The 143,138-nt window shown below is 33.3% G+C and overlaps 1 long non-coding RNA gene across 1 annotated transcript; it reads right to left on the bottom strand.

The window, feature by feature from the left end:
• Positions 1-21,787: 21,787 nt before the first annotated feature.
• Positions 21,788-97,028, bottom strand: LOC141559794 (uncharacterized). Its single transcript, XR_012487552.1, has 3 exons — positions 96,955-97,028; positions 23,415-23,479; positions 21,788-21,906 (listed from the first exon to the last, which is right to left on the bottom strand). It is a non-coding gene; the product is annotated as an uncharacterized LOC141559794 (long non-coding RNA).
• Between the last annotated feature and the right edge of the window lie 46,110 nt (positions 97,029-143,138).

Genomic DNA, 143,138 nt, shown 5'->3' with positions numbered 1-143,138 from the left:
GGGGGAAGGAACTGGGGCAGGGAAGAATGGTGTTGTGGTGTCTTTACACAGGGGGATCTACTGTGAGGCTCTTAGTCTACTCTGTCCTGGTTACCAGCCAGTATACCAGCAGATTAGCTGAAAGATACACAAGGCAAACACAAAAGGCAAATTGTAAGCCAATGAGCCCTAGAAGAATGCAGGACAAGGCTGCAATTACTCAGCTCCAGAAGTCAGTCAGCAGAACTGCTTCAGGGCAAACAAAATCAGCTATGACCCCTTTACTTTAAGAGCAAAAACTGAAAGAACTCTTACGAAAACAGCTTTTATGAAGAAAGAGAAGAACAAACCTTAAAACCTGAGGAGCCTAAAGGCATAACAGCTGCAGATAAAGCCCCAAAGGGTGATATGAGTTAGTCCCCATTTCACAAGGTTCTCTTGAAACAATTCATAAAGGATCTCTTTTAAAAGAGAGCTAGAGAAAAACTAGGGAAAGAATATGGAGTCTTTGCAAGAAGGTATGGAAAGGAAAAACCAAAAATTATCTGAAGAAAACTCCTTCAAAATAGATTTAATGAAATGAACAAAGCCTATAACTCCTTACAAAACAGATATGAAAAACAAACTAATTCTTTGAAAAACAGAATGTGTGAAATAGATAAAAAATGCAATGGACAGAGCACCTCAAATAGCCAAATGCAAAAGGAGATAACAATGCTAACTAACTGAAGAAAATAATTTACTAAAAATTAGAATTGAAAAAATAGAAGGGACTGACTAAATGATTAAATGACTTCAAGAATCAGTCAAACAAAAATTTAAAAAAATGAACGGAAGAAAATGTAAAAGACCTTATTGGAAAAACAACTGACCTGGAAAATAGATCATTGAGATACAATCTAAGAATTATTTGATTTTCTAAAAGCATGATGAAAAAAAAAAAAAGAGAGAGAGAGCCTACATACTGGATTAGCTATTTAAACTTTGAATGGGAATGGGTTGAACTCTTACATCAAATGGAAGTAGATAGCAGATTGGATGGACAGAAAGGAAAGAAACTATAAACTACTTAAAGGCAGCAGAGATAATGAAGTAATGTCAATATCAAACATATATGCATCAAGTGGTATAGCATCCAAATTCCTCGAGGAGAAGTTAAGACAGATGTAAGAAGAATTAGACAACCAAGCTATACTAGGGGGAATCTAAAACTTGCTCTCTCAAACTAGATAAGTCAAACCACAAAATATTTTTTTTATTTAGAATTTATTTTCTACAGGATATATGCATGAGTAATTTTTTTATATTATCCCTTGTATTCATTTTTCCAAATTATCCCCTCTCTCCCTCCACTCACTATCCCCGATGTCAGGCAATCCCATACATTTTACATGTGTTACAATATAATCTAGATACAATATATGTGGGAAAATACCATTTTCTTGTTGCACATTAAGTATTAGATTCCGAAGGTATAAGTAACCTGGGTAGATAGACAGTAGTGCTAACAATTTACATTCACTTTCCAGTTTTCCTTCTCTGGGTGTAGTTATTTCTGTCCATCATTGATCAACTGGAAGAGAGTTGGATGTTCTTTATGTTGAAGATATCCACTTCCATCAGAATACATCCTCATACAGTATTGTTGTTGAAGTGTATAGTGATCTTCTGGTTCTGCTCATTTCACTCAGCAACAGTTGATTTAAGTCTCTCCAAGCCTCTCTATATTCCTTCTGCTGGTCATTTCTTACAGAGCAATATTATTTATTCCATAACCTTCATATACCATAATTTACCCATCCATTCTCCAATTGATGGGCATCCATTCATCTTCCAGTTTCTAGCCACTATGAAAAGAGCTACCATAAACATTTTGGCACATACAGGACCCTTTCTGCTCTTTAGTATTTCTTTGGGATATAATCCCAATAAAAGCAATGCTGGGTCAAAGGGTATGCACAGTTTGATAACTTTTTGGGCATAGTTCCAAATTGCTCTGCAGAATGGTTGGATTCTTTCACAACTCCACCAACAATGTATCAGTGTCCCAGTTTTCCCACATCCCCTCCAACATTCATCATTATTTGTTCCTGTCATCTTAGCCAATCTGACAGGTGTGTAGTGGTATCTCAGAGTTGTCTTAATTTGCATTTCTCTGATCAGTAGTAATTTGGAACACTCTTTCATATGAGTGGATATAGGTTCAATTTAATCATCTGAGAATTGTCTGTTCATATCCTTTGACCATTTATCAATTGGAGAATGGTTTGATTTCTTATAAATTAGGGTCAGTTCTCTATATATTTTGGAAATGAGACCTTTGACAGAACCTTTAACTTTAAAAATATTTTCCCAATTTGTTATTTCCCTTCTACTCTTGTTTGCATTAGTATTGTTTGTACAGAAACTTTTTAGTTTGATGTAATCAAAATCTTCTATTTTGTGATCAATAATGATCTCTAGTTCTCCTCTGGTCATAAATTCCTTCCTCCTCCACAGGTCTGAGAGGTAGACTATTCTCTGTTCTTCTAATCTATTTTCTCATTCTTTATGCCTAAATCATGGACACATTTTGATCTTATCTTGGTACATAGTGTTAAGTGTGGATCCATATCTAATTTCTGCCATACTAATTTCAAGTTTTCCCAACAGTTTTTTTCCAAATAATGAATTTTTATCCCTAATGTTGGTATCTTTGGGTTTGTCAAAGATTAGATTGCTATAGATGTACCCTTTTTTATCCTTTGTATCTAATCTGTTCCACTGATCAACTGGTCTATTTCGTAGTCAATGTCAAATGGTTTTGGTGACTGCTGCTATATAATATTGCTTTAGATCAGGTACACTTAGACCACCTTCCTCTGACTTTTTTTTTTTCATTAGTTCCCTTGCAATCCTCGACCTTTTATTCTTCCATATGAATTTTGTTATTTTTTCTAGGTCATTAAAATAATTTCTTGGGAGTCTGATTGGTATAGCACTAAATAGATAGATTAGTTTGGGGAGTATTGTCATCTTCATTATATTCGCACGGCCAATCCAAGAGCACTGAATGTCTTTCCAATTATTTAAATCTGATTTTATTTTTGTTGCAAGTGTTTTGTAATTTTTCTCATATAATTCCTGACTATTCTTTGGTAGATGGATTCCCAAATACTTTATACTCTTAACATTTGTTTGGAATGGAATTTCTCTTTGTATCTCTTGCTGTTCCATTTTGTTGGTGATATATAAAAATGCTGAGGATTTATGTGGGTTTATTTTGTATCCTGCCACTTTGCTAAAATTCTGAATTATTTCTAATAGCTTTTTAGCAGAGTCTTTGGGGTTCTCTAAGTATACCATCATGTCATCTGCAAAAAGTGATAGTTTGATTTCCTCCTTTCCTACTCTAATTCCTTGAATCTCTTTCTTGGCTCTTATTGCCAAGGCTAGCCTTTCTAGTACTATATTGAATAGTAATGGTGATAGTGGGCAACTCCATTCATTCTTTAAGATGAGATTATTTAGTTTCCAATTATTTTTGTTCTATTTACCCCTAACTTCTTACTGAATGTAGCTTTTATGGCTTTGTGATCTGAGAAGAAGGCATTTATTATTTCTGCCTTCCTACATTTAATTTTGAGATCTTTATGTCTTAATATATAGTCAATTTTTGTATTGGATCCGTGAACTGCTGAGAAGAAAGTATATTCCTTTCTATCGCCATTCAGTTTTCTTCAAAGGTCTATCATACCTAGTTTTTCTAATGTTCTATTTACTTTTTTAATTTCTTTCTTATTTGTTTTGTGGTTTGATTCATCTAATTCTGAGAGTGCAAGGTTGAGATCTCCCACTATTTTAGTTTTACTGTCTATTTCTTCTTGCAATTCTCTTAACTTTTCCTTTAGAAAGTTAGATGCTATACCACTTGGTGCATATATGTTTAGTATTGATATGGCTTCAAAATTGTAGGCTACCTTTCAGCATGATATAGTTTCCTTCCTTATCTCTTTGAACTAGATCAACTTCTGCTTTTGCTTGATCTGAGATAAGGATAGCTACCCCTCCTTTTTTGGCTTTACCTGAAGCATAATAGATTCTGCTCCAACCTTTGACCTTTACTCTGTATGTATCTCTCTGATTTCAATGTGTTTCCTGTAAAGAATATATTGTAGGGTTCTGACTTTTGATCTAGTCTGCTATCCATCTCTGTTTGATGGGAGAGTTCATCCCATTCACATTTACAGTTAAAATTACTAATTCTGTATTTCCTGCCATCATATTATCCCCAGATTATGCTTTTTTCCTTGACCCTCCTGAACCCCTTCCCTGATATTTAATTTATAGACCCCACTTGTGACATGAAGCCCTCCCTTTTTTTAGTATCCCTCCCCTTTCCCTCCAAGTCCCTTCCCTTATTCTCCTTTTCCTTTTCCCTTTTCCTCTCCCCGCTTTTAATGAGGTGAGAGAGAATTCTCTGAAAAACAAATATGTCAATTATTTACTCTTTGAGCTTCTTCTGATGACAGTAAGATTCACACAATGTTTCTCCCCCTCTCTAAATTCCCTCAGATATGGTGTATTTTCCATGCCTCTTCCTGGGATGTAGTTTCCCTCTTTTTATCACTACTTCCCCTTTTTCTGATACTACCCCCTTCCCTTTACTACACCCCCTTTATACCAGTAAAATCAAATTATCCCTGTGTACTTTCTATATATCCACAACAGAGATACAATTCTCAAGGTTTCTGTGTACCTTTTTCTGTTTCTCTTCAGTCTTGTGGATGTAGATCAAATTTTTTGTTTAAGTCTGGTTTTTTTCTTAGAAACATATGGAATTCCTCTATTTCATTGAATGACCGTCTTTCATGGAAAAAGATGCTAAACTTAGCTGGGTAGTTTATTCTTGGCAATCCTTGATCTTTTGCCTTTCGGAATATCAGGTTCCAGGCCCTTCTATCTTTTAATGTTGAGGCAGCCAAATCTTGTGTGACCCTTATTGTGGCACCTTGGTATTTAAATTGTTTTTTTTGTTTTTTTTTTTTTTTCCTAGCTGCTTGTAAGATTTTCTCCTTTGTGTGGTAATTCTGCAGCTTAGCCACAATATTCTGTGGAGTTTTTTTTAGGGTCTTTTTCAGAAGTTGTTCGATTAATTCTTTCCACACCTATTTTCCCTTCTTTCTATTATCTCTGGACAGTTCTCTTTGATCATTTCCTGTAAAATAGAATCTAGGCTCTTTTTTTGGTCATACTTTTCAGGAAGTCCAATGATCTTCATATTATTTCTCCTAGATCTATTTGACGTTATTCTCCAGCTTTTCATTTTTTTTTTTTGTTTTGTTTTGTTTTGTTTGACTGATTCTTGGGTTCTTAATGAATCATTTATTTCTATTTGTTCCATCCTGAATTTTAAGGAGTTATTTTCTTCATTCACAGTTTTTAGTTCTTTTTGTAAATGCCCAATTTCGTTTTCAAATGAATTATTTTGCTCTATTGAATTTTTTTTCCATTTCCATAATTTTTTTTTGGAGAATTATTTTCTTTTTCCAGTTCAGAAATCCTATTTTCTTGAGACTTTTTTATCTTTTACAATTCAGAAATCCCACTTTCCTGTGATTTTTTTTACCTTTTCTAATTGACAAATTTTGTTTCCCTGAATCTCCTGTGAATTCTTTTTCAGCTCCAATTTCAGAACGTTGTTATTCTCTATCATATCTTCTCTTTCCTTTCCCCATTTTTCTTCAAACTCTTTTAATTTTTAATAGTCTCTTCTAGGAGAGAGTTATGTGATGGGGGGCAGGAATCATTCCCCTTTAGGCTATTATCTGCTGACTCTCTGCTGTTAACTTCCTTGGGGTTGGATACCCGCTCTTTCTCTGTGTAGAAAGACTAGATGGTTTTTCTTTGTTTTTTACTCATATTTAAAAAAAAATCTTTTGGGGTCTGTCCCTGGGGTAGGAAATTATTTATTTATTTCTTTACCAGCTTCCTCCCAGACCAGATGGATGCAGCTGCTTCTGTGCCTGAGCTAAGAGAGAGCTCTGGGAGAGAGTTCCCCACCCCCTCCCTGGAAGTACCTCAGAATTTATTATTAAGTCTGTGAGGACCCTGTGTGTCCTAGCGACTTTCCTGAGGTTTAAGATTGAACAGTAAAGGCGACACAAAACCCAGCCTATGTGTCCCGGTGGGGCATGGATGTCAGCAGCTGAAGTGAAAAGCCCCTGTGCTCAAACTAGAAGTGTCTGTCCTGAAACTACAGTCCCTATTTCAAAGGTTCTGCTTCTCTGGGACTTGCAGGGCTGAGTTCCACAGCCTCCAGCTGAGCAAAGCATTATGTATTACCTTGTGCTGTGTCTGCCCTCTTTTCAATCTCTTAACTACCCCAAGGTGAAAGCCTCGACAGCCTAAGTCAGCCACACCAACAGTGCCGAGATCTGTTGAGTCACTTTCAGATTGGGGTGGTTCTAGAATCTGACTTTATATTTTAAAGTGGCTTGATTTCTCTTCTGAACTGCTGTTTTATAAGCAGAGAAGAGCTAACAGCCTGTGCCAGATTCTTCTATCTCAGTAGCTTCGCTGATTCTAGAGCCCTCCCCAGCGTAATTGGCACAGTGTACCACCACCCAACCGTCTGTGCTGGCCTTTCTTCTTGCTCCCCTGGGAACTGACCTTTTCTGTTGAAACTCCAATTTCTCTTCAGCTGATAAGTCGTGCTTCCAGTCCTTGTGGTTTCTATCAGTCCAGCGCTATTTTTGAGGCTGATTTAACTAATTGGTAATGAGGGAAGAAAGGAGCTCACAAAATCACGTGTATCTTCTCCACCATCTTGGCTCCGTCCTCAAAATATTTTTTTTTTAAAAGTGAAGGACATAAATAGAATCCTAGAAATGATAAGGATGATAGATCTTTGGACAAAGACAAAGGAATATATTTTTTGCTTGGCAATATATGTTTATATAAAAACTTACCATGCTTCAGGACAAATAACCCTCAAAATCATATGCAGAAAGGCAGAAAAAATAAATGCATTTTTCCCAGATCATGATGCAATAAAAAATTACATGCAATAAAAGACCAGGGGAAACTGAAAAAAAAATGGAAACTAAATAATCTAAAACTAAAGAATGAATGGGTGAAACAATAAATCATAGACACAATCAATAATTTCATCCAAGAGAATGAAATCAATGAGACAAAACATCAAAATTTGTGGAATGCCACAAAAGTAGTTTTTAAGGAAAATTTCTTATCTCTAAATGCCTACTTGTATAAACTGTTGAAAAAGAAGATGATTGAATTGGGCTTGCTGCTAAAAAAAAAAAAAATAGAAAAAGAACAAATTAAAAAGCCCCAATAAAATACTAAATTTGAAATTCTGAAAATAATAGGAGAGATAAAGAAAACTATTGAAATAATAAATAAAACTGAGTTGGTTTTATAAAAAAAATATAAACATTTAATTATTTTTATTAAAAAAAAGAAAAGGAGGAAATCAAATTGTTAGTCTCAGAAATAAAAAATGAGAACTTTCCACCAATGAAGAGGAAATTAGAGCAATAATTAGGAATTAATTTGCTCAACTATGTGTCAATGAATTTGATAATCACAGTGAAATGGAAGGATATCTACAAAAATATAGATTGCCCAGATTAATGGAAGAGCAAATACATTACTTAATCCCATTTTAGAAAAAAAGTAATAGAACAAACTATTAATCAACTCCATAAGAAAAAATCTCCAGGCAGAAATGGATTGACATATGAATTTTATTTTATTTTTTTATTTTTTTAATATTATTTTTGTTATGTTGTATTTTTATTTATTTTGTGAAACATCTGCCAAGTACAACTTAATCTGGTTTGGCTCATACTTAGGAAGAACCTTCAATTTGACACCTCTGTACATGTGATTGTTTGTCCTTCATTTTCTTTTCTTTTTTTTTTTTTATTCATTTTTCCAAATTATCCCCTCCCTTGCTCCACTTCCTCCCCCCGATGACAGGTAATCCCATACATTCTACATGTGTTACAATATAATCTAGATACAATATATGTGTGTAAATACCATTTTCTTGTAGCATATTAAGTATTAGCTTCCGAAGGTATAAGTAACCTGGGTAGATAGACAGTAGTGCTAACAATTTACATTCACTTCCCAGTGTTCCTTCTCTGGGTGTAGCTACCTCTGTCCATCATTGATCAACTGGAAGTGAGTTGGATCTTCTTTATGTTGATTCTTTATTCCATCAGAATACATCTTCATACAGCATTGAAGTGTACAGCGATCTTCTGGTTCTGTTCTTTTCACTCAGCATCAGTTGATGTAAGTCTCTCCAAACCTCTCTGTATTCCTCCTGCTGGTCATTTCTTACAAAGCAATAATATTCCATAACCTTCATTTACCATAATTTACCCAACCATTCTCCAATTGATGGACATCCGTTCATCTTCCAGTTTCTAGCTACAACAAAAAGAGCTGCCACAAACATTTTGGCACATACAGGTCCCTTTCCCTTCTTTAGTATTTCTTTGGGATATAATCCCAATAAAAGCAATGCTGGGTCAAAGGGTATGCACAGTTTGAAAACTTTTGGGGCATAGTTCCAAATTGCTCTGCAGAATGGCTGGATTCTTTCACAACTCCACCAACAATGTATCAGTGTCCCAGTTTTCCCATATCCCCTCCAACATTCATCATTATTTGTTCCTGTCATCTTAGCCAATCTGACAGGTGTGTAGTGGTATCTCAGAGTTGTCTTAATTTGCATTTCTCTGATCAGTAGTGATTTGGGACACTCTTTCATATGAGTGGATATAATTTCAATATCATCATCTGAGAATTGTTCATATCCTTTGACCATTTATCAATTGGAGAATGGCTTGATTTCTTATAAATTAGGGTCAGTTCTCTATATATTTTGGAAATGAGACCTTTGTCAGAACCTTTAACTTTAAAAATATTTTCCCAATCTGTTACTTCCCTTCTTCTCTTGTTTGCATTAGTATTGTTTGTACAGAAACTTTTTAGTTTGATGTAATCAAAATATTCTATTTTGTGATCACTAATGATCTCTAGTTCTCCTCTGGTCATAAATTCCTTCCTCCTCCACAGGTCTGAGAGGTAGACCATTCTCTGTTCCTCTAATCTATTTTCTCATTCTTTATGCCTAAATCATGGACACATTTTGATCTTATCTTGGTACATAGTGTTAAGTGTGGATCCATATCTAATTTCTGCCATACTAATTTCCAGTTTTCCCAACATTTTTTTCCAAATAATGAATTTTTGTCCCTAATGTTGGTATCTTTGGGTTTGTCAAAGATTAGATTGCGATAGATGTACCCTTTTTTTCCTTTGTATCTAATCTGTTCCACTGATCAACTGGTCTATTTCTTAGCCAATACCAAATGGTTTTGGTGACTGCTGCTATGTAATATATCTTTAGATCAGGTACACCTAGACCACCTTCCTCTGACTTTTTTTTCATTAGTTCCCTTGCAATTCTCGACCTTTTATTCTTCCATATGAATTTTGTTGTTATTTTTTCTAGGTCATTAAAATAGTTTCTTGGGAGTCTTATTGGTATAGCACTAAATAAATAGGTTAGTTTGGGGAGTATTGTCATCTTTATTATATTCGCTCGGCCTATCCAAGAGCACTGAATGTCTTTCCAATTATTTAAATCTGACGTTATTTTTGTGGCAAGTGTTTTGTAATTTTTCTCATATAATTCCTGACTATTCTTTGGTAGATGGATTCCCAAATACTTTATACTCTCAACATTTGTTTGGAATGGAATTTCTCTTTGTATCTCTTGCTGTTGCGTTTTGTTGGTGATATATAAAAATGCCGAGGATTTATGTGGATTTATTTTGTATCCTGCCACTTTGCTAAAATTCTGAATTATTTCTAATAGCTTTTTAGCAGAGTCTTTGGGGTTCTCTAATTATACCATCATGTCATCTGCAAAGAGTGATAGTTTGATTTCCACATTACCTACTCTAATTCCTTGAATCTCTTTCTCGGCTCTTATTGCCGAGGCTAGCGTTTCTAGTACTATATTGAATAGTAATGGTGATAGTGGGCAACCTTGTTTCACTCCTGATCTTACTGGGAAAGGTTGCAGTTTATTTCTATTGCATGTTTTGCTTACTGAGGGTCGTTAATACATGCTCCTGATTATTCTAAGGAGTAATCCATTTATTCCTATACTCTCAAGAGTTTTTAGTAGGAATGAATGTTGGATTTTGTCAAATGCTTTTTTTGCATCTATTGAGATGATCATATGGTTTTTATTAATTTGATTATTAATATGGTCAATTATACTAATATTTTTCCTAATATTAAACCAGCCCTGCATTCCTGGTATAAATCCTACTTGATCATAGGGTCTTATCCTGGGGATGATTTTCTGAAGTTTTTTTGCTAATATCTTATTTAAGATTTTAGCATCAATATTCATTAAGGAAATTGGTCTATAATTTTCTTTCTCAGTTTTCGATCGACCTGGTTTAGGTATCAGTACCATGTCTGTGTCATAAAAGGAGTTTGGTAGGACTCCTTCATCCCCTATTTTTTCAAATAGTTTGACATGTGAATTTTAACAAACATTTTAAAAAAAAAGATTAAATCCAATACTATGCAAATTATCTGAAAAAAAAAAAAAACAGGGAAAGAAGATATCCTACCAATTTCCTTTTATGGCACAGATATGGTACTGAAACTGAAACCCGGCAAGGTCAAAACAGAAAAAGACAATTATAGATCAATTTTTCCTTAGAGTACCCTGGAGGATCAAGTCAAAAACTTCTAGAAACAATTCACAACTTTGGCAAAGTTGCAGGATACATAATAAATCCATACAAATCATCAGTCCAACTAAGTCAACAGCAAGAGATACTAAGAAACATTTCTTTTAAAATAACTGTCTAAATTTTTAGGTGAAGAGATTAAAACTATTTGTAGCCACATATTTAGAGCACATTTAGTGCTCTAAATCACTATTGATCAGAGAAATGCAAATTAAGACATCTCTGAGATATCACTACATACCTGTGAGATTGGCTTATAGTGGAGGAAAAGATAATGATGAATATACCAGTACACATTGCTTGTGGAACTGGAGAGCACTTTGAAACTATCCTCAAAAAGTTACCAATCTGTGCATACCCTTTGATCCAGCACTGTTTCTATTTAGATTATATTGAAAAGAGAGAAAGGGATATAAATGTGCAAAAATGTTTGTAGCAGCGCTCTTTGTAGTGGCCAAAAACTGGAAACTGAATGGATGCCCATCAATTGGAAAATGGCTGAATAAATTATGTTATATGAATGCTATCAAATACTATTGTTCTGTAAGAAATGACAAGCAGGATGATTTCAAAGAGGCTTGGAGAGACCTACATGAATTGATGCAAAGTGAAATGAACAGAACCAAGAAATCATTATACACAGCAACAAGAAGACTGTATCATGATCAATTCTGACGGATGTGGCTCTCTTCAACATTGGAATGATTTAAATCACTTCTATTTGTGCAGTGATGAAGAGAGAACATCCAGAGAGTGAAACATAGGAACATAGGGTGGAATACAACAGCATTTTCATTCTCTCCGTTGTTATTTACTTGCATTTTGTTTTGTTTTGTTTTTTTCTCAGTTTTTCTTTTTCTTCCTTTTTGAGCTGATTTTTCTTGTGCAAACAGGTTACTGAATAAATATGTATACACATATTGGATCCAACATGTATTTCAACATATTTAACATGTATTGGACTAAGTGCCAGATAGGGGAGAGGGTGGAGGAAAGAAGGGGAAAATTTTCAGCAAAAGGTTATACAAGCATTAATGTTGAAAAAATTATCCAAACATATGCTTTGTAAATAAAAATCTTTAATAAAAAATAAAATAATTGTTGATAATATAAAACATTTGGGTATCTACCTGTCAAGGAAAAGTCAGAAACTATATGAAAACAACTACAAAACACTTTCAACACAAATAAAATAAAATCTAATCAATTGCAAAAATATCAATTCTCATGGTATGATCAAGCAAATATAATAAAAAAAGACAATGCTACCTAACATTCTACTTATTCAATTCCATACCAAACTCCCAAGAAATTATTTTACAGATCTAGGAAAAAAAAACAGTAACAATTTTCATTGGAAAGAACAAAAGGTCAAGAATTTTAGAAGAATGAATGGGAAAAAATTCGAATGAAGTTGGTCTAACTGTGAAAGAATTAAAACTATATTATAAAGCAGTGATTATCAAAAACAATTAGAACTGGCTAAAAGTAGTTGATCAGTAGAATAGGTTAGGTTCAGAGAACAAAATAATTAATGACTGTAGTAATCTACTGGTTTGACAAAACCAAAGATCCAAACTTTGAGGGTAAGAACTCACTATTTGACAAAAACTGCTGGGAAAATTAGAAAATTGTGTGGCAGAAATTCACACCTAACCCCATATACCAAGATAAGGTCAAAATGGATTCCTGATTCACACATAAAAAGTGATCTTAATAAACAAATTAGAAGAACAAAGGATAATTTATCTCTCAGAATCTTTGAAGAAGGAAAGAACTTATGGATAAAGAAGAACTGGAGTTTATTTTTGAATATAAAATAGATAAGTTTGACTATATTAAATTAAAAAGCTTTTGTTCAAGTAAAACTAATGCAGACAAGATTAGAAAGAAAGTAATAAATTGGGAAAACATTTTTACATTCAAAGGTTCTGATAAAAGTAAAAAATATGGGAGAACCGATTCAAATTTGTAAGAATTCAAGCCATTCTGCAATTGATAAATGGTCAAAGGATATGAACAGGCAATTTTCAGATAAAGAAATTGAAACTATTTCTAGTCATATGAAAAGGTGTTCCAAATCACTATTGATCAAAGAAATGCAAATTAAGACAACTCTGAAGTACCAATATTCACTTCTCAAATTGGCTAAGATGACTGGAAAACCTAATGATGAGTGTTGGAGGGGATGTGGGAAAACAAATACTAATACATTGTTGGTAGAGTTGTGAACTGGTCCAACCATTCTGGAGAGAAATTTGGAACTTTGTCCAAAGGTGATCAAACTGCATACCCTTTGAACCAGCAGTGTTTCTCCTGGTTTTTATGTCTCAAAGAGATCTTAAAGGGGGCGGGGGACCCACATGTGCAAAAATGTTTGTGGCAGCCCTTTTTGTAGTGGCAAGAAACTAGAAACTGAATGGATGCTAACAGTTAGAGAATGGCTGAATAAGTTGTAGTATATGAATATTGTAGAATATTATTATTCTATAAGAAACGATCAGCAGAACTATTTCAGAGATGCCTTGATTGACTCATATGAACTGATACTAAATTAAATGAGCAGAATCAGAAGATCATTGTACAGGGCAAAAAGAGTATATGAATATCACTTCTGAAGGACGTGGCTTTTTTTCAACAATGAGATGATTCACAGCAAGTCTAATAATCTTATGATGAAGAGAGCCATCTACACCCAGAGAGAGGACTGTGGGAACTGAGTGTGGATTACAACATTGCATTTTCACTTTTTTGTCATTTGTTTACAATTTATTTTCTTTCTCAGTTTGCTTATATTTTATTTTCTTTCTCATTTTTGATTTTTCTTTTGCAATATAATTGTATGAATATGTATGAAATATATATAATAATGGTTCTCTAGTTCACACTTACATATTGTGCTATAGTGATATAATCATATAAAGGTATTTAAGGGCTGACAGAACTGCTAATGAGAGGTTCCATTTTTTGCCATCTTCATGGTCTTGCTTCCTGAATTTCTGCACTATGATCAAGGCTCGTCCAGAGGTCCTCCAGAAAGCTAGCCCAAACATTACATTTTGAATAGAATATGTTAATTTACATTCAGTATCCTTAGTTGTTTTTGTTTGTTTATTTATTTATTATTTTGGCTGCAGATGGCATTTTCTGTTCAGTCTTTTGGGATTTCTTTGGATAACTGAACTACAGAGAAGAATTAAGCCATTCATAGTTGATCTCCACACATTCTTGCTATTATTGTGTACATTATATTCCTGGTTCTGCTTGTTTCACTCAGCATCAGTTCACATAAATCTTTCCAAGCCTGTATAATCAGCTTGTGTTTTGTTTGTTTGTTTGTTTGTTTGTTTGTTTGTTTTTTTATGGAACAATAATATTCCATTGCCTTCATGTACCACAACTTGTTCAGCCATTCCTAACTGATGGGACATTCACTCCTTTTTAAATTCTAGTTTTGTAATAAATTGTAGCAAAAGTTAGAAGCCAATCATAGATTTATGTAAATAGTTCTTAGAGAAAATAGCCCAACTCTGTTGCTTTCTCAAATTTACTATTTCATTTAATTAGAAAAATTTTCACATTAATTTGAATGTTTTTCTTATTATTTCACCTAATCATTTTCCCCTTAAAAGGATTTTATATCTATATATTATGAGCCCGAACTTGAAACAAAGTGCTAAATCAGTGGAATTGATAGAGACAATGGTTATTTAGCATGGTGCTTAACAGTTCTCTAGTTTAGTACTTACTATAGTTCCACAAGATTCACACCTTTGATAAGAGACCATATAAACTCTTACTAACTCAGCCAGAATGAGAATTAGGGGGACCCGGAGAAGTGGTGGCAGGCTGTCCTCCTTCCCTTCTCCACTGAAACCAAGATCTGAAAGGCCTCTAGAAAAATTAGCCAAGCCCCAAGTGAAGGAGACAAGACTTTGAAGGAGACAATAAAGGATTTGGACTTTAATCCCTGGCTGCACTTGTGTGGATTACTGAATTGAAAGGAAGGCTGCTCCCAATAGCCCCCCAAGAAACCTGTTCCCAGAGAACATTATTACATTTTAGAGAAAAATATTACATCTATATAGTAATTTGACCACAAATATACAACTGGAGACATTCTCATAAATTTGGGGATGTGGTAAGAATATTGTTCAGTCTAAGGATTGGGATTAAGGGGTACCATTAGTTGTAGTTCCATTGGCAGGGCAAAACAGATAATGACTATGGGACCTGACCCCAATAACTACACTTTTAGGGCTAAGTTTTGATTGGGTTAAAGACACTTGCAGCTTCTAGCTCAGGACCAGAAGGATATAATGCACCTAATGATGCCCCCAGGCTTGCCAACAGGGAGAGACTGGAAGATGTCAATGGGTGGGGGGGAGAGGGGGAAGAGAGTGGGAGGGAGTAGTCTCAGCAGTTGCCCCACCCTCAAGCCTCCATATGATGGGCTGGAAGGATAGAATAAAATATATTTCTTTTATTTTTATTTTTATTTTCAGTGCTTGTAGTTGGAAATCTGATATAGAATGAGAGGGCTTAACATTGAGAGGCAGAGCATCACTTAACTGAGGGAGTCCCAGGGATATTCCATATAAAGTCTTTTTTTTTTTCTTTACATCATCAGAAATATCAAGGAACGATTAATAAGAAATTGCTAATAGGTACTATTATTTACCTTTTTTTTTCCTCAACTCTACCATTACTTCTAAATTAGTTGCCTTCATTCAGTGCCCTAGAAACAATGAAACTATTTACTCTTATCATATACTTTAAAAACTTTTAGAATTTAATTATGAATTTTCCTTAAATTCTACAGAGTAGTTCCCTAAAACTTATTATATTTTGAGAAAGAATGAGTTTCTGGAATTATCTCCAAAGTCTCAGGAATTCTCTTCTGCAATCTTAAAATGATTAATCTTTAAACTACTTACTCTGCTATTATGGTTTAGAGGATCTACAAACTTTGTTTATATGATTTATTTCTGTCATTCCAACTTGAAATGACAGAAAAAAGTCCCTATCAGTTTTTTTCCTCTTTTCTTATAACCTAATCTTCTGCAAAAGAGCCTAAACTGTGACCTAATCTTGCTTACTAAAACTTAATTTTTAGCTCTACCAAAAAACATGAAAGTTCATTAATCTTTCCCTATATACTAAACTGTCTGGCTACAGCCCTTAGAAGTTTTTCTGGCTGGTTATATTTTTAAGTATTTCAAGGTAACAGAATTTAGCATTTACATTTTTCCATTGTATTTTTTTTTTCTAAAATACATGCATGTTTTTCTCATTTGCACCTCTGAATCCTCCCCCAAGATATCTTGGGATTTCTTTTTTAAAGACAAGGCCTTAAACCAAAAACAATCTGATTCTTATTGGCTATCAGTAGGTCCTAGGCCAACCCCCATTTGGTGATTATTTAGATCCTGATTGACTCAGATTCAATGTAAATACCAAACATGTCTGCTTTACCAGAAACACTGAGTGTCTTCCTCTTCCAAATAAATTTATTTAGTTAGTTTTTTTGTTTTATGTTTTTTTTTTTTTTTTTTTTTTTTTTTTTTTTTTTTTTTTTTTTTAGCCTAGATGAAAGAGGATATTCTGTGCCTTAATTTCTACCTCAGCTTAATCACTGAATGGGTCAGTAAAACTGAGACCTGTAGCAGATCTCAGCTTAAAAAATCAAGATCTCCCATTTCATCCAGGGCCATCTCCAGTTATTTTGATCTCCATCTGGCCACTGGAACCAGATGACTCTCAAGGGCAAAGTGAGGCAGGTGACCTTGCACAGCCCTCCTTCACTCAAATCCAATCCATTTGTATGTCATAGCATCATCTCCCTGATGTCATGGTCCTCTTAGTGAAGGAAGGATAAACAATCACAACAATAGCAACAACAATAGCATTAACAACCACCTTTCCCCCTAAGAAATAGAGTTCTTAAGCATTCATCATCACATCCCTGAGTTCAATATCTCTAAGGGTTCTCAAAATACAGTCCGCAGGCCAGATTCGGCCTAGTTATGGCAAATAGGCTGAGGGGTGGAGACAGAGTGTGAGATTTTGTCTTTACTATAGTCGGGCCCTCCAGTCTGTTGGACAGTGAACTGGCCCCCTATTTTAAAAATTTGAGGACCGCATTCTATCCTGATACTTATACCTATATCTTTACCACTTTACCAATTCCTAGATTTATACCTACCCCTATGTTTTTGCATATTCCTACACATCTGCATTTAGACCAGTAACTATAGGTTAAATATATATATATATTTATTATATATATATATATATAATATATAAATATATTATATTTATCTCTACCTAATCTCTAGCCATATATATATGGCTAGAGATTAGGTAGAGATAAATATAATGATAGATGTTAACTGACTCTGTAATATGTGATAAATATAGATGCCCCAAATTTTATTAAACTGTGTTACATTGGAATATTACTTTATCAAAATTTCTGTTTCTTTAAATAAATCCATGATTAAGCTCCAAAGTAATAAAAAAAAGATAGAAATTTATGATCAAAGTATGTGAAAACGTATTCTGAACACATTGAATTAAAATAGTTGTTCTATATTCTCTAATTTTGAAATAATCCCTTTGTGTGTGTGTGTGTGTGTGTGTGTGTGTGTGTGTGTGTGTGTGTGCATCAAACCCCAGTATTAAACAACTAACTAAATGTGAAGCACTGAATGGTGGAATAACAAACTTCTCCCAAAGCCTTTCTTTCATAAATACCAGAAATTGAATAGCTACTCCATTTTTCTTCTACAGACTCAGCCTTATTTTAACTTTTCTGTAAAAAATACTCATTCTACCTTTGCAATTTTCTTTGGTTTATGAATGAAAGAAAGTATTTTTTCATTCCATTATAAATTTCTTGAGCGTAGGACTTTTATTTTTCTTCTTTGTATCTCCATAACTTAGCATGGTGTCTAGGACGAAGCTCATGTTTATTGAATTGAGTTAAACTGAACTGAACTTGAGAAAATTTTATCAGGATAAGGAATCAGAAGATTTTAATTATTGAATTAGTTGAGAGAAATTGATATTATAGCATTATATTAATAGCTAATTCTAATTTTGTATTCCTTCCTTTCCTTCCTTTTCTTTTTGAGTCTGACTCCTAAAAAGGTTAAGACACTAAAGGGCATATTTGAATGTTGAGATTCTCCTAACCTTCAAGACTAGTTAAATAGGTTAGAGGGTACTCCAACCACCTGGGAGAACTAGAGTATAAACAGAATCCTGTCTGGATGAGGCTTTGCCTGGGGAAAGAACTCCAAGTCCTTCATTCCCTCCACTAAATTGTAAGGAAACCATGCTCTGGAAGTTAAAAGCATGTGGAGAGGTCTAGATTGGAGTGGCTTATTGTGCCCAGAAGTCTTGAGACTGCTGAATTTCATAAAAAATCTAAGTTCTCCAAAGGAGAAAGAAGACTTTTAGCCTTTTTTTCCACATTAAATATCTACCAATCAGTGTTTACTTGTTTCTTTTCACAAGGGATGTAAGGAAATTCAGGTTCTCCCTTACCATCTTTGGTTACTCAGGGAAACATTGACCATCAATTTATTGAATGCTGGGTATTTGACTTAATAAGTTTATTAATTACCCAAAAATTCAGGTAATTCATCTCAGCTTTTTGACAGTAGGGTCATGTGTCTTGCCTAAATTTTATATCACAGTATAAAACATAGTATGTGATGTGGTTGATGTAGCAAATGATGTAAAATACTTCTTACTGAATTACCTCCACAAGGGTGGGACCAGGGAACTAAACTGATCTCTGTCAGAGATGCCTTCTTGCCTTTATCAATGCTTCAGTTTCTTTTCTTATCTTTCTATCATTCATTACCTCATCAGTGTATGCTTAATAAATTCCTATGCTTTGTGATAACTTTTGTTTGTGTATTTTATGATGTTGGCCAAGTCATTTCATCTCTCTTAGTCTTATTTTATCATTTATAAAATGTAGGGATAGATGAACTCTTATGTTCTATACCTCTGTCATTTAGGCCAGGCAATAAATGAACTCAGAATTTATATGCCAGCTTTTGAAAAAAACAAAACAAAACAAAACAAAACATAATGTCTCTTAGCTTACTACCATTAGACACTGCTTCACTTAAGAAGAAATGTGATTCCAAAGTTCAACTACTGAATTTCTATATTACGAGTCATTAAATAGTAATAAGATAATTTGTGCTGAAATAACTTCACTGCAGAAAAGGGAAGGTGAGTCATAGAAGATACTTTATATGCCAGCCTTGATACTGAAACTAGATTTCCATTTTGCATTAGGTTTCATTCTCAAAGTAAAAAAATTAAAGGCCCAGATACAAGGTTCACAGTCACTCTGACTACCCAGAACAATTTCCCTGTGTACTCTTAGCCATCAGATTCCAAAAAATATAAAGTGGTCCATGAGATACTGGGAATGAACTACACTGTATTTACTCTATTCTGTATTCACCCTATCCATTAGTATGGATAACATTTGAATTGCTCAATTTAAAAAAAAATACCATTTAATTTTCTTTGGCATCTTCTAGTGGGCAAGAATAGGAAAAACAATAGCAATAACATTTTTATTATATTGTGGAAGTATCTTCTGACTTTCCTTCAGTTTTTTTTCCAATCTATAAAATGAAGAATGAGGATTATTATCTCTTTCCTATCCAATATTCAATCACAATCAAATTCTGTAACTGTATAATGAAATATTGGTATAGATTCCATTAGCATTTTTGTTCGTGACTAGAAATTTTGACTCTTCCTACAAAATACTCTTATTTTGGAAAACACCTATTTCTTGTAGTTTTTTCAATCACTTTAAATTCTTTATCTATTTAATAGCTCACATTGAAAGCTTGTAACAGCTAGATTACAGTTGTTTTTGTCTTATAAAATATAATCAGTGTAAGCTACACAAGTTGCTGAAGTAATTGAGCCAGACTCAGTTATAAGCAGTCTTGGTGCAGTCAGTGGCAGTGCAGAAAGTTGTGGGATCCTCTTTTTGGTTGGCTCAGGTCCAATGTGAAAGAATTTATGAACCCAAAATATTAGCCTGGCAAAAGGAAATTTATTGGCAGTGAGAAGTCAGCTTTTGCTAGAAGACAGACTTCTTAAGTGGCAAGGTCCTGACAGAGAGATAAATGTCCTAGCAGAGAAATTCAGTCATAGAGATAAAGAGGGGTAAATGCTGAAAAGAGAATGTCTTCACAACGGGCAGGGGTGCTGCCAGGCAGCTATGCCAAAGAGCTATGCTTTTAAGCCTCTTCAAAGAAATGAGCCCCAAATTGTTCATTAAATAGAAAATCTGAGACTGAAGTTTCAACTGAATGAAATTACTTTAATGTTGTCACTGCCTCCAGGCCTAGATTTCCAGTAAAATGAGATCACTTATGTTTGAGCTAAGTAGGGCTAATTTTCAGCTCAATAGAGGGTACAGTTGCTCCACAGAATTATATGATCCAAATCTCCAGCTAAATGAGACCACAAGTTTGAGTTAAATAGGGAGTGGTCCTGAGCCAATCTTAATGAAACCACTTAACTGTCCCAAAGGTTGAATCCCTGTCAGAGAAGAGTTTCAGGGTTCACCCCAAAAGTCAAGGACAGTTTCAAAGAGGACAGTTTCAGCGTTCCCCCCACCAATCTCACTTTGTGATGTGTTTCTCTGAGAAATTCCCTGATGTGTATGTGGGAAATATCAGGCTGGAAATTTAAATCCTTCATTGTTTAGTTCCTGCCTACCTCTCCACCCCTGAATCTTATTTCTACTTTCCCATGTATATGATCTGTTCAGGTCAGATAGGACTGCTAATTCTTCTCACACGGCATTCTTCTAGGAATGTTCTGTTAAGAAGTTCTCCATATCTATAATACATTTTCTTCTTAGCTTCTTAGAAGTCTGAACATTTTTTCAAAACACAGCTAAGGGGCCACTTTTTTTTTTTTTTTTCTGAGAACTTTTCCAAATTTCTCCAATTGTTAATGTTTTCTCTCTCTTTACTTTTTGTATGTACTACTTTGTGTATGTATATGTATTCTTTCATCTCCTCTCCCCCATCCCAACCCAGTATATTTTAAGGTAGGTTAGAGGAATAGATTGTGATTTTTCATATTTTCAAGGTCTAAGAAAGTGACTTACAAACTCTATGTGCTCTTAAAAAAAAAAGTTGAAATGCATTGAGGGCAAGATTATAGTCTGTCTAAACTTTTATCCAAACTGAAAGTCAGAATGCAAAAAATTCTTATCCTGAGTTAATTGTGAACTGACTTTGACTTTGTGTAGGTACAGCAATAATAAAAGCTAATTTTTAGACTTCATTTTATCTTCTATAAAATCTGGGTATTGTAGCCCTGGTTCTATATCCTATCAGCAAAGAATATGCAGGTATATATCCTAAGTTCTGTATGCTAAGTTTCTAGAATCCCAGAGATAGCAAAATCATTTTCTCTGAGATATGACATTATCATTCACTAGTAAGCAAGAAAATGCCAAATCTACCTACAAATGGCAGTCTTCTGTCTCAAAGTTTTCTAATAAGGAATCCCTTTCTTACCTCTTGCTTGACTTCTTTTATAGAGATAGGATTTTACCTGATAGGGACATTCAGATCTCACTGACCATATCTTTATTATTTGAGAGGAAATCCAAGTGCCATATTTGAGTTGCATACATGATCCCTTCTACTGAAAGTGTTTTTATTAATTAACTTTACCTTATTTGTGGCTGATCTAAGTTTGAATGGTTCTCTTTAGATTCAAGTATTTAGAAATTTTATAGCAAGCCTTTAATTCCACACTTTAAATGGCAAATTCAGTTTTCTTTGAAGTTGGAAATTAGCTTTCTGAAGAAATGAGACCCAATAGTGTCATTGTAATTGTCATATTCACCCAGTTTCAGTTTCAGTTTACTGAAAATATAATTCTTAGATGAGGAAAATCACAGTTTCCTTCCTTGCCACAGTAATTCTTAATTTAATTACCTTCAAATGGTGATCATCACAGCATTTAAGACCCCTATACTCTCTGAGGATCTTTTCTCTGCAATTGTTGAGTTGTGCTTCAGTAGTTTCAAAGTTTCCCAATATGATAATCTTTCTGCTTTTATCTTGCACAAAAAAATGAAAGAAGTCTGAATTACTTTTTTGTATTGAATTCCTTTTTTATATTTATAAACTATATTATAATTAACCTTTTAAATTTTTACTCTCTTTGCCTTTGTGATATGACAGTGCTATATACTATCTATTTAATTTATACAGAATCTGGTACCCATCCCAGATAAGCTATTAAATTAAATTGTCATGAATTATGCTGAAAAAAACCTACTGAAATAAGATTATGCTAACATAATTCTGTGAATTAATTGGTTAAATTTAGGGCTAATGCAATCTTCAAGAACTATTCAGTAATTAGAGGTAATACAACCTTGAAATTCACCTAAGAAATGATATTAATAGTATTAGTTAATAATTATTATTAATTAATCACATAAATAATTATGCTGCTGATAAAATAATAAGACCAATTAATCAATCATCAAATATGTAACCTCCCAAACATAGAACAGCTCTGGCAATGTGTGTCAATCTCATTATCAAGGTGTGCATCCCTGGGAAGTATAATGCCAAAGTAAATGAAATTGTCCACAACATTCAAAACTTTTCCATTTGCTGTAATTCAGTTCCACATATGGATGATGTGGTGCTGGCCAAGGGGACCCCTGTGCTTTTGTGGTGTAAGTTGTTAGCCCAAGATTAGCACAAGCAGCAGGGAATTGATCCCTGCTTTGCTGCATCTCAACTTCAGAGACTTCATTGAGTACACAATCAATTGATTCAGCACTCCCTCCACTTTAGCTTTGGCTTGTAGCCTTTTTAAGTGTTCAGGGAAGCCTGGTAACTCTAGGGTGAGGGCTGCCAATCCTTTTACACAGCTGCTTTTGACTTTGGTGTCCTCCTGATCCATGTACATCTCACCAGTGGCTTCATGAATCTGTATCATACACAATTTCAGCAGGTGGTCTACACCAGATTGAGAATGAGCAAAGGATCTCAAGTTAGGGGAATGTTTACCCCAAGCATGTGAGGACATTCTCTGGTAGGATAGGTAGATGAGAACAATCTTCTCACTGGGAGCTGAAGTGGGAATTTGCAGCCCCCTGAATGACTGAGCAGCCTTTTAAGGATTGTACTACTTACCTCCAGTTGTGAAGAAGGGGCTAGAAAGCTAAAAAATTGTCTGCTTACCCAGCCCTGGCCTGACTACCACAGCAAGTGGGTATCCCAGCCTGTAGCTGAAATACTAAAATATATACCAAAAAGTTATGCAAAGTTGATTCCAATTACAATTGGTACAAGGAATAGGCCATACTTATAGACAACACAAAATCCAGTAGACATGAAAGACAAACAGCTTTTGCTGTGAGAGAATTCAACAGGTGTCACATCAAAATAGTAGCCCTGATTGAAAAGATTATCAAATGAATACCTGCTTACTGAATTTGGAACTAGATACAGGTTTTTTTCTAGAATACACAGTAAAGGGGAGTTCTATGAATCTATAGGTTTTGCAATCAAAACTAATTTAGTAAATTTAGTAAATAAGCTTGTATACCTTCTGAAAGGAGTGAATGAAAGGCTCATGACACTGCAATTTCCACTTGCAGGAAAATCCCATGCCTATGCTTCCACAATGAGGAATTCCAATGAGGTTAAAGAAAAAAAAATTATAAAAGCCCGAAGACATATACAAATACATAAAAAATTATAAAAGATTATAAAAGACATATGAATGTGTGCATTTAAATAAATGTATTTAATATCAAGACTGATAGCTAGCTAGATAGAAATGTCTTTAGAAACATGCATATATATGAAACAAAATATAAGATATAAAATGTAAAGTAGGTCATAACAGATTTGGAAAAAGTCCTAATAAAGTACAATACTGTATTAAAATAAAAAAATATCATCAACAACAATCCCAAGAACAATACCAGGCTCATCACTCCAAGACAGCTATGAAAAGATTGACTCTTTCTTGTAAATAAGGAGTCAGTAAATTGATAATCTTTCTCAGAGTACTTAAAAAAACAGGTAAGAAATTTACAAAAATACTTTTGGAACAAATAGATAACATTTTGCTGAATAGTAAAGATTTATTATAAATACATAAGAATGTATATACTGAATGTAACTAAAAGGAGATATTTTTTATAGATGCATGAAAGAACTTAAAAAAATGTTAAAAAGCATCCTTATGGGACAACTAGATGGCATAGTAGATAGAGTACCAACCCTGAAGTTGGGAGGACCTGAGTTCAAATTTGATCTCAGACACCTAACACTTCCCAGCTGTGATACCCTGGGCAAAAAAAAAAAAAAGTCCTTGCATGGGTAATAGCATCTTGAACTCAGTAATATACTGACACAAATGAGATTTGAATAGGATGGGTGGGATTACTGGGATGGATTTAGTATGACCAAGTGGTATTTATTGCTCAGTGAATTCAGGAAGTCATTAATCTCTAGCAGTTGGGCCTTAGGGTAGTGATCTTTATGGACTTTAGACAAGTCAAGCAAAGGGAGTAGTAATAAGTACTAGTGGAATACCTTTTCTATTTATCCTTAGAGACAGGCTAGGGCAGACCAGAAGATAGGAAAAAGAATCAGGAAGGATTGGCATCTTTATCTCTTCAAGACACAAGGGTATTCTGAAGTCAGAAAAGCTAATCCAGGAGAGCAATAGATGAAAAATTTTTATTTCTCCAATCCATTGAGGCAGGAAGTATGCATAACAAGTGGGAATAATATATAGACTATCGCATTTGTATTTAAAACAGAGGTAAATGATCAAGAAATGATTGCAGGTACTGAAAATTTGGTGTGTTTTTATGTGCAAACATTTTCTTATTATCATATTGTATTATCAGAATTTACCATAGTATATATAGATATAGATACATTTATCTATAGTACATGTATGTAAGTATATATATATGTAAGTGTGAATGTACACAATATTTTCTCCTCCAATAGTACATAAACAACTTACTGGTAAGGGTTATTTCATATCTGTCTTTGTGCCTCCAATATCTAATATAAAACTAGTCATATAGCATAGATTTAATAAATATGATTATTTAATTGAATGCTCATTTGCTTTATCTTTCTAGCTAAGTGTTCAGATATATAATTTTTTTATGAATTGCATTTAGCTGTACCAGGTAGGAAAACTGGGACACTGATACATTATTGGTGGAGTTGTGAAGTGAGCCAAACATTCCAGAGAGCAATGTGGAACTATGTCTAAAGGGCTATCAAACTGTGCATACCCTTTGATCCAGCAATGTCTTTGCTGGGCCTGTATTCTAAAGAGATCATAAAAAAGAGAAAGGAATCTAATGTGCAAAAATATTTGTGGCAGCTCTTTTTGTAGTGGCAAGAAACTGGAAATTGAATGGATACCCATCAGTTGGGGAATGACTGAATAAGTTATAGTATATGAAGGTTATGGAGCATTATTCTGTAAGAAATAATTAGCAGGATGATTCAGAAAGGTCTGGAGAGAATTACATGAACTGATACCAAGTAAAGTAAGTAGCATCAGGAGAACATTGTACACGATAACAGCAAGATTATATCATCAATTCTGAAGGAGCTACCTCTTTTCAAAAGTGAGGGGATTCAGGACAGTTCTAATAGTTTTGTGATGAAGAGAGTCATCTGCACCTATAGAGAAAATAGTGGGAACTGAGTATAGATCACAACATAATAGGTTCACCTTTTTAATTGTCGTTTGTTTGCAGTTTATTTTCTTTCTAACTTTTTTCCTTTTTGATCTGATTTTTTCTTGTGCAGCATGATAATTGTGGAAATATTTATAAAAGAACTGCACATGTTTAACATATTAGACTACTTGTCATTTAGGAGAAACTGAGGGGGAAAATTTTAAGCACAGGTTTTGCAAGGGTAAATGCTGAAAATTATCTTTGCATATGTTTTTAAACTAAAAAGTTTAATAAAATTTAAAAAAAACCAAACAAGTTATTAAATGTATATCTGTCTTTTCCCTTATGTGTGAAATTAAGGTGATAATAATAGTTCTTACTTCCCAGAGATATTGAAATGATAACATATTTGTAAAACTTAAAATTGTAAGATAACTCTTTTCATCCACAAAACATTTCTTGAATGAAGATGATGTTATTTCAACTATTTTACAGTTGAGTAAACTGAAGACTAATGACTTCTCAAAGTTCTTATAATTAGTAAATTTCTGAATCCAGATTTACACTCAGGTCTTAATTTATGTTCATTTCTCTATTTGTTTTTGTACCAACTAATTGCACTATTTATTTACTAGCTTGTTTGTTATGGTGGTGATTGTAGTAATGGTGAAAAAATAATTGATTCAATCCCTTCTGTTTTTTTAAATCTTTATTTAAATGTAAATGCAAAATAAGAGAAACAACAAAATATAAAAACAAAGACAGAAAAAGAAAAAAATTCTCATATACCCAGAAAAATATGAAAGGATTCAAATTATATAATAATAAATGTCCATTTCTAGAAAATATATAAAATAATATGAGAGATTGTATTCTAACTATGTTTGCTTCTTTGTATATTTTCTTTTGTTGTCTGCTATATACTTTTTATTTTACTCTTTTACTTCCTTTCCTCTTCCCTTTCTCTCCCAAAGAGGTTACAATTAAGTCCAGATTTGTGTGTGTATACACATACATATATATGCACATAAAGACACACATACACACATGTATACATATGCATTTATCCAAAACCATATAGTTGGACATGTAATGTCATGTACATATAATGCAGATGTCTCTCTTGGTTGAATGTTTTTTAAGTTTGACTTTGAGATTAGGGATTGCTACTCATATTTTTATCCTAATAAATACTGCCACTGAAGTTTGTTATTAAGTTTGTGTATATCTCTTATTTCCTTTCCTTGCTAAGGGGATAGAAAAATATACTTTTACTCTTAATTTAACTTGCTATTATTTGACTATTTGACTTGCTATTAACTTCCCTTCTGCTCGTCCTCCCCTTGGATTCCTCTCTTGTTTTCTCTTCCAACCCTTTGTCTCCCTCTTTATCCCATTCCTATTAATCTATACACCTTATCATATTACTCTCCTCCCTTTTTTTAAGATTTGGGAGGGTGTTATACACTTTTGAATATACACTTCTGAATGTATATATGTTGTTCCTTCTTTATACCATTCCCAGTGTAAACCTTCAGAACAACTAGCCCTCTTCCCTGATCTAATTCCTCTTCAGGTCCCTGCTCTCACATCTCATTTTTTTAAAATATCTTTTTTATTTCTAAGATATATGCATGGGTAAATTTATAGCATTGACAATTGCCAAGCCTTTTGTTCTAATTTTCCCCTCCTTCCCTCCACCCCCTCCCCAGATGGCAGGTTGACCAATACATGTTACATATGTTAAAGTATAAATTAAAAACAATATATGTATACATGTCCAAACAGTTGTTTTGCTGTACAAAAAGAATAAAACTTTGAACTAGTGTACAATTAGCCTGTGAAGGAAATCAAAAATGTAGGTAGACAAAAATAGGGGGATTGGGAATTCTATCACATCTCATTATTATAATGTGGTGATTGTTTTTATCTTTTACTGCATGGCTTTGGCTTATTTAGAGTCACATCATGGGAAGCTCTCCCCTAACTCTACCTTTCTATACCAATTTGTATTTTGAGCTAATCAATGACACACTTATGGTTTACATTTCTACATGTAAAATATAAACAATTTGTACTTATCAAGTCCCCTGAAATTAATCTTTGATGTTGGCTTTTACATGCTGAATTTTCTATTGAGTTCAAAATTGAGACAAAATCCTGAAAATCTGGTAGTGCCTGCATCCAGCAACATCCCTGCCTGGTTATTTCTGTTTTCATTTGGCTTCTCTCAGGGAAGTATCTTAGCAGCACATTTGGGCCTGAGATTTGTTATTAGAAGAGATATCTTTGATCTTCTAGTTCTCAAATTCCTGACTCCCCTGCTCTCCACTGGTGGAAGTTCCTGATGTTGTGGCAGAGGCTTCCTTTGAGCTACCAGTCTTATTTGTTTCCCACAGATCTATGTTTGCCTGAGGAGCAATTTTGTTTTGTCTGTGGGGAAAATCTAGAGAGTTTTGGGTTTTCTAACCTACTACACCATCTTCTCAGAATTCTCTCCTAAATTTTTAATGGAGAACATTACCATTCAGATCATATTTTAATTTTAAAGTTATTTTACAATATTACTTAAGATTTAACGTGTGAGCCTAGTTTTCACAATCTTTTTTTTTTTTGAGTTTTACCAACAATTCTTTTTGGTTAAGGCATTCTTTCCCAAGTAATTTATATTCTTAGACTTATTAAATACTATTATTTTATGAAATTATTTCAGATTATTACTATTCTGTTTTGGGAGCCTTCAAATAAGAAAAGATTAGACCAGGAAAAAAAAAAGAGAGAGAGAAGTCATCAAAAGCAAGAAAATTGTTTTTTCTATTAGATTCTAATCTCAGAAAGGTTATGGTGCTGATGATTGTTGTTTTTGTTTTAATAGAGGACACACAATCCAGAGTGTTTTTGGTTTAACTTTGCCCCTAAAAATATAGGTTGATATGTTATTGTTTAGTCATTTTCAGGTGTGTCTGAACTTTCATAATGTCTTTCTTGGCAAAGATATTGAAGTGATTTGCCATTTCTTTTTCCAGTTAATTTTACAGAAAAAGAAACTAAGGGAAACAGTGTTAAGTGTTTTATCCAGGGCTATACAGCTAACAAGCAGCTAAGGAAAGATTTGAACTTGCTGACTCTAGCTCAGCAATTTATCCACTGTGCCACCTACCTGCCCAAAGTAACTTTCTTGACTGAGAAATAAACCTGGCTTTACTAGAGCACAATGAAAGGTAAATGTGAGAGGGGGGGAAGAGAAAAAAGAGATAAGTCATCTGAGGAACAAATGAGTAAATGGGTAGAGGTTTAGAGTCAGAATAATGTCTCAGAATAAGTATATATCTTAAAATCAAGCATAACAGGTCCAACCTACATACATTAACACTTCCACTAACAGAACTGGAGAAGGAGCCTAATGAAGAAAAGAGAGTATCCTGTTGAGTTGTTAGACATATACTGAGAGGATAATATCTTTTTCACCCTCCCTTAATCTACCGTACATATTTCTTTTTCTCCTTCATACCATTACCTTGCATTCTGGAGAAATCTTGATTATTGTTGCTATTGTCTTTCCTAATTAAAGAGGACCAAAATGATCTGACAATATAAAAATCAATGTACTGTGTGCCTAATTGGATGATTAAATCAATACAAGTTTGGATGGCTTTTCTACAAGTCAATAACAAATAGACTGTATGAACATTTTGGAGGAAATATCCATATTTGTATGTTACATTTATTTTGAGCTATTACACTTGACTTTGCTCATAGAACTCAGAGCCTTCTTTGATGCTAACACAAAATACTGGGAGGTCCTTTGTTAGGATTTTTATAAAATGCTAAGTAAGTGGATTGAGAAGACAGTGGTTAAATCTAGTTTAGCTTTGATTTAATCCTACCACAAATAAGTGTGTGGCATATAAGAAGAAGGATCAGGGCCAGAAAGGATAAACTTACTAGAGGCTCTGGGAGCCTCAACCGGGATTCAATCAAGGAGATTGAGAAGCCAGAGAAAGCAGCTTAAGCTCTCGGAAGCAAGACTATAGAAGGCCTCTAAGAAAAATTAGCTGAGCCCCGGGAAAAGAGACACGACTTTGAAGGAGACAATAAAGTATTTGGACTTTAACTCTTGGCTGCATTTGGTGTGATTATACTGAACTGAAAGGAAGGCTATCTCCAGAAGCTCCCCAAGAAACCTGCTCCCAGAGAATATTATATTTTAGAGGAGAATATTACAGCTCCTGCCTGTGTCTCCCAAGTTCCAATTAATCTTATTTCTTCGCCTTAGTTATATAGTCAATGATGTCAACTTCAACTACATGATGTCTTCTGCTTATTTTATTATTCATACTAACTCTATAAAATGAGTTATGTCTTCATCTTAGAGTATTCAGTATAAATTATTGACCTCTTTATAAATAGGTTCATGCTGTATTAATACACTGCTATTTTGTCAAAATGTGTCTCAGTCTACTGATATTGAATTTTATTCACAACTATCTCATCAATCTATCCATTTATCTATATATCATCTATCTTTACCATCCATCTCTTTAATTTTTCTATATTTTTCTTATCTTTCAATCACCTTATATTCTCTCTCTCTCTCTCTCTCTCTCTCTCTCTCTCTCTCTCTCTCTCTCTCTCTCTTTCACTTTTTTTCTCTCTCATTCATCACCTATCTATTTTTACTTTTGTCTATAGAATATTTCATTTCTTACCATAAATTCACAAGCCACCTAAAGAGTAGGATTAAGCCAACAATATGAAAAACAATTTGATATTTGATAGAGTATGAAATATCTTATAAAAAAAAAAAAACAGCACAGCTATCTATAATAATCTCTGCTTCTGTGCTTTTTTTACAAGTCTTTTTTTTTTTTTTTTTTTTTTTAGGAAAACCACAAATTCCACTTACTGCACTACTGACATGCTTGCCTCTTCTTAAAGCTTGTGCCAAAGGTCTTTAAGGATTTTTTTAAAACAATGTAAGATTTCCCAGTTTTACATTTTTCTTCAGATTAGTTGAATCATTTCACAAGTCCACCAATAATGCATTAACATCCAGTTTTCCCAAATCCACTCTAACATGTATCATCTTTTCCTGACATCTTAGCCAATCTGAAAGGTATGAGGTAGGTACCTCAAGAGTTGTTTTAATTTGTATTTTTATAATCAATAGTTATTTAGAGAATTTTTTCATATAACTATAGATGACTTGAATAATATCTTGTGAAAAATGTTTGCTCTTATCTTTTAACCATTTATCAATTGAAAATGACTTGTATTCTTATACGTTTTTTTTGTCCTCAAGGAGTTTCTATTTAACATGAGGGATTCAATAACCATAAACATCCCCAAATATAAGAAGGATAAAATTATGCACAGAGGTGAACACTGGGTCCTGTGAATAGATCAATTTAATTCTTTTTTTATTATATATTTTATAATATTATCCCTTGTATTCATTTTTTCAAATTACCCCCCTTCCCTCTACTCCCTCCCCCCGATGACAGGCAATCCCATACATTTTACATGTGTTACAATATAGTCTAGGTACAATACATGTGTGTAAATACCATGTTCTTGTTGCACAATAAGCATTAGATTCTGAAGGTACATGCAACCTGGGCAGACAGATATTAGTGCTAACAATTTACATTCACTTCCCAGTGTTTCTTCTCTGTCCATCATTGATCAACTGGAAGTGAGTTGGCTCTTCTTTATGTTGAAGATTTCCACTTCCATCAGAATACATCCTCATACAGTATTGTTGTTGAAGTGTACAGTGATCTTCTGGTTCTGCTCATTTCACTCAGCAACAGTTGATGTAGGTCTCTCCAAGCCTCTCTGTATTCCTCCTGCTGGTCATTTCTTATGGAGCAATAATATTCCATAACCTTCATATACCATAATTTACCCAACCATTCTCCAACTGATGGACATCCATTCATCTTCCAGTTTCTAGCTACAACAAAAAGAGCTGCCACAAACATTTTGGTACATACAGGTTTCTTTCCACTCTTTAGTATTTCTTTGGGATATAGGCCCAGTAGTACCGTGTTTCCCCGATAATAAGACACTGTCTTATTATTTTTTTGGGACTAAAAAACACCAGAGGGCTTATTTTCAGGGGAGGGCTTATTTTAATGAACATTGACAGCAATTTTAATAAACAGGTAAATGTGAACAAAAATTTTTTTACCTTTATTCAATAATGATCATGTCATCTTCTTCAACAACATCGTCATAAGTATCCATACCCTGAATTCCAGCCTGGATGTCTTGCGCCAGCAAGCAAATCACCAGGGAAGAAGAGGATGACGCGCTCACTGCTGCAGCTCTGATTGGATGCAGCTCAGAGCGCGACGTGCGTTTCACCCGGGAGGGGAGGGCGGCGCTGCTTACTGAAGGTACCGCTACGCAGCATATAGCGCAGGGGATCACCATGATGACCGTTTTCATAGTAAGTTCGATAGGGCTTATTTTCGGGGGAGGGCTTATTTTAGCGGAATATTAAAGAGTATGTGGGTGTCTTATTTTCAGGATAGGTCTTATTATCGGGGAAACACGGTAGTACTGCTGGGTCAAAGGGAATGCACAGTTTGATAACTTTTTGGGCATAGTTCCAAATTGTTCTCCAGAATGGCTGGATTCTTTCACAACTCCACCAGCAATGTATTAGTGTCCCAGTTTTCCCACATCCTCTCCAACATTCATCATTATTTGTTCCTGTCATCTTAGCCAATCTGACAGGTGTGTAGTGGTATCTCAGAGTTGTCTTAATTTGCATTTCTCTGATCAGTAGTGATTTGGAACACTCTTTCATGTGAGTGGATATAGTTTCAATTTCTTCATCTGAGAATTGTCTGTTCATATCATTTGACCATTTATCAATTGGAGAATGGTTCAGTTTCTTATAAATTAGGGTCAGTTCTCTATATATTTTGGAAATGAGACCTCTGTCAGAACCTTTGCTTTTAAAAATATTTTCCCAATTTGTTACTTCCCTTCTAATCTTGTTTGCATTAGTATTATTTGTACAGAAACTTTTTAGTTTGATGTAATCAAAATCTTCTATTTTGTGATCAATAATGATCTCTAGTTCTACTCTGGTCATAAATTCCTTCCTCCTCCAAAAGTCTGAGAGGTAGACTATCCTCTGTTCCTCTAATCTATTTATGATCTCACTCTTTATGCCTAAATCATGGACCCATTTTGATCTTATCTTGGTATATGGTGTTAAGTGTGGATCCATATCTAATTTCTGCCATATTAATTTCCAGTTTTTCCAACAGTTTTTTCCAAATAATGAATTTTTGTCCCTAATGTTGGTATCTTTGGGTTTGTCAAAGATTAGATTGCTATAGATGTACCCTTTTTTATCCTTTGTATCTAATCTGTTCCACTGATCTACCAGTCTATTTCTTAGCCAATACCAAATGGTTTTGGTGACTGCTGCTATATAAAATAGCTTTAGATCAGGTACACTTAGACCACCTTCCTCTGAGTTTTTTTTCATTAGTTCCCTTGCAATTCTCGACCTTTTATTCTTCCATATGAATTTTGTTGTTATTTTTTCTAGGTCATTAAAATAGTTTCTTGGGAGTCTTATTGGTATAGCACTAAATAAATAGATTAGTTTGGGGAGTATTGTCATCTTTATTATATTCGCTCGGCCTATCCAAGAGCACTGAATGTCTTTCCAATTATTTAAATCTGACTTTATTTTTGTGGCAAGTGTTTTGTAATTTTTCTCATATAATTCCTGACTTTTCTTTGGTAGATGGTTTCCCAAATACTTTATACTCTCAACATTTGTTTGGAATGGAATTTCTCTTTATATCTCTTGCTGTTGCATTTAGTTAGTGATATATAAAAATGCTAAGGATTTATGTGGATTTATTTTGTATCCTGCCACTTTGCTGAAATTCTGAATTATTTCTAATAGCTTTTTATCAGGGTTTTTGGGGTTCTCTAAGTATACCATCATGTCATCTGCAAAGAGTGATAGTTTGATTTCCTCATTTCCTACTCTAATTCCTTGGTATTCTTATAAATTTGACACAATTCTTTATATATTTTAGAAATGAGGTCTTTATCAGAAACGCTTTGTTAAAAAAAAAATTCTCCCCAGCTTAGTACATCCCTTTTAAGCTTCTTTGTATTGGTTTTGTTTGTACAGAATCTTTTCACTTTAATGAAACCAAAGTTATCCATTTTGTTTTTCATAATGCTATCTACTTCTTCTTTCGTCATAAATTCCTCTTTCCTCCAAAAATCTTATGAGTAAATTATCTTTTGGTTTACGATATTACTTATGATATCACTATGCCCAAATCATGCATTCATTTTGGACTTATTTTAGTATGGGGTATGAGCTGTAGGTCTATGCAAAGCTTCCAACATATTATTTTCCAGTTTTCCCAGCAATTTTTGTAAAATAGTGATTTCAGGTTTGTGTTCCCTAATATATGGTAAGTTTTTGTATAGATGCCTTGAACTGCCTAGAAAAAGACATATTCCTTTTTGTCCCTATTCAATTTTCTCTAGAGAGCTATCATGCCTAGGCTTTCTAGGATTGTGTTAAACCATGTAACTCCATAGTTTCTTTTTTTCCCCATGGAGGAACTCCACTAGTGTAGTTTTGCTGTCTATTTCTTACTGTAACTGGCTTAAAAACTGTAGAAATTTGGCTGTTCTGCCACTTGCTGCATATTATTACTTCATTGTTTATGATAAGCTTTAAGATGTAGTTTCCTTCCTTGTCTCTTTGAATTAGGTCTATTTCCACTTTTGCTTTATCTGAGTTCAATATTACTACTGGTTTGTTTTGTTTGTTTGTTTGTTTGTTTGAGCATAATGAATTCTCCATCAGCATTTTACCTTTACTCTGTATCTCTCTCTTGGACACAACCTATTTTGGGGTCCTGTTTTTCTTTTTCTTTTTAATCCACTTTATTGACTTCTGTTTTACAGGAGAGTTCATCCCATTCAGATTCACAGCTATGATTATCATGTCTGTATTTCCCTATTTCTATTTTCTCCCCTATGTGTACTTTTCTTCTCCTTTTTACTTTGTCCCTAAGTAATATTTTGTTTTTAATCCACCCCAACCTCTATCCATCCTATCTTCTATCACTCCCCCCTTCTCATCCCTTTTTTCTAGAGTTTCTGTTCTCCCTTCTATCCTGTCCCTTCCTTTTCTTTCCCCTTTTCCTTCTATTTTTAATGGGTTAAGATAAATTCCTATACCCAACTGTTTAAATAAGTTATTCCCTCTTTGAGCCAAAATGAATGTAATTAAGCTTCAGACAATGTTCCTTCCCCTCCCTTCTTTCCCTCTATTGTAATAGGTTTTTTGTGCCTCTTCTTGAAATCTATTTTGTCCCATTATTCCTCCCCTTTTCTCTTCTCATAGTACAGACCTTTTTCCAACGCTTAATGCTTTTTTCTTTTATATCATCACATCAGAATCAATTCAAAACATTCCATTTTTCCATTTGGTGCTTCCTCTAACTGCCCATTAACAGATACAGTTCTCAAGAGTTACAGATGGGGGCAGCTAGGTTGCGCAGTGGATAGAGCACCAACCTTGAATTCAGGAGGACTGGAGTTCAAATCTGGTCTCAGACACTTAACACTTCTTAGCTGTGTGGCCCTGGGCAAGTCACTTAACCCCAGCCTCAGGGGAAAAAAAAAGTTACAGATATAATTTTCCCATCTAGGGATGTAAACATTTTAACCTTAAAATATTTCCTCTTTTTACCTTTCTATGTTTCTCTTGAGTTAAATATTAAATTGTCTGTTTTGTTTTGTTTTTTTTTTCAATAGAAGTAATCCTCAGTCTCTTATTTCATTGAAAATCCATCTCCTCCCCTGAAAAATGATGCTTAGCCTCAAGTAGTTAGTTCTTGGTAATAAGAGAGTACTTTGTCTTTCAGAATATGGTATTTTAGGCCCTCCACTCCTTTATTGCAGATGCTGCCAGATCCTGTGTAATCTCAATGCTACTCCTTGATACTTGAATTGAGTTTTGTCTGGCAATTTGCAGTAAGTTTGACTTGATATTCTTCTGGAGTCTTGCAACAATGTTCCTTGGAATTTTCCTTGGGAAGTCTCTTTTCAGAAGTGATCTATGGATTCCTTAAATGACTATTTCTCCCTCTGTTTCAAGAATATGATGGCAATTTCCCTTCATGAACTCTTGAAGAATGCTATTTAAGCTGTTTTTTGGGACATGGCCTTTAGGTAGACTAATAATTTTAAAATTATTCTTCTGTATTTATATTCTGGTGGTTGGTTTTTCCAATGAGGTATTTTCCTTTTTCCCCATTTTTTCATTCTTTTTGCTTTGTTTGATTTGTGATGTTTCAGAGAACCATTAGTTTCCATCTGCCTTCTATTTTTTTTTTAATTGGGCTTGAGATCAATTCATATCATTCTTTGAAATTCCCTCTCTGGACATTTTGTCCCTGTCTGAGTTGGTGTTTAGATTGTTTAGATCTTCCTTGTCACATAGTACCTTTCTCTAGTCAAGGTTTTTTTCTGTGTTTTTTTTTTTGTTTGTTTGTTTTTTTGCTAATTTTCTTTCATTTTCTTGTAGTTCCTCCTTTTTTTTTAACTTTTATTTTCCAGTTCTGCTCCTGGGGCAAAGATGGTGGTGTCCCAACCTCCCTGTGTAGCTGTGAGCCTTGGCTTTGAGAACAGGGATCTTTGGAGTTTTGCTCCCAGCAGGCTTAGCTTTATCTGATCTTTCCAGAAACAGCCTGGTTTCTTAGAATTTGTCTTCTTTGAACTGCCCCACTAGTCTCTTCCTCTACTGAGACAGGGCCAATTGTCTTAGTTGCTGATCTGCTGTGTTTAAGACTCTTTTACTAGCTTTCACAGATTTTTTCTGAGCTGAGCTGAACACCCTTTTCAACCTAGTGAGACTGACCTTTCTTTAAGTCCTTCCAATCTATCTTGAGCTGGAGAGGGCTTTTACTTCATCAGACTCTGTTCAGAGAATTGGTTTCATGTGGTTTTTGAGGAAAATAGAGAGTTTGAGCAACTTCTTGTATGTATTCTGCCATTATGGATCCACCTACTAACTGTTTTACAAATCTATGAGTGGAAGTTCCTGGATAAAGATGTTTTCCCTTTATTGACGAATACAACACCAAACTCACAAGCTTCAAGGCTTTGTAGTTTCCCTCATGTCCAAATCCTTTTCTGAATGCCTGAGCTAGATCACAGTTTGATAAATATTTATAGAATCATAGACAGATCTGCAAACTATTTCAGAGATCAGTAAATTTAGCCTGCTCAATTTGCAGATGAGGAAACTGAGGGAAAGGCTTAAATGTTTTTGTCTAAGGTCAACCAGACAGTAAGCACCAGAGGCAAGATTTTTTTTTTCATTTTCCTCTTTTTATTTTATTTTATTTTATAATTATAACTTTTTTTTGACAGTACATATGCATGGGTAATTTTTTACAACATTATCCCTTGCACTTACTTCTATTCAGATTTCTTCCCTTTCTCCCCCAACCCCCTCCCCCAGATGGCAGGCAGTCTTATATATGTTAAATATATTATAATATATTCTAGATACAATATATGTGTGTAGAACAGAATTTCTTGTTGCACAGGAAGAATTGGATTCAGAATGTAAAAATAACAGTTTACACTCATTTCCCAGTGTTCCTTTTCTGGATGTAGCTGATTCTATCCATCATTGATCAATTGGAATTGGATTAGCTCTTCTCTATGTTGAAGATATCCAATTCCATCAGAATACATCCTCATACAGTATCATTGTTGAAGTGTATAATGATCTTCTGGTTCTGCTCGTTTCACTTAGCATCAGTTGATGTAAGTCTCTCCAAGCCTCTCTGTATTCTTCCTGTTGGTCATTTCTTACAGAACAATAATATTCTATAACATTCATATACCATAATTTACCCAACCATTCTCCAATTGATGGTCATCCATTCATCTTCCAGCTTCTAGCCACTATGAAAAGGGCTGCCACAAACATTCTGGCACATACAGGTCCCTTTCCCTTCTTTAGTATTTCCTTGGGATATAAGCCCAGTAGTAGTATGGCTGGGTCAAAGGGTATGCACATTTTGATAACTTTTTGGGCATAATTCCAGATTGCTCTCCAGAATGGTTGGATTCTTTCACAACTCCACCAATAATGCATCCGTGTCCCAGTTTTCCCACAGCCCCTCCAACATTCATCGTTATTTGTTCCTTTCATCTTAGCCAATCTGACAGGTGTGTAATGATGTCTCAGAGTTGTCTTAATTTGCATTTCTCTGATCAATAGTGATTTGGAATACTCTTTCATAGGAGCGGAAATAGTTTTAATTTCATCATCTGAAAATTGTCTGTTCATATCCTTTGACCATTTATCAATTGGAGAATGGCTTGATTTATTATAAATTAAAGTGAATTCTCTGTATATTTTGGAGATGAGGCCTTTATCAGAACCTTTAACTGTAAAAATGTTTTCCCAATTTGTTACTTCCCTTCTAATCTTGTTTGCATTAGTTTTGTTTATGCAGAAACTTTTTTAATTTGGCGTAATCAAAATTTTCTATTTTGTGATCAATAATGGTCTCTAGTTCTCCCTTGGACACAAACTCCTTCCTCCTCCACAATTCTGAGAGGTAAACCATCCCATGTTCCTCCAATTTATTTATGATTTCATTCTTTATGCCTAAATCTTGGACCCATTTTGATCTAATCTTAGTATGTGGTATTAAATGTGGGTCCATGCCAGAGGCAAGATTTTAATTGAGGTCTTCTGATTACAAAATCAATGTTTTAATTATGACTTCATAAGTATATTTACCAGCTTTAAGAAAAAGGAAGTAAAAATACATAATTTTTTAAATGATTATTTTCTAGACCCTCTTTTCTAAATAAATAAAGACAGGAAAGGGAGATTGAGAAATCAGGAAAGTTATAAAGAAGGTGTTTGCGTAACTATTTTAAATTTTATTTTAATTTTTAATTAATGTTAATATTGTACAAATTAGAATGTTGCAGACTCCAGAGAAAGGGCAATCAACTTCAAATAATTAATTGATTAATGGGATAATATTTCCAGGAAACCTGGGGACATGAATATGCTTCAATGATCCTTTTTATTTGTCTTGAAGGTTTTGGGGTTTGAAGAAAACAAAATATCCATTTGTCACTTGGCATGTCTGGTCTAAGGATGATTCTTCATTAAGAAAATGCTTTGCTAATGTGAAGAAATGGTCACCACTAATCGTTTACCTGAGTTAAGCTAAACATGTGGGTAGCTCTATCTTTTAAAATTAGACAGTGATATCCCTGATGCCTACTTTGGCTCCATGTGATTTACTAATGATGTCAATGCAAATGTAGTTAAGGCAAGCTTACAAGAAATTTAATAACTTTAGTAGAAACTTCATTTTTATTACTCTTCCTGCTATTTCACAGAATAAATGGGTTGAACTTTCAATTTCTCAAAGTTGAATTGTTTTCAAGACAAAAATATGAAAAGAACTAATTGCAGTTTTATAGAAATGATCATGTTGCTAATTTTGGGGGCATTTCTATCTATTCAGTTAACTCAGATTGTCCATCAATCTATTCATTATCTTTTTTGGAACTACAGAAAGAAGTAACAATTCTAATATCTTCTTAATTTTGTATATGCCTTATTGGAACCATCTTTTAAACAATTCTCTGGCCTATGACCAGAAACAAACAAACAAACAAAAAAAAAACAACAATAATAAACCTATGACAAATCCCAGTGTATATTTATATTTGAGTGATTTTTTTTTTATTATCCTCCTAAAAAGTACTGCCATTTATTTAGTGCTTTAAAGTTTATGTAGTCCTTTACTACATGAATTGATTTGGACTAGGGCCTTTGAAATTACTTTTCATTTATACCATATGTATGTCATTTATATATTCCCTTCTCCCCCCCCCCATCAGAATGCGAGTCCTTGAGAGTAAGAACCTGTTTTGCTTGTTTCTTCTTGTGCTTTACCCACAACAGTGGCTATGGTTCTATTTAGTTTTCTTTGTATCTGTAGAATTTACCGGAGCCTCTGGTACATACTCTTTTACTGGATGTTTCTTTTACCAAAACCATGTTTCTCCAAACAATGCTATTTACATTAGCTACAGGTATTTTTATCCTATGTTAGGATACAAAAGTTCAGATGTAATTGCAATTTTTGAGGTAGTAAATACAAGAACCATGATTCAAACCAACTTCTCTGCTGTCCAAACTGATGACATTTATGTGTGAAATGCTATGTGAAGTTCTTGTTAAATATGTGAGGTAAGCAACATGCATTAGCCCAATTGAACAAAAATTTAAATTGAGGTATATATAAACTCAATTACAATAAAATCCATATAAATGATTTGTCAGAAGATAGATTGTAATTGCTGAAGTACAGACTAAAATCAAATCATTATTGTTTTCTCATAGGCAAGTTGAAATGTGAATATAATTGTTACTCAAGTAAAACAGGTATAATGCATTATTGGTGATCAATTCTTCAGAATCCATCAATATAAAGCATTGACCATAAAACTGTCATGTATACCTTATTTCATCAAATAGCCCAATCTGCAGGAATTTTTCCAAAACTTGACTATGCTTTATTTTGTCAATATGTGGTGATACCATATTGGTAATGTGAAATATTGGCTTAAGTTCACTGTTGCATACAAATAGTAAATACTATGGGAAAGAAAACTTTGTTTCAGATCAGTGAAAGTCTTGAATGGCAGATCAAGTAGTTTTGATCAGTGATATTAAACTAAAAAAAAACAAAAAAACAAAACAAAAAAAAAAACACTTGTGGAGTGAAGACACTGACTTTGAAAACCACATTGAAACATTATCTATATTGTCTTGTATTTTTGTTGGAACGCAGGGAGCTGTTGGAATACATGGGAGCCACCTGACAGTGGCTGCTGGAGATCCAAGCCAGACCTGAAGAATGGATATTCTCTTGTGAGAGGATGATACAAGGAGACTGAGAGGCCTTTCCTATTTTCTGACCTATTTCCTGAAAGGCTGTTACATTGTCTCACCTTTCTCCTCTTCCCTCTGCCTTCAATTCACTTCATTCCCAGTCCACAACACCTGTGTCAACAGAGGCTGCCTTGAAACTCCTTCAAATGTTATGATTCACAGCTGTGGAGGCTCTCAGAGAATTGACCTGTCCATTAATATATTTTAATCATTTCCCCAATTACATTTTAATTTGAAACAGGCCTAACTCCAGAATTTTTTTGACTGTCACGGTGCCTGAATTTTGACATTTCTAGAAACTTTAGACTTTATTCTTTAGTCCTGGAAAACCATTTATGAATTTTGAGGAAGAAAATGACATAATCAGTGTGAGAGACTGAACATAAGTAGGATTTAGAATGTAGAGAGTCTGCTTTTGGACATTAAATTTCAGATTTCATAAGGATAAAAAATATGTCATTTCACTTTCTTTTTTAATTTGTGTTTTTTGGATGAAGGATGAGATACTACTGGGGTATCTCTTCATCATTTATTCTTTGCCATTGGTACATGATTGGTCCTTCTATTTTTCTGGTCACAAATTTCCTATCTACCTATTTACCACTCAGATTTGGACTATGGTTCTACCTGTGTAACTCTAGGCAAGTCCCTTTCTATATCTGCTCTATCTTCACAACAAGATGAATTTTCTTGTTTAGATCCCAAGCCCCATTTATCTTCTTTTCTTATTTTATTTAGTATTCTATTTTCCCCAATAACATGTAAATTTTTTCAACATTCTTTTTTTTTTAAATTGAGTTCCAAATTCTCTTCCTCCTTCCTCATACCTTTCATTGAGAAGTCAAACAATTTGATATAGATTATATATATGCATACTCCTGGCATACCACTTTCAATACATAATCAAAGAAAATTTTTACTGAGTACCTAGTATGTACAGAGATCTATTATTGGATTTTTATTTTCTTTCTCTAAAATTTCTTGTAATAATCTTTAGCCAGAAATACATAACCTATCCAGGTCATATGAACATATCTAATAATTTTGTTTTGTTTGTGGAAGCCAAAATAGAGCTGGATGATCAAGAGCTTGCTTTATAAAGTTCTAATTATGAGTATGAAACTTACAGTTAAACTATTAACCAAGTTTCCTTTAGTAGAATGAAAGTGAGCTACTCAAAATATAGGTCCAAGAATGTTACTGATTTAGCCTACTTTGATCTCACAGAATAAGGACATCACTCAGCAAAGTTCAGAGAAGACATAACAGTGATAGTGTTGTGCCAGACCATAGCTCAGGCTTAACTCTCTCTCTCTCTCTCTCTCTCTCTCTCTCTCTCTCTCTCTCTCTCTCTCTCTCTCTCTCTCTCTCTCTCTCTCTTTTTTAAACTAGTAGTACTTAAAAAGAAATATACTTACAAACTTAAAAGCTTAGTTTCTTACCACCAAGGTCAACCCAAAAGATGAACCAGATCTTTCAGCTTCCACACCTTACATTTCTTGGTAACAATCTCTCCAAATGAAAGTTGACTTTTTATTCTCTGGGATGGGATCACTGTTTCTACAGAATTATATATTTCTCTGTGTCTGTCTGTGTATCTGACTGTCACTGTTTCTCAGTTTCTATCTGCCTATCTTTGTTTCTATCTGAGTCTGCCTGTGAACATGTCATTCTTGATCACTGTCTCTCTCTTTCTTCATCTCTGTTTCTATCTCCTTCTCTTTCTCACATCCTTCCATGTAACATGTCCTCCTAGCAGCTACTATTACCAGTCTGTCCTAGGCACAACAGAGTACCTTTGACTACTTACCTTTGCAGTGTCAACTCTACCTGGCTCTGCTCCTGTGAGGCCTTCAAAGGTCTCTAGCCACAATTTCTTGAATAGTAGTTTAATAACCAGTAGCACGCTTAAGAACAGCCACATGTAATCTTAAAAGTCTTTATTATACCTACTCACATAATACCCTGACTTAATGCCCTGACTTGTTAACTCCTTAGTGAACACCTCGTCTGAAGATCCACATGTTCACTACCAAACTCCTTACCTCTCTGAGCTATCCATCAGCTTGGCTCAGCTACCCCAGGCTAGGGAGCCAGGTTAAAGAGAGCAACTTGCTGCCTGTAGTGGGCTTATAAAAGGCCTGTGAGGTCACTCACACAGCCAACCAGTGAGAGAGCCATCAGCAATTACGAAGCTATCTCAATATGGCCAGGATTCCACCCACAGGGAAGTCCTAATATCTACAGAGATTACTTCTGGGCTACTCAATCTCCTGTTGTGCTGTGGGTGCCCATTTAAAGTACTCTTACACTTCCACATTCTGTCTCTTGGTCTGTCTCTCATTGTGTCTTTCCTTATCTCTGTCTCAGTTTTGATGTCTGTTTCTGTCTTTCTCTCTGTTTCTGTCTGTCTGTCTCCCTTCCTTTTCTGTGACTCTGTCATTTTATATCTCTATTTCTGTCTCTCCATTTCATTGTCTATCTTTCTCTTCCATTTGATGAAGTTGTATTTAACAATTTCTAAACTTCATTTTTGCATTTTCATAGTTTGTGACCCACCTATTATCAGAACATTCTGCTCTCTGCCTCTTGGAATCTCTAGTTTCCCTCAAAACTTTACTCTATTACATGGAATCTCACATAATAGAATAAAAAATATTTTGGGGCAGGAATTTTTTTCATTTTTTTCTTTTTATTCCCTGTGCCTAGCATGTATTAAATAATTAACAAAATGCTTGTTGATTGATTAATTGGCTACATTGATTTGTTGTGTTTAATGCCCTGAAAATTCATGATATTTCTAAGAAAAAAGAGCGAAATGTGGTCTCGAATCAATTGTACATATATTTAATGCCCACTGTCCAGAGTAATCTTCTGTTTCCCTCCACAAAAGCAAATAAGTTACAACTGCTTATGCTGAAAATCATTTGTCTTATTTTAAAATTATTTCTCCCTCTTCATGAAATGTGTATATCCAATTTGTTTATTCCTTCCAAATTGGAGGGATGAGCAAGGGATCAACTTTTAATTAAATAACTTCTGACTTTATACACAATAATCATTAGACAATTTGAAGACAACTCACTTTTAAGTTGGGGATTAAATTTTTATGCCCATATTCTTATTAACTGTAAAGTAGATTGTGTAATCCTTGGTTTTCCATTCAAAAAATAGCACACACATCATGGAGAATATCAAAATCTTTGTGCTACTTAATTATCAACTGATTATTTTTTTTAAATTTTATTTAGAATTTTTTTCACAGTATATATGCATGAGTAATTTTTTATAATATTATCCCTTGTATTCATTTTTCCAAATTATCCCCCCCTCCCTCCATTCCCTCCCCCCAATGATAGGCAATCTCATACATTTTACATGTGTTACAATAAAACCTAGATACAATATATGTGTGTAAATACCATTTTCTTGTTGCACATTAAGTATTAGATTCCAAGGTATAAGTAACCTGGGTAGATAGACAGTAGTGCTTACAATTTACATTCACTTCCCAGTGTTCCTCCTCTGGGTGGAGTTGTTACTGTCCATCATTGATCAACTGGAAGTGAGTTGGATCTTCTTTATGTTGAAGATATCCACTTCCATTAGAATACACCTTCATACAGCATTGAAGTGTACAGCGATCTTCTGGTTCTATTCATTTCACTCAGCATCAGTTGATGTAAGTCTCTCCAAGCCTCTCTGTATTCCTCCTGCTGGTCATTTCTTACAGAACAATAGTATTACATAACCTTCATATACCATAATTTACCCAACCATTCTCCAATTGATGGGCATCCATTCAACTTCCAGTTTCTAGCTACAACAAAAAGAGCTGCCACAAACATTTTGGCACATACAGGTCCCTTTCCCTTCTTTAGTATTTCTTTGGGATATAAGCCCAGTAGTAGTACGGCTGGGTCAAAGGGTATGCACAGTTTGATAACTTTTTGGGCATAGTTCCAAATTGCTCTCCAGAATGGCTGGATTCTTTCACAACTCCAGCAACAATGTATCAGTGTCCCAGTTTCCCCACATCCCCTCCAACATTCATCATTATTTGTTCCTGTCATCTTAGCCAATCTGACAGGTGTTTAGTGGTATTTCAGAGTTGTCTTAATTTATCAACTGATTATTGATGTATACACATTTAATCACTGGGATCCTAAAGTTTTAGTGCTGAAAGGATCCCTACAAAAGTTTTTGTCCTACATTTTCATTTTAAAAATGAAGAAATTAAGGCTCAGAGAGGGAATATGACTTGTGCAAGATCATCTAACTAGCAATTTCCCAAAGCACATGGGATAGGAATCAAGAATAAGATTTGAAATTAGAAAGACCTGAGTTCGTATTTCTCCTTAGGCATTTAATAGCCAAGTGATTCTGGGCAATTCATTTCAGCAACTTTTTTATTCATCTGTAAATTGAAAAGGTGGCATTTGATTTCTTCTTAGGTCCTTCTGATTCCAAAACTATGATTCTAGGTTTTCTGATTTAAGTATAGTCTTCTGCATAATTAAATATTTTCATTTGGTTAAATACATTTTTCTTAATCATTTTTTCATTGTCAAACTAGTATAATGTAATTTGCAAAGGTTTTGCTTGGGAAGTTGAAATAGTTAACATTCAAGTTCCTGGCTCCTAGAAGAATGTATTCATCATGTTTTAAATTTAAGGGAGGTTGAAATTTCTAGAAGGCTTTTATTTACTCTTAAGCCAAACAGTCCTGGCATCACAGACATACTTAGAAATACCCATTAGGAATTTATATTTTGAAGAGACACAGAAGAAATTAAACTGTTAGGAAGTAAAAGATGGACTATGCATTACTATGTGGAAGCATAAGTTAAAGCAATGAATGATATCGGACTGTAGAGATAAAATAATTAGAAATACATCTCAAGATCCTCTCAAGGCCCAGGGTTAAAAATAGCCCTTTAAATCCTTGGAAGTACAGATCTGACTTTGAATTATGTTTAGAAATGAAATGAATTGGGTGGTATTAGTCAAGAGTTCAGAAAACAGTGAATAGTTCCAACCTTTAAAAATATAATTCAACACTAGTGCCCATGGCTGCCAGGAAGGGCCCTATCCCGATGTACCATTAGAGAATATTTATTGAGGAGTAGGATGAGAATTTTTAAAAATACAGTCATCCACTAAACCATCCACTGCCCACCCCACCACCACATTTTTTACAAGAGACATACAGGTACCTAATGTTCTGCTAAGTGATCATCTCAGACTAGTAACTGAACCCAGAGTTTTACTATGTAGGTGAAGATTCACTGTCTTTCTTTATCTAAGTCTATTGGGCCTAAAATCCCATGATGTAATGCAATTGATATGCAAAAAAAGTGAAAGAAAGAAAGAAAAGAAAAAGCATAGTAACTTCACAAAACAATATGTTCTCTGCCATATAATCCCCAGAAGAGAATCTGGCTTATAATAGGGATAAAAAGATCACTATTTTCTTGCCTTTAGAGCAATGTGGCCTAACAAGATTATTCATTTTGAAGTATAGTCACTGATTGCCCAACAGTAGTTCACAAAATGTGTACTAACATTTGTACCTTGTATGTGGTGCTGACGGAGGACTAAAAGTATAGAGCTTCCTGAAGATGATAAGTAGGTAGGGTTTTTTTACCTTATGGTACAGTGAAGAAGACTCCAGGGTCATCCTTACAATAAAGTAAGGAGATCTTTAACTTCATGTTTGTATGTCCATATAGTCATTAAAAAGTGGTATCAGAATATATTTTTTGCTTTGATTATAATTATCTTTACTTCTGACTATTTCCCAGTGTACACCAAAGAGATTTGTGAATAATTGGCTCTAAATATAATGAGTGGCTAAAAATAAAGATTGATTCTTATTGATTAATGTAATGATTGGGAGCTAGAGCGTCCATCCCCATCACCCCACTTTTAGTGGTGCTTACACACATACGTCTTATTAAAAAATGAACCCACAAAGAAACCCACAATGGCAATTTATTATGGGAACAAGAAAAACCCTGGCTCATCTTCAGAGGAGCACACTGAAGTAAAAAGAGCTTCTTCTACCCCAAAGAGTAATGTGAAATGGCTCCCTGTCAAGAAAGAATTTAAAGAAGGCAAAAAAGAATTTAAAAATTAAATGAGAGACATTGAGAAGAAATTAAAACTGACTAACAACCATCCAAGAAAAACAAGATTATGAAAAGAAGTTAACCAACTAGAAAAGAAGATACAGTCTAAAAGATAAAAATAACCCTTTGAATATTAAAATAGTTAAGGGGAAGGCAATGAAACTATGAAAGAATAAGATATAACAAAAATATTATAAAGAATGAATAAAACAGAATGTGAAACATAAGAAAATTGACAAATCTGGAGAACTGATTAAAAAGAGAAAATATAAGGAATAATTGGACTGCCTGAAAGTTGTGCCCCCCCCCCCCCAAATAACTTTGGCACAATAATGCAAGAAATAATCCAGTTATCTGGAACAATAGAACATGAGGGAAAGTAGAAATAGAAATATCTACTGATCACAATCTCAAAAAGATCCTTTATGGAACATATAGGGATATCATTGCCAAACTTTGAAACACCCAGATCAAAGAAAAAAATTTTCAAGAAATAAGAAAACAAAACAAAACAAAGCAATTCAAATACACTGGAACTACAATTAGAATTGAATTGCACAGGATTAACTAGCAGCCACAATAAAATACCAAAGATCCTGAAATAAACTCTACCAAAAATAAAAAGAATTGGTAAAAGTGGTAAAAGATATCATATCCAGTAAAATTATCTATAATATTGAACAAGAAAAAAACATGGCCATTCAATGTCCTTGCAGATTTTAAGGACTTTCAAACCCAAACTTAATAGAAAATTTAGCATAAGAGCCAATATCAAAGATCAATTTCAAGGAAGTCAACATAGACACATTGTTTATGTTTTTTTTAATATATAAAGTTTAAGATTGACATCAGCAATAGGGTAGGGACAGAGTTAAGGTAAACAGTTATACAAAATATTATTCAAATGATGTGCAGAAGAAGAATAGATACAGAGGCATTGCGTCAGGGGGGGAAGGCTTGTAGTTCTGAATCTACTCATATTGGGAATAGACTAAATAGGTAACAAATGGACTAAATAGGTAATATTACATATATACCATAAAGGGCATAGCACTGTCCAATATCCTTAAAGAAATAAGAAGAGAGGGATGGGTGAACAGGGATACAAAGGGTGAGGGAAAAAACAAGTGGGGAATCCTTAATGGAGAAGGTTAAGTAATAATAGCAAGGCAATTTAGGGAGGAAAATTAAAGCAAAGCTTCAGTAGACATGGGAAAGATATGTGTATGTTTGGAGAGGTAGGATATGTGAGAAATAGATTTTATAAACTAGCTCAACTATTTTAATACAAGTGGAGAACATGAAATAATGTAACATTGCCTCACTTGGCTCCAGTCTATAAAATCTAGTTATGAATTTTGAGGCTAACCTTTTGCTCATTATTTGAATAGAAAAACATTGGTTACTAAATTTAATTCCCAATCATTTATAGAGGCTAACTTAAGCTAACTGTTTTCTCTGCTTTGAAGGAGGAGAACCTCCTTGTTTGAAAACTGACTGCTTACTTAATAAAGTTTTGCTGGCAGACTACTGACTATATTGCCCCACCTTTGAAGAAGGGACTGAGAACTAGGTTTGGGGCATGAAATAGAAGGAATAAGATTAAGAACAAATGAATTTGATAAATGTGGAAGTATGTATAGAAGAATTGTATATAATTAGCACATAATAGGTTACTGGCTGTCTAGGGGAGGGGTGGTAGAAAGAAGGGAGAAAAGTTTGGAACAGAAGGTTTTGCAATCAGATCAGCAATCTCTTTACTATACAAATCTTTGCCTTGGTTTGGACTAAGTAGCACCTGTTTTTATCTTTGTGTTATTCTTTTCTAGAGTTTGGAGTAATAAGAAACTTATCATCTTCTAACAAAGGTATTTTTGCCCCTCCACTCTGACAATATTTTTGTATCAAAAATGCCTCCAATTCTGTGAACTCTTTTTCTAATTGTTAAGTTTCTTTTCAGAATTTCTATTAGAGGATACATCATATGTTTGCTGTTTACCTCATCTATTTTCTGGACTACTCTTTTACCTTATCCAGCTGCCTTTTATGTGATGTCACTCTTCATTAGATTGTATTCTTTATTTTTTTGCTTTATATTTGTGTTCCCAGCACTTAGTACAATATCTGATTCATAATAGGCACTTAATAGTACAGTTATCTATCTTTCTGTATTTCTCTGTCTGCCTCTCAATTAGTGAGCTATTTTTAATGTAGAAGTTAATAAAATGCTACTCTTTTAGCATGCACTCTTTTTATGTCTTTTACTCTCATATCTTTGCTAGGAATTGGAATATCTGTATATCTTCCTAATATCAAGACAAGCCCTATTCCCTCTTGGATATTTTAAAATTTATTTTATTTATTTAATATTTTCCCCAGTTACAGTCAAAACAAACAAAAAAAGGATATTTTTACATTTAAATTTTAAAAATTTAGAGTTCTAGGTTCATTTATCAATTGGTACATGGAACTTATTTTTATAAATTTGTCTCAGTTCTATGTTTGAGAAATAAGACCTTAGCTCTTTTTGTAGTGGCTAGAAACTGGAAGATAAATGGATGTCCATCAATTGGAGAATGGTTGGGTAAATTATGGTATATGAAGGTTATGGAATATTATTGCTCTGTAAGAAATGACCAGCAGGACGAAAACAGAGAGGTTTGGAAAGACTTACATCAACTGATGTTGAGTGAAATGAATAGAACCAGAAGATCGCTGTACACTTCAATGCTGTATGAAGATGTATTCTGATGGAATAAAGAATCAACATAAAGAAGATCCAACTCACTTCCATTTGATCAATGATGGACAGAAACAACTACACCCAGAGAAGGAATACTGGGAAGTGAATGTAAATTGTTAGCACTACTGTCTATCTACCCAGGTTACTTATACCTTCGGAATCTAATACTTAATGTGCAACAAGAAAATTGGATTTACACACATATATTATATCTAGGTTATACTGTAACACATGTAAAATATATGGGATTTCCTGTCATCAGGGGGAGGGAGTAGAGGGAGGAAGGGGATAATTTGGAAAAATGAATACAAGGGATAATGTTATAAAAAAAATTACTCGTGCATATATGCTGTCAAAAATTTATAATTATAAAATAAAAAATGTAAAAAAATAATAAAAAAATAAAAAAGAGAAATACGGCCTTATCTGAGAAATGTGCTTCAAAATTCTTTTTACAACTACTTCCAACTATTTCTCCTAACCCCATTTACTCTCTCTCCTTTCACCCAGGTCCTCCTCCTAGTGTTTTGGTTGTGAACACTCTCTTCCTTAATATGTCCTCTCTTTTATCACCCTCACCCTCACCCTCTTCCATATCCCATTCTCCTTCTGTTTTCCTGCAGGTTAAGATAGATTTCTATACCCTATTGAGTATTATATTTCCACTTTGAGCTAATTTGGATGAGAGTAAGATTCACTCACTCCTCCTTTCTTCATCCTTTTTCCATCTACTGTAAAACCTTTCGTCTTTTTTTTTTTAATGGCAGATCATTTGCACCATTCTGTTTCTCCCTTTCCCTTTAACCCAGTGCATTCCTCTGTAACACCTTAATTTCATCATTAAAAAAAAAAAAAGATATTATCCGTTCATATTCAACTCCCAACTGCCCTCTATCTATGTATACCTCTTCTAACTGCCTTTATAATGAGAAAGTTCTAGTGAGTTATAAATATCATCCTCCCATGTAGGAATGTAAATAGATTAACCTTATTCTTTATTAAGTCCCTATGACATCACTTTCCTGAATACCTTCTTATGCTTCTCCAGAGACCTGTATTTAAACATTAAATTTCCCATTCAGCTCCGGTCTTTTCATAAGAAATTCTTGAAAATTCTCTATTTCATTGAATGATCACCTTTTCTTTTGAAAGATTATACTCAGTTTTTTTTTTTTTTTTTTTTTTTCTGTGTAGGTGATTCTTAGTTGTTTTCTGAGTAGATGATTCTTGGTTGTAGTCCTAGCTCCATTGTTATCTAGAATTTCATATTCCCAGGTCTTCTGTCCTTCAGAGTAGACAATGTTAAATCTTGAGTTATCCTGACTGTATCATACTTGAATTGTTTCTTTGTAGATGCTTAAAGTATTGTCTCTTTGATCTGGGAGTTCCAGAACCTGGCTATAATATTCTTGAGGATTTTCATTTTGGGATCTCTTTCAGGCAGTGATCAGTGGATTTTTTCAATCTCTGTTTTACCTTCTGGTTCTAAACTATCAGAATAGTTTTCGTTGATAATTTCTTGAAACATAATGTTCAGGCTCTTTTCTTGATCTTAATTTTCACATAGACCAATAATTTTAAATTTTTCTCTCCTGTATCTATTTTCCAGTTCAGTTGTTTTTCCCAATGACATATTTCACACTTTTTTCTATTTTTTCTTTTCATTTCTTTTGTAGTTTTGCTTGATTGTATCTTGATTGTAAAACCCTTAGATTCAATTTGCTCAATTCTATTTTTAAGGAATTACTTTCCTCAATGAGCTCTTGTACCTCCTTTTTTCAGTTGGTCAATTTTGTTATTTAAGTCATTATTCTCTTCATTAGATTTTTGTATTTCATTTTGCACCACCCTCAATTCTTTTCAAATTTTGCCTTTGTATCTCTTGATTTTCAAAACTTTTTGAGCTTTTTTTTTTGTAGGTTTTATATATAGCAGCTTTGCCTTTGTTATCATCTTCTGAATAGATGTTTTGATCCTCCTTGTCACCATGATAATTTTCAGTGGTCAGAAGTTTTTTTTTTGTTTGTTTTTTTTTTCTGTTCTCTGCTCATTTTCTTAGCCAATTGCTTGACTTTTAACTCTTTATTAATGTAAAACACTGTTTTTAAGGTGAAGGGTGCACTATTACAAGTTTTGAGGGGTTGTGTGCAGCTGTTTTCAGAAATCCTTCTAGAAATCTAACTACAAACATTATTTTCCGCCCTGGAGCTCTTAGGAGTGCCTCTGGGTTCCAGGACTGGGCTCTGGTTATGCTGGCATGGCTTTCACTGGGACTACACACTGGACTGCTATCCTGGTGCCACAAACCCTCTCCACTGATCTTCCAAGTCCTCTCTGGTGTTCCTGGGAGGAGAGGTTCAGAAATCTACAGAACCGCAGAGGTCCTACATAGCTGATGCTGGGATATGGATAGGGCTGAGGCTGGGGCTGTACTGGGATTTTGTCCTGGGATCCCAACCGGATTCTACAGAACTTCTGTGTTAACCTTACAAGTCTTCTTTGGTGTCACTAGGCTGAAAATTTTGAAAGCTCTTTGTACTGACACTAAGAGTTAGGGCTGGGTCTGGGTCTGGCTCTAGGGTTGGGGTCAGGACTCTGCTGGCATAGTTTTCATCAACATTGAAAGCTGAACACACACTCTGGTGTTACAAACTTTTCCTCTTTTCTAGTCTATCTTTTTGGGTCCTGATGCTCTAAATTTTTTTAGAGTCATTAATTAAAGGAATTTTGAGTGGTTTGGGCGAGGGGTGGAATGAGTTCTGTCTTTATCCTGCCATCTTGGTTCTGCCACTAAGGACACCTCTTGATCATTATTCTTTTGGGGAAAAATACATATGGTATATTTTATTGATATTCTAAACAATTCTATATTCATCCTATTAGACAAATTTTTTACATGAGTTAGATATTTGTAAATTTTCTCAGATGTTTTTATCTTTTCTTGAATTCTCTCTTCTCCTCTCTCTTTTTCTCTTTCCCCTCTTTCTTACTCATTCTCTTATGCTTTAGGGATTGAACAGTAATGGAAAGCTTATAATTCCTCTGTAACCTGCTGATTTGAATTTCCAAGTAAACCTGGGCACTATGAGAATTAAGGTATAAGCAGGTTAAATATCACAATATAGAATAACACAAAACTGATATTTTACAATCTAGTCAATTATTCTCAGCAGCTTTTGGGTTCCTAAATATGTATAAGGTAAAAATAAATAAATAAATTATATATATATATATATAGATCAATCCATTTGCACTAAAAAGATTTAATAGTTACTTGACTTTTATCTCTGCCTTATTTTTTTCTTAAAATATTCAGGCATTCAATTCAATTGTATTTTAGTGATGGAAGTTTTCTACCTTCTTTGCAATTATCAGTTCTCTTTCTCTCCTGGAATTTTCTTATATTTGATTATCTGTATAAATAATATATCATCTCCTATGGCAAGTAAAATGTAAGTTCCTTTGAGATAAGAAAATTATTTTTGTTTTTGTTTGTATTTCTGGTTTCTAGATAGATTCTTATACTAAAATAAGTATTTGTTAAATACTTGTTAACTTGAAATGAAATAATTAATCATTCACTACATGACTATCTTTTTGTATCCATTTTATTATAATTAAATCCTGTACAATTCTAATTGTAGCTCCAAAATATTTGAATTTTTTTGTTATTGTTTTGTTATTTTAAAAGAAAGTAAAATGTTCTCTTTGATCCGGAGATTGCAAAATTTAGCAATAATATTTCTTTGTGTTTTGTTTGTAGCATATCTTTGAGATGATGATCAGTGGACTTTTTCTATTGCTACTTTCCCATGATGTTCTAACACTCAAGGATAATTTTCTGTGATCATTTCTTGTATTATAGTCAACATTCTTTTTTTAATCATAACTTTTAGATAGTCCAATTATTGTTAAGTTTTTTCTTCTCCATCTGTTCTCCAAATCTGTTTTTTTTTTTTTCCCTTATGTGTTATTTATTTTCTTTTATTTTTTTTTTCATTTTTTACACTGGATTTTGTTATTTTTTTGGTCTCATAACTTCACTGGCCTCCCTTTATTCTATTCTAATTTTCAGAGTATCCTCTTTAAGACTCTGTATGTCATTTTCTAATTGGTTAGCTTTTTTTTTTTTTTTTCCCATAACCTTGATTTTTTTTTTCTTGGAGTTTTTGTTCCTTTTTTTTCTTCTTCTTCTTTTGCCTCTGTCTCAGTCTCTCTTATCTGATTTTTAAAGTCTTTTTTGAATTCTACTATAAATTCTTTCTGGGAAGGGTGCTATTTAATATTAGTCTTTGGCTTTTTTTTAAACTTCACTTTTTTTTTTTTTTCACTGAAAATGAACTCCAGTCTTGTCTATACCTCTTGCAAGTTTCTGTTGTTGGGTTCTTTCTTCTTTGCCTGTTCATTTTTTTAAAAAGACAGCTATTAGTGTAAACTGCTCTAATCTTAGGATGAGACAGATGATGGTGCCTCTGGTTTACTTCAGATTTCCCCCTACCTTGGAATGCCAAACCAAAAGCTAGACTTTCCTGCAAGTTCCCACTTCTTTTGAAGTGGGTGTGTTGTTCCTTCTCACTCAGGGCAGCATCTCATCTCTGTAACACAATTGGGCCTGGCATTCCTAATCAACAGTGGTTTCCTTGTTCTTTCTAGACTCAGACCCCTGAATCCCCAACTCTACATGGTATCTTGCCTGGGAGGTGAAGATTCTTGTGATTTAGCCTGAGGCTACCTCCAAACCCTGTTAGAGTCTAGGTTCCCTGTTTCTGTATAACTATTCTGGAAGTATTTACACTTCACACCAATTAAACTCAGTCTTTGGTTCTTTCTTCTGATCTTTCCATATATATATAGATATAGATATATCTATATCTATATATCTATATATATCTATATATCTATATATATAGATATATATAGATATATATACACACACACATATACATATATGCATATGTATATATATATATATATACATATGCATATATGTATATGTGTGTGTGTATATATATCTATATATATATATATATGCAATTATCTTACTGCACAAGAAAAATCAAATCTAAAAGAAAAAGAAATGAAAAAGAAAACAAAATGCAAGCAAACAAGAAGAAAAAGAATGGAAATGCTATGTTGTAGTCCACACTCAATTCCCAGAGTTTTCTATCTGGCTGTAGATGGGTCTTTTCATCACAAGCTCATTGGAACTGGCATCAGTCATCTCAGTGTTGGAAACAGCCACGTCTATTATATTTGATAATCATATAATCTTGTTAGTGTCATATAAAATGATCTCCTGGTTCTGTTTATTTCACTTAGCTTCAGCTCATGTAAGTCTCTCCAGCCCTCTCTGAAATCATCCTGATGTTGATTTCTTATAGAACAATAATGTTCCATAATATTCATATATTGTAATTTACAATCATTCTCCAATTGATGGACATTCATTCAGTTTCCATTTTCTTGTCAAATTACAAAAACAGTTGCCAAAAACATTTTTGCACATGTCAGTTCCTTTACCTCCTTTAAGATCTCTTTAGGATATAGACCCAGTCAAAAACACTGCTGGATCAAAGGGTATACACAGTTTGGTAACTTTTTGAGCATAGTTCCAATTTTTCTCTACAATGACTGGATCTGTTTTCCCACATCCTCTCCAATAATTGTTATTATCTTTTCTTGTCATCTTAGCCAATATGAGAGGTATGCAATTGTATCTCAGAGTTGTCTTAATTTGTATTTCTCTGATCAATAATGATTTGGAGCACCTTTTCATATGACTAGAAATGGTTTTAATTTCTTCCTCTTTAAATTGTTTGTTCTTATCCTTTGACCATGTTTTAATTAGAGAATAGATTGAATTCTTATAAATTTGAGTGTATTCTCTATGTATTATAGAAATGAAGCCTTTATCCGAAACTTTATATATAAAAATGTTTTCCCAATTTATTGCTTCCTTTCTAATCTTGTCTGCATTAGTTTTGTTTGTAAAAAAAGTTTTTAACTTAATACAATCAAAATTACATGTTTGGTGTTCAATAATAAGTTCCAGTTCTTCTTTGGTCACAAATCCCTTCTTTTTTCATAGATCTGAGAGATAAACTATCCTACATTCTTCTAATTTTCTTATAACTTTATGTCTAAACCATGAACCCATTTTGACCTTATCTTGGTTTCTGATATTAGTGTTTCAATGCACAGTTTCTGCCACACCAGTTTTCAATTTTCCCAGACATTTTTTGTCAAATAGTGAGTTCTTATCCCAAAAGCTTGAGTCTTTGGGTTTGTTAAACACTAAATTACTATAGTTATTGACTATTTTGTCCTATTAACCTAACCTATATCACTGATCGACTACTCTATTTCTTAACCAGTACCAAACGTTTTTGATGACTGCTGCTTTATAATATAGTTTTAGGTTTGGTACTACTAGGCACCTTCATTGGCATTTTTTTCCATTAATTTCTTTGAAATTCTTGACCTTTTATTCTTCCAGGTGAACTTTGCAATTTTTTTAGATATGTAAAATAATTTTTAAGGAGTTTAATTAATATGGCACTAAAAATAATTTAGGTAGTATTGTCATTCTTATTATATTCACTTAGCCACCCATGAGTACTTGATATTTTTCCTACTGATAATATCTAACTTTATTGTTGTGGAAAATATTTTGTAATTGTGTTGTTATACTTCCTGAATTTCCCTTGGCAGGTAGATTCCCAAATATTTTATACTAATGACAGTTACCTTGAATGGAATTTCTCTCTACTTCTAGCTGCTGGACTTTTTTGGGTAATATATAAACATGCTCAGGATTTATGTGGATTTATTTTGTATTCTGCAGTTCGCTAATGTTCACTAGTAGTTTTTTTAGTTGATTCTCTAGGGTTCTTTAATAGTATCATAATATCATCTGCAAAGGATAATAAGTTCATTTCCTCATTACCTATTTTAATTTCTTCAGTCTTTTTCTTCTCTCATTGCCAAAGCTAATTTCTTTCTAATTTCTAAGTCTAACTTTTTTTTAATTATATCTTTTTTTTTACAATATATATGCATAACTAATTTTTCAACACTGATCCTTGCAAAACCTTCTATTCCAACATGTTCCCCTTCTTCCCCTCACCCTTTCCCCTAGATAGCAGGTAGTCCAATATATGTTAAGTTCAATATATGTATACATCTTTATATGGTCATCTTGCTGCACAAGAAAAATTAGATCTAGAAAGAAAGAAAACCTGAGAAGGAAAACAAAAATGCAAGAAAACAATAACAGAAACAGTGAAAATGCTATGTTGTGGTACACACTAATTTTTCAAGTCCTCTTTCTGGGTGTAGATGTTTTTCTTCATTATTAAACAATTGGAACTGGTGTGAATCATCTCATTGTTGAAGAGAGCCACAACTATCAGAATTGATCATTGTATAGAAAGACATAGGTTTCCTTTGCTTCTTTGTGAGATGTAATCTCTCTCTTTTTTTTTTCTACTTTTCCCTTTTTCTGATACAATCCCCTTTCATTCTCTATTTCCTTTTTTTAAATTTTTAACAGTAAAATAAAGTTATACTTGCATACTTTATGTATACCCATAACAGAAATACAGTCGTCAAGAGTTCTTTTTCCCTTTTTCTCTTGAGTCTTATATTTGGAGGTCAATTTTTTTTGTTTGTTTGTTTGTTTAACTCTGATCTTTTCATCAGAAATAAATAGAATTCATCTGTTTCATTGAATGCCCATCTTCTTCCCTGGAAGAAAATACTCATTTTGGCTGGTTAAGTTATTCTTGGCTGCATTCCAAGTTCCTTTGCCTTTCACAATTTCAGATTTGAGGCCCTTCAATCCTTTGATGTGGGAAGCTGCTAAATCCTAAGTATTCCTTATTGGTAATTTGACTTTTTTTCCTAGCTGCTTGTAATATTTTTTCCTTGATCTGAAAGTTCTGAAATTTAATTTTGGGGTTTCTTTCAGATGTTCAGTGAATTCTTTCAATGATTATTTTTCCTTCTGATTCTATGACATCTGGGCAGTTTTCTTTGATGATTAACTGAAAATTAGTGTCTAGAATCTTTTTTTTCATAATGGTTTTTCAGGGAGTACAATAATACTTAGAATATCTCTCCTAGATCTATATTGCTATGTCTATTGTTTTCCCAATTAGGTATTTTCTATTTTTTTCTATTTTTTCATTTTTTTGGTTTTGCTTGACTGATTCTTGATGTCTCATCAAGTCATTTATTTCCATTTGTTCAGTTCTGATTTTTAGTGAATTATTTTCTTTATTTACTTTTTTTTTTTTTTTTTTTTACTTCTTCTTAGATTTATGAAATTGAGTTTTTAAATGGGTTGTTTTGTTCTATGGAATTTTTTTCCCATTTCACAAATTCTGTTTTCTTGGCAGTTATTTACCTTTTTCATTTCTCAAATTCTGTTTTTCAGGGAACTGTTTTCTTTTTCCCTTTTTTCAAATCTATCTTTCAATGGGTTATATCCATTTTCCAAACCCTCTTGCAAAGTTTTCCTTTTTTCCCCCATTTTTCTTCTGGCTCTTTTTAAAGACCCTTTTTATTTTTTTTTCTAGGAGAGCCTTGTGTGATGGGGACAAGATTATATCACCATTTGGGGCTTCATCTGGAGATGATCTGCTTTTGGTCTCCTTAAGATTTGAAATCTGTTCTCTTTCACCATAGGTACTATCTATGGTTAGAATTCTCTTTGCCTTTTTACTCATTAATTAAAAAGAAAAAAAATAGGATCTGTTTTTAAGGCAAGGGAGGTTTTTCAAGCTGCTTCTACAGGCAGCAACAAAGCAACATCTACTGCAATGGGTCAGTGCTGATTCACTCCTGGTGCTGGGTGAGTGCGGCCTGGTCCTGTGAAACTATGGGTGTTTTAGGGTTCAGTATTGTTCTTTTGTGTTTGTGTTGGGTATTTTATAACTTCTCTGCTGATCTACTGGCTTTCAACAAAGGCAGAGCCCAACACTGTGGTAGATTATTCCCCGTAGATTCTCTGCAGGGTATATTTGGTACCACCCTTCAGAGACCACATCCTACCCCAGTTCTGCACAATGTGGGCTGGCCTCAGAGCTCTGCCTCTCTGCCTGTGCCTGGCCGCCTCCCAGGCCTGATCTTTTCTGGCAATCTTCAAAATTATCTTCTGGTGGTAATTTGTTGTGCTCCCAATATTTGTGGATTGTGCTGGAACAAAGCTAATTTAGAGGCTGGATTTGGTAATTAGTCTGAGTATTGTAGGAGAAGATCAGAAAGAAATTTGTGTCCCTTCTGCCATTTTTGCTTTGATCTCTCCCCCACCAATTCTAACATTTCTTATACAATATTGAAAAGCAATGGTGATAGTGGTCAACCTTGTTTCTCTCCTGATCTTACTAGGTATAGTTCTAGTTTGTTCCCATTTCATTTGATGCTTACTAATGGTTTTAAATAGGTGCTACTGATCATTTTAAGGAAAAATCCATCTCTTCTTATTCCTGTACTCTAGTATTTTTAAAAGGAATGGATATTGTAGTTTATCAAATGCTTTTCTGCATCTTTTGAGATGTTCATATGATTTTTATATGTTTTTGATATAATCAATTATGTTAATATCTTCCTAATATTAAAGCAGCCCTGCCTTACCTGTATAAATCCTACTTCATCATAGTGTATTATCTTGGAAATGACATTCTGTAATTTCTTTCCTAATATTTTATTTAAGAGTTTTGCATCAATATTCATTAGAAAAATTGGTCTATAATTTTCTTTTTCTATTCTCAACCTACCTGGTTTAGGTATCAGCAACACATCTGTGTCATAAAAGGAATTTGCTAAGATTCCTTCTTTCCGTATTTTATCAAATAATTTTAGAATGTTGGAATTGTCCTTTAAATGTTTGGTAGAATTCATAGGTAAGTCCACCTGGAGATTTTTTCTTAGGCAGTTAATTATTAGCTTGTTCTATTATTTTTCTAAAATGGGATTATTTTTTTATTCTTCTGTTAATCTGGGCAATCTGTGTTTTTGTATTTATTCCTCCATTTTACTTAGATTATATTTATTGACATATAGTTGTGCAAAATAATTCCTAATTATTGCTCTAATTTCCTCTTCATTGGTTAAAAGTTCTCCCATTTAATTTTTGAAACTAACAATCTGATTTTCTTCTTTCCTTTTTCAAATTAAATTAACTAAAGGTTTATCCATTTTTTTATAAAACAAACTCTTAGTTTTATTAATTTAATAGTTTTCTTACTTTCAATTTTATTAATCTCCCTTTGTATTTTCAGAATTTCAAATATAATATTTAATTGAGGGTTTTTAATATGTTCTTTTTCTAGCTTTCTTAGTTGTAAATCCAATTCATGGATTTTCTTTTTCTCTATTTTATGCAAGTAGGTATGTAGAGACACAAAATTTCGCCTAATAACTTCTTTGGGTGCATACCTCAAATTTTGGTATATTGTCTCATTATTGTCATTTTCTTGAATGAAGTTATTGTATTTATGATTTGTCATTTCACCCATTCATTCTTTAATATTAGACTATTCAGTTTCCAATTAATTTTTGGTAGATTTTCTCCTGAAATGAAAGGCTTGTTTGTAAAAGAAACATTAGTCTTTTTTTTTTTTTTTAAATGGCTATCATGCCGCATTGTTTACTTATGTTAAAATTTCAAGGAACCAAACTCCTATATTTACATTTTTTTCAGACAAACTGTTAACCAATCATAGGTTAGCTGTCTGCTAATCCCTGAGAATCAAGAAAAAGAAACAATGATAACAATGTCCCATTGTGGCTCTTTCAAGATGATTATTTATTTTATTTAATTTTAGATAATCACATCTATTCTCATGGTTTTAATGTTTTATCGGTGTGTAATAATCCAGTTTTGAATTCCGAGTCATCATCCACTATATGTTTATCATTATTGTTATGAATATCGTTATGTGTATTAAAATATACATTTTCCCCCCAACCAAAAATTAAACTTGAAATACAAAAATTAAAAGGAGAAATCAATAAAATTGAAAGTAAAAAAACTATTGAATTAATAAATAAAACCAAGAGTTGGTTTTATGAAAAAGCCAATAAAATAGATAAACCTTTGGTAAATTTGATCAAAAAAAAAGAAAGAGGAAAATCAAATTGATAGTCTTACAAATGAAAAGGGGGATCTTTCCACCAATGAAGAGGAAATTAGAGAAATAATAAGGAGTTACTTTGCCCAACTTTATGCCAATAAATTTGATAACTTAAGTGAAATGGATGACTTCCTCCAAAAATATAGGCTCCCTAGATTAACAGAGGAGGAGATAAATTGCTTAAATAGTCCCATTTCAGAAAAAGAAGTAGAACAAGCTATTAATCAACTCCCCAGGAAAAAATCCCCAGGGCCAGATGGATTCACATGTGAATTCTACCAAACATTTAAAGAACAATTAGCCCCAATGTTATATAAATTATTTGAAAAAATAGGGGATGAAGGAGTCCTGCCAAACTCCTTTTATGACACAGACATGGTACTGATACCTAAACCAGGTAGATCGAAAACTGAGAAGAAAATTATAGACCAATCTCCTTAATGAATATTGATGCTAAAATCTTAAATAAGATATTAGCAGAAAGACTTCAGAAAATCATCTCCAGCATAATACACTATGATCAAGTAGGATTTATTCCAGGAATGCAGGGCTGGTTTAATATTAGGAAAACTATTAATATAATTGACCATATTAATAATCAAATTAATAAGAACCATATGATCATCTCAATAGATGCAGAAAAAGCATTTGACAAAATCCTACATCCATTCCTACTAAAAACTCTTGAGAGTATAGGAATAAATGGACTATTCCTTAGAATAATCAGGAGCATATATTTAAGACCTTCAGTAAGCATAATATGCAATAGAAATAAACTGCAACCTTTCCCAGTAAGATCAGGAGTTAAACAAGTTTGCCCACTATCACCATTACTATTCAATATAGTACTAGAAACGCTAGCCTCAGCAATAAGAGCCGAGAAAGAGATTCAAGGAATTAGAGTAGGAAATGAGGAAATTAAACTATCCTTTTTGCAGATGACATGATGGTATACTTAGAGAACCCCAAAGACTCTGCTAAAAAGCTAATAGAAATAATTCAAAATTTCAGCAAAGTGGCAGGATACAAAATAAATCCACATAAATCCTCGGCATTTTTATATATCACTAACAAAATGCAACAGCAAGAGATACAAAGAGAAATCCCATTCCAAACAAATGTTGAGAGTATAAAGTATTTGGGAATCCATCTACCAAAGAAAAGTCAGGAATTATATGAGAAAAATTCCAAAACACTTGCCACAAAAATAAAATCAGATTTAAATAATTGGAAAGACATTCAGTGCTCTTGGATAGGCCGAGCGAATATAATAAAGATGACAATACTCCCCAAACTAATCTATTTATTTAGTGCTATACCAATCAGACTCCCAAGAAACTATTTCAATGACCTAGAAAAAATAACAACAAAATTCATATGGAAGAATAAAAGGTCGAGAATTGCAAGGGAAGTAATGAAAAAAAACTCAGAGGAAGGTGGTCTAAGTGTACCTGATCTAAAGCTATATTATATAGCAGCAGTCACCAAAACCATTTGGTATTGGCTAAGAAATAGACCGGTAGATCAGTGGAACAGATTAGATACAAAGGACAAAAAAGGGTACATAAATAGCAACCTAAAATTTGACAAACCCAAAGATACCAACATTAGGGATAAAAATTCATTATTCGGAAAAAAACTGTTGGGAAAACTGGAAATTAGTATGGCAGAAATTAGATATGGATTCACACTTAACACCATATACCAAGATAAGATCAAAATGGGTCCATGATTTAGGCATAAAGAGGGAGATAATAAATAGATTAGAGGAGCAGAGGATAATCTACCTCTCAGACTTGTGAAGGAGGAAGGAATTTATGACCAGAGGAGAACTAGAGATCATTATTGATCACAAAATAGAAGATTTTGATTACATCAAACTAAAAAGTTTCTGTACAAATAATACTAATGCAAACAAGATTAGAAGGGAAGTAACAAATTGGGAAAATATTTTTCAAAACAAAGGTTCTGACAAAGGTCTCATTTCCAAAATATATAGAGAACTGACCATAATTTATAAGAAACCAAAACATTCTCCAATTAATAAATGGTCAAAGGATATGAACAGACAATTCTCAGAGGAAGAAATTGAAACTATATCCACTCACATGAAAGAGTGTTCCAAATCACTACTGATCAGAGAAATGCAAATTAAGACCACTCTGAGATACCACTGCACACCTGTCAGATTGGCTAAGATGACAGGAACAAATAATGATAAATGTTGGAGGGGATGTGGGGAAATTGGGACACTAATACATTGCTGGTGGAGTTGCGAAAGAATCCAGCCATTCTGGAGAGCAATCAGTAATTATGCCCAAAAAGTTATCAAACTGTGCATACCCTTTGACCCAGCAGTACTACTACTGGGATTATATCCCAAAGAAATACTAAAGAGCGGAAAGACACATATATGTGCCAAAATGTTTGTGGCAGCTCTTTTTGTTGTAGCTAGAAACTGGAAGATGAATGGATGTCCATCAGTTGGAGAATGGTTGGGTAAATTGGGGTATATGAAGGTTATGGAATATTATTGCTCTATAAGAAATGACCAGCAGGAGGAATACAGAGAGGCCTGGAGAGACTTACATCAACTGATGCTGAGTGAAATGAGCAGAACCAGAAGATCACTGTACACTTCAACAACAATACTGTATGAGGATGTATTCTGATGGAAGTGGAAATCTTCAACATAAAGAAGATCCAACTCACTTCCAGTTGATCAATGATGGACAGAGGTAGCTACACCCAGAGAAGAAACACTGGGAAGTGAATGTAAATTGTTAGCACTAATATCTGTCTGCCCAGGTTGCATGTACCTTCGGATTCTAATGTTTATTGTGCAACAAGAAAATGATATTCACACACATGTATTGTACCTAGACTATATTGTAACACATGTAAAATGTATGCGATTGCCTGTCATCGGGGGGAGGGAATAGAGGGAAAAATGAATACAAGGGATAATATTATAAAAATATATATATATATAATAAAAAATTAAAAAATATATATACATTTTCAAAAAAAGTCAGGATGATGAAATTGCAAGTTATGTTAAATTGAAAAAGTGAAACCTTTTAAGAAATTAATAAATAATAGTACTGATCATTCCCAATGCCTGGAATGCTTTTCCTCTTTACTTCAGCCCTTTAAAATCCATAGTATATTTCAAAGTACCAATGCCCTTTAAAAAAAGTCTTTTTGATATCTTCCACATCCCACCACCACCTGCCTCTGGCTAAATCCAGTATAATAACTCTTTAAACTATTATATAATGTTTTTACATTCATATGATATGTATACATATATATATGTACATATATATGTATGTATATACATATACATACACACACACACACACACACACACATATATATATATATATATATATATATATATATATATATATATATATATATATATATATATATATATGTATAATTATATATGTATCCTTTAAGAAAAGTCAAGTCCACATATGTTAGAACCCTGTCTTCCCAGAATCAGCCAGAGTCAGAGTAATTGAAAGTCTTTATTCTTGGTCTTTTGCAGTCCTGGTCAGGGGATTAGATCTAGCAATCTCCACACCTCCTTCCTTTCTCTCCATGGTCAATCTAATGCCTCAATTTCCTCCTCCTCCACACACTCATGTCACTTCCCCTCCTTTGTCCACACCCACCAATCCAGCTAACATCAAATAGTTGGGGAGGGTCATCCTTCAAACATGTTAATAGAGAATTGTCTAATTGTCAATTCGTCTCATGTGCTCCATTATCCAAATGCATTTGCTCAGTTCTAGCCCTTTCCACACATATATTTATTAAGCACTTACTATGAAGGAGAGCACCATACTAAAAATAGGTGGACATTAATGCTGGCAATTCCGGCCCAAGCAATTGCTACTAGAAACTACAGGAGGTTATTCTAAGTATTCTGGGAAAAAGATGAATGTAGATTATGCAAGCAAGTGGTAGAGTTGGTACAACTCATCCCTGTAGGCTATAAAAATGTAGTGCTAAGCAATTACCAAGGAAGCTATACCCTGGTGATTAGAGTTAGACATCAAAAGCTCCCTATCTTTCATATGACATATGAAAAATCTTTATCATATAAATATAGATTTTAAAATATTATGTAAATATTGATTCAGTGAATTTCAATAGAGCCAGACCATCAGTTATCACAGACCAAATTGATTTCCATAACATTTGGAAATAATATCGGTTTACAAAAAGAATAGAAATATGAATAAATATTGCTACCTTCAAAACTCATAATCTCAAAGTCACTTGGGATTAAAGTGTTTCAAAGTGTGGAGACCTCAGGTGATCAAAATCATGTGGAAGCAGAATGATTCCACATAATTCTTATTATCCTGTACATAACTATAGTCTGAAAATGTGTTATACAACTTATATAAAATGTCTTGTATTACAGAAGTTTTCAATCAACTAATAAAGGATTAGCTTCCATTATGGCATTTATTTTCCAGTGCAAAAACTTATTTTATCCATTTATACCATTGTCCATAGAACATTAAATATAAAAGTTTAATTAGAATACTTATTTCGTATCACAAATATCAAAAAGAGAAGAATGAAATATGTCTTATAGTACTTTGTATAATTATCAAGGAGTTTTACATTCTCGATTCCATTTCAGTCTCTGAATAAGTCTGGGAGATAATGAAGGTAAGAAAATTGAGATTCTACAAAAGCAAGTGAGTTGCTCAAAATCATTAAACTATTAAATATTAGAATTGGTATTTGAACCTAGGTCTTCTTATTTAAAACATATCAGAACTATTTTTATATACCTCTAGGTACCTTCTTAAAAAGTTCAATATTAATGTATTGCTGTCATCTACAATTTAAAATGCTCAAAAGAAACCGCATTTTACTTCCAAGTTCCTTTCCTATATTATGTTGTTATAAAATGTATGTCTTTTATATTACTTATTTCTGAAAATGGTAGCCACAATTTCTCCATCATTTCTACCATTTCCCACTTTCAAAATATTAAAAATATTTTATTGAAAACAAAGTCACCTTATTATAAAAATTTTTGACAGTATATATGCATGATTAATTTGTTTTATAACATTATCCCTTGTAATCATTTTTCCAAATTTTCCCCTCCCTCTACTCCCTCCCCTAGATGACAGGCAATCCCATATATTTTACGTGTGTTACAATATAACCTAGATACCATACATGTGTGTAAATCCAATTTTCTTGTTGCAGGTTAAGTATTAGATTTCGAAGGTATAAGTTACCTGGGTAGATAGACAGTAGTGCTAACAATTTACATTCACTTCCCAGTGTTCCTTCTCTGGGTCTTGTTGTCTCTGTCCATCATTGATCAACTGGAAGTGAGTTGGATCTTGTTTATGTTGAAGATATCCACTTCCATCAGAATACATCTTCATACAGCATTGACGTGTACAGCAATCTTCTGGTTCTATTCATTTCACTCAGCATCAGTTGATGTAAGTTTTTCCAAACCTCTCTGTTTTCATCTTGCTGGTCATTTCTTACAGAGCAGTAATATTCCATAACCTTCATTTACCATAATTTACCCAACCATTCTCCAATTGATGGACATCCATTCATCTACCAGTTTCTAGCCACTACAAAAAGAGCTGCCACAAACATTTTGGCACATACCAGTCTCTTTCTCCTCTTTAGTATTTCTTAATGATATAAGCCCAATAGCAGAAATGCTGGATCAAAGGGTATATGCACAGTTTGATACCTTTTTGGGCATAGTTCCAAATTGCTCTCCAGAATAGTTGGATTCTTTCACAACTCCACCAACAATGTATTAGTGTCCCAGTTTTCCCACATCCCCTCCAACATTCATCATTATTTGTTCCTGTCATCTTAGCCAATCTGACAGGTGTGCAGTGGTATCTCAGAGTGGTCTTAATTTGCATTTCTCTGATCAGTAGTGATTTGGAACACTTTCATGTGAGTGGATATAATTTAAGTTTCATCATCTGAGAATTGTTTGTTCATATCTTTTGACCATATATCAATTGGAGAATGGTTTGATTTCTTATAAATTAGGATCAGTTCTCTATATATTTTGGAAATGAGACCTTTGTCATAACCTTTGCTTTTAAAAATATTTTCCCAATTTGTTACTTCCCTTCTAATCTTGTTTGCATTAGTATTGTTTGTACAGAAACTTTTTAGTTTGATGTAATCAAAATCTTCTATTTTGTAATCAATAATGATCTCTAGTTCTCCTCTGGTCATAAATTCCTTCCTCCTCCATAGGTCTGAGAGGTAGACTATTCTCTGTTCCTCCCATCCTCCATTTTTTCCCCCATATTAGCAAAACCCTTTTCTCTTAATCCCTGCTTCTTGTTGTGGATGTTAGTATTTTCCAATGAGTTCTTTCCCTTTTTTTCATTATGTGACCAAAGTATGTAAGCTTTAGCTTCAATATTTGACCTTCTGATGAATAACTTAAATTTATTTCTTTAAGTATTGATAAGTATTAATTTCTTTAAGTATTGACAAATTTTATCTCCTTACTCTCCAAGGGACTATTAAAAACTTCTTCAGCACAACAATTTGAAAGTGTTGATTCTCAGCTTTTCTTGCCTTGCTACTGGAAATATTACAAACAAACCAACAAACAGAAACATAGCTTCATTATACATACCTTTTCTGACAAGGTGGTTTCTTTGCTTTTTAGTATTTAGTATTTTAGTAAATACTTTTTAGTATTTAATATAATTTTCTTTCCAAAAGAAAATATAATTTCATGCCTTCAATAGAGTCTGAAATGAACTTGGAGTCAAAATATACAAAAATCGGATACTGCTTTGATTTCTTTTATTTTCTATTACCAAGAAATCATGGGGCTAGTTGCTAAGATCTGTTTTTTTGTTTGTTTGGTTGGTTTGTTTTTGTTTGTTTTTGTTTGTTTGTTTGTTAAGGTTCTAGCCAACCTTGATATTCTCCTTTTTCATACTCATCAAGAGACTTTTTAATTCCTCTTTTCTTTCAGCCATCAGAGTGCTATCCTCTGTATATTTAGGCTTGTTAATATTTCTAACAATAACTTTTACTCCACTTTTGAATCATCCAGCCTGAAATTCCACATAATGTATTCTGTATATAAGTTAAATAAATAAGAAGACAAGACAATACAGCTTTGATGTATTTTTCCAATGAGTTGTTCCATGTTTAGTTCTAATTGCTGCTTTTTGACCTTTATACAGGTTTTTCAGAACACAAGCAAGAAAATCTGCTACTCCCATTTCTTTGAGGACTTGCTATATTTTATATTGTGATCCACCAAGTCAAAAGCTGTAGTCAACCAAACAGATATAGATTTTTCTTTTCTTTTTTTCTTGCCTCCCTCCCCCTGGAGCTTCCTTGATTTCTCCATGATGCAATGGACACTGACAATTTGGTCTCTGGTTCCTCTGACTGCAAACCCAGACTTTTCTAGTAAACCTCTGTTCACATATTGCCTAAGCCTAGGTGGCAGAATTTTAGGCAAACCTTACTAATATGTGAAATGAGTACAATTGTTCAGTAATTTGAACATTTCTTGAAAGCATTTCCCTACATTAGGAATAGGAGCAAATCAGTATCTTCTAATCCGGTGGTCACTATTGAGATTTCCAAATTTATTAGCCTATTGAGTACAGCACTTTAAAAACAGCATCATCTTTTTAGAATTATAAATAGCTGGAATTTCATCACCTCTATTAACTTTTTGTTATCAATGCTTCCTAAAGGTCATTTGAGATAAATGCATGGTTCTAGGCCTGTAATGGTAATGTTAAGATATTTCTTGTATAGTTTTTCTTCCTATATCCATATCTCATCCCCTAAATCTATGAATCACCTGGGCTTCATAATTATAATAAATTTTATTTAAGTCATACCTATAAGGTTTTTCCTACTTTCTTCAAGTTTGTATTTTGCCATAAGAAGCACCATGTTTACATTATAGTCTGTGTCTTGGTTCATGTTCTTATCTGTGTTGGGAAATCTCTCTGATCTTTACCCTGACTATTCAAGTTCTTCGACCTACTCCCTAAGAAAAGTTTTAGTTGAAATCTAAATTATTTTGGGAAAAATGCTGATTCAACAAATCTTAGTTGGAAAAAGGATATTAGTTATGTATTCTAACTTGTCCATGAAGAAGAATCCCTTCTACAATATATTTGAAAAGCAAGGTTATCTTTAAGCTTAGCAGCGATGAAGAACCTGCTGAGGACACAATTTTGGCTGTTCTAAATATTTAGCCAAACAATGTAATATTTCCCCTTTCAAGCAAGTAAAAGTTGCATTATTTTTCCTGTATAATAAATTTGCAAATATATGAGGAAGAAAAAAATTTCTATCATACTCTATCCCCATCTCTATGGTATTATTATCAGTGCCTCATTATCCTGTCTTCTTCTGGATGAAATTTCACCTAGTAAACGCCTTTTTAAAATTGGAGTCTATAAAGCAACACTCATTTTTTGACATCAGGTTAGGAAGAGTATATCAAGAGTATTATTTCTCTAATTCAAAACACTATCAATTTAGTTTAAGATAATTAATATTTTTAGATTAAGATTAACATTTAGCTCATCTCCATATTCATATTCATCTTTCAGTCCAATCCTTTGTGAACTTTATGTCTCAATTGCATATTAATCTCTACAGCTTTCAAATGCATATAATATTGTTTTCTCCTATAACCTTCCATCCTTAATGATATAATGTTTTATATTTTTATTTAGTAGTCTTTTGAAAGTCTTTTATCTGTAATTCGATTGGAAGGTCCTTGAGCATGTGGATTAGGTTTTATGTTAACCTTTTATCCCTGCAGAGTTCAGCTCAATAATAATTATTGTTAGGCAATTCTTGCTGTTTTCCCTACTTATGCTTAAAAGCAGACACAGGGTACAAAGAGTACTCTAAATTTTACTTTTTTCTTTTCATAATCCAATGAAAGGAAATAGTTTCTTCAGATGAATATTTCAACAATTTGAATCAAAAATCAACTTGGTTTTCGTATGGATGTAGTTAGCATGGTAACTGCAAGTCATCTCATCTCAAATATCTTGGCAAAGAATAATTCCATCTTTATGCTCTGCAGGCCTTTAACAATAAAAGCTTTATTCATGAACCTAAATACAAGTGATCATATCAGGGCAAAAAGCTGGTGTGATGCAATCTCATGTTAAAATAAATACACTGTGGCAATGTCTGATGGCCATATAAAATCAACAAATCAAATTAAAGGTGAATAAATCTGAAGGATACAGACAATAACAGGGGATGTGGGATAGTAGTGACTGAGAGTACATTTTCTCTCTATTAAATCAAGGAAAGAACACTGTCCATCTGATCAATTAATTGTTTTATTCTTGGCTTTATTGAATATAGCAAGTACTGTCTTTATGTATCCCTTAGGAGGAGAAGGGAAAGCAAATAAATGCCTTCTCCAGCAATTCTTATCAAATGTGCTGATTACTAGGATCCTAAATGGACATCATATATTTATTTATGGAACCAATAAACAATTGTACTTCAAGTCTTCTTCGTTTGCTTCTATTGTGGTATGGAGTCATTTCTATAGTTAGTTCTTATTAAACCTAATTCAAAATTGTTGGTTTTTAAAAATCTTCACTATTATATATCTCCATGCATTTCTGTTATTTATTTGACATACAGAAAATATTTAGTTTATCCTATCAGTGTTTATAACAGTAAATAAAAGGAACAATATTTCTCTTTTAAAAGCCCAATTTTTGAGATTTTCTGAATTTGAAAATAGAACAGACATTCAGAAATAATGATGACTTAAAAATGTCAACTCAGTTAAATATATAGATATGGATAGACAAATAGATAAAAAGATAAGATAGATAGACAAGTTTAGATAAGGATATATATTAATACATCTATGGAGAAATTATAATTTCTCCTGACTTGTTCTCCTAAGACACAAAAACACTAATGAGACATGTTTCCAGACCAAGCTTGTATGTATCTTTCCCTTAGGGTTGTAAGGATAACATGGAGGATAATTCTTTTCTAATATAATCAATTCAATCCCCCATTCTGATGTATTTTCTCCAATGTTTACAATGAAATAACAGCACTCCACGAAAATTTAATGGATTAACATCAATGATATTTTACAAAGGGACATTTACTGAAGAAATGGCATGTAAAGAACTTATCCCCACAAACACCTGGTCAGCAAATTGTCTGATATAGTCTTTCAGTCACTAGGATGAGTCAAATTAAAATTTTATGTGGATACTAAAAAGCATTTGTCCCACCATTTTCACTTCTGAATTTGACATGGCCAATGGACAGATTCAGTCCTTTGTAAATGCACCATGTTGCCTTCAATATTAATTTACTACTAGAGTGGATCCTGGTTGCTTCTCAGGGTTTTGCTGGAAGAGTGAAAATTCTGGCCTGGGGTACTGATTCCAAAAACTCTACTATCTTGCTCTGCTTTCAAAGCTGAAAGGCTATTACCTAGTTCATTCCATCTCCAATATTCACCAAGGAAAGGAAAGAAAACATTAAAACAGAAAAAGAAAACATAGCAAGATCATATATTCATAAGTCAAAAGACAAGAGGTCCAAATGAGGCAATAAAAAACATGTCATTCAAAGACAACACTCCTTGCCTTCTAACTCAAAAGCAGCTAATGCAGAAAGAAGGGAAAAAAAACACTTTGGACAATTAGTGTCTTCCATAAACACTGCCAGTATTTGTTTAGATACTGATTGAAACATTCCTTTTCAGGTGGTAAGAAAACTGGAATGACTGCGGATGATATGAATTCGGGATCAAGATCCTTCCATAATGTGCACCATTCATTTCTCAAAGCAAACTTTCTAGGTTTCTTCCACACTAGCTAACAGTAAATAGAGCTCATTGTACATTCTCTGAGGCTGAGGATAGAACTCCCCTTCCCCAGGGACCAAAGTGGACTTGCCAAGCCCAGAATTTAGGAATTTTCACAGCGTGTTTGAATGATACAATTCCCAAGTGGAAGAAGCTGGAGGAATATGCTTTAGGAAAAGCATGTATGCTGTGTAAAGAAAAAGTCTATTTTTACCCCAAACTACTAATAATATGAAGAAAATCTTTTTCATTGGCTGCTGAGTATGAACTGATGATACTCACAAATAGCACTAAATGGAAGTTTAGGACTATTTTTTCCCTTAGCTTAAACTCTCCACAAATCCCTCACATTGGGTAAATACAAGATGATTATTTAATTTCTTACATTTTCCCCATGTTCTTTTAGCCATGGGTAATCAATTTTATGCTAGTTTTAGGAAAAGGAAAGGCAGGTCATAAATGCATAGTGAATGGTTTTTCTCTTATTTCTTAGTGGTATTGAGATTAATATATGTATCTGTCCATAAGTAAACATACAAACATAAAAACAAAAATAAACTGCATAACATGTGCATATTTCTACATGTAGTTATATACATGCATGTGATAAAATGTCTATTATGTATATAATCATATTTATATTTTATATGTGTGAGAGAGAAAAAGATAGAGAGTAACAGAATGAAAGAGAGAGGGAAGGAGGGAGGGAGGAAAAGAGAGAAATTATTTTTCCCCTCAATATTCAGTTTTTGCTGTATTCATTCTGAAGGGGATAACTTTCCAACAGTTTTAGGTGTAGTGGTAGTGGATGCTTCTGTAGAGACAAAAAAATACTGCATAAAATAAAGGATAAAACATAAGAAGAAAAGAGAGGGATGCTGTTATGAATATCAGGAGAGCTACCATCTGGTGAGGGGCTCTATACCATTGACATCTACCTACCTAGCCTTTATAGAGAGAGATTGGAAAAGCACAGTACATTTGAAACATGTCAAATTATATGTATGAATGACTTCATTCAAATAGCTTGAATTCCCTCCTAGGAGAAAATTTAAAAAAAAAAATATATATATATATATATGTATATATATATATATATATATATTATATATATATATATATATATATATATATATATATATATATATATATATATATATATATATATATATATATATATATATATAGGGGAGCAACCCAAGTTGGATTTTCAGAAATGAAGAATCTCATACTTGGAATTATTAACTTGGATGGCATCTATTCTATCTTTCAACTCTAGTCTAGATATCTCTTTTTCAACTTTCCTAGTAATCTATTATCCAACCCTTACCTAAAGATATGAGGCAGTTCACTAAAACAAATCTAACAGCTGGAAGAAATTTTCAAGATATTTCAGTGCATTGGTGATAGTGAAAGTAATTTATTTCCATTCATTTTGTTGCTCCTTATTGGGAGGAAAGACTTTAATTGGAAATAAGGACTTGGAAGTTAAACACACACACACACACATGCATGCACATGTATGTTTACACACAATTATATATGCAAATGTGTGTGAATTAAATATGTAATATAAAATGTGATTTATAAATGTAATCAATTATGAGCTTTAAATAAAAAACTAGAATAAAATATTTAATCAAATATAGAAGCAAGAAGATATGATAATTAAACATCAAGATCAGAGAGGATAAGTATAAAGCTAGAATCCTACTTTGATATCCTCATGTTATTTCGGAAGAAAAATAATCAACGAAGGCAACAGTCATGTTAATTGAGTCCCTAGTAGCAAAGGTTTTTGTTTGTTTGTTTGTTTGCTTGTTTTCTAGGATATGGACAAGATTCCTATGGAATAATTTGCTGTGGTTAAGTTGTGGAACTTAACCATCATTGGAAGGAACATCGAAATGGATAAGATCCCAGCTATGCATAGAGTAAAATTGCCTTTTCATATATACTTCAACTGTCAAAATATTATTAATTTCCCTTAAATTATTTTTATCAATTATTGGGACACATCATCATGGGACAGGTATGGAATCTTGTAATAAGCACAAGAATTATCCTGCTTTTATGAACCCTAATAAAAGTATGTAGTCACTTTTCAGCAATACATTGATCCAAGATAATTTCAATAGCTTTTGGATGGAAAATGCATCCAGAGAGAGCATTATAAAGATTGACTGTGAATCAAAGCATGCTATTTTCACATTTTTTGTTTGTTTGCTTTTCTTGTGTTTTTTCCCTTTTTTTCAGATTTTCTAATATTAAAATGTTTAAAATGATTGTACATGTATAATGTACATAATATTGCTTACTTTCTATTGGAGGCGGGAGGTTAACGAGGGAGAAAGAAAAAAATTTGGAACTCAAAATTGTACAAAAAATGAATGTTGGAAACTAAAACTAATAAATAAAAAGTAGGTAGCTAAAACAATTTTATTACTTAATAACAATTTTAAATGATATATTTAGCCACTTTTGGCCTAAAAGAATCTTTACTACACCTATATAAAAATGGTATTTGAAATATTATAAAAAATATATCATGTATATACATATGTATACACACATATGCATATATATATGTGTATATGTATATTAATATATATATATATATATATATATACATATATATATATATATATATATGGAATTTGGTAAAATTATACTGTTTGAAGAGAAAACTTTTAAAAATCAAATTGTGATTTATTAAAAAATAAAGGAAAATGAGAGTAAGATACATATTCTTCCACCAAGTATGCGTCTGTTTATACAATAATTGACTAGAAGACCACCTTTTTGTAATGGCTAGAAACTGGAAATTGAAGGGATGCCCACCAATTGGAGAATGGTTGAATAAATTGTGGTATATAAATATTTTGGAATATTATTGTTCTATAAGAAATGACAAGCAGGATGAATACAGAGAGGTTTAGAGAGAATTACATGAACTGATTCTGAGTGAAATGAGCAGAATCAGGACATCATTATATACTTCAACAACAATACTATATGATGATCAAATCTGATGCATGTGGCTCTCTTTAACATTGAGAGGATTCAAATTCGTTCCAATTGATCAGTGATGAACAGAGCCAGCTACACCCAGAAGAAAGAACACTAGGAAATGAGTATGGATCACATCATAACATTTCAACTCTTTCTGTAACTGTTTGCTTGCATTTTTTTCTCCTCAGGTTATTTTTACTTTCTGTCTAAATCTGATCTTTCCCGTGCAACAAGATAACTGTATAAATATACATACATATATTGTATTTAACATATACTTTAACATATTTAACATGTATGGAGCTACCTGCCATCTAGGGATGGGGATGGGGAGATGGACAGGAAAAATTGGAACAGGTTTTGCAAGGGTCAGTGTTGAAAAATTACCCATGCATATGTTTTGTATATAAAGTTATAATATAAAAAATTGACTGGCAGAAATTTTCCATACATGGTGAAAATTTATTCTTAGCAAAACAATTGCTAGATATCAATTTCTAATAAAAATGTTATCAAGAAAAATTAATTATTTTTAGAATAATTATTAGTTCAAAGGAGTTTAATTTATTGCACAAAATAAATATATATAGAATGTAAGTTGTAATAATAGTGGAATGAAAACCTTATGAAATTATTTTCACCTAAAAACATGAATATTAATATTCTATCCAAAATACAGGATGTAAATGGAAAGGAATCACAAACATGAAATTCCTAACTTCAAGTTATAGAAATTAGCATAGAATAGAGGAGGCAGAGCCAAGATGGAAGAGAAGAAACACACAACTCTGTGAACGTCCTCACTCCCTCACAACCAATTAGATAAATTAGCTTCAGAAATAGCGTTGGACTGATAGATACCACAAGGACTGGAAGCACAACTTACCAGCTGAAGAGAATCTGGAGTTTCAGCAGGAAAGGTCAGCTCCCAGGGGAGGAAGAAGAGAGGCCAGCACAGATGGTGGGTTAGTGGCACACTGCGCCGGTTGCGCTGGGAAGGGCTCTGGGATCAGAGAAGCCACTGAGATAAAGGAATCTGGCACAGGCTGTTAGCTCTTTTCTGCTTATAATACAGCAGTTCAGAAGAGAAATCTAAACTACTTTAAAAATTCAAAGATAGATTAGATCTTGCTGGATCCTGGGGGTGACTCAGCAGATCTCTGGACTGGGGGGTGTGGCCCCTAGCTCCCACCTGAGACTAGTTAAGAGATTGAGAAGTGGGCTGATACTGCCCAAGGCAACACACACTGCCTGGCTCAGCTTAAGGCTGCGGAAATCAGCCCTGGAAGTCCCAGAGAAGTGGAACCTTTGAATTAGGGACCACGGTTTCTGGCAGACACTTCCAGTTTGAGCACAGGGGCTTTTCACGTCACCTGCTGCAGACATCCACGCCCCACTGGGACGCATAGGCTAGGCTTTGAGTTGCGATTGCTGTTCAGTCTCAACCTCAGGGAAGCCACTAAAACACAGCACCCTCATGGCACAGCAGTGCTGATCACCTCTGAGGCACTTCCAGGGAGGGGGAGGGGAACTCTCTCCCAGAGCTCTCTCTTAGCTCAGGTGCAGGAGCTGCTGCATCCATCCAGTCTGGGAGGAAACTGATAAAGAAATAAATAAATAATTTCCTACCCCAGGGACAGAACCCAAAAGATTTTTCAAGTATGAGTAAGAAGCCAAAAAGAACCATTGACTCATTCTACACAGAGAAAGAGCAAGTATCCAACCCCGAGGAAGTTAACAGCAGAGAGTCAGCACATAACAACCTAAAGGGGAATGATTCCTGCCCCCCAGCACATAACTCTCTACTAGAAGAGACTATTAAAAAGTTAAGAGAGTTTGAAGAAAAATGGGGAAAGGAAAGGGAAGCTATGATAGAGAATAACAATGTCCTGAAATTGGAGTTGGAAAAAATAAAGAATTCACAGGAGATGCAGGGAAACAAAATTTGTGAATTAGAAAAGGTTAAAAAAATACAGGAAAGTAGGATTTCTGAATTGGAAAAGATAAAAAAGCCTCAAGAAAATAGAATTTCTGAATTGGAAAAAGAAAATAATTCTCAAAAAAAAATTAGGGAAATGGAAAAAAATTCAATAGAGCAAAATAATTCATTTAAAAACGAAATTGGGCATTTACAAAAAGAACTAAAAACTGTGAAAGAAGAAAATAGCTCCTTAAAAGTCAGGATGGAATAGAAATGAATCATTCACAGAGAACCCAAGAATCAGTCAAACAAAACAATAAAAATGAGAAGCTGGAAAACAACGTCAAATAATTACTGGGAAAATCTATAGACGTGGAAAATAGATCTAGAAGAGATAATCTGCGGATCATTGGACTTCCAAAAACTATGACCAAAAAAAGAGCCTAGATTCTATTTTACAGGAAATTATCAAAGAGAACTGTCCAGAGATAATAGAAACAGAAGGGAAAGTAGATGTGGAAAGAATTCATTGAACTCCTTCTGAAATAGACCCCAAAAAAAGAACAACACGGAATATTTTGGCTAAGCTGCAGAATTACCACACAAAGGAGAAAATCTTGCAAGCAGCTAGAAAAAAAACAATTTAAATACCAAGGTGCCACAATAAGGATCACTCAAGATCTGACTGCCTCCACATTAAAAGATAGAAGGGCCTGGAACCTGATATTCCATAAGTCAAAAGATCAAGGACTGCAACCAACAATGAACTACCCAGCTAAGTTTAGCATCATTTTCCATGGAAGAAGATGGTCATTCAATGAAATAGAGGAATTCTATATGTTTCTAAGAAAAAAACAAGACTTAAACAAAAAATTTGATCTACATCCACAAGACTGAAGAGAAACAGAAAAAGGTACACAGAACCCTTGAGAACTGTAACTCTGTTGTGGGTATATAAAAAAGTACTCATAGATAATTTGATTTTACTGATATAAAAGAAAGGGGGATGTAGTAAAGGGAAGGGGGTAATATCAGAAAAAAGGGGAAGGAGTGATAAAAAGGGGGAAACTACATCCCAGGAAGAGGCATAGAAAATACACCATATCTGAGGGAATTTAGTGAGGGGGAGAATCATTGTGTGAAACTTACTCTCATCAGAAGAGGCTCAAAGAGTAAATAATTGTCATATTTTTATTTCAGAGAGTTCTCTCTCACCTCATTAAAAGGGGGGAGAGGAAAAGGGAAAAGGAAAAGGAGAATAAGTGAAGGGACTTGGAGGGAAGGGGAGGGATACTAAAAAAAAAGGGAGGGTTGCACGTCACAAGGGGGGTCTGTAAATTAAATATCGGGAAGGGGAATCAGGGGGGTCAAGGGAAAAAGCATAATCTGGGGATAATATGATGGCAGGAAATACAGAATTAGTAATTTTAACTGTAAATGTGAATGGGATGAACGCTCCCATCAAACGGAGAAGGATAGCAGATTGGATCAATATGTTGTCTGAAGGAAACACTCTTAAAGCAGGGAGATACATACAGAGTAAAGGTAAAAGGTTGGAACAGAGCCTATTATGCTTCAGGTAAAGCCAAAAAAGCAGGGGTAGCTATCCTTATCTCAGATCAAGCAAAAGCAGAAGTAGATCTAGTTAAAAAAGATAAGGAAGGAAATTATATCCTGCTGAAAGGTAGCATAAATAATGAAGCCATATCAATAGTAAACATATATGCACCAAGTGGTATAGCATCTAACTTTCTAAAGGAAAAGTTAAGAGAACTGCAAGAAGAAATAGACAGTAAAACTATAATAGTGGGAGATCTCAACCTTGCACTCTCAGATTTAGACAAATCAAACCACAAAACAAATAAGAAAGAAATTTAAAAAGTAAATAGAACATTAGAAAAACTAGGTATGATAGACCTTTGGAGAAAACTGAATGGCAATAGAAAGGAATATACTTTCTTCTCAGCAGTTCATGGATCCTATACAAAAATTGACCATATATTAGGACATAAAGATCTCAAAATTAAATGTAGGAAGGCAGAAATAATAAATGCCTTCTTCTCAGATCACAATGCAATAAAAGCTACATTCAGTAAAAAGTTAGGGGTAAATAGACCAAAAAGTAATTGGAAAATGAACAATCTCATCTTAAAGAATGACTGGGTGAAAAAGCAAATTACAGAAACAATTAATAATTTGACCCAAGATAATGACAATGATGAGACATCATACCAAAATCTGTGGGATGCATCTAAAGGAGTAATAAGGGGGAATTTTATATCTTTAGAGGCTTATTTGAAGAAAATAGAGAAAGAGAAAATTAACGAATTGGGCTTACAACTTAAAAGGCTAGAAAAAGACCAAATTATAAACCCCCAACCAAAAATTAAACTTGAAATACAAAAATTAATAAGAGAAATCAACAATATTGAAAGTAAAAAAACTATTGAATTAATAAATAAAACCCAGAGTTGGTTTTATGAAAAAGCCAATAAAATAGATAAACCTTTGGTAAATTTGATCAAAAAAAAGAAAGAGGAAAATCAAATTGATAGTCTTACCAGTGAAAAGGGGGATTTTTCCACCAATGAATAGGAAATTAGAGAAATAATAAGGAGTTGCTTTGCCCAACTTTATGCCAATAAATTTGATAACTTAAGTGAAATGGATGACTTCCTCCAAAAATATAGGCTCCCTAGATTAACAGAGGAGAAGATAAATTGCTTAAATAGTCCCATTTCAGAAAAAGAAATAGAACAAGCTATTAATCAACTCCCCAGGAAAAAATCCCCAGGACCAGATGGATTCACATGTGAATTCTACAAAACATTTAAAGAAAATTAGGCCCAATGTTATATAAATTATTTGAAAAAATAGGGGATGAAGGAGTCCTACCAAACTCCTTTTATGACACAGACATGGTACTGATACCTAAACCAGGTAGATCGAAAACTGAGAATGAAAATTATAGACCAATTTCCTTAATGAATATTGATGCCAAAATCTTAAATAAGATATTAGCAAAAAGACTTCAGAAAATCATCTCCAGGATAATACACTATGATCAAGTAGGATTTATTCCAGGAATGCAAGGCTGGTTTAATATTAGGAAAACTATTAGTATAATTGACCATATTAATAATCAAATTAACAAGAACCATATGATCATCTCAATAGATGCAGAAAAGGCATTTAACAAAATCCAACATCCATTCGTACTAAAAACTCTTGAGAGTATAGGAATAAATGGACTATTCCTTAGAATACTCAGGAGCTTATATTTAAGACCGTCAGTAAGCATAATGTGCAATAGAAATAAACTGCAACCTTTCCCAGTAAGATCAGGAGTGAAACAAGGTTGCCCACTATCACCATTACTATTCAATATAGTACTAGAAACGCTAGCCTCGGCAATAAGAGCCGAGAAAGAGATTCAAGGAATTAGAGTAGGAAATGAGGAAATCAAATTATCACTTTTTGCAGATGACATGATGGTATACTTAGAGAACCCCAAAGACTCTGCTAAAAAGCTATTAGAAATAATTCAAAATTTCAGCAAAGTGGCAGGATACAAAATGAATCCACAAAAATCCTCAGCATTTTTATATATCACTAACAAAATGCAACAGCAAGAGATACAAAGAGAAATTCCATTCCAAACAAATGTTAAGAGTATAAAGTATTTGGGAATCCATCTACCAAAGAAAAGTCAGGAATTATATGAGAAAAATTACAAAACACTTGCCACAAAAATAAAGTCAGATTTAAATAACTGGAAAGACATTCAGTGCTCTTGGATAGGCCGAGGGAATATAATAAAGATGACAATACTCCCCAAACTAATCTATTTATTTAGTGCTATACCAATCAGACTCCCAAGAAACGATTTCAATGACCTAGAAAAAATAACAACAAAATTCATATGGAAGAATAAAAGGTCGAGAATTGCAAGGGAACTGATGAAAAAAAAGTCAGAGGAAGGTGGTCTAGGTGTACCTGATCTAAAGCTATATTATATAGCAGCAGTCACCAAAACCATTTGGTATTGGCTAAGAAATAGACCGGTAGATCAGTGGAACAGATTAGATACAAAGGACAAAAAAGGGTACATCTATAGCAATCTAATCTTTGACAAACCCAAAGATACCAACATTAGGGACAAAAATTCATTATTTGGAAAAAACTTTTGGGAAAACTGGAAATTAATATGGCAGAAATTAGATATGGATCCACACTTAACACCATATACCAAGATGAGATCAAAATGGGTCCATGTTTTAGGCATAAAGAGTGAGATAATAAATAGATTAGAGGAACAGAGGATAGTCTACCTCTCAGACTTGTGGAGGAGGAAGGAATTTATGACCAGAGGAGAACTAGAGATCATTATTGATCACAAAATAGAAGATTTTGATTACATCAAACTAAAAAGTTTCTGTACAAACAATACTAATGCAAACAAGATTAGAAGGGAAATAACAGATTGGGAAAATATTTTTAAAGTTAAAGGTTCTGACAAAGGTCTCATTTCCAAAATATATAGAGAACTGACCCTAATTTATAAGAAACCGAACCATTCTCCAATTGATAAATGGTCAAAGGATATGAACAGAAAATTCTCAGATGAAGAAATTGAAACTATATCCACTCACATGAAAGAGTGTTCCAAATCACTACTGATCAGAGAAATGCAAATTAAGACAACTCTGAGATACCACTACACACCTGTCAGATTGGCTAAGATGACAGGAACAAATAATGATGAATGTTGGAGGGGATGTGGGAAAACTGGGACACTGATACATTGCTGGTGGAGTTGTGAAACAATCCAGCCATTTTGGAGCGCAATTTGGAACTGTGCCCAAAAAGTTATCAAACTGTGCATACCGTTTGACCCAGCAGTACTACTACTGGGCTTATATCCCAAAGAAATTCTAAAGAGCAGAAAGAGACATATATGTGCCAAAATGTTTGTGGTAGCTCTTTTTGTTGTAGCTAGAAACTGGAAGATGAACGGATGTCCATCATTTGGAGAATGGTTGGGTAAATTATGGTATATGAATGTTATGGAATGTTATTGCTCTGTAAGAAATGACCAGCAGGAGGAATACAGAAAGGCTTGGAGAGACTTACATCAACTGATGCTGAGTGAAATGAGCAGAACCAGAAGATCACTGTACACTTCAACAACAATACTGTATGAGTATATATTCTGATGGAAGTGGAAATCTTCAACATAAAGAAGAACCAACTCACTTCCAGTTGATCAATGATGGACAGAGGTAACTACAACCAGAGAAGAAACACTGGGAAGTGAATGTAAATTGTTAGCACTAATATCTGTCTGCCCAGGTTACGTGTACCTTCGGAATCTAATGCTTATTGTGCAACAAGAAAATGGTATTTACACACATGTATTATATCTAGGTTATATTGTAACACATGTAAAATGTATGAGACTGCCTGTCATCGGGGGGAGGGAGTAGAGAGAGGGGGGGATAATTTGGAAAAATGAATACAAGGGATTGTAGCGAGCTGTTGTCTCCAGAAGCTGCTGGATCGCTCTCTGGGAAGAGATCTGCTGTGTCAACTCAAATCTTTCAGACAGATTCTTCTTCCTGTAGTGAACCGTTGTCTCCAGGCATTTGCTGTTAACTCTTGTCCAGAGAAGTGACTTCCCTTCCTGCAGAGAGCCGACTTCCCTTCCTGCAGAGAGCTGCGTTAAGCCAATGATCCAATGATTCCTGCTGGTTTTAAAGTTCTTTAACAGTCCTTTTATTATCCATGCTCTTTCAGTGTCAGATATTTCTTAGATTTTCTCCTTTGAGGTCTTTCTCTTTTTGTGTCTCTCTCTGATGGACAAGGCAAATATGACTCGTTGGCACCCATCTGATTCCTTCTCCCGCTGAAGAAATACAAGCAAACCTTCTCTCCAAGGCAGTTAACCTATCTATTTACCTTCTATTTACCACTTTCTAAATCTCTTCTCATCATCTGGCAATTACATTGGAATTGTTTGCACTGGACACAGACCTGTTGGTTTAAAAGGTCTGTATTCTCCCCAAGTGTAATCCATTTTTGCAATCTGATTGCCTTTTGGCTCACTTATTAGGTAATCCCTTTCTGCCATGTGATTGCTTTTCTGCTGGTTGATCTGCTGGTCCTGACCTTCTAAAGGCTCTTTGGGTGTAACATCAGCTGCCATCATGTCCCAAGTCTTTTTTGCCTGGGGCCCTGGACCTGGGCCCCTCATCCCATTTCCCTGAATTATTCTACACTCTGATGCCCAATGGAGTCCTCTGTTGCATTTTGTACATGGGGTTTTAGGTCTTCTTTCACCCTGTCTTCTCACTGTATCTCCATACCTACACTGAGCTCTTAGATGTCCAATTTTTCCACATTGAAAACATCGCCGAGTTTCTCTAGAAGGCCCTTGCCAGGAGGGACCCTGTCTTTCCACGTTCATCATTGTCCGGGTGTAAAAAGCATTTGTTCCCACTGTAGCACAGCATCTTATGATCTCCTCTAAAGGAGCATCTTTGTCTAATCCCCATATAATTCTTTTGCAAATCTCATTGGCATTTTCCTTAGCCAGATGTCTGGTCATTATTTCTGTAGCTGAATTTTCTCCAATAGTTCTTTTGACAGCAGTTTGCAAACATCCCACAAAATCTGCAAAAGGTTCATTGAGACCTTGCTGTATTTTAGTGAAAGCCTCTCCACGATCTTTCTGTCCAGGAAGGACACCCCAAGCTTTTATTGCAGCCTTAGCAATTTGTTCATATATTGTCATGGCATAATTAATCTGTTCCGTATTCTCTCCATATTGACCTTCACCAGCCAAGTGCTCAAAAGTGAATTGTGTGTTAACTCCTATTTCCAAATTGCATCTGACTTGAATTTTACATAATTCATGAAATTCCAAAAGCCATAATAAATTTTCTCCAGGTTCCAGACATGTCCTTGCTATGGATTTCCAATCATTCGGGGTTAGGACTTCATAAGACAAACCATCTAGTAACATTTTGACATAAGCTGATGTAGCCCCATAAAGGGTACAACCTTTTTTCAAATCCTTAATTTTATTCAAATCTAAAGGTGCATATCTTCTCCTTTTTTTACCTACAGAGTCAGTATTTTCAATCACAGGATATGCATGTATAAAATCACTTATATCCTGTCCTTCTCTCTTAGCTTTAAGCAATGCTTTTTCTAATCTTGTCATAGGCTTAGGCTGCTTCACAGGCAATTCTGTTTGTGTTTCTGCCTCTTCCCCTCTTTCTTCCTCCATCTCTGAAGGTGGGGTTGATGTGGGCCTGTCAATAATCTGTTCTCTAGGCAAGGTTGAAGCTTCTTCAAGAGAATCATACCATAATTCCTCATTTAAATCCTCTTGCTCTAGGGAAAGATCTTGATCTTTCCTTTTTTCCTCACACTTTTTCCTCTGTTCATTTTTAGAACTTTTCCTTCTCCTACAACTTTCTTGATAGTTTAAGGCTAATTGAACTATGTTGTAGATATAAAATACTTCTGCAGAAATTGAACGAGGCCCATTTTTTGCATGATTTTTTTTCATTTCATATCCCACTAGCTTCCATTTATCTACATCTATCTTTTCTTCTTCTAAGAACCAAGAGGATGTGCATCTTAATGCAGCCAAGAGTTTAGCAATCTGTACCCAGGTTACAAGTAAACTCTGCTCCTCAATTATCTTGATTATACTCTCTATAGTACCACTCCTGAATCGGGGTGGAGCTGAGGTTGCTTCTGGGGCTGGGGTTGAGTCGGCTGAGGTCCAGGGATTGAATTTAGCTAATATGTGCCCCATTTCAGCTATAAGAGATTCCTGGTTTAGCCCTTAACAAGTTAAGTTCCTTATGTATCTATTAGCACGCTCACTTAATCTTTAACAAAGTTTCCTCGTTACTCACGGTTCTGGGTCAGAGAGACTGAGATCTGGATGGGAGGCTTTTCCACTGGAATCAGGACCGTGTCCAGGCACCAAATTGCGAAGATCTGGTCTAGCTCCTCTTGTCAGGATAAGCAAAAGTCCTTGCCCCACGTGTGGACGCCAATTGTAGCGAGCTGTCGTCTCCAGAAGCTGCCGGATCGCTCTCTGGGAAGAGATCTGCTGTGTCTACTCAAATCTCTCAGACAGATTCTTCTTCCTGTAGGGAACCGTTGTCTCCAGGCAGTTGCTGTTAACTCTTGTCCAGAGAAGTGACTTCCCTTCCTGCAGAGAGCTGCATCAAGCCAGATGTAGTGCAGAGTCTTCTCCTTGAATCCTGGCTCTGAATCTCCTCCAGCCCTTATCCTTCTCCAGGCAGACTAACTTTCCAGGCCCACTGTTGTGTCTTTTATCCTCCCAGAGAATGGGCGTGGCATAATGCAAGGGCTTCTGGGAAGAACCACTTCAGCCAATGAGCTTGCTCCTTCTATCAAGTCAACCTGAGCTCTCACCTTGTAATTGTCCAGACAACCTGAATTCTCACCTTGTCACTGTCCAGACAACCTGAGTTCTCACCTAGTAATCCTAACAAGGGATAATATTATAAAAATATATAATAAAAAAAGAAATTAACATAGAATCATTGATCATAGAATTTTAGATGAAGAGTTTTATGAGGGTTTAGAAGCTAACTAGTTTAATACTCAAATGTTATATTAAAAACACTTGACAATGAATTAGATGACCAAAATTGCTTCCTTCTCCTAATGTTGCCATTTTTTCTATTTTGAGAAGAAATACATTTGAGAGACTATCTCTTTTGCAAGAAGAGATTATTTTTATCCTTCTTTGTAATGCTATGACAAGAATTTTGCAGAAATTGTGATGAGAATGATGAGAGAAATGAGAGTTGATGATTGTTACAGAACAACAGTATGAAAGAAATGACAGGTGGTAATTGTCACATTTGTAATTCCTTCTGTCTGACCATGAGAGATGACCTGTATCTAAATGGTCAAACTGAGAAGAACATTTGACTTTGAATTTTATCTCATTGCTTACTAAATAGAAAGAGAGTTAAAATGAAAAAGTTCTGAGGAATTAAGGCTCTATTCTTCCTTTATTGTTTTATGTGTTTTTATGTCTTTTTCTTAACTTATTCTAAGGAAGAAGATATTTGTTGGATTTTCGTTCTTGTGTTTCTGTGGGCTCCTTTGTTTTTTGTGTAAGGGCACAATTGGAGTCATGGATAAAGAAGGATTTTTTTCCTTAGCGTAAGAGGTAAGAGCTTGAACCCTATTATGTTTTGCAATTGAGATCATAAGCACAAGCCACATCATAGCCAGTTTTTTAAGTGCAAAGTTACTATGAACTAGGATCTTATTTTTATAAATCTACCTCATACTCATGAGACAAATTGTGGAAGCTGAGGCTCCAGAGAGGAAATACTTTGCCCAAAATACAATAGACTTGACTGGCAGAGGCAGGATTCAAATATCACTGACTCCAAATTCAACCTCTTTTCCATTGAAGTGCATTTTTAAATGTAAAAGGAACTTTTTTTTTTTAAATCAAGGACAAAATGAGGTATAACAAAGTTTCAACTTTTGTGTATTACACGAGATTGTTTTGTTATTTTATTGTCTCTTTTGCATTTTTTTTTGGATAATCTATTTTTCTATTGAATGGGATGAAAAAGATGACAAGGTAGCAGTTGTTTTCCTTATAATTAACCAATTTGTTCTGTGGATTTATCCTTAAAGTAGAGAATAAAATTTTGTTACTTTACTTGAATTTGTGATTATAACTCCAGTATTTGTTTTAGATGCATTACCATTGCAAATTTTTGAGTAAATGTTCACAAATTACAAGTATTAAAAGAATTGTTTTGCACATTTTAAGTATTCCTTCTTGGTCAACTTCACCTTGGGCAAAACTGCTGAATCAATGCCTTATTCAGTGCCTATTCATTTATGAGATATTTATCTAAGTATATTCTCTTAAGGGACCATTGCATTGAAATCTTTTTTTTTTTTTCTTTTTGGTCTTTTATACCTTTGGAATAATCTGGCAACATTATTACATATCCATCACATGCCATTTCATTTGTTTCTTGCCATTCAGTTCAATTTTATCTAATTTCAATAAATCTGTTTCAAAATTACATTTTAGATCTATGCTGGAAATAACTCCTTTTGGTAGAAAATTTTCTTTTTCACCAAACCCCTACTGCATATTTACCAACTTGACACAACAGCTTTTAATGCATGATTTTTTTATCATGTTTCCTCCATAAACTGCCTCATGCATTTCCTTACTCTCTTATTTCATACATATTTTGATATCTATTTTAAGTTTACCTAAATTTTTCCAAGAGTAAAAACTGAATGAATCAGCACATGTATTCCTATTTTATACTTGCATTTAAAAATAGTAAGGCATAATGTAAGAAGATCGCCCTAGAGACAGGTCAGAGTTATTTGACAATCAATGATATATCTGGCTTTTCACAGGTCACTGTAATGGCTGTATCTCTATTTTGGTCATATGGATTTTTCGGTAGAAAAGTTTCAGTGAATTTCTTTGGTGTATAGGATAACCTGGTTTATCTGGCCTTTTTATATATAATGAAATCTGTCCATTAAGAATAGTTATGAATTTCTCTGTTAAGTGAACATTTTCAATTATATTTATATTTCAAAACTTACAATAAATATCTCACTTAAAAGCATAGGCCTTTAAAGAGATGCAAAGTTTATATAATAGTGTCTGCCTTAGTATGTCTAATAGTCTAGGATTATGATGCAATATAGACACAAATAAATTATAGCACACATTATCTGGGTTGAAAGGGTATATAGTATGCTATGAAGAAAAAATTATTCAAATAAAACTATCTATAAGAAATGACAAAAACATCCATTTGAGAAGAAACTAAGAAAATTACAATAAAGTGTACAGAGATTGGCAGAATAGGATTTAATAAAATCATGTTTATTTGGACAATCTTAAAGATTCAGTAATGCAATGACTAAAATGAATCCCAGATTACTGATGAAGCATGCTATCTACTTATTGACAGAGTAGTGATGTACCTAGATGAAGACTGAAACGAATGTTCAGGTGCAACCAATGTAGGAATTTTGCTTGATTTTACATACTTATAACAAAAGGTTGTTTGGGAGCATCAGGCAAAGAACTAACAGACAAGGAGAGAATAAAATTAAATGGAGAGGGGGAGTGATTGAGATTACAATCACTTGTAGGAGACAGAATAAGTTAATATGAATAGTACTACTAGAGTGGTTGTGCTTAATAAGAAGAATCACTTCATAAGCAGAAAATAGAGTAAAAGACAAAAAAGGGGTAGAGTGGGAAGTGTTAAGAATTTGTGACAAAAGGTCTCATTTCCAAAATATATAGAGAACTGACCATAATTTATAAGAAACCGAACCATTCTCCAATTGATAAATGGTCAAAGGATATGAACAGACAATTCTCAGAGGAAGAAATTGAAACTATATCCACTCACATGAAAGAGTGTTCCAAATCACTACTGATCAGAGAAATGCAAATTAAGACCACTCTGAGATACCACTACACACCTGTCAGATTGGCTAAGATGACAGGAACAAATAATGATAAATGTTGGAGGGGATGTGGGGAAATTGGGACACTAATACATTGCTGGTGGAGTTGCGAAAGAATCCAGCCATTCTGGAGAGCAATCAGGAATTATGCCCAAAAAGTTATCAAACTGTGCATACCCTTTGACCCAGCAGCACTACTACTGGGATTATATCCCAAAGCAATACTAAAGAGCGGAAAGACACATATATGTGCCAAAATGTTTGTGGCAGCTCTTTTTGTTGTAGCTAGAAACTGGAAGATGAATGGATGTCCATCAGTTGGAGAATGGTTGGGTAAATTGTGGTATATGAAGGTTATAGAATATTATTGCTCTGTAAGAAATGACCAGCAGGAGGAATACAGAGAGGCCTGGAGAGACTTAAATCAACTGATGCTGAGTGAAATGAGCAGAACCAGAAGATCACTGTACACTTCAACAACAATACTGTATGAGGATGTATTCTGATGGAAGTGGAAATCTTCAACATAAAGAAGATCCAACTCACTTCCAGTTGATCAATGATGGACAGAGGTAGCTACACCCAGAGAAGAAACACTGGGAAGTGAATGTAAATTGTTAGCACTAATATCTGTCTGCCCAGGTTGCATGTACCTTCGGATTCTAATGTTTATTGTGCAACAAGAAAATGATATTCACACACATGTATTGTACCTAGACTATATTGTAACACATGTAAAATGTATGGGATTGCCTGTCATCGGGGGGAGGGAATAGAGGGAGGGAGGGTAATTTGGAAAAATGAATACAAGGGATAATATTATAAAAAAAAAAAAAAAATATATATATATATATATATATATATATATATATATAAAAAGAATTTGTGACAAAACAGAGTGAATGAGCTTGAAATAAATGGTTTCTCAATGTAGTCTCTTTCTTGAAAATTTGAAAGCAAAATAAAAGTTAGTCTTGCTTCTCTGTCTCAATATATTCTAAGATTAACAATGATATCTTTCTTATGTTATTGTGACCAATGTGTATATATTCATCTTATTACATATTGTTTAATCTCATGTACATTATGTACATATATATACATAGATATATAGATATCTAGATATCTATACACACACACACATGCATAAACATGCTAATGATCAGTCTCTTTGGACAAGTCTTACTTTTACTCCTTACTAGAATGATTTCCTTTTATAATTTCACAATTCCTTTATAAGATTTCCTTATCGTTCCTAGGGAGTCATTTTTCTGGATACTTAATTTTTATATATTATTGATCCTCCCTTTGGACCTTTAATATTCATTTTCCCAAAATTCAAGGCACATGTCATTCTATCTAGCTTTCTTCTTATATATCACAAATTATTTGTCTCCTAGGGTAAAAAAAAGAAAAGAAGAAAATATGATTTCAGATATTATATAAGTGGGGTGCTATGAGAAATGTCACAGTACTGGAGATGAGCAACAATTATCCCAAATTACCAAAAAAAAAATAATAATAAAATTATTAAAAAGCTGTTCTTGTTGCCAAATCACTCAGTCATGTCAAATTTCCTGCAGCCCTAAGGATCAGTCATAAAATTCCTGAGCCAAGAAAGAGAGTGTCTTATTTGTGTAGCTGCCAGGAAGCCAGTATCACTAGATCAAAAACTACCTGAAAGGGAATAAGGTATAAAAAAGACTTCAAAAACAGGAAGGGGCTGAGTTATTAAGTCCTTTGAACGGTAAACAATAGTTTATAATTAATTCTGGAATCAATAGGGAGCCACTGAGGTTTATTGAGTTATTTTGTTGGATTTGTGCTTTCCATAATCATTTTGGTAATTGAACAGAGGATGGATTGGAGTGGGAAAAGCTTTAAGGCAGGTATATCTACTAGCTGATATTTAAATCTTGCAAGCAAGAAGTGATAAGAGCTTGTATTAAAGTGGTGGCAATGTCAAAAGAAAAAAAGAGAGTATATAGGATAGCTGTTGCTGAGATGAAATCTATAGGCCTTGGCAAGATTGTATATGAGGAAGGTGTACAAAGGAATAAACTCTTAGGTTGCAAGACTGAGAGAGTAGGACAGTGTTCTCCTCCCCAGCAATACAGAAAGGGGAAGGAAGATTCAGGGGAAAAGACAATGCATTCAGTTTGGGGCATGCATATTAATTACAAATATAACATTAAGTATAAAAATGAATTGAAAGATGCTATTAATAGTATAACTGTATTACCCCCAGTAATATTGCAGCATTCTAACCTTTTTTATCTTATTCCAGATTCCAGGTACACACACACACACACACACACACACACACACACATATATATATATATATATATATATATATATATATATATATATATATATATATATATATATAAAACAACATCTAGCTGCCTCTATCTCATAGGGATTAAAATCATTTTACTTATAATGAAAGAGACTGAGGCATAACTCTGAACTGATAGCATTTATTAAAATCCTCTCTAATTAAGTGAACCTCAAATCTTCCTCAGGAATTGAGATACATCCCCACCTTCCAGGGCCCTATTTTTTATAAAAATACAAATTATACATTCCAATATAGTTATACTAGATACAGAATAATTGTATGGATTGAGATATGATGCATAAATTAAAATAAGAAAAAATAAGATGTCAGCAGGGTCACAAGTTGAAGTAAGCAAGGAATATCTCTATTAAGTGGTCATAGGAAGAAAGGGCTTCTTTTTTGGTTAGTCAGGAAGAGATGATACAAGCTATCACAGGCTGGGTGAAAGATGGGGCAGAAAAAGGATGCTTATTTTTCACTTTTTTTTTTCTGAAACATTTCTGCTCAACATTTCTTACAGTACAATAAATAATATCCCATCACTATCATATACCACAAGTTGTTCAATTATTTCTCAAATGATGGGCATGCTTTCAATTTCTTTTCTTTTTCTTTTTTTTTTTTTGCCAGTACAAAAGAAATTGCTATGTATGATTAGGTCCTTTTCCTTTTTTTTAAATCTCTTTAGGGTATTTGCCTACCAGTGATATTGCTACTTCAGGGGATATACAAAATTGATGACTGTTTAGGAATAGTTCTAAATTGTTCTCCAGAAAGGTCAACCAGTTTACAACTCCATCAGCCAATATTTTCACATCTTCTCCAACATTTAAAAGTTAATTTTTTTTATCATGTTATAGTCAATCTGATAGAGGAGAAGTGATATCTCATAGTTTTTTTTTTAATTTGTCTTTATATAATTAATAATGGTTTAGAAAATTGTTTATTATCTGACTTTTAGCTTTGATTTCTTCTTTTGAAAACTCTTCTGCTAATTTACCAATTAGAGAATGGTTCTTAGTTTTATAAATTTGACTCCATTTCTTATGTATGTGAATAATTAGACCTTTATCAAAATCATCTATTTTATTTCCTGTGATCCTTTTTCTCTTGCACAAACTCTCTCCTTGACAAATAGATTTTTCCATAATCGCATAATTTATTATATCACTATGTCTAAATCATTTATTCATTTCATCCTATCTTGGTATAGGATCTATGAGGTTAGTCTATGTTTTTCTTCTAAACTGCTTCAATTTTCCTAAATATTTTTTTGTTATTCAATTATTTAGTCATTATTGAATTTTTGAGACCCCATAGACCATGGCACACCAGGCCCTTCTATCTTCTAATATTTCTCCAAGTTTATGCAAGTCTGTTTCCTGTTATACTGTCTACCCATCTCGTCTCTTTCTCTTTTTTTTTTTCATTAAATCCTTTGAAATATTAGGAATTTTTCTGCAAGGAATACCATCTTCTCTTTATGTGGTAAATGGGAAAATGTGTTTATGCTTTAACTTTAGTGTTTGATTTTCTATTGAACAGCCTGAATTGATTTCTTTAAAAATTCACTTACTTCATCTTCCTAACCAAGGAAATCTCAAGTTCTCTCAAACACCACAATTTGAAAGCATCAGTTCTCCAGCACTCAATAATTTCTAATAGTCCAATTTTTACAGCCATACATTGCTACTGGAAAACTAGCTTATTCTTCTGGAAATTCCCAGTTCACATAGTACTAAAGCACAGGTTGCAGAGACTTAAGCATAATCTTTCTGGTATGTGAAGTGAGTGCAATTGTTTGGTAATTTGAATGTTCCATGTCATTGCTCTTATGTAGAATTAAAACATAAACTGCTTTTTCAGGCCAGTAGCCATTATTGAATTTTCCAATTTTGCTGCCATATTGAGTATGGTACTTTAATAACATTTTATCCCAATTTTTCTACACCCTGTACATCTTTACTCTTCTGTGATATTAACCAATTTTATAGGTGTCAGGATGTGAAGTAATCTCAGAATTATTTTAACTTATATTTTTCTAATCAATAATGATTTTTAGAACATCTTTTCAGGACTGGAGATTGCTTTGTTTTCCTCTGGAAAATGCTTTTTTCATCATCTTTGACCATTTATAAATTGAAGTATGACTTGTAGTCAAATATTTCCACTCAGTTCTTTATCTATGTCTCTGTCTCACTCTACACACACACACACACACACACACACACACACACACACACACACACACATACAAATTTGAAAAATGAGGGCTTTACCAGAGAAATTTGTTATATATTTTCTCCCATTTTTTTTCCTTCAAACCTTGGCTATATTGGATTACTTTATCTAAAACATTTTTTTTATTTTAAAATATTAATTTAATAAAAATAGAAATTTTTACATTCTATAATGCTCTCTCTTCCTTCCCTCCCTCCCCTTCTTCCTCTGTCTCTGTTTCTCTTTTTCTTTCTCTTTCTTTTCTTCCCTCTCTCCTTCAGTCCTTCCCTCCTTTTTCTTTCTTCCTTTCTTTTCTCTCTCCTTCCTTCTCTCTCTCTCTCTCTCTCTCTCTCTCTCTCTCTCTCTCTCTCTCTCTCTCTCTCTCTCTCTCTCTTTCTCTCTCTCTCTTGTGTGGTCATAAATTCTTCCAATACCCACAGATCTGACATATAATTTTTCTTGCTACTCTAATGTGCTTATGATATCTCCTTTTATGTCTGAATCACATATCCATTTAGGCCTCATGTTAGTATACCGTGTGAAATAGTCTAGTTTCTGCCAAACTGTCTTCTATTCTCCTGGCAAATTTTGTGAAATGATAAGTTCTTGTAACTAAATCTTAGATCTTTGTTGTTATCAAATACTAGATTATTGTGGTCATTTACTACTGTGTCTTGGGTATCTAACTAATTCAATTGATCTATCAATGAATTTTTTCTTACATATTACCAAATTGTTTTGATGTTTACCTTTTTGCAATACAGTTTGGATGGCATTTTGAGTAGAGTGCTAGATTTGTAAAGATTTAGTAAAAAAAAGATTCAATATTTGTGAGTTTAAATCTGGCCTCAGAAACTTAGTTATGTGAACTTGGGTAAATCTCTGTTTTAATTTATCTCTAAAATGGCCCGGAGAAGGATGTGACAAACTAGTCCAATGCTGTTACCAAGAAAACCTCAGATAGAGTTATTAAAAGTTGGATACAGCTGAAATAACTTAACAATAATACAATTTTAAATGTGATACTGCCATTCACTTTTCTTCATTTTTCCCCAATTGATTCACTGGATAGTCTTAACCTTTTTTCCTTCCCAGTAAAATAATGTCATTATTTTTCATAGCTCTATGATTTTTTTTTGTATATGTGTGTGGTAGATTGAGTGATATGGAGTTGAATGATAAATGGATTTATATAGAACTGTCACTTTACTATATTTATTCAGCATATCCATCAATAATTAATATTTCTTTAATTGCTTAGCTCTGATTTCATTCATGTAAAACTTATTTTGTAATTGTATTCATATAATTTCTGGGTTTGTCTTAGCATGTAGGCTGCCAAATATTTTATATTGTCTGCATTATATGGATTTTTTTCTATTTCTTCCTGCTGGACATTGTTTTTCTCTCACAATCACCATCTCCCTCTCCCCACCCTCTTCATTGGTAATTTTTTTTTTGTGCTCTCACCACAAATATAAGGTCTCCTGCTCAAGAATTTTTAAAATCCCCTTATCTGACTTTAATATATTGATTTTCTAGTTCTTCCTCTTCCTTCTTTCACCAAACCCTAGATTTTGTTCTCACCAAAATCTTCCCTCCTCAATTCTTTCACATGATGTCTCTCCTGCAGTATCCAGTCTTTTCTCTTTAACCCATCTTGATGCCTTGGTGAATCAACTCAACTCTACACTTGAGATCAATTCAATTCAACTCTTAATTCTCTAGCCCTATTATTATTCTGCCCATCACTCCCAACCAAGCTTCAGCCTTGGATAAATTCTGCCATTTGTTGTCTTTACTTTTTATAATCATACAGTTAAACCAAAAAGAGAAAATCACATAAATGTTCTTGTGTCCACCAGAAATTTATGTTAAATTAATTAAACTACATGTTCACTGCTACTATAGGTAATCCTATTATGCATCCCTTATGAAATCACCATCCTACTTTCCATGGTAGATCTTCCTACAATTTTGATCTGTTTTGAAATCTCTCATAGCTTCCCTCCTTTTACATTATTATTTGAGGACCTCACCCCATATCTGCATGGTACTTGTGTGTGTATGTATATATGTGTGTGTGCACGTGCCATCCTAAAAATTCTCTCATTTTTCTCTAATCTCTCTGTTGAACTATCTCATATATTAGATTTTAGATATCTCAAACTGAATATCCATTAAATATTTTAAATTCAATAGATTAAAATTTGAATATAATATCTTTATCACTAAAATCTATATTTTTTACCCTTCATATTATTGCAGAGGACAACACCATCCTCCCAATACCTAAACCTGACAATCTAGTTTTCATTCTTGACTCATCATCATCTCTGAGCCTTTCTATCCAATCTTTTGCCAACGGCTTTCACAGAGCATCTCAGCATCACTTCAGTATGATCAAAAGTAGCATATCTTAAATATTATTATATGGATTCTCAGGCCACAAATATTGCAATGACTTGACGGTTACTATGTCTGCTACAATTACCTCTTTGCTCCAACCATCCTATATAAACCCATCAAAACAATTTATCTAAACTGCAGGCTTAACTACATAATCCCCCTATTTAACATGCTAGCGTGGCTCCCCTTTGCTTCCAAAATCAAAAACAAAAACCTCTTTTGGAGTTCAAAAATTTTTCACAACATAGCTCCTCTTACGTTTCCAATATCTGTATGGCCTTCTTTTGACCATGTACTCTTAAAATATCTTTATTTCCCTTCTCCCCCAGTTACATGTTAAAAAAATTTTGAACATTCATTTTTAGAAGATTTTGAGTTCTATTTTTTCTCTCTCTCCCCACCCTCTTCATTGAGTAATAAGGGTTTTTTTGTCCTAATATATCAAATTTTGTGTAGATGCCACATATACATACTGCAGAGAAAAATGTATGTTATATTCTTTTTCTTTTTTATTTATTTTTAACATGTATTGCTTTATGAATCATGTTGGGAAAGAAAAAAAATCAGAGTAAAAGGGAAAAATCATGGAAGAGAGGGGAAAAAAAAAGAAGTGAATATAGCAAGTTGTTGATTTACATTCAGTCCTCTTAGATCTTTTTTTGAAGGCAGATGGCATTTTATGTCCAAAGAGTATTGGGATTGAACCACTGAGAATAACCAAGTCTTTCTTTCTGTTATTGTGCACAATGTATTCCTGATTCTACTTGTTTCACTCAGGATCATTTCCTATAAATCATTACAGGTCATTCCAAAATTAGCATGTTCATTTTTTTATAGAACTATCATATTTCATGACCTTTATATACCACAACTTGTTCAGCCATTCCCCAATAGATGAATATCTTCTCATTTCCCAGTTCTTTGTTACCACAAAAATAGCTGCTACAAACATCATTGCATATGTGTGTCCTTTTCTCTTCTTTATGATTACAGACCCAGTAATGGCACTTCTGGGTCAAAGGGTAGGCACAGTTTTAAAGCCCTTTGGGCATAGTTCCAGGTTGCTCTCCAGAATGGTTGGATCATTTCCCAACACTACTAACTGTAGAGGGCCAGAACTCTGGAGAAGTGTATTTGAAACAAGATATAAATTCAGTGGCATTGATAGGATGAAGGTTCTCTACTTCACATATATACTTAATACTTAGTATGGTGATGTAATGGTTCTTTACTTCACATATATTCAGTATGCTGTAATAATGCAATTATATTAAGGTATATAAGGGCTGAGAGGATTGGAAATGAGACATTCCATTTCTGACCATCCTGTTGATGGCTCTCCTGCCTCTTCCACTAAAACCAAGAACTCAGGCTGATCCTGAGGTCCTCCAGAGATCTAGCCCAGACATTACAACTAACAGTGTATTTCTACAAACAGCCTACATTTATCATTGTCTTTTTTCTGGTCATTTTAGCCAATCTGAGTGATGTGAGATGGTTTATCAAAGTTGCTTTAATTTATATTTCTCTAATTAATAGTGATTTGGAGCATTTTTTCATATAATTAAATGGCATTAATTTCTTCATCTGAAAATTATCTGTTTATATCATTTGACCATTTATGAATTGTGGAGTCATGTTCCATTCTAATACCATTTAATTTTCTATAGAGATCTATCATATCTTTTCCACAATTTTCTTCACTTCCTTAACTAATTTTATAATTGAGTGTATATGTTATTCTTTAGTTGAATCAATATTGGTAATAATAAGGTTTAAGGTTTGCCTGCCACCCTCAACTCTCAATTTTTCCCTCCATTGTAATAACTTTTTCGTGATTCTTTTATGTGTGGTAATGTATCCCATTCAATCTAGTCCTTCTGCCAGTGAAATATTTCTTACTGCTTTATTTTGTTTTTTTGGGGGGTATCATCCCAACCAACAAAATGACTTATATACACACCCTCTTTGTGCATATACTCTTTCTAAATACCATTATAGTAATAAAATTATTAAAAGTTACAAATAGTATCTTGTCATATAGAAACATAAATAATTTAACCTGGCTTGCTGATCCTAGAGGAGGGATCTTGCTTGCTGATCTGCCCCAGGATGTGTATTTTTCTGAGGTGTTGCTATAGAAACAGAACATTGTTGTTTGAATCATCTATGAGTGAGGGTCATGCTACTGATCAGTCATAGGATAGAATCTCACCATTGGTCAACAATGGGGTCAAGACCCTGTCAGAGTGGGGTTGAGGGGGAGTGGACCCTCGCCACACCACTCACACTGTTCATCTGCCTTGGGTCTGGTGATTTGCAGTAGAGTGGGAATTCACTGGTGAATTGACCCAGACTATCAGCCTTACATCAGGTACCCTTCTTTGAAGCTGATTGATTGCTGCTACTGCTGCTCTTAGACTTTGCTCCCCTCCTATCTTGTGGAAGCAGCCCTTTTCTACTAATATGGGAAATTGCTTCCTTGCTTCCAGATCAGATCTAAGGTGGTTTTCAAGTTGTTTGGAAGAAATTATGGGAGGGCTTCAAAGGGTTTCTTCCCCATTCTACCATTTTGGCATTGGAAGTCCTAATATTTTTTGATTTTACATTTTAAACATGAACTTGATTACTCCTATTTGGTGACATGTCTCCTGTAATAAAACTAAACAGTTAAATATTTGGGCATGTTAGTGTGAATTCAACAGTTTTTGTTTTTGTAATACCAGCATTTAGCATTGCTCATGGCTTGTAGTCCTTGCTTAGTCAATCCTGGTGATTGATTACTTGACTGATGATTTAGTACTAAGAAGGTTTTGGAATAAAGAGGCAGAACTAATAAAGGCTGAACTAATAAGTAATTAGTGTACTATAGTTATTTTGTCAAGCCACATAATGAAGATGCAAAATGATAAGCATATTTCTGCTTTTCATTGAGGCATCACTAATCTAAATGAAGGTTAATGCTTAATGCTTTTTTTGCATGTGAGACACAAATGTTAATGGTGTATATTTCATTTCACAACTAATAGATGATTATTTGCAATAGATAGAATTTACTGAGAAAATTGCAATGTCATTGAAAATACTTCCTGAACTCAGTAAGCAGTTTTCTTGCTTTCTCTACATATGCCATTTAGTAAATAGATGCCCCCTCCTTTTATTATAAAACAGAAGTTTTGCCACAAACAGATATCAATATCTGCATAATTTATTCTGAAAGCATAGTCATTAAACAGTATCCATATTTTAACATTTTCCTCACAAAATGAAATAACTTTATATCAGAAAAATAAAAATGCTCTCAACACTTATTCTCAACTAGCTTTTGTAGCAGTATCTCTCATATCATCTGCTTTAAATGTTAAAGATGATGGAAAGCAAAGCAACTTGGACTGAGTGTAAATATTTTATAAACTTGATTTAATTGCTGTCTTTTTAAATAGCCAATAGTCTCTTGATGTGGTTGTAAGAAAAAAATAGAGGGGTCATTGCTTGCTGAAAAACACAGCTGAGTTTTTATTGTCAAGATACAATTTTTGCAGAATCATTAATTCTTTATTCTAGGGTAAATGGATTTGTGAAACTTTCAATCAGAATAATATTCTTGTTGATTCCCTTTCTCTTTCTTTTAAAAATATTTTTTTATTTAAAGCTTAAATACAAAATAGAAAAAAAATGTCATGTGTCCCGTAGAACATAAGAGAGGATTCAAAATATGAAACAATAAATTTCCATTTCAAGGAAACCTTTTTAATACATATTGTGCTTAGAGCTGTCCGTCTTTTTCTTCCTTGTAAGTTTTCTTTTATTCTCTGTTATGCAGTTTTTACTTTATTCTTTTTCCTCTTTCTTCCCACCCACCTCCTCTAAGAAGGCTGCAATTAAGAAGATATATTACAGATACATACATATATGTGTGTATAAATATATATATTTATTTATTTATACACATTAAAGTACACACATGTACATATATATCCTTAATCATACACATATATAGTCATATACATTCATATACATCTACATAAGGAAATTTTATGCTGTTTCTCTGAAGTTGAATAGCATCATCCTTCATAAAGGGATACATGCATGTATGTGTGTGTTAGTATTTCATTTTTCCTCAGAAATATGTGAGAAACTGTCTCCATAGTTGTCCTCCTTATGCAAATGATGAATCATAATTGGAAAGGTGTGTCAATGCATATAATAAACTTTCTTATTTTTGTACTTTATACTTAGCATTGTGATGTATTTTATAGATATTTTATTTCAATTGGTTTTCCTAACAATGACATTATAAATTGACTTTTTTCATGTTTATTGTGGCTGCATAGATATCTATGTACATGTATGTGTATATATCTGTGTGTATGTGTGTGTGTGTGTATGTGTGTAATGTTTCTGTGCTTAATTGTAGTCCTCTTAGAGGAAATGGGTGAGAAGAAAAAGGAAGAGACAGACAGACAGACAGAAACAGTAACAGAGAGAGTAGAGTATTGGGCCTGGAGTCAGAAAGACTCATCTTCTTGAGTTAAAAACTGGCCTTAAACATAGCTGTGTGACCCTGGGAAAGTGTTTTAACTATATTTGCTTCAATTTCTCTGTTGCAAAATGAGCTGGAAAAGGATACTGGTATAACACTCTAGTATCTTTGTCAAGAAAACCCCAAACAGGATCACAGAATCAGAAATGACTGGAAATGGCTCAATATCAATAAAATATGTTTAGTTTTCCACATTCATGCTCTTCAATCTTTGTATTATGAAGGTGGCGAGAAAGTGCTTCCTCATACATCTGCTTGAAGTCAAAGTTTATTATTATCATTTCACAATCTTCAATTTTCATCATTTTGTTTTTGTTCTTTCTATGACTTAGAATAGTCAATGAATGTGTTTTCTTGTTTCCACTGTTTCACTCTGTCAGTTCATATATATGTACATGCTTCTCAAAATTTTTCATTTCTTACAAGCAGGACATTATTTCATCATATTCATATATCATAACGTGTTTTGCCATTCTTTTGCAAAAGAGAAGAGAAAAATAACACTATAAAAACAACTAAAATAGTGTTCATGTTTCATAGTACTAAATGTTTTAAGTAGCAAAGGTCCTAAAAAATAACAACAAAAATAATCAACAAAATAAAACAATTGCTTTAAATTTTACAAAACACTTTTATCCATAATCTCATTCACTCCTAATAGCAACCTATTTGGGAAAAACTACAGGTATCATTAGAGTATTTTGAGGGTTAAATATACTGACATTCAGAGAATTATCTGTTGTGATACTAGATTCACCTGTCAGTGGCTGCTAGAGGTATAACTCAGACTTGTAGAATGGATCCCTTCATGTGAGAGGATAATGATGATACAAGGAGACTGAGAGGCAGTAGCGCTCTCTAATCTCTTTCCTCTTTCCTCTGCCTCCAATTTATTTCATTCCTAATCCACAATGAACATCTGAGTTAGTAAAGGCTGTTTTGTAACTCCTTCAAATGTTTTGATTCGCAGCTGTGGAGGCTCTCAGAAATTGACCTGCTTCTTCACTTAGGCATGGTCCTTAACAGTTATCATCTTTATATTATTAGAATTTTTACCTGAATTCAGACTCCCAATTGAACACTCTGTTGAGAGAGGTGAAAAATTTGTTTGCTATATAAACATTTATTGCTCTCCCCCAAAGCAGTGTTCTAGGAGTATTGAATTCATTCATAAGTTTATATGACCAACCAACACAGACCTGAATATGATGGAGAGAATAAATCCTTGATTTTTCCCCATTTCATGCTATGTCTTATCTATATTCACAGAATAAAAGGATTGGATTGAAAATTGAGTCTAATGATCAACTTATTTTGTAAAAGGCATACATTTAACAAGAACCTAACTGGCATGTGTCTTAAGAAAGGCAAAAAAATCTGAGAAAACTTATTTCTAGGGGAAATAAAAAGTGGTATGGCCTAGAAGCCTTAATTACTGAGTGGACCTGGCCTCAGTCAAACAGAGGTTAGCTTAAAAAGGCCAAGGTCTCCCATTGCATCCAGGGTCATCTCCAGTCATCTTGAACTATATCTGGCCAATGGACCCAGATGGTTCTGGAGGGGAAAGTGAGGCAGGTGACTTTGCCCAGCCCTCACTCACTTAAATCCAATTCACATGCATATCACAGCATCACCTCCCAGGTCTCAAAGTGTTCTTTGAGAACAAAAGACAAACAACAGTTTTAACATAAGATGTGTAATAAGGGCTCAAGCCTTGCTACTGGGTCTCTTGAAGCTTTTTTGGCCTCAATGAAATTCTCTGCCTTTCCTGTGAGTTTAGGTCCTTTAACTAAATAATGAATTCTAAAAGCCTTAAAACAAGGTAGATTAGCAAAAGACGTTTTTTTCCAAATTCTTAATTGTCATGAAGATCTTTCTCTTGAGTCCCTAATCTGATGACTGTGGAATGATCATTGTAATATAGATATAGATATAGATTATAGATGTATATGGATATATAGATAGATAATAGATGTAAATATCTATTATCTATCTGTAATTCTGAGTTGTGTGATTCTAAAATCTTAATTATTAAATTGAAATTTTTGGTGCTGATTGCACCAAAAGCAAAAGAAATCAAAGAAACCTTGAACTTAGATTATTCCAAATTTATATTTAACTCATACTTGAAGGATGTCACAATGTTGACTCCTAGGGAAAATGTCTTGCAGGGATGGATATCAGAGTCAAAAAAAGGAGCTATAAAACAGTAGAAACAAAAGGTAATGTTTGGTCAGTAGATTTTATTTACAGAAAGGAGTATTAGTGTACAAGTATTCCAAAAAATAGCTACATTAAAATGATACTAGCTTTTCTGCTTTAAGGAGTCACTTTCCTACTTACAGAATCTCAGACTTTTTCTATTTAAGGGATCATTTAGTCTAATCGATATAAGAAAGATAAACCTTCTGCAAAAAATATGAAAAGTTGTTATTCAGTATTTGCCTAAAAACCTCTAAATATTGAGATGTTTTAAAGCCCAATGACCAAAAAACCTCTGAATATTGAGATGTTTTAAAGCCCAATGACAAAAAAATGAGAACCTGAAAAATTAAACTAAGAAGGAATCAAAGCAAATGCTATAAATTGCAATATTTTGTTTTAAAACACTATTAAAAATTAGAAACACAGTTTATAAAGAAGGAGAACAATAAAACAATGACAACTATTTAAAAAAATTGAGAAGCACCACTTTCCAATCTAAAAGAAACAAAAGAAATCCAAAATGATATTTCAATCAATATAAGTCCTCAGTGTTAATACAATCAACTGTTTCATAAGGAACAATTGATTACTTATTGATCAACAATGAAAACATTTGGTTAGCAAAATGGTTGAAAAAACAAGCCCACATCAGCATTTTAAAACTCTCAAACTGAAGAAAACTCTTTCTCAGGCTCAGTTTTCTAATATAAACTTTTTGTTTTAATGGACTCATCAGTGGTAGCAGTGGTAGACAAGATTTTGAATTATTTTAAGCACTCAAAGAATGTAAGTCTACACAAAGGAAACAAAACAGTTTTCTGCCAGTCCCCTATGGCCTGAAATAGCTAGGTCTCACACCATTGTACATACTTCCTTCTTTCCGGACATCATATTTCCAGCTGACAGGGCAGCTAAAACTCTAATTCCCTGGCACACTGGTGTAATTGACTTTTTATGAAGTCTTATAATGAAAAAGGTGGCACATGGCTTGGCAGTGAAGATTTATGAGTACTTATATTTTGTGAATTTTCACATTTTGTCATGTTCCAATATTTGAAGACATTTCCTCATTCTTTCTTTTATTTCCTCTTTTTAATAATCCTTTCTTGTATTGTAGAAGTTTATTTCATATTCTGCTACTCCATAGAACCTGGGAATTCGAGATAGCCTTATATCTATATAGTACATTATTTTGGAGATAGAAGGCCCTACCTATCTAACAGCTAGGCTGGATAGCTCCAGCAAGTCGGTGTATTGGACAGACATAGCACATCAGATAGAGAAGATTCCAGCCACTAAACTAAGCTTGACTGAGGAAGTAACTGAATATGTCATGTATTTGACATTTCTCTGAGTGCCCCAGATTTCCATTGAATTAAGCAGATTCTTTCTCCCTTTGAAATTGAACTTCTTGTCTTCAGTCTTATGCCATCTTAGTTGCCCTAACTATGCAGTTATCTCATAATAGCTAGATAGGTTCCTAAGAAGGATTGAAGACTTTTTTTTTTCCTTTTGCCTGCCTGCTCACTAATTTTACACTTACTTCATTGAAGATACTTCAAATATTAGAAGAACTATTGTAAATGAGTAAGTTGCTAGCATGAGATTTAAGGCTTAGATTTCTAAATTCTAATTTTATTTTTGCATTGTGACTCTTTATTAGTAACTAAAATAGATTACTTAGCATAAAAATTCATTTATTTTTTCAATATGTATGTAATAATTTTCACAATTACTTATAAAACCAATTTTAACATTCTTTTTTTAGCTTTTTATTTTCAAAATAAATTCATAATTTTCAACATTCACCCTTGCAAAATTTGTGTTTCAAATTTTTTTCTCCCTTCCTTCACCCACCTCCTCCTTTAGACAACAAATAATTCAATATATGTTAAACATGTGCAATTCACCTATGCATGCTTCCACAATTATGTTGCACAAGAAAAGGAAATAAGAGGAAAATAAGAAAGAAAATAAAAAGCAAGCAGAAAACAAAAAAGGTGAAAATACTATGTTGTGATACACATTTAGTTCCCATACTTTTCTTTCTGGATGCATATATCTCTGTCCATCACAAGAGCATTGAAATTGGCCTGAACCACCTAATTGTTGAAAAAAGCCAAGTTCATCAAAATTGATCATCACATAATCTTGCTGTTGCCATTCACAATGTTATCTTGCTCCTACTTACTTCACTTAGCATAGTTCATGTGAGTTTCTCTAGCCTTTCTGAAATCATCCTGCTGAGAATTTTTATACAATAATAATATTCCATAATATTCAAATACCATAATTTTTGTAGCCATTCTTCAGCTAATGGGTATCCACTCAGTTTCCAGTTATTTAAACTATAAAAAGTGCTAATATGGAAATTTAAAAAATTTTAATGAATCCGAGAAATATTTATATTACTGGAAATTAAACAATCTAGCCTCATATTGCTTGATGCATTTCTCTTGAATTTAGCTTTGGCTGTTTGGAAATCTTACACTTACATGTCTTGATGACTTTGGTTAAAAAGCTAAATACAACTCTTTTAATCAGCAGCTATAAATATAAAATAAGGAATTTTTTTTTGTTTGTTTGTTTTTTGTTTTTTGTTTGTTTTTTTTTTTTTTAATCCTAATGTGGATTGTTGGATTCATGTGGTTGTTGTTGAGTTATTTCAGTCATGCCTAGCTCTGTAAACTCATTTGGTGCTTTCTCAGCTAATGTGGGACTAGTTTGCCATTTCCTTCTGCAGCTCATTTTAGAGATTAGAAAACTGAGACAAGCAGAATTAAATGATTTGCCCAGAGTCGCAGAACTCTTAAGTGACAGAAGCCAGATTTAAATACAGAATGATGGGTCATCTTGATCTCAGGTCCTGTATTTTATACACTATATCATCTAGTAGACCCTGAATTAGCATTATTATTCTCAATATTTAAATGTGAAATAATTTCATTTTGCAAGTAATTGCAATTGCAATGCTTATATGGATAATTAGCCTGTGAAATTTGACTTGGAAAGGCTTTGGATTGTTGAATGGACTTTTGTTTGTCCTGATATTTTTGTCAAGATAGGCAAAATTTGTTTTTAAAAGGTGAAAATTCTTTCTTCAACTTCAGAAGCCTGGGGACAAAGCCAAGATGATGGATAGTAGACAGTCTTTGTCTGGCTCTTCCTAATTCCCTCAGATCAACACCAGTTCAAAGCTCTGAATGGGTTTTGTAGTGGCAAAACCCAAAAATATTTGAAGTGTAACATTACAGCAGAAGACATTTTGGAAGAAATTAAGGAAAAGTATCTCTCAAGCAGCTACAGGAGAGATACTTCTGTACGGCATGGGAATCTACTGGCAGGCTTAGTATTTAAAATACTACTGTATTGGCTACTCTGTCCTGGTTCAGAAGTCAGTGGGTCAGGAGACAAGCTGTGGCTCCTCCAGTGCAACTACAAAGGGCAAATAGAGAGCCGCTGAAACCTAGGATAACAAGCAGGACTTGCTCACACCCATCGAGCATGGGAAGGAAGCTGGCAGCACAGACCCAGGGCAGCATGAAGCCACCTTCACCTGTAGAGGAAGCTTGGGACAATCTCCCTTTTGATTTAAGAGCAGATCCCCACCTTTGAAAATGAGTTAAAAAGCAAAAATAGACCTAACCGCAGATATATTTTATGGAAATGGGAAAGAACAGACTTTAAACCTTGAAGACTCTAAAGGCAAAACAAAGTCAGAGGAAACCTCAAAGGGTGATATGAGTTTCTCTCCAACTCAAAAGACTCCATCTGAAGAATTCAAAAAGGGATCTTAAAATAAAGTTAGAAAAAAAAAATTAGGAAAAGGAAATGAGAGTATTCCAGAAGAGACTGGAAAAGGAAACACAGAAATTATTTGAAGAAAATTCCTTAAAAATAGATTTGGCAAAATGGAAAAAATAATGCAGCTCGTTAAAATAATAATTTGGTCAAGTGGAAAAGCAAACAATTTAAAAAACATAGTTGGTAAAAAGAAAAATGAGAATAACTCCTTAAAAATAGAAATTGTGAAATATGAATTTAATATAGTATGATAATTCAATATTCATAAAGTATGAATTATTGGACTACCTGAAAACTACAATGAAAAAAACAAGATTCTAGATAACATCTTTTAAGAAATCATCAAGCAAAACTGCCTTCTCTTAGAATCAGAAGGTCAAGTAGCCATTGAAAGAATCCATGAATGAAAGAGACCATAAAATGAAAACTCCAAGCAATATCATAGCTAAATTTTAGAATTATCAGATCAAGGAGAAAATACTGCAAGCAAACAGAAACACTTAAAATATCAAGCAGCCACAATCAGGAGTAACTAAGACATAGAATCTTTCAATTTAAGGGATTGAAAGGCGTGGAATATGATATTCAGGAGGGCAAAGGAGCTTGTCCTGAAGGCAAGAATTAATTGTCCAACAAAATTAATTTATTTTTTCAGGGAGAAGGAATGAAATAGGAAAATTTCATGTATTTTTATTTATAATTTTTGACAGTATATATGCATGAGTATTTTTTAACATTATCCCTTGAATTCATTTTTCCAAATTATCCCCTCCCTCCCTCTACTCCTTCCCCCTGATGACAGGAAATCCCACACATTTTACATGTGTTACAATATAACCTAGATACAATATATGTGTGTAAATACCATTTTCTTGTTGCACATTAAGTATTAGATTCCAAAGGCATAAGTAACCTGGGTAGATAGACAGTAGTGCTAACAATTTACATTCACTTCCCAGTGTTCCTTCTCTGGGTGTAGTTGTTTCTGTCCATCATTGATCAACTGGAGGTAAGTTGGATCTTCTTTATGTTGAAGATTTCCACTTCCATCAGAATACATCCTCATACAACATTGAAGTGTATAGCCATCTTCTGGTTCTATTCATTTCACTCAGCATCAGTTGATGTAAGTCTTTCCAAACCTCTCTGTATTCATCCTGCTGGTCATTTCTTACAGAGCAATAATATTCCATAATCTTCATATACCATAATTTACCCAACCATTCTCCAATTGATGGACATCCATTCATCTTCCAGTTTCTAGTCCCTACAAAAAGAGCTGCCACGAACATTTTGGCACATGCACGTCTCTTTACCCTCTTTAGTATTTCTTTGGGATTTAAGCCCAATAGCAGCAATGCTGGATCAAAGGGTATGGACAGTTTAATACCTTTTTGGGCATAGTTCCAAATTTCTCTCCAGAATGGCCGGACTCTTTTACTGCTTTACCAACAATGTATTAGTGTCCCAGTTTTCCCACATCCCCTCTAACATTCATCATTATTTGTTCCGGTCATGTTAGCCAATCTGACAGGTGTGTAGTGGTATCTCAGAGTTGTCTTGATTTGCATTTCTCTAATCAGTAGTGATTTGGAACACTCTTTCATATGAGTGGATATAATTTCAACATCATCATCTGAGAATTGTCTGTTCATATCCTTTGACCATTTATCAATTGGAGAATGGTTTGATTTCTTATAAATTAGGGTCAGTTCTCTATATATTTTGGAAATGAGACCTTCATCAGAACCTTTGCTTTTAAAAATATTCTGCCAATTTGTTACTTCCCTTCTAATCTTGTTTGCATTAGTATTATTTGTACAGAAACTTTTTAGTTTGATGTAATCAAAATATTCTATTTTGTAATCAATAATGATCTCTAGTTCTCCTCTGGTCATAAATTCCTTCCTCCTCCACAAGTCTGAGAGGTAGACTATTCTCTGTTCCTCTAATCTATTTATGATCTCATTCTTTATGCCTAAATCATGGACCCATTTTGATTTTATCTTGGTATATGTTGTTAAGTGTGGATCCATATCTAATTTCTGCCATACTAATTTCCAGTTTTCCCAACAGTTTTTTTCCAAATAATGAATTTTTATCCCTAATGTTGGTATTTTGGGGGTTTTAAAATACCAGATTGCTATAGATATACCCTTTTTTGTCCTTTGTATCTAATCCATTACACTAATTGACTGGTCTATTTCGTAGTCAATGTCAAATGGTTTTGGTGACTGCTGCTATATAATATAGCTTTAGATCAGGTACACCTAGACCACCTTCCTCTGACTTTTTTTTTTCATTAGTTCCCTTGCAATTCTCGACCTTTAATTCTTCCATATGAATTTTGTTGTTATTTTTTCTAGGTCATTAAAATAGTTTCTTGGGAGTCTGATTGGTATAGCACTAAATAAATAGATTACTTTGGGGAGTATTGTCATCTTTATTATATTCGCCTGGCCTATCCAAGAGCACTGAATGTCTTTCCAATTATTTAAATCTGTCTTTATTTTTGTGGCAAGTGTTTTGTAATTTTTATAATATACTTCCTGACTATTTTTTGGTAGATGAATTCCCAAATATTTTATACTCTCAACATTTGTTTGGAATGGAATTTCTCTTTGTATCTCTTGCTGTTGCATTTTGTTGGTGATATATAAAAATGCTGAGGATTTCAGCAGATTTATTTTGTATCCTGCAACTTTGCTAAAATTCTAAATTATTTCTAATAGCTTTTTAGCAGAGTCTTTGGGGTTCTCTAAGTATACCATCATGTCATCTGCAAAGAGTGATAGTTTGATTTCCTCATTTCCTACTCTAATTCCTTGAATCTCTTTCTCGGCTCTTATTGCAGAGGCTAGAATTTCTAGTATTATATTGAATAGTAATGGTGATAGTCGGCAACCTTGTTTCACTCCTGATCTTGCTGGAAAAGGTTCCAGTTTACTTCTATTACACATTATGCTTACTGACAGATGTAAATATATGCTCCTGATTATTCTAAGGAATAGTCCATTTATTCATATACTCTCAAGCGTTTTTTAGTAGGAATGGATGTTGGATTTCATCAAATGCTTTTTCTGCATCTATTGAGGTGATCATATGGTTTTTATTAATTTGATTATTAATATGGTGAATTATCCTAATAGTTTTCCTAATATTCAACCAGCCCTGCATTCCTGGTATAAATCCTACTTGATCATAGTGAATTATCCTGGGGATGATTTTCTGAAGTCTTTTTGCTAATATCTTATTTAAGATTTTAGCATCAATATTCATTAATGAAATTGGTCTATAATTTTCTTTCTCAGTTTTCGATCTATCTGGTTTAGGTATCACTACCATATCTGTGTCATAAAAGGAGTTTGGTAGGACTCCTTCATCCCCTAATTTTTCAAATAATTTATATAACATTGGGGCTAATTGTTCTTTAAATTTTTGGTAGAATTCACATGTAAATCCATCTGGTCCTGGGGATTTTTTCCTGGGGAGTTGATTAATAGTTAATTAATCAGTTAATTAATTAATTGATTGATTAATTAATTAATTAATTAATAGTTGATTCCATTTCTTTTTCTGAAATGGGGCTATTAAAGCAATTTATCTCCTCCTCTGTTAATCTAGGAAGCCTATATTTTTAGAGAAAGTCATCCATTTCCCTTAAGTTATCAAATTTATTGGCATAAAGTTGTGCAAAATAACTCCTTATTATTTCTCTAACTTCCTCTTCTTTGGTGGAAAGATCACCTTTTCATTTGGAAGACTAACAATTTGATTTTCCTCTTTCCTTTTCCTGATCAGATTTACCAAAAGTTTATCTATTTTATTGGCTTTTTCATAAAACCAACTCTTAGTTTTATTTATTAATTCAATAGGTTTTTTTTTTTTTTTTTTTTTACTTTCAATATTATTGATTTCTCCTTTTAATTTTTGTATTTCAAGTTTAATTTTTGGTTGGGGGTTTTTAATTTGTTCTTTTTCTAGCTTTTTAAGTTGCAGGCCCAATTCATTAATCTTCTCTTTCTCTATTTTGTTCAAATAAGCCTCTAAAGATAAAATAATTTCCCCTTATTAGCACTTTAGCTGCATCCCACAGATTTTGGTATGATGCCTCTTCATTGTCATTATCTTGGGTGAAATTATTGTTTCTATAATTTGCTGTTTCACCCAGTCATTCTTTAAGATGAGATTATGCATTTTCAAATTACTTTTTGGTTTATTTACCCCTAACTTCTTCCTGAATGTAGCTTTTATTGCATTGTGATCTGAGAAGAATGCATTTATTATTTTTGCCTTCCTGCATTTAATTTTGAGATCTTTATGTCCTAATAAATGGTCAGTTTTTGTATAGGCTCCACGAACAGCTGAGAAGAAAGTATATTCGTTTCTATCGCCACTTAGTTTTCTCCAAAAGTCTATCATACCTAGTTTTTCTAATGTTCTATTTAATTTTTAAAATTTCTTTCTTATGTGTTTTGTGGTTTGATTTGTCTAAATCTGAGAGTGCAAGGTTGAGATCTCCCACTATTATAGTTTTACTGTCTATTTCTTCTTGTAACTCTCTTAACTTTTCCTTTAGAAAGTTAGATGCTATACCACTTGGTGCATATATATTTAGTATTGATATGGCTTCATTTTTTATTCTACCTTTTAGCAGGATATAGTTTCCTTCCTTATCTCTTTTAATTAGATCAACTTCTGCTTTTGCTTGATCTGAGATAAGGATGGCTACCCCTGCTTTTTTGGCTTTACCTGAAGCATAATAGATTCTGCTCCATCCTTTTACCTTTACTCTGTATTTATCTCCCTGCTTTAAGTGTGTTTCATGTAAACAACATATTGTAGGGTTCTGACTATTGATCCAGTCTGCTATCCGTCTCCGTTAGATGGGAGAATTCATCCCATTCACATTTACAGTTAAAATTACTAATTCTGTATTTCCTGCCATCATATTATCCCCAGATTATGCTTTTTCCCTTGACCCCCCTGATCCCCCTCCCCGATATTTAATTTACAGACCCCCCTTGTGATGTGCAACCCTCCCCTTTTTTGTTTTTTTAGTATCCCTCCCCCCTCCCTCCAAGTCCCTTCACTTATTCTCCTTTTCCTTTTCCCTTTTCCTCTCCCACCTTTTAATGAGGTGAGAGAGAATTCTCTGGAAAACAAATATGTCAATTATTTACTCTTTGAGCCTATTCTGATGAGAGTAAGATTCACACAATGTTTCTCCCTCTCTCTAAATTCCCTCAGATATGGTATATTTTCTATGCCTCTTCCTGGGATGTAGTTTCCCTATTTTTATCACTCCTTCCCCTTTTTCTGATACTATTCCCTTCCCTTTACTACTCTCACTTTTTTTTATATCAGTAAAATCAAATTTTCTATGCAGACTTTCTATATCTTCAGTTCTCAAGAGTTCTTTTTACTTTTTCTGTTTCTCTTCAGTCTTTTGGATGTAGTTCAAAGTTTTTGTTTAAGTTTGGTTCCTCTGTTTCATTAAATGACCATCTTCTTCCATGGAAGAAAATGCTAAACTCAGCTGGGTAGTTTATTCTTGGTTGCAATCCTTGATCTTTTGCCTTACGGAATATCAGGTTCCAGGCCCTTCTATCTTTTAATGTGGAGGCAGCCAGATCTTGTGTGACCCTTATTGTGGCACCTTGGTATTTAAATTGTTTTTTTCTAGCTGCTTGCAAGATTTTCTCCTTTGTGTGGTAATTCTGCAGCTTAGCCACAATATTTCGTGGTGTTATTTTTTTAGGGTCTTTTTCAGAAGGAGTTCGATGAATTCTTTCCACACATATTTTCCCTTCTGTTTCTATTATCTCTGGACAGTTCTCTTTGATGATTTCCTGTAAAATAGAATCTAGGCTCTTTTTTTGGTTAAAGTTTTTGGGAAGTCCAATGATCCTCAGATTATCTCTCCTAAATATATTTTCCAGGTCTATAGATTTTCCCAGTAAGTATTTGACGTTATTCTCCAGCTTTTCATTTTTTGTTTTGTTTGACTGATTCTTGGTTTCTCAATGAATCATTCATTTCTATTTGTTCATCCTGATTTTTAAGGATTTATTTTCTTCATTCACAGTTTTTAGTTCTTTTTGTATATTCCCAATTGAGTTTTTAAATGAATTATTTTGCTCTATTGATTTTTTCCATTTCCTTAATTTTTAGACAGTTATTTTCTTTTTCCAATTCAGTAATCCTACTCTCCTCAGAATTTTTTATCTTTTCCAATTCAGAAATCCTACTTTCTTGTGATTTTTTTAATCTTTTATAATTTACAAATTTTGTTTCCCTGAATCTCCTGTGAATTCTTTATTTTTTCCAACTCAAATTTCAGAGCATTGTTATTCTCTATCATAGCTTCTCTTTCCTTTCCCCATTTTTCTTCAAACTCTCTTAATTTTTTAAGAGTCTCTTCTAGGAGAGAGTTATGTGATGGGAGGCAGGTATAGTTCCCCTTTAGAGTGTTATCTACTGACTCTCTGCTATTAACTTCCTTGGGGTTGGAAACCTGCTCTTTCTCTGTGTAGAAAGAATCAATGGTTCTTTTTTGCTTTTTATTCATATTTAAAAAGTCTTTTGGGATCTGACCTTGGGGTAAGAAGTTTATTTATTTATTTCTTTACCAGATTCCTCCCATATTGGATGGATGCAGCGGCTCCTGTGTCTGAGTTAAGAGAGAGCTCTGGGAGAGAGTTCCCCTCCCCCTCCCTATAAGTGCCTCAGGGGTGATTAGTAAGGTTGAGGCTGTGCTCTTTGGTTTGCCCAGTGAAGGACCCCGCTGTGTGTCCTAGAGACTTCCCTGAGGTTTAAGACTGAACAGTAAAGGCGACACAAAGCCCAACCAATGTGTCCTGTGGGGCGTGGATATCAGCAGCTGATGTGAAAAGCCACTGTGCTCAAACTGGAAGTGTCTGCCCAGAAAATGTGGTCCTTATTTCAAAGGTTCTGCTTCTCTGGGACTTCTGTGGATGAGTTCCACAGCCTACAGCCAAGCCAGGCATTATGTGAATTATATGTTGCCTTGGGCTGTGTCCCCGCTTTTCAAGCTCTTAACTATCCCCAGGTGAACTCCCAGACAGCTAGTCACTTCTGGATTGGTGTAGTTCTAGGCTCTGGCTTTATATTTTAAAGTGGCTTAATTTCTCTTCTGAGCTGCTGTTTTATAAGCAGAGAAGAGCTAACCACCCAACCATCTGTGCTGGCCTTTTTTCTGCCTCCCCTGGGAACTGACCTTTTCTGTTGAAACTCCAGATTCTCTTCAGCTGGTAAGCCATGCTTCCAGACCTTGTGGTTTCTAACAGTCCAGCGCTATTTTTGAGGCTGATTTAACTAATTTTTAATGAGGGAAGAAGGGAGCTCACAAAATCACATGTATCTTCCCTGCCATCTTTGCTCTGCCCCAATTTCATGTATTTTTGATGAAAAAATCGGAGCTGAAGAGAATATTAGATCTTCAAATACAGCACTCAAGAGAAGCATAAAAAAGGTAAAAATGGAAAAAAACTGGTTTTTTTAAGTTAAAATATTTACATTCCTATATGGCCACATAATATGTTTAATTCTTGAGAACTGTACCATTATCAGGGGTATAACTTAGAGAATGTATGAATAATGTCATTTTATTGTGATCATATAAAAAAAGAAGCTGGAGGTGGAAAGAAGATTGTACTGGAAGAAGAGTAAAATGGAGATAAAATGGGGTAAATTACATCTCATGAAAAGGAAACAAGACATTACAATTGAGGGAAAGAAGAGAAGGAGAAGAGCACTGTGTAAACATTAATCTCATCAGATTTAGCTCAAAGACAGAATATCAGATATATTTAGTTTCATAGAGGAAAGTTGTCTCTAGGGCAGTAAGAGGGAAAAGGGAAAATTAATGGGGGAGGCTAATAAAAGGGAAAAAAAGAAGAAGAAGGGGAAATGGTTAAGAAAGGGAGGACAGCTATAAAAGAAGAGGGCACTTTTTACAGATGATATGATGATATATACTTAGAAACACTAGAGATAATTTGCAACTTTAGCAAAGTTTCAGGATAAAAAATAAAATCCACATAAATCATCAGCATTTCTATATGTTACCAATAAAGTACAGCAGCAAGATATACAAAGAGAAATTCCATTTAAAATCATTCTAGAATGAATTGATGCTGAGTGAAATTGGGGAAGAAGGAAAAGGGGACAAAAAAGTATAATGAGGAAAATAAGATTGTGGGAAATGCAGAGTTTATCATTTTAACTGTAATGGGATGAGCTCTCCATAAAACAGAAGTGGATAACAGTCTTGATTAAAAGATAAATTCTATAATATACTGTTTACAAGAAACACATTTAAAGCAGAATGATGCATACAGATTAAAGGTAAAAGGTTGAAGCAGAATCAATTACACATCTGCTGAAGTAAAAAAACAAAACAAAAAACAAAACAAAACAAAACAAAACAAAAGTCAAAAGAGGCATGATCCTGATATCATATAAAGCAAAAGCAAAAATCTAATTAAAAGAGCTAAAGAAGGAAATTGCATTTTGCTAAAGGGTGCCATAGATAACAAAATAATATAAGTATAAAATACACACACACACACACACACACACACATATATATATATATATATATATATATATATATATATATATATATATATATATATATATATATATACACCAAATGATAAAGCATCCAAATTACTAGAAAAGAAATTAAGAGAGCTACAAGAAGAAACAGAGACTAAAACTATTCTAGTGGGGCATGTCAACCTTCCTCTATTAGAAATAGGTAAATTAAACCACAAAATAAATAAAATATCTGAGGAGATACATAAAGATTTTTTAAAAGTTAGGTGAGATAGAACTTTGGGAAAATTGAATGGGAAGAGAAAATAATACACTTTTTTTTCTCAGCAATTCATGCAACCTGCACAAAAATGGACCATAAAAACCTCAAAATCAAATGCAGAAGGAGAGAAATAGTAAATGCATCTTCTCCAGATCATGATGCAATAAAATTACATGTAATAAAGGAACAGAGGAATTTAGAATGAAAATCCATTAGACAATAAATAATCTAAACTTAAAGAAATGGGTGAAATAACAAATCATAGAAACAATGTATAATTTTTTCCAAGTGAATGACAATAATGAGACAACATACAAAAACTTATAGGATGCAGACAAAGCAGTTCTTTGGGGAAATTTTATCTTTCTAGACATTTAATTGCATAAAATTGAGAAAGACAAGATTAATGGATTGGTCATGCAACTAAAAACTCTCAAAAAGGAATAGATTCTTAAAAAAAATAAATTCCAAATTTAAAATTCTGAAAATAAAAGAGGATATTAATAAAATTGAAAGAAAACTATTGAATTAATGAACAAAACTAAGAGTTAGTTTCATGACTAAATCAATAATGTAGAAAAAATATTTAGTTAATTTGATTAAAAAAGGAAAAAAAAAAGAAAATATCAAATTGCTGGCATCAAAAATGAAAAGGGTGAATGTTCCACTAATGAAGAGGAAATTAGAGCAATAATTAGGAGCTACTTTGCCCAATTTTATGGCAATAAATCTGACAATCAATGTGAAATGGGTGAATACCTACTAAAATATGGATTGCCCAGATTAACAGAAGAGGGAAATAAATTACTTAAATAATTACATTTTAGAAAAAAATGAAAAAGTTTTTAATCAACTCTCTAAGAAAAAAATCTTCAGAGCCAGATGTATTTACAAATAATTTCTATCAAATATTTAAAGAACAATTAATTGCAATACTATTCAAACAATTTGAAAAATTAGGAATGGAATCCTACCAAATTTCTTTTATAATACAGATATGGTTCTGATACCTATACCAGGTAGGGTCAAAATAGAGAAAGAAAATTATAGATCAATTTCTTTAATGGATATTGATACAAAAATCTTAAATAAAATATTAGCAAAGAGCTTACAGCAAGTTAACAGCAGGATAATACATCATGACTAAGCAGGATTTATACCAGGAATTCAGTGTTGGCTCAATATTATTATTATCTCAATAGATGAAGAAAAAGCATTTTACAAAATCCAACATGCATTTCAATTTGAAATAGTAGAGAGTTTAAGAATAAATGGAGTTTTCCTTAAAATGATCAGTAGTATCTATTTTAAACTCTTATCAAGCATTATTTGAAATGGTGAGAAACTGGAACCTTTCCCAATAAGACCAGCTGTGAAATAAGGTTGCCCACTATCACTATTACTATTCAATATTGTATTAGAATTGTTAACTATGGGCAATAAGAGAAGAAAAAAAAAAGAATTACAGTAGATAATAAAAACAAATAATCACTTTTTACAGATGATATGATGGTATATACTTAGAAAAAACCTAGAGAATTAACTAAAAAAACTACTAGAAATAATTTGCAACTTTAGCAAAGTTTCAGGATACAAAATAAAAACCACATAAATCATCAGCATATCTATATGTTACCAATAAAGTACAGCAGCAAGATATACAAAGAGAAATTCCATTTAAAATCATTCTAGAATGAATTGATGCTGAGTGAAATGAGCAGAACCAGTAACATGTATGCCATCTAGGGGACAGGGTGGTGGAGGAAAGGAAGGGAAAAGCTGGAACAGAATTGATTACATGGGACAATGTTGAAAAATTACCCATGTACATATTCTGTCAATAAAAAAGTTATAATAAAAAATAAAATAATTGTAGAAAACATAAAGATTTGTAAATTTACCCACCTACTACAAAATCAGGAACCATAAGAACAATTTCCACACAAATAAAGTCTGATTTAAACAATTGGAAGAATATGGAAGGCTCATGGGTAGGCTGTTGTAATATAACAAAAGTGACAATTCTATCTAATTTACTTATTAACTAGATTAAGTGTTGTAATAATTAAACTGCCAACAAATTACTTTACAGAGCTAGAAAAAAACAACAAAGTTCATCTGGAGAAAGAAAAAGTCAAGAATTTCATGATAATTAATGGGAAAAAATGCAAAGGAAGGTGGCCTAGCAGTACCAAACCTAAAACTATATTGTAAAACAGCACTCATCAAAATGTTTTGGGACTGGTTAGGAAATAGAGTAATTGAGTGTAATAGGTTAGGTTCATAAGAACAATAGTAATTTACTAACATAATCTAGTATTTAATAAACTCCCAAACCTTAGCTTCTGGGATAAAAGTATTAATTATTTGACAACAATTGCTAGGAAAATTGGAAAACAGTATGGCAAAAACTAGATATTGACTAATATCTAACACCGGATAGCAAGGTGAGGTCCAAATGGTTTTGTGATTTAGATATAAAGAATGATATTTGTAAAGTAAAATTACAAAGAATAGCTACTTCTCATATCTTTAGAAAAGGAAGGAATTTGTTGCCAAAGAACTAGAGTACATTATAAAATGCAAGATGAGCAATTTTGATTATATCAAGTTAAAAAAGGTTTTGTATAAATGAAACCAATGCAGACAAGGTTAGAAGGGAAGCAGAATATTAAGAAAACTTTTTTTTATATCCAAGGATTTTGATAACAGCCTCATTTCTATATATAGAAAACTGACACAAATTTATCAGAATACAATTTATTCTCCAATTGATAAATGGTCAAAGGATATGAAGACAATTTTCAGATGAAGAAATTAAAACTATTTCTAGTCATATGAAAAAATGCTCAAAATCAGTATTAATCAGAGAAATGAAAATTAAGAAAACTCAACTTCTCAGAATGGCTAATGTGGCAGGAAAAGATAATTGTAAACACTGGAAGGTATATAGAAAAACTGTGACACTATATCATTGTTGATGGAGTTGTGAAAGGATCCAAACATTCTAGAGAGCATTTTGAAACTATGCCCAAAGAACTTTAAAACTGTGCATACATTTTGGCCCAGCATTGTCTCTACTGGGCCTGTATCCCAAAGAGATCATGAAGGAGAGAAAAGGACCCACATGGGCAAATATGTTTGTAGCAGCCCTTTATTATAGTGGCAAAGAATGAGCCTACCATGAGCATATTGAGCGGATTTTCTTCAGTTGGGCAATGGCTGAATGTTACGGTATATAAATGTTATGGAATATTATTCTATAAGAAACAATCAGCAGGATGATTTCATAGAGAACAGGAGATATTTAGTGAACTGATGCTAAGCGAAGTGAATAGAACCAGGGAACAGTGTACACATTTTATGTTCTGCCATCATTTCCCAGATGCCATGGTCCTCTTCAAGAAGAAATTATATAAACAACAACAGCAGCATAGCCAAAGTGATGTAAAAAGGATTCTTTGGGATAAAAGAAGGAGTTTCCCCTGAAGAACTGTCACTGAGAATTGCAACATAAGTAACTGTTCAGAAGGACTTACAAACTAGGAGGTGGAGTGAGCAGTTTTCTCTTTCTCTCCACCTTGCTGCAGCTGTTTCTAATATGTCATTTTCAGCACTGTCTGGATCATCATGAGCCCATACTCAAATGATTTGCCATTTCCTTTTCCAGCTCATTTTACAGATGAGGAATTGAGGTAAACAGAGTAAAATAACTTCCCTAGGGTCACACAACTAGTAAGTTTCTGAGGCTAGATTGGGCTCAGGAAGATGAACCTTCCAGACCCTAGGCAAATTCCTCTTATTTATCCATTCATTCTATGCATGTTTGTGTACATCATAACACATGAACAGACTACCAATTCTATTTTCTCCAATCATGACTTTTGTAATTTACCATTTGTTAAAGGAATAAGTGATTGTACAGTTTATATCAAATTGTCTATATCAAGTCAACATTGTCCCTTTGGAGATATAATAACATCAATAATAAGTGATTAGTATTTTTGCTTTCCTTTCCACTCACAGGTAACTAGATGGTGGGTAAAAAGAACTGGCTAAGAAGTCAGGAAAACTTAAGTTTAAATCTGACTTCATGTACATATTATCTATGTTACCTTGGACAAGTTTTGCTTGCCTTGGTTGCATCAAGTATAAAATAGGAAAAATACCTATCTCACAAGTATGAAATAATTATAAAGCATTTAGCACTGTACACAAAAATAATATATAAATATTATTCACTTCCCAGTGCATTGAGTTTAGTTAAATGTTTAATGTAATCAAAATTTATTTTCATTTCTCTAGTTATAGTTACTGTGTTTATTTTACTTGTAACTTCTTTTTTATTTGGTATAACTTCATGCAAGGTTCCCATATTTCTTTGGCTAAACGTAGAGTGTATAAAGTAAATTAGTATTAGATAAGACTGGAAAAATTGGTGGGAGCCAGCTTGAAGCAGACTTTAAATACTAGTATTAAATATATAGACATATATATATATATATATATATTAATAGATTATAAATAAAACTATAAATTAAAGTTTTTGAAAAGCAAAGTAGCTCAGTGAAGGAAAAACTTTAAAAACCACATCAAATCAAACTAAAAACAAACCACTCTAAGTTCCCCTATGAGATTTATAGATTTAACTTATTGGGGGCCAGGGAATTGATGGATATTGTGGTGTTTGAAGATTGATAATAAAGATGTTTTAAAGATATATCTCATTTACATTCTTGAGGTATATGAAAAATATAGTTTTGGAACATTTATACTATCTGAGATATTTCAAAGCACTGTGTGAATTCTCAGACCAAAGAGTAAAGTAAGTAGATTAGAGTAAAGAGAACTGCAGTAACATTTTTAATAGAGCTTTCAAGGTTGAGAATTTCCTTTCAGAGAATGAGGACAAATCATTTTGCCCATCAGAATTGACAATTCTTCAAAGCATATTCAGTTGCCTGGCTTGGAGAGACCAAAGATGTTTGATAGTTCTTCCAATAAATAGAAGTTTTAAAGGGCAATTCGCAATTACCCAGGGGGTATTTTTAAACAGTTTAAGACTTTTTTTTTTCTTTTGACACTTTTCAGGATTTATCAAGATCAGAGAGGAAATCTGAGAATTTCTATATATTCTACTTAATACCCATAGGCTCTTTCTCTTATGTCAAATTTATTACCATTCTCTTTCTTAGACCCCTATTAAATCATAATACACTTTTTTCTTTTCTTTGATAATTTTGGAACTTCTATGGTGGGATTCTCTTCTCATTCTAATTTAATCATCATTTTTTACCCTAAATTATTCACAATTTTCCACTGAAGGTAGAAGTGGAAGCAGCAAATGGAAGTCACAAAGAATTTAATTTGTGTTTTATGTAGGGAAAACCTTCCTAACAATTAGTGCTGTTCCAAGATGGAAAAGGAGTACCTTGGGAAGCAGGGGATCCTTATCCTTTGAAAATTTTCTAACAAAGGATGGATAGCAACTTGACCAGTATATTATAAAATGCTCTTTTTCCCACCAGGTATACACTGAGCTAGATGGTGACTAAGTTCCCTTTCAATTTTGATAGTATGGCATAGCTAACATTAACATTATTGAGATATTTTTTATGATTTCCCTTAAAAAATATGAGATAGTAAATTTAAAAAAAGAAGAAAAAAGAAAAATTCCAAAAGATTAGGATTATCAAGAAGCGAAATACTGATCATAACCTCAGTAATATACTAGATTTCAACTCAAATGAATTTTTAAAAGATCAAATACTTTCTAAAGGTTTGACATTCCTTGCCCTGTGACTATGAAAAGAAAATTTGTTCAAGAAAAATGATACATTTTTAGAAATGAAATTCTGGAGAAATCATCCACAGTAATTATTGCCATATCAACAAAATTGCACAAGGTACTAACAAACCAATTTAAATTTCAAATGATTATATACAGAGATGGTGTTAAGGTATGGGTTTTCTAAGGCCAGCTTGAACTGGCTCTGTAGAGCCAAAGCTGATAATTAATCACCATTGTGAGGATTTACATGTACTCCTCAAAAATCAGTAAAACATAAAAATCAAGTGTGGTTTATTAGTTTGTTGATTTACTGAAAAAACATTATTAAGCGCTAATGACATATGTTAAGATTTATATTATGGATATATCTTTTTAAAATATTTGCTGAGAGTCAGTGGTTAGGCATTTACAATACACAGACTTAAGAGAAAAAATAAATGAGGACAAATACATAGAAATATTATGTTTTGCAAGGGAAAAAAGGAAGTTTAGAATTATATGAGGATGGTGTTGTGTTAATGCCAATAAAAAGGACATTTTTAGATATATGTTGGGAACATGAACATCCAGAAAAAGATAGGAGATATATTTCAGGGACATGAAAGGATAGTACATGTCAGAGAGATTATAACTACTTAATCCATATTTTCTTCTGTATGTACTTTTTCTGTTTCTATAAAGATTGATTTTTTAGGCTTGAAAGAATAAAAAATAATGATTAACAAGTAACTGGAATTCAAGATAAGAGTAAGATAATTAAGATGAATTTATCCTATGTAAGGTCCATAATGAAAATGTAGTCTGCATATTTTTTTCTCATTAGATCAAGTTTTATAAGCAGAATTGTTTATTTCTGATGTCATCTTTTAGAAAGGACATTAACCAGATGATATCTGTATAAGCATGACTCACAAGTAGAGTTTACTAACAAAAAAATTTTTTTTGTTTATTTATTTGTTGTCTTTATAAAGAGTATTTCTCTATATTTAACCAGACATACCAGACATAATCTCTTTTAAGGGGAGCTTTATCATAAGAAGATTGTGGATAAAGTACCAGAAAAATATTATGACGTAGCATTCCTCTGCTGCCATGGACATAGAATTTTGTGGTCAATTTTCTGGTCCTATAAATTTGTTAACTTGTATGTGAAAATAAGATAATTATAATAGCTGTCTCACAGAATTGTCATAAAGATTTAATGTAAAGTACTTGGGAAATCTGAAAATACTATATAAATATAACTTTTGTTATAACTATTAAATATCTTAAGTTTAGTATAATTTTGTTACTAATTTAGAAATTTTATCAATTTACAATTGCTATTAATTATCATCATGACAATTATGATTATCGTTATCATTGCAGTTTAGCTTGTTCTATGATTGTAAACAAGAAGTTTATTATCTTATGTGTATGCATATATGTATATATCTACAAATTATAATGCAATTTTTCTTAAGTGTAACTTTCTTGGTGGTGGTTGAAGAATGAAAGGGAGATGTGTATGTCTATGTGTGTGAATATATATGTGGATGTATATATCTACATTTCTAAATATACAAATATATCCTTTCTTAACCATAGCATGTTTGAAAGTGGGGGGCATAAAAGGGAGAAAAAGAATAAAGTAAATAAGGTATGCAGCAGAGAACATAAGAACGCTTTACAAGAAGAAAAGATAGACACTCATGAATTTAATTTCTTCTACACACACACACACACACACACACACACACACACACACACACACATATATATATATATATATATATATATATATATATATATATATATATATATTTTTTTTTTTTACTTAAATTGGTATTTGCTATTATATATTTTGAATCTTCCCTGAAGTTCAGCTAGGCACATGTTATTGTTCTCTTTTGTTTTGTTTGAATTTGTTTTGTATTTTTATTCTGTTTTTCTTTTTGCTTATTTTGTTTCTTCAAATAAATTTTGGGGAAAAAATAAGTCTATTGTCTTGGTCAAAAATTTGGGATTTGTTTGGTTGGCTTGATACCAATTTATTCTTTTGGCACAGACTTTTGCTAATAAAAATAGGTTTTCAAATAAATTAAATATTTTCTTCCCTTTTCCTCTACATTTTATTTTTCTGGTAATTTTCTTTGATTTCTCTTCATCTCTTTAAATACTTTCTCTTTCTGACTTCCATCTTCACTTCTTTCTTTTATCCTAATAATGTTTTTTTTATTCTTTCTAGTAAACTAGAGCAGTTTCAGTTTTCTCAAATATTTTGTCTTCTTAAGTCACAAGATCAATTTGCAATAATAACAATTTGCAATAATCTGCCAGTGGGTCAGGCATGAAGAAATATATAATGTGTACTCTTCATGTAACAGCAACATTTATCAAGTTTCATATTTACCATTTTGCAGAGAATGCTAAGGCCTTGTGACTCTCCAGGGAAACTACTGCAACCAGTTTTCTGTTTGCTCTATCAGGACATTAGTCCATTATCACCTTGTATAAAATAACCCTTTCCAGCTTGTTTTATCTCTTCAATACATATTAAAATATAGATGCACCTATTTTTTCATATAGACATGTCATTTGCATGGAAGCCCTGAACTAAGTTCAATAAGAAATATATCTAGATCTAATCACATGGGGTTTTGATTCTGAAAAATTGACATGCTTTAGAAAAAGTATAGTATAAAGGAAAGAAAACTGAATTTCTAGTCAGAAAATTAAGGCTTGAGTCTAACATATGTCTGTTTTGAATATATGATAGTAGACAAGTCATTTAACTTATCTGAGCCTCAGTTTCTTATTCAATAAAACAGAATACTAATACTGGTATAATCTACTCATTAGATTGTTATTGTTGGAATACACAGGAGAGCTATTGGAATACATGGGAACCACCTGACAGTGGCTGCTGGAGATCCAACCCAGAATTTCTTTTTACATTTCACTAATTGCATTTTTCAAGGAGTTGGTTTCTTTGGTCATTTTTTCTCTTTCTTTTCCAAGTTGTTAACTCTCTCTTGAATATATCTCATTTCTTCTTCTTTCTCTCTTAATTGCCCTTTAAAATATTTTATGAGCATTTCCAAGAAGCCTCTTTGGGACAGAGACCAATTCATATCACTGCAATTTCTGTGGACATTTTGTCCTTCTCTGAGTTAGTGTTTTGGTCTTCCTTGTCACCATAGTAACTTTCTATGATCAATGTTCTCTTCTGTTTCTTGTTCATTTTCTTTTATTTTGTTTTGGTATTCTCCCCTCCTCCCCCCCCCTTTTTTTTTTTTTTTTTTTTTACTTTTAAGATGGAACTCTGCTCCTGGGATAAAAGAGGTGCTGTCCCAAGCAACATGTGCAACTCCGAACTTTGACTTTGAGCACTGGGTCCCTTTTGTTTTCAGGTTTAGTTTTGCCTACTTTTGAATTCCTAGTGTATTTTTCTATGAAACCAATGAGCTATATCCTCCATCTATTGCTCTTGCTTTAAAACTCTAAAGTTAAAATGACTAAGTCCAATCACTTGTCCATATGTCAATTCATATTTCAAGAAGATGAAAATAGATTCCTTTAAGGTACTTTTTAAATTTTCTTCTATATGATAATCAGCTTAATCTCAGCAAACTTAAATTGGTCAGTATGTGATACCAAGAAAAAAATACAAAATTCAAAAAATGTAGGACCAATGATGTTAATATGTATGCATAGAAAATTAGTGTGTATCTATTTGCATGTATTACCATATATACATATTACCTATATAAGATAGATATATGCATATATTTTCTCACTGTAGATACCATATATCTATCAAAGAAGTAGAAATATTGAATTCCCTTCCCACTAATTTGATGGATATTTGTTATTCATCATTAACACTGAACTTAGAGTTTGGTTAGAGTTTGCTAAACCTAAAGTCTTTTTCACTTAAAGTGCTTTTTAGTTATATAGCCTCCATTCTATACTTTTATAATTAATTTTTGATTGAAAGTACCATACTTTATACTCATCTCTGGTAAGTGCTTAATATTTGCGGGGGGTTTGTTTTAGGTAAGACCCCCTCTGCTATGCCGTCAAGGTCTTTGAGAGTTTTATTCTGCTGTCCTTTGTAATAGCTAACTTTCTCATCTCCATCTGTCACATATTTAATAATCATATCTGTTATGTATTAATTCAGGTCATGCATAAATAATTTTAACAGCATTCTATTAAAGACAAAGGTCAAAGGTCTATGAGTACCACTGGACATTCCTTCTCCAAGTTGACATTCATTAATCAATTAATCAGGACATTTGGGGTGCAGTCATCTATGTAACCCTTAACATTATTATACAGTTCATATTTTCTAGCTTATTCCACAATGATTTATATTAGGGACTTTGCAGAATATTTCACTGAAATATCTAGATCTATGTGTATATATATATATATATATATATATATATATATATATATATATATATATATATATATATATATATATATATATATATATATATACATATATAAAGCATATAGCAATTCTGTGATCCACTTATTTTAACATGATTCAAACCTGTATTGTTCTCACTTTTTCCTACTGAAGCCATTCTTATCATTGGTGGTAATGGCCCTTCCTTTCTTTTCTAAAATGCCTTTCAATTTGTGAATATATTTTAAATTTTCTTCTATTATGTCAAGAAAAAATATTCATTTCAGCAATGCAAAATTTCTAGTATTTGCTCACATGTTTTTCACTTAAAAGAGAATCTTGTCTCCAGCTTTGGGTACATTTTCTATTAATTACCAATCACCAAAATTACAAATAACACTTTTGCAATCATAAATATACATTTTGTGAGTGTCCTTTGATATATATCCTCTGTTTTAAGTGAACGGAACTCATCTAAAGTAAGTAGTTTGCTTGTATTTATTTAATTAATTTTACTGTTTCCTTATTCATTTTTCCTCTAAAAATGGTTTTAAAATCATTTGGTCTTCATTTCCAATATAGACGAAAAACTAAGAAATGAATAGTTCTGTCTATTTTAATGTTAAAAATCATGCAAAATGGTCCAAATAATAAACCTATTATTTTATTGTTGAAATGTAGACCTTAAAATTTTCCATAAGAGTATACTTTCTGCTATTATTTGTACAGATGTACTCCGATTTTTGTATTCACCCATAATAACCTACTCCTAATTTTACTCCATACTTTGTTAAGCGAATGCTTGAAGGATTTGTAATTTTTCCTGGTAACTTTTAATGTGGTAAAGACCTATATTTAATGTATATTATATCTATGAATTAGAAAAATTCTGTTTAAAATAACAGATCAGAGAATTTTCTTGAGGTGGGATTGGAGGAACTAGTTCAGATCAAATTCAGCATTTGAATTTATGCAATGTGAATGGTGATCTCTGTAACCTCCCTCCTATACCATATTGATTACATATATTTCTTAATATATAAATATATACAAATATACAAATGGAAAATAAGCAAAAAAATTCACTCAAGAAAAAGATCTCCTTACTTAGTAGAAGTGGCCAAATGGAGTACAAAAAGGTCATTGAAAAAAAAAAATAATTCCTCAAAAATAGCATTATGGAAGTAAAAGGTAATGACAGCATGTATATCAAGAAATTATGAAAAAAAATCAAAAGACTGAAAAAAATAGAAGAAAATGTGAAGTGTCTTATTAGAAAAACAAATAACCTGGAATTGACTCAATTATAATTTGAGGGAATAATACTCAATTAGTTATAGAAATACAGCTTATCAAATAGAGAAATAGGAAGGAAAGTGAATAAGAATAATGTGTAGTGGGTGATAAAGGACAGGGCAGATTGTGGCAGTTTGTAGTTAGGAGCCAAAAAAATGAAAGACCAGTCTGACTGCCAAATGATTCTAGAGAAAATCATGAAACCATACTGACTAGGTTCACTAGAAACTTCTTTCTGTTATATAAGTTTAAGTTAGCATTCATTGCAACAACACAATCCTATAATATCTTCCTAATTAACTCTCCTGAGTTTTCCAAACTTTTATTCTCTTCAAATTTCTCTACTGAGAGAAATTGGTACATTTTCTATTTCATAATCTTATTTCATTGAAATATTTACTTCATATTTCATTGAAAAAACTGAAACCATTTACATAGATCTTCTTATTATATGTACCCTTTGTTTCATCTAATATTCTTTCCAAAGCTACTAACAATATCTTTATGTTCAAATCTAATGATTTTCCTCAATATTAATCTTTCTTCACCTCTTTGAAACATTTGATAGTGTTGACTCATCTACAACATTTTTACTGTAATTTTTCTTTCTGTTTCTTGCAGCTGGACATTGTTAGTAATATATAGAAATAATAATGATTTTTGTGCATTTATTTTATACCTTATATATTTGATAAAGGTGTTTATTATAAGGTTTTGTTTCAGTTTATTCACTAGTATTCTCCAAGTATATCATGATATGATCTGCAAAGAGTGCTAGTTATGTTTCATCATTACCTATTCTAATGTCTTCAATTTATTTTTCTTCTCTCATTGTTAAAGCTAACATTTCTACTACTATATTAAATTTTAGTGGTGATAATAGGCACCCCTAATATTTTTGGGATGACTTCTAGCTTCTTTCTGTTACTTTTGATGTCTACTGACAGTTTAAGATGTACTGCTTAAAATGATAATAAAAATAAATTAGGAAAGTATTTTTTAATAAGAATGGTTGTTGAATTTTGTCAAAAAATTTTTTTCTGCATCTATGGAGATAATGATATGATTTCTGTTGGTTTAGTTAACAATACTATGGATAATGATATTGTTTTACTTTCCTCTTCAATAATAGAAAATTAAACCTTGTCATTTTTCTTTTTTTTCTTTTTCTTTTTTTTTATTAATTTTATAATTTTAACATTTTTGATAGTACATATGCATAGATAATTTTTTTACAACATTAACCCTTGTACTCCCTTCTGTTCCGAATTTTTCCCCTCCTTCCCTCCACCCCCTCCCTTAGATGGCAGGCATTCCCATACATATTAAATATCTTATAGTATATGCTTGGTACAATATATATGTGCAGAACCGAATTTTGTTGTTGTTGTTGTTGCAAAGGAAGAATTGTATTCAGAAGGTAAAAATAATCTTGGAATAAAAACAAAACAAACAAAAAAAATGCTCACAGTTTACACTCATTTCCCATTGTTCCTTTTTTGAGTGTAGCAGATTCTGTCCATCATTGATCAATTGGAATTGGATTATCTCTTCCCTATATTGAATATATCCACTTCCCAGAATACATCCTCATATAGTATCACTGTTGAAGTGTATAATGATCTCTTAATTCTGCCCGTTTCACTCAGCATCAGTTGATGTAAGTCTCTCCAAGCCTCTCTGTATTCCTCCTGCTGGTCATTTCTTACAGAACAATAATATTCCATAACATTCATATACTATAATTTACCCATGCATTCTCCAATTGATGGGCATCCATTCATTTTCCAGTTTCTAACCACTACAAAAAAGGGCTGCCACAAACATTTTGGCACATATTTTTTTTTTTCCCTGAGGCTGGGGTTAAGTGACTTGCCCAGGGTCACACAGGTAGGAAGTGTTAAGTGTCTGAGACCAGATTTGAACTCGGGTCCTCCTGAGTTCAGGGCTGGTGCTCTATCCACTGCGCCACTTAGCTGCCCCAACACTTTTCATTTTTGATACTAGTAATTCAGTATTCTTTCTGTAAAGGGCTAGAACTGAGCAATGCACTTGGATGATGAAGCACGTGAGACTAATTACCAATTGGACTGTTCCCTATTAACTTGTTTAAGGTTGACCCTCCCCAGCTGTTCTGTGCTGACTTGATTGGTGAGACAAAGAGAGGGAAGTGACTTGTGTGGGAGGAGTAAGAGAAACTTGGGTGGTGGAACTCAAGCTCACTTGCACTCGTGACCTGGTGTTGGAGGCGACAGTAAAGATCTAGAATAAAGACGTTTAGTGATCCTGACTCCTGCTGATTTCTGGAAAGATAGAGTTCCAGCATTTGGCACCCAACGTGGGGCTGGCACCCTACTTCCACCGAAGTCCTCCAGTGACCAGGAGATTAGGTGAGTATTCTAATAGAAATAAGGAACTTACCTTGTTAAGGACTAAATCAGCAATCTCTAGTAACTGAGATGGGGCAGATGTTAGGTAAATCCTGGGCCTCAGCTGACCCTGCTCCAACCCCAGCCCCTGCCTCATCTAGCAATGCTATAGAGGATATAATTAAGATAATTGATGAGAAAAGTTTACTTGTTCCCATCCCACAAATGAATAATCTCTTACACTCATTAATTCGCACGTCCCCTAGGTTCTTAAATAAAGAAAAACTATGTATAGATAAATGGAAGCTAGTGGGAGGGGCGGTTAGGTGGTGCAGTGGATAGAGCACCAGCCCTGAATTCAGGAGGACCTGAGTTCAAATCTGGTCTCAGACACTTAACAAGTTACTTAACCCTAACCTCAGGGAAAAAAAAAAAAAAAGGCCTTGAAAGTCTCAGGAATCATTGGATTCTCTGAGACATCATAAGACTATTGTAGGACTGAAATCCTCAGGAATCACTGGATTCTCTGAGACATCATAAGACTATTGTAGGACTGAAAGTCCTCAGGAATCATTGGATTCTCTGAGGCATCATAAGATTGCTGGACTTCAAAAACTTGTGGGGATCATTGGATTCCCTAACATATAAAAAGACTGATGTGGCACTTCAAAAACTTGTGGGGATCATTGGATTCCCTAACAGTGAAGCAATGGACAATAGATTGGTTTTGGACTATCTCTTGGTTGCTGAAGAAGGGGTATGTGTGACTGATGTTTATATACCCTCCTTCTAGGACTTCTGGGAATCTCTTACAATACCATGTTGATTTATATTGTTTGTTATATCACTACTTGCATGTACAATTCCTGTTTGTTTCACCACATCGAGTCTGCACTGACTGTGGGGAGAGTCACCACTAATAGCCTCTGCTTTATTGCTATGTGCTTGTGTAATAACTCCCATGCTGATGGGTTTGTGCATACTTGTCTCTAATAAGGCCCTTCAACCCAGAAACCCGCTAGCAAATCCCCACTTCTCTTTGGTGCTTCTCATCTCCCTTCCTGAGATGTCAGGGAGGGCGTGATTATCTCCTTTTTAGTGCTTTCATCTCCCCTCCTGAGAAGTCAGGGGGGGCGTGATCACCTCCTTTTTGGGGTTCTCATCTCCCTGAAAAGTCAGGGATGGCGCGACCTCCTGTGGTCTAAAACAAAAGAAAGTGGGAGATGTAAAGGGCTAGAACTGAGCAATGCACTTGGATGATGAAGCACGTGAGACTAATTGCCAATTGGACAGTTCCCTATTAACTTGTTTAAGGTTGACCCTCCCCAGCTGTTCTGTGCTGACTTGATTGGTGAGACAAAGAGAGGGAAGTGACTTGTGTGGGAGGAGTAAGAGAAACTTGGGTGGTGGAACTCACGCTCACTTGCACTCTTGACCTGGCGTTGGAGGCGACGGTAAAGATCTAGAATAAAGACGTTTAGTGATCCTGACTCCTGCTGATTTCTGGAAAGATAGAGTTCCAGCATCTTTCTTTTTTCAAAAAGTCAGATTAACCAGATGTTTATCTATTTTATGTTTTTTTTTTCTCATAAAACCAGCTCTTCGTTTTATCAGTCTAATAATTTTCTTACTCAGTTTTATTAATATTTTCTTTGATTTTCAGAATTTCTGATGTTTTTAATATGGGATTTTTAATATGTTCTTTAGCTTTATTTTAGTTGCATGCTCAATTCACTGATCCTTTCTTTTTCTATTTAATTCATGTATTTGGAGATATAAAATTCCCCCCTAAGAATTGCTTTAGCTATATTCAATAAGCTTTGATATGTTGTTTCATTATTGTTATTCTTTTGGATGAAATTATGCTTTGTTTCTGGTATTTGTTGTTTGACCCACATTCTTCAGAATTAGATTGTTTAGTTTCCTAAAAAAATTTAGTATATATTTCCATAGCCATTTACTACATGTAATTTTAAATGCATTATGATTTGCGAAAGATGCACTTAGTATTTTTGCTTTTCTTCATTTAACTGTGAGATGTGTGTATGTATGTGTGTAGATATCATATGCCAAGGAGAAAAGCCCATGCTCCCATTAAACTTTCTACAGAGGTCTATCATATCTAACTTTTTCTAAAATTCTAATCACTTCTTTTATTATTTTCTTGTTCATTCCAAGGTTATATTTATCTAGTTCTGAGAGGGAGAGATTAGACTCCCCCCCTACTACTATAGTTCGTTTCTTCCTATAATGCATTTAAATTTAAGAATTTGAATGTTATATCCTTTGGCACATTACATGTTCAATATTGATATTACTTCATCATCTTTGACTAAGCTTATTAAACTCTGGTTGGCAACTCCATATGTGGTCTCATAACTAAATGTGGGGGTTGCAAAATTTTGTCTTATCATTGTAAATGTTTGATTTGTATATACTTGTATACTGAGGACATGCAAGAACTTATGAGATGAAAACATCAAGAGTGGGAAAAGTTAAGATGGCGGCATGGAGGAAGACAGCTGCTTGAGCTCCTCGTTTTCTCTCAGAACTTACTTCATGACAAGCCTCAAACTTAATGCTTGATCCAGAAAGAAATCCACAAATAATCACCAAGAGAAGACATCCTTGAAAGTCCCCAGAAAAGGTCAGTATTTGCTCAGGGGAGGGTCAATCAGACTGGGTGCAGACTGAGGGCAGGCAGCCAGAGAGAAAAAGGCAGCTCACACAGCTCAGGCCAGAGGGGGAGGGGTACGATATCTGCCCTTTCTGTGAAAAGACTTTTTCCCCAGTGTGGATACTCCATCTTGGCAGCAAGCCAGGAGCAGTGGAGAGGGTGTAAAGACCGCTGGTGAAGATAAAAACCCCAGAAAGCTAGCATTTCTCAGAACCCGGCCACCCCCAACCCCCACCTAGACTGACTCAGCGCATTCTCAGAGCCTCAGAGCACAGAATCAGTACAGTCATCGCTGTTCTGTTAGTGGCTCTCTGCTGCCCTACCCCCAGTCTGTAGAGGAAGCCCATTACTACCATCCAGCCCCATCCCCCGCAAAACACACCAATTATTTTTCTTGTCAATTTGTTTTCTTCCATTCCTACTCTGACAAAATGAACAAAAAATTCAAAAGGGCTCTAACCATTGACAGCATTTGTATGGAGAAAGAGCAGACTTCAAACATTGAGGAGACTAAAAACAGACTGTCCCCAGATGAATCCCCTAAGGGAGATATGAGCTGCTCCATAATACAAAAGAATCTCATAGAGGGAATCAAAAAGGCTCCCACTAGAGAACTGGAAGAGAAATGGGAAAAGGAAAGGCAAGCTTGGCAAGAGAGCCTGGAGAAGTCATCCCATGCATTCAAAGACAGAGTGGATAAAGAAATCAAATCATTGAGAAACAAGATTAGTGAGCTGGAAAAGGTAAACAACTCCAAGGAAAACAGGATTAATGAGCTGGTAAAAGAAAACATCTCTTTAAAAAATAAAATGGATGAAATGGAAAAAAATTCCATAGAAGATAAAAACTCAATTGGACAATTACAAAGAGATATAAAAAAAGTGAATGAAGAAAATAAATCATTGAAAATTAGACTGGAACAAGTAGAAATGAATGACTCAAGGAGAAACCAAGAGGTAGTCAAGCAAAACCAGATAAATGAAACAATTGAAAAGAATGTCAAGTACCTTATTAGAAAGACAACAGACCTGGAAAACAGATCCAGGAGAGACAATTTGAGAATAATCGGACTCCCTGAAAAATGTGAGCAAAAAAAGAGCTTGGACACCATTTTCAAGGAAATTATCAAAGAGAACTGCCCAGATGTTCTGAAAACAGAGGGTAAAATAGACATTGAAAAAATTCATCAATCACCTACTGAAAGGGAACCTAAAATCAAAACGCCAAGAAATATAGTGGCCAAGTTCAAGAACCACCAGACAAAGGAAAAGATATTGGAAGCTGCTAGAAAAAAGCAATTCAGATATGGAGGATCCACAATAAGGATAACCCAAGATCTAGCAGCGTCCACATTAAAAGAATGAAGGGCCTGGAACATGATATTCTGAAAGGCTAAGGAACTTGGTATGCAGCCAAGAATAACTTACCCAGCAAGAATGAGCATCGTTTTCCAGGGAAGAAGATGGACATTTAATGAAACAAATTAATTCCATCTATTCTTGATGAAAAAAACAGACCTACCTAAAAGGTTTGATCTTCAAATACAGAACTCAAGAGATTTCTAAAAAGGTAAAAAGAAATCTTGAGAACTATACTTCTGCCAAAAAAATATATAAAGAACATATGTACAATGTCTTAGAAACTAGAGGTGGAAAGGAAATTATATCATAAAAATGTGTAAAGTGGTGGTACTACATCTCATGAAGAGGCAAAAGTAACCTATTATATCTGAGAGAAAGAAAGGAGGGAAATGAACATAGTGTGTATCAATAGACATATTTGATTTATGGTGAAACTTCTTCCACTTCATTGAAAAATGAAAGGGAAGGAGTAAGCTAAGGGGAAGGGAATACAGAAATTTCGAGGAAAAGGGGTAAAATAAGGGGAGGAACTTTAAGGTGGGGGAGGGATCTTAAAAAGGGAGGGCTGTGAAAAGCAAGTGGTGTTCACAAGTTTAATACTGGGTAGGGGGATAAGAGGGAAGGAAAGGGGAAAAGCATAAGCAGGGGTTAATAGGATGGCAAGGAATATAGAATTAGTCCTTCTAACCATAAATGTGAATGGGGCAAACTGCCTCATAAAGAGGAAGCAGTTAGCAGACTGGATTAAAAGTCAGAATCCTACTATATGTTGTTTACAGGAAACACACCTGAAACAGGGTGAGACATTCAAACTAAAAGTAAAAGGGTGGAGCAGAATCTATTATGCTTCAGGCAAAACCAAAAAAGCAGGAGTAGCCATCCTCATCTAAGATCAAGCAAAAACAAAAATTGATCTAATTAAAAGAGATAAGGAAGGGCATTATATCCTGCTAAAGAGCAGCATCAGTAATGAAGCAGTATCAATATTAAACATATATGCACCAATAGGTGCAGCATCTAAATTCTTCAAAGAGAAATTAAGAGAGCTGCAAGAGGAAATAGATAGCAAAACTATAATAGTGGGAGATCTCAACCTTGCACTCTCAGAATTAGATATTAGCAAATAGACTTCAGAAAATCATCCCCAGGATAATACACTATGACCAAGTGGGATTTATACCAGGAATGCAGGGCTGGTTTAATATTAGGAAAACTATTAGTATAATTGACCATATTAATAATCAAATTAATAACAACCATATGATCATCTCAATAGATGCAAAAAAGGCATTTGATAAAATCCAACATCCATTCCTACTAAAAACACTTGAGAGTATATTAATAAATGGACTATTCCTTAAAATAATAAGGAGCATATATTTAAAACATTCAGTAAACATCATATGTAATGGTGATAAACTAGAACCTTTCCCTGTAAGATCAGGAGTGAAAAAAGGTTGCCCACTATCACCATTAGTTTTCAATATAGTACTAGAAACTCTAGCCTCTGCAATAAGAGCCGAGAAAGAGATTCAAGGAATTAGAGTAGGAAATGAAGAAATCAAATTAATACTTTTCACAGATGACATTATGGTATACTTAGAGATCTCCAAAGACTCTGCTAAAAAGCTATTAGAAATAATTCAGAATTTTAGCAAAGTTGCAGGATACAAAATACAAAATATAAATCCTCAGCATTTTTATACATTACCAACACAATCCAACAGTAAAAGATACAAAGAGAAATTCCATTCAAAATAACGGTCGATAGTATAAAATATTTGGGAATATATCTACCAAAGGAGAGTCAGGAATTATATGAGCAAAATTACAAAACACTTGCCGCAAAAATAAAGTCAGATTTAAATAATTGGAAAGACATTCAGTACTCTTGGATAGGCTGAGCAAATATAATTAAGATGACAATACTCCCTAAACTAATCTATTTATTTAGTGCTATACCAATCAGACTTCCAAGAAACTATTTTAACAACCTAGAAAAATAACAACAGAATTCATATGGAACAACAAAAGGTTGAGAATTTCAAGGGAAATAATGAAAAAAAAAATAAGTGAAGGTGTTCTAGCTGTACCTGATCTAGAACTGTATTATAAAGCAACAGTCTCCAAAACCATTTGGTATTGGCTAAGAAATAGACTAGTTGATCAGTGGCATAGGTTAGGTTCGCAGGGCAAGATAGTGAATAAAAATAGCAATCTAGTGTTTAGCAAACCCAAAGATCTGAACTTTTGGTGATAATAATTCATTATTTGACAAAAACTGCTGGGAAAACTGGAAATTAGTATGGCAGAAACTAGGCATGGACCCACATTTAATACCACATGCTAATATTAGATCAAAATGGGTCCAAGATTTAGGCATAAAGAATGAAATCATAAATAAATTGGAGGAACATGGGATGGTTTACCTCTCAGACTTGTGGAGGAGGAAGGAGTTTGTGTCCAAGGGAGAACTAGAGACCATTATTGATCATTAAATAGAAAATTTTTATTACACCTAATTAAAAATTTTCTGCATAAACAAAACTAATGCAAACAAGATTAGAAGGGAAGTAACAAATTGGGAAAACAATTTTCCAGTTAAAGGTTCTGACAAATGTCTCATTTCCAAAATATACAGAGAATTGACCCTAATTTATAAGAAATCAAACCATTCTCCAATTGATAAATGGTCAAAGGATATGAACAGACAATTCTCAGATGATGAAATTGAAATTATATCCACTCATATAAAAGAGTGTTCCAAATCACTACTGATCAGAGAAATGCAAATTAAGACAACTCTGAGATACTACTACACACCTGTCAGATTGGCTAAGATGACAGGAACAAACAATGATTAATGCTGGAGACACTGGAAAACTGGGACACTGATACATTGTTGGTGGAGTTGTGAAAGAATCCAGCCATTCTGGAGAGCAATCTGGAATTATGCCCAAAAAGTTATCAAAATGTGCATACCCTTTGACCCAGCCATACTATTACTGGGCTTATATCCCAAGGAAATACTAAAGAAGGGAAAGGGACCTGTATGCGCCAAAATGTTTGTGGCAGGCCTTTTCATAGTGGCTAGAAGTTGGAAGATGAATGGATGTCCATCAATTGGAGAATGGCTGGGTAAATTATGGTATATAAATGTTATGGAATGTTATTGTTCTGTAAGAAATGACCAACAAGAGAAATACAGAGAGGCTTGGAGAGACTTACATCAACTGATGCTAAGTGAAACGAGCAGAACCAGAAGATCTTTATACACTTCAGCAACGATACTGTACGAGAATGTATGCTCGTAGAAGTGGATATCTTCAACATAGAGAAGAGCTAATCCAATTCCAATTGATCAATGATGGACAGAATCAGCTACATCCAGAAAAGGAATACTGGGAAATGAGTGTAAACTTTGTTTTTGTTTACCTTCTGAATCCAATTCTTCCTGTGCAACAAGAAATTCGGTTCTACACACATTTGTATCTAGAATATAGTGTAATATATTTAACATGTATAAGACTGCCTGCCATCTGGGGGAGGGCATTCGGAGAGGAAAGGAAAAAATCTGAACAGAAGTAAGTGCAAGGGATAATGTTGTAAAAAATTACCCATGCATATGTACTGTCACAAAAAATGTTATAATTATAAAATAAAATAAAAATTAAATAAACAAACAAAAATAAATAAATAAAACATGAGGAATTAAAAAAAAAAAAAGAGTGGGAAAAGTTTAAGAAAGCCTCATCTAGGATGCCTTTCAAAACGATATAGTTTTCTTCCTTACCTCTTATAATTATACCTATTTTTGTTTTTTTCTTTGTCTAAGAACAGAATTATTACCCAGGCTTTCTTTTTTTTTCCTTGTGCTGAAGCAGAATATCTTCTACTCTAGACTTTTATATTTACTCAATATGTATCTCTCTGTTTAAAATGTGTTTCTTGTAACCAACATATTGTAGAATTCTATTTTGCTTTGCTTCTTTTTCTTTTATTCTTTATAAAACAAAGTTAAAAGTTATTGTCTTTATATCAAGACAATATTTTTTTCTGTGAAAGACAAGTTACATAATAGGACAAAATAATAATAAAACCACATAGTTATAAACATCTTTTTTTTTTTTTACTTAAATAGAATAAACTGCATTAAGACTTTTAGCCAATGACATGTTACTTATATGATTCTCATAGACATCAAGGAGATACAGAGAGCAAGTAGTTCTATTTCTATTTTTGTGTGTTGACAGATGGGAATGTTGCTAATATTAAAAGTTTATTTGTTATCAAAATATTGTGCTTCCATTTTCATAATCCAGTGTTACATAAATGTGGTATGGACTGATTATACAAAGCAGTGAATTATCTATCTGCAAATTGTATTAAAAGAAAGCTTTTGCTATCCTTAATGGGGTGGAGCTTCTTTGCATATTTTACATCTTCCACATATGGTCTCCAAGGTGTGCAGTAGCTATTTTTCAAAATATTGTCTTTTTATAGTATCATGGTCATAAACATCATCATTATAATTATATTGTTTTTTATTGGAGTGGAGTTAAAATATTCATGATGAAATTGAAAAATCTAAGTATACTACTTGCATTTGATGTCATTTAAAATTCAATACTTTTCATTTCCCCATCTTATTGGATAATAGGAATTATAGCAAAGGACTTTGGTGTCAACATAAAATAGAAGCAGATATGTGCCAACCACATTGAATTAGAAAATCATAAATAAACATCATCTATGATGTAAGCATCATATAGATTCTTACTGTGCAGAAAATGAATACCAGATTTTTGTATGGGAAAAATCTGATTTCTCATATTACTTTTGACAGGGATTGGTTATAAGAACTTAGGCAGTCACTCAAGTTCCGCTCATTCCAGGCAACTATCAAAGATTAAGTTACAAGTGATTTTTGCTTTTTCTTATTTCACTTTAAGTTCATATGACTTGACTCCATAATCTTATGAATTCTTTCCATCAATTATTCCTTCCAATAGGGGAAAAAAAAAAAAAATATATATATATATATATATATATATATATATATATATATCACAGTGTTAAGCTAGTTGATTAGTAAATTATGTTGCTACTTCATTGTTCTCTCTTTCCATTCTCTTTATCTCGGTCTCGGTCTCTCTGTCTCTGTCTCTATCTCTGTTTTTACTTTCTTACACATTCTCACACAAACACACAAATACACAAACAGTTGCTATTTATATTTTGCCATATATGTGATCAATTTATATTTTGGTCTTTCTATGACTAATTTGGAAGCTACTCTTAATAAAAGAAAGTTCTCTGTTTCAAATGTTGCATAATTTTAATATTTTTATTTAATACAAAATTATTTTCTATAACAGTTGATTCAGTTCAAATTTATTCTAAAAATGCAGAGTGAACTTGTGTTTTCTCATCATTCTCACTATTGGCCATTGACTATTGCCATATTTTTTCATGTTTACCAATTAACTGGGTATAATGTAATACTTTGCGATTTTTTTTCTTTTATTTTTGCCAAAATTTTCTTAATGATTTCTAGTAATAATTCAGATGAACAAATGTGTTTACTTGCTAAGTGCTCTTTGATATTTTTTTTTGAAAAGGGAAAAGCAATTTGCATCAATTCATGTCAAACTCTCATTCTACTCCCAACAACAATCAGAAAAACAGAATTGTTTTCAACCAATAGTGTCCCTAAATCAATGATGTTTAGTTGTCAAGATAGGTTTAAATCTATTTGACACTTTCTACATAGGCTAGTATAAATAATATTTTAGAATTTCTTTTCTTTATTATAATTTTAAAGATTGAATTATTTTGCTTTAGGTATTTAGTTTTTCTAAATGACAATTTTAGACTTCCATAAAGACAGAAACTACCATTGGTGGAAGGATGGGAAATATTACACAGATGCACATACACAAACACACATACATGTTATAAATATGTACATATGTATATAGTTCCTGTTTATGCTTTTTTGGAATATTTTTACTGGCACTGAGATTAGAAATCTGTTGCCTTGTCCAAAATATGGATTTTGGTTTCAGTACTGGATTTGTATTCCAGGGTTAGGAAGAGCATTAGAACATCAGAGCTTGAAGCCACAGGGGAACAGAAACCCTTGTTATATAGTTCCAGAACAACAACAAAAAAAAGAGGCTTGAAATAATATTTCAAGAATTCGTCAAGTTAATAGGCCTATGTGTTCTAGAAGCAGGGGGGTAAAATAGAATAGAAATAATTTACTTATAACTTCTAAAAAGTAATCCTCAAATTAAAACTGCAGAAATTTTATAACCAAACTCCAGAGTTCCCAGGTTGAAGAGAAAATATCTCAAGTAGTCAGAAAAAAGAAATTCACATATCAAGGAGTCACAGTCAGTATAGCACAAGATTTAGCACCTTCTACTTTGAACAACCAAAGGGCTTGGAATATGATATTTAAGAAAGCAAAAGAGCTAAGAATATGAACAAAAATCATCTAGCCAGCAAAATGGAGTATTTGTCCTTCAAGGGGAAACTGGACATTCAGTGAAATAGAAGACTTTCAAGAATTCTTGATGAAAAGATAAGAACTTAATAGAAAAATTTGATTTTCATATGTAAGACTTAAGAGAACCATAAGAAGGATATTAGGAAAGGGAAACCAAAAGGTAACTTATTAAGACTGAACTATTTAGATTCCTACATTACAAGATAATACTTGTAACTCATAAGAACTTTTTCTATTAGGAAATTTAGAACAAGTATATGCAGACAAGAAGGCACAGCTATGAGTTGAATAGGAAGGTATGACATCTAGAAAAATAAAATTAAGGCATGAAAAAGATGAATTCATTGGGACAAAGAAAGAAAAAGGAGAGATAAAAGTGGGATTAATTTTCTCACATTGAAGAGTCAAGACAAAGCTTTAACAGTTGGAGAGAAGCTAAAGAAGGTGATGAGGCACTAAGAATTATCTCAAAGAGAGAATTACATACACATTCAGTTAAAAATCTATCTTTGATGGAAAACAGGAAAAGAATGGGATATGCAAAAGGTTATGGTGTGATAGAAAGGAAACTGGATTGATGGAGACAGTCATTAGAAACAACTTTGGAGGAGATAAAAGGAGAGAGAATAGAATAAACACAGAAATTGGGTGAAGAAGAATGCAGTTAACAATCATAATTGTGACAAAATTGAAGTGTCTGTTAAAGGTCTCATTTCTCAAATATATTGATAACTGAGACAAATTTATAAAAATAATAACCATGCCTAATTGATAAATGATTTAACTATGTGAACAGTTTTAAGATGAAGTAATTAAAGCTATCCACAGCCAACTTTTTTAAAAGTGCTCTAAATTAAATTGATTAGAGGAATGCATACTAAAAGAATTCTGAGGTATACCTATTAGATTAGATAATAGTACAAAAAAGGGAAATGACAAATGTTGGTAGAGTTATAGACTGATTCAACAATTCAGGCAAGAAAAATCATTTTTTATTCCAAGGGTCATTTGGATATTTATAGCATCATGTGTAGGCCACAAAAAATGATCAAATGATAGAACTTGAGCAGTGAAAAAAAAAATTTTCCCTTTGCTGGCCTGATTTGTTTATGATATCATCCTTTGTGCCCAAACCATGGACCTATTTTGACCTTATTTTATTATGTGCCAGTAAAAATATTCCAAAAAAAGCATAAACAGGAACTATATGCATATGTACACATGCATTTATATATATACACAAATTTGTACGTGTTCATAACATTTATGTATGTGTTTTTGTCTAAGCATATAATCATATCATTTCCTCATTACTATTCTAATTCTTTTCATTTCTTTGTCTTTTCTTATTGCTAAAGTTAACTTTTCTAGTACATTATTGAATAATAGTAGTGATAATGGGAATCCTTGTTTCACCCCTTGATCTTAATGGGAATATACCCAGTTTCTATCCATTACAAACAATGCTTGCTGTTGGTTTTAAGTGAATCTTGTTTATTATTTTTAAGGAAATTTCCTTTTATCTGTATGTGCTCTAAGGTTTTTAATAGAAATGGATGCTGTATTTTTTCAAAAGCTTTTTCTGCATCCATTAAGATTATCATATGATTTCTGTAGGTTTTGTTATTAATATGGTCAATTATGGTAATAGTTTTCCTGATATTGAACCAGCCCTGCATTTCTAGTATATATCCCACTTGATCAAAGTGCATTGAGGATAAATTGGTGTAATCTTTTTGCTAATATTTTATTTAAATATTTGCTTCAGTATTCATTCAAAAAATTTGTCGAGACTCCTTTTTTACATATTTTTTCCAAATAGTTTACATAGTATTGGAGTTAATAGTTCTTTAAATATTTGGTAGAATTCATTTGTGAATCCATCTAGCCTTGGGTATTTTTTTCTTAGGGAGTTCATTAATGGTTGTTTGATTTCTTTTTTCTAAAATGTGACTGTTTAAATAATTTTCTCTTCTGTTAATCTGGGCAATTTATGTATTTAAAAAATATATATTCAGCCATTTCAGTTATATTTGCAGTTTGCTGCCATACTGTTGGGCAAAATAGCTCCTAATTATTGCTTTAATTTCTTTTTCATTTTTAGTAAATTCACCATTTTCATTTCTGACATTAGAAAAAGCAAAGGAAAAAAATCAAATCATCAACATCATAATGATGTTTTGATTTTTTTCCTTTGCTTTATCTAATCAAATTAACCAAAGGTTTTTCTATTTTGTTGGTTTTTCATAAAACCTCCTGTTTTATTTATTAATTCTAGTTTTCTTAATTTCAATTTTATTAAACTCTCCTTTGAGTTTCAGAATTTCTAATTTGTTATTTAAATGGGCATTTTCTATAAATTTTGTTGCATGTCCAATTCATTGATCTCTTCTTTCTCTATTTTATTCATAGATGTCAAATTTTCCTTAAGAACTGCTTTTACTGTGTCTCTTAGGTTTTGGTATGTTGTCTCGTCATTGTCATTCCCTTAAGATGCACTCCTTCCACAGGGAAACCAGAACCCAAATTCATGATTTTATTTCACTTATCTTCATGAAATAGCTGTCATGACTAGAAATATCTATTTCTAATGACTGATATTGTTTAACCTCAAATAATTAAACAAAATCGGTGAGGCATCTAGGGATTTGCACTCAATTTTTAGGCTCAGCAGGAAAATCATATGTTTTTATCTGTACAGAGGTAATTCCTGCCAGTTAGATGGGAGAGAAATTCTCTTTCTTTTCTCCTCATTAAAAGTCCAAGACAGAGACATTCACTGTGTTCCCCCCAAAAATGGAATTACATCAAAAGGTAGAAATAAGAGACAAAAATCTGTCAAAGATTGTTGAGTGAGTAGCTTTTCACAGTTCAATGACAAATCATATTTAACATAATCTGCAAGTACAGGTAACAATAATAAATTTTTATGTATACAAGTGCTTCAGAAAGATTTTAGAATGCATTTTCGCTTTGAAAGGTGCAAAGGGAGTTTGACTGAAGTACTTATCTTTTGAGGATGCACAAGAATAAAACTTCCTACTATATCATTTATGCAAAAGGATACATAAATGTCATTTGCCGTTATTAAGACAATACTAATAACTTAAACATAGAAGATGTGTTTCTTAAGTTCCCTTTCCTTTCATCATAAAGTCCAAGACAAAAAGAAAAATTAAGCATTTTCCAGGATTATAATGAGTAGACATAATACTAATCTATGCAAAATTTATGTGAACCATTCATAAGTTTGAATCACACCATGTACACTTAATTCAGCACAGGTAATTTAGATATACACTTATGTTTGGATTTTATGAATGGCAGATGAACAGAGTACAAGTTGGATAATCTGTTAAGAAAATAATAACATGAAAGCTATCTTTCTATTTCTTTCTATTTATTTCACGTTAAAGAAATCCTCTGTCTGTTGTCAAAGTACTTACCAGCATTCATAAGTGACCCAATTAATTCTTGTCTCTTTATTCTGAGTCTCTTAAGAAAAAAAAAAAAAAAAAAAACTGAAAGAGGAGAAGGGAAAAAAAAAAAGAAATAATTGGGTTGCCCCACTGGTTTGATTCATATTGACAAATTAAGTAAATAATTTGTTTATATCTCAAATTATATAATTGACTTTGAATTTTAATATCAATAATTAAGAGAAAATAGAACAAGTGACTGCCCTCTCTTCAAAGTCTGTATTTGATAGGCTTGCTTGTGTTATTTGATTTTCTTTCTCTCTGAATCAAAGAAAAAACCCATGTCACTCCACATTATCATGCATAGGAATGCTCTTTTACAAAGAATGCACAAAGTGGTCATTAAACTCATCATTTTTTTTTCTTAATTTTATAATTATATTTTTTACATTATGTATGCATGAGTAAATTTTTTATAACATGTCCCTTGTGTTCAGTTTTCCAAATTTTCCTCTCCCTCCCCTAGATGACAGGCAATCCCATACATTTTACATGTATTACAGCATAACCTAGATACAATATATGTGAGTAAATCCAATTTTCTTGTTGCACGTTAAGAATTAGGTTCTGAAAGAATAAGTAAACTGGGTAGAAAGACAATAGTGCTAACACTTTATATTCAATTCCCAGTGTTCCTTGTCTGGGTGTAATAGTTTCTGTCCATCATTGATCATCTGGAAGTGAGTTGGATCTTCTTTATGTTGAAGATATCCACTTCCATCAGAATATATCTTCATACAGTATTGTTGTTGAAGTGTACAGTGATCTTCTGGTTATGCTCATTTCACTCAGCATCAGTTGATGTAAGTCTCTCCAAAACTCTCTGTATTCATCCTGCTGGTCATTTCTTACAGAGCAATAATATTCCATAACCTTCATATACCATAATTTACCCAACCATTCTCCAATTGATGGACATCCATTCCTTTTCCAGTTTCTAGCCACTACAAAAAGAGCTGCCAC

The sequence above is a fragment of the Sminthopsis crassicaudata genome, chromosome 3, assembly GCF_048593235.1.
Source record: "Sminthopsis crassicaudata isolate SCR6 chromosome 3, ASM4859323v1, whole genome shotgun sequence".
In the NCBI taxonomy this organism is placed as follows: domain Eukaryota; kingdom Metazoa; phylum Chordata; class Mammalia; order Dasyuromorphia; family Dasyuridae; genus Sminthopsis; species Sminthopsis crassicaudata.
This window is presented reverse-complemented; position numbering and strand designations above follow the sequence as displayed.